The sequence below is a fragment of the Neolamprologus multifasciatus genome, chromosome 1 (assembly GCF_963576455.1).
Source record: "Neolamprologus multifasciatus chromosome 1, fNeoMul1.2, whole genome shotgun sequence".
NCBI lineage: Eukaryota > Metazoa > Chordata > Actinopteri > Cichliformes > Cichlidae > Neolamprologus > Neolamprologus multifasciatus.
In genome coordinates this window covers 15,249,893-15,394,071 of record NC_140439.1, presented here as the reverse complement: position 1 = coordinate 15,394,071, position 144,179 = coordinate 15,249,893, and the positions used below count along the sequence as shown (strand labels likewise).

Genomic DNA, 144,179 nt, shown 5'->3' with positions numbered 1-144,179 from the left:
CTGAAGCCAATTGCACTAAATGCACTAAATGTGCACTGTTACAAGAATGTTTTTCTTTCTATTGTTTTCTATTAATTTATATAATTTTAAGTTAAGCAGGACAGAGTTCTTTTAAAGAAAGATTTACTTTTATTATCAAAAGTTAAGCATGACAGGCTTCTGTTTAAGAAAGAGACCTGTTTTATTGTGTTAATGTTGTCATTTTGAGCTAAAAATAAATGGCTAAATGATTTTTGTTTCCCATGTCTTGATATCACAAAGAATACGCATCTACTTAAATCAAATTCAAGTCAAATGGTTAAAAAAATAATTTCGCACACAAAAAAGAGCTAAAAAATTCACCACACTGGGAAGGGTGAAGACAACTGGGTCGCCCGGCCCTGGCCACGAGGTGTCCCTTATTTATTTCTCAGGGAGTTGGCAACCCTACCATCACCATATCCTAAAATTACTCCAAAGACTAAAATTGACACATTCTGCAAAAGGAAGTTTTAAAATTCTAAACACTTTTTTTGTGAATCTATTTTAATGTATGGTAAAATATTCAATAAATGTACCAAAAAAACAAACAAACATGAAAATGACTTAGTAGGTCAGTCGTTAAGATTGTTGCTCAATTTAGCTCATGCTAGATTGTATTAGCCTATTCCCTATTTGAAAGTTTTTGTATTACAGCTTTTCACCTGTTGTAACACACATACATTTTACTATTAATGCATAATGTAGTAAATGTTTTCATAAAGTATACAGTAATTAGCTAAAGTATTTTTGAGGGATAAACGATGTACATAGCTCTTCCGGTATGATGGCGCCTGTGTTTGGCTTTGCCGCTGCCGGGTGCAGTTCGTCACGCTCTTTCGTCGTGCTGTTTGTCTCTGCTCTGCTGTTTTCTATTTGTATCAATGATGTACTGGCTGCCTTGGTTTATGATCGTTTGACGCTGTTATCCATCCGATCTTCAATGATGGCTCAAGATGTCTCATCCTCCTCCTCCTTTGGCACTTTCCATCCTCCGCACTTTCCTCCGCACTCCTTTGGCACTTTCCATCCTCCGCCAGTGGCTGGATCCTCGGCAAGCGTCCTCAGCGTTCCCCGCAAACCACGGAGGAGAAGAGGAAGAAGAGCAGGTATCCAGGTGAAGCTTAGGCTTTTCTGGCGGCGGGGTCTGACTGGAAAGCGATGTCGAGCGTGCTTTGTTACCTATGCTCAGAACAGCGCCATGGAGAGGAATTCGTTTTCCACGTCCCTGCTTGGATATGCAGGGCCCGGCTCTCCGAGACCATGCTGCCTCAGAAGGGTTCATCCAGACTCTCCTGCTGACTGGCTTTTCATCCCCTCGGTGAGTGGAATCTACGAGCGTGAAGGCTCAAACCCCGAGTATTTACGTCCTTTAACTCGAGCCTCTGCCAAAAATGATGCTTCCACCCTGCTGAACATGGCGCTTTTTAATGCCCGATCATTGACTAATAAATCGTTCGTTCTTAACAATTTTATATCCTCTAAAAAACTGGACTTCTTATTTCTGACCGAGACCTGGCAGAGGGACTTGGACTATTCGTCTCTCATTGAAATGTGCCCGAATGGCTATTCCGTCATCAGCCAGCCTCGGGGATCTGGTCGTGGAGGAGGTCTCGCGGTGGCATTTCAGGGCCGTTTCAACTGCCGCTCAGTGAAAGTTGTACACTTTCTTTCCTTTGAATTACAGCTTATTAAAATCGGAAGTAAGGATCCTTTTTATTGTGCTGTGGTGTATCGTCCACCCGGCCCAAATAGCTTGTTTTTATCGGAGTTTAGCGACTTCCTGTCCTCTACTATGAGGTTGTCCAGACTGCTTTTAGTTGGGGATTTTAACATACATGTTGATGATGACTCCGACCTCTTTGCCAGAGGTTTTATCAACATTATGGATTCTTTTCATTTTACCCAGCATGTGTCAGGCCCCACACATAACAAAGGACACACGCTGGACCTTGTTTTTACTTTGGGTTTGAATATTGATTCTATTTGTTCTGAGGACATTTTTATCTCTGATCATCACTGTATTCTTTTTAACATGTCTTTTCATGAGCCTTTGTCTCCTGTTCACCGGACAATTATCTCACGCATCATAAATTCCTCCACAGCGGAGAATTTCTCGGATGCTTTTAATTTAACATTATCCCCGCAAAACGGCGTTGATTTCTTAACAGATCTATTTAATAACCATTGTTTTTCGATTTTAGATGAAATCTGTCCGGTTAAAATGAGACCCGTTTCTGTTTCCAAGTCCTTACCCTGGCTAAACGACAACATCCGCTCCATAAAACGTGATTGTCGTAAAGCTGAGCGCTTATGGAAAAAAACTCATTTAAATGTTCATCTCCTTTACTTAAAGGATCTTTTAGCCTCTTTTAACAATGCAATTAGAGATGCGAGGGCTGCTTATTTTTCTCATCTGGTTGCAAAGAGCAGAGGTAATGCTAAGGTATTATTTGACACTATTACTGATATTATTACTCCTGCTCCACCTGCTGCCATTATTTTTTCTACTGAAGACTGTGAAACATTTCTTTCTTTCTTTCTAGAAAAAATTAGTAATGTAAGGAAAAAATTGCCCCCATCAGCATCTGCATTGTCAGTTCCTACGCCAGCTCGGCCTGTCGTTTTAGAAAGCTTTTTACCCATCTCACTATCAGAGCTGGAAAAAATAGTTAATGCAACAAAAGCATCCTCCTGTTCACTCGACATTTTACCCGCATCGTTATTCAGAAATGTCTTCCACTCTATTGGTCCCTGTGTGCTCACCATAGTTAACACCTCACTGGGATCTGGTAAAGTCCCTTCTTATTTTTAAAACTGCTGTTATACACCCCCTGTTAAAAAAGCCTATGCTGGACCCATCTCTCACTAGCAATTACAGACCAATCTCAAAAATACCGTTAATTGCTAAGATACTAGAGAAGGTTGTGGCTAAGCAGCTTACAGCAGTTTTAGATAAACATAATATCTTTGACAAATTCCAGTCTGGCTTTCGTAGAGCTCATTCTACTGAAACAGGGTTTCCAATGACATTCTTATGCAAAACGATGCAGGAAAGTGTTCTGTACTCCTAATGTTGGACCTCACGTCAGCCTTTGACACCGTTGACCATTATATTTTGCTTGAAAGGCTGAAATACTGGGTTGGTGTATCTGGGTCTGCCTTAGAGTGGTTCTCCTCGTATCTCTACGAATGATACTTTTCTGTGGCGGTCTCTAAGTACAGGTCATCTTCCACGTCCCTGTCCTATGGTGTGCCACAAGGTTCTGTGCTGGGGCCCTTATTGTTTTTAATATATCTACTTCCTCTCCAGCATATTTTGAGCCCCTTTGAGGACATTTGCTACCACTGCTACGCAGACGACATCCAGCTATATATATCTTTTAAACCTGAAGATGTTTCTAAGCTGCAGATTCTAAATGTGTGCTTAGAAACCATCAAAGGTTGGATGGCTGACAACTTCCTCCAACTTAATGAAGAAAAGACTGAAGTCCTTGTATGTGCTCCAGACAGACATGTACCTAACATAATGAATGCTCTTGGTCCTCTTTCAACATGTGTGAAATCGTCTATTAGGAACCTCGGGGTAACCTTTGATTCTGCTCTTACCCTGGATGTCCACGTCAAATCTCTGGTTCGGTCATGCTTCTATCATTTAAGAAACATTTCTAAATTGAGCCCCATAGTGTCTCATACTGAACTGGAGATTGTTATCCATGCATTCATTTCATCACGATTGGACTACTGTAATTCACTGTTTACATGTCTAAACAAAAACTCCCTTGAGCGTCTGCAGATTGTCCAAAATGCTGCAGCAAGGCTTCTGACAAAAACATCTAAGTACTCTCATGTGACACCATTGCTTATACAGCTGCACTGGCTCCCCGTTGAATTCAGAGTCCATTTTAAGATTCTGGTTCTGACATTTAAGGCTCTTAAAGAACAAGCACCAGCGTACATCATCGAACTTTTACAGCCCTATGCCCCTAGTAGGTCCCTGAGGTCTTGTGATCAGGGCCTACTTGTTATTCAGTATACAAGACTGAAAACCAAGGGTGATAGAGCTTTTGCTACTGTGGCCGCCAGACTGTGGAATTCTCTTCCTCAGAACTTAAGATCTGCAGACTCAGTGATTACTTTTAAAAAACAGCTAAAAACACATCTTTTTAAAATTGCATTTTGTTAACTTTTGACTGTTTTTGTTTTTTTTACCTTGTAAAGCACTTTGTGATCTTTTATCTAGAAATGTGCTATATAAATAAAATTTTACTTACTTACTTACTACCATGAGATCATAGATTGGGTTTTGAACTCTGATGTGAAGCCTCGTGATTAGCATTTATCATCTAACAACCAACAACTTTTCAAGCATGAGTTATTATCCAGTCAGCATACATGGATGAAAATCTCCAATTCTGAAACATGGTATGATTTTATTTTTCATTAAATATGATCTAAAACTCATAAACTTAGGTGAGAAAAAAGGTGAGCTATACTTTTGTTACTATAAACACTATTCTTTTTCCCATCTGAAGCAAATTATATAGTTTTTAAACATCACTAAAATCTTATCTTTCTCCTATCCATCTCCTCTAATCTAGCACAAATAATCCTTTGCAGTTTAAGAATACCATTAGAAAGAAACGCGGAGCTAAAATAGGGCTAAGGCTGTGATCACTGTGATCAAATCTATTTCAGGCCTGTTTATAAGCTAATCTAGTTTTTAGTGGGATTTTACTGTTATCAAGAACTGAATAGGAGATAAAAATGAGCATTATACAACACTGAATTGGGGTCATTAAAAAACTATAAGACTATTTATCACATGCTGAATTTAATAAGTATGGCAAAATGGTCAAAATCTCAACCTGATGTTGCATTTAGGTTAGTGTAGTGGATGTGTCTGAACTGGCATGTTCTCATCAGCTCAGTTTTGTTACTGTGGTAAATCAATAGGTATTTAACCTCTGCAGTGGTTGATTGTATTTATGCCATTTGTTTTTGTGTACTGCTCAGAGATACTTTGCTTCAAAGCCTTCAGTTGCTCAAACACTGCCTGCATCATGAGAGCCAAAGGACACGATCACATGCAGCATGAATCTGACCCCAGGTAATTTTAGAATCTTTTATGATTTTTATAGAAAGGAGTGAGAAGAAACAAGAGAACAACTGAAAGTCATTCAGGTGACAGAGTAGTCACAGAATGATTGAAGATCTTTACTACTGATAGGTTTCTTGAAAATAATGAAAATGGGAGGAACATAAGTTCTGATTACTTGAACAGTCAAGAAAGACTATGAAAATCAACCTGGATTACATTGTCCAAATATTCCCAAATTTAACTGTATAGGCATTTTATTTCATAAATGCACTTTTCCTGATTTTGGCTCTGAATACCACCAGCCAGCCCACACCTGTCCAAAAGCTTTTGAGTAAACTCTTCTGAAAATATGCGTACATGTAATAAGCTTCATGCTCTCTACTCTCTGTGGTGTCTGGTTACATTTTGCAAATGTGTTTTTTCTTTCTGACAGTAGTTATCCTAGCCAGATTGTTAAATTAGGCTGTCAAATACTGTGTTGTCTCCTAATGAAACACACATAACACTAGTTTCACTTTTGTTCTCTGTGTTCCTACAACACTTACAGCTGTGCTTAGCTTATGATAAAGAAGAGTCACATCTAATCTAGCGTTTACTTGCTTATGGTTGTGGTAAATTGCCGGAATAATCACATTGGTACTACACAGATAGAGCTGCAGTACACGTTAACTGTTCTTGGTCTGACAATACAGAATAACATTATAGGCATCAGTGCCAATTTTCAAACCTGGACTCAGTTATAACTGGTCACATACTGCTGCTTAGTCAGGACCTGCATGCATCACACTGCAAACACTGTGTACCCCTTTAGCACCATTTTACAATGCATAGGTCTGAGAGACTTAAATACAGTGAAATCAGCATTTAAAATCATTCCAACGATAGTAGAGGCAAATGTGGTACGCTAGCACTATCACGGTCATGTAGAAAGTGTAGTTGCCTTGGATTAGGTGCTTAACTTTGTGAAGGTTTGTATTTTCATCCAAACCACAATCTAGTTGTAAATCTGAGTGGTTTTGGTTAAAACCAAACAGCAGCAGAACAAAAGTAATAAAAAAAACTAAACTCAATTCAAAGTGTAAAATTACTCTGTGTGTCTCTGTAACACTCCTGACTCTTGGCTGGAAGCACTATGACTGTGACACTGGAAATGCACTAATACAGCACTCCCTATATTTAGACAGAGACTGAGTATTTGAATTCAATAAACGTCACATTTATTGACAATGTCATTCATACAAGTGCTTGAAAAAAGGCTTTATGGAGCTTGGGTGGCAGCAGGTGACAGGTTTCTAGAAAACAGAAATAAAGAGGTAAATAATATTGTCATGTCAAAAAGTTATACCAGACAGACGGCAGGGTATGCAATAATCCTTATCTGTCATTTTTGTCCTTTATTTTTCACATAAAGATTTTAAACTTCCAAAAAGTAGAGCTCTTTCATGGATATCTACTTGGATCTGTATGACTATATTAGAGTTTGATTTATTAAACACCAAATTTGTTATTGAAAAACAGTACATTTATCATAATTCTTGTTTTTCTGAAGCTTTTGTTGCTTTCTCCTTTTGGTGATTGAAAGATTGCATTGAAAACAGGAACATTAAAAATAAAATGGAGTCAGCTAAATGTCTTTTTTATTAAACCAATTATAATTTAATTATTTTAGGAATTATGCATGATTAAAACATTCTTAAATTAAGATTAAAACCTGAAGTAACCACTGCCGTATCCCCAGGGGCTATTTCTACACCCGTTTCAGAAACACTGCACCTCTGTGCAAGACTTGCTGATAAACTTTAGGCAACAAACAATTATGACAGCAGAGGAACTTCAGAATGATGGATAGGCAGCATAGAAACAATGTGCCTTCTTCAATACAATATAAATGATTTGTACTGTACCATAATGAGAGAGAGCTCTGGCACACCAGAGGCCAAATAGTTTGGATTAAATGGAATCTAAAATAGGTCAGCTTTTGCCTCTGTGGTCAGATTTAATCAGAGTTAAACTTTTCATAAGATAGAATGTAATGCCACCTTCAAAATCTATCTAATTTAAAGGAATTACTCATCAAGCCCTGGTCAATTATTTGCTTTTATCAATATCCGCTATCTAACTTATACTGCATCAGCTTATTTGAATTTCATAACCAAACACTAATATTCTCCCTCATAAGATCATATGAATATTATGTAAAAGGCTTCAGGGAGATCGCACTGCAATGTGAGTTGCTTTGTCTGAAATGGCAGAACGCTTGGAAGGTGCTAATTTTCTTTCCCCAGAGGTGTAGAGGCCAGCAATCCTTTACCTTCATTATAGAGCCGATGCAATGATGAACTCTTTGTCTCGGAGGCAAGTCATTTAACCTCGTCTTACCCCAACCATTCAGTTTGTCACTGCACACTCATGCCATGGAAATGCCAGAGGAGTGGCGGCGCAATGAATGTCATATGAAAGTCAGGGGACTGAGAGAAATTAAGTTGTCAGTTCAAGATACATTTTCCATAATGGAGTTTGTGATTAGAAGGTATTACACAAAGCGCATGACCACTGGGGACTTAATCATATGGAAATACAGAAGAAGATAATGAAGACAAAGTAGCAGAGGACAGAACAAAAAAAAAAACAAGATGATTCCTGGCTAATAATGACATGAATGTTGAACACTGGCAAATGCTGAAAGGCTTTTTTTATTCCATTGTAACTTTAGCAATCTTTGATATTCACAAAGTAGTAACTGAAAAATACAGACAGACACAAATAATACCCCGAGTAATGTTACAGCTACAGCTCTGATCTTACCTCTGAACAGCAAAAAGGTACGTCTACAGAATAGCAAAATAGATCAATAAAATTATTAATGTGACATGAAATATAAAATCGCACTGAAGTGTTTTTGTGTGAATTACTACTTAAAGGTTTATCTGTAATAATAGCCTCAGTTCCCACTCGTGCAAAATTCAACAGATTTTCCAGAAAATGTAGCCGCAAGATTAAAGGGCGAGGTCAAGAGACCGAAGGGTTAAGCAGTCACCATGGTAACTTGGTCCGCTGAGTCAACAGAATGGTTGTAGCAACTGATAAAAAAAAAAAAAAGGTGTTACTTCCTGCAGGGCCCCACAGTGGACAAATAATACCTTCCTTGATGATGTGACTTCTGGGACGATCTCAGGAAGGAGTACGTGCTAAGTCTATACACAAAAAAGTTGCTGATATATTCTGTGACTACACGTCTTGCTTGTCTGATGAAACTTTTGAAATTTTGTGGCGCCAGATTTGGTGATGATTGAAAAATATTCAGCGTTTTTCACCATCCCCTAGTTGTCAAAAACCTTTTGAACTTCTTCAAAATGGGCACCTGAACTCAGGTGCCAAGATATGACTTACTTATGACTCACTACTTGGCAACTTCCCTGCTGAACACTTTCAGAAATCAAAAAACCGGCTAGATAACTATTGTGAATCTTAGTCATCTGTCAATTTTGGTAAAGACTGGAAAAAAAATCACATGCACTGAAAAATGTTCTGTGTTGTGCTTAAAACATCCCAGTGGAAAATAATGATGAGTTGCATGAACTCAAGCATGTGGTTCAAAAGTTATGCACCTATATATAACCTTCACCCACTGGTGGCCCTTATACACTTAAACGAAACTTAGTTGAGAAAGAATTAGACTTTCATGGCATATGGTTGTCTCAGGGCTGCCAACGAAGAAGATAAAGAAAGAAATTAGGAAGAAAAAATGGAAATATGGCCGCTTAAGCTGTTTCACTCTTGACCTCCAATGGATGCATGTTTCCATCCACTTGTATAATGTGAATATAAGGAGTTGGCTGCACTGACATAATGAACTGTAAGCAATAAATCTCTATTTTTCTATTGCTGAAACCTTAGCAGAAGACGAAGGCACTGTGAAATTTATTTGTGTTATTTCAGCTATTGTTTGAATATTTTGAGTTTCTCATGCTTTTTTGTGTGAATTGATGATTTCACAAGGGTATGACTCCGGGTTATAAATATTTACATTTTTTGTCTGTGTAAGCACTTATTTTTCTATTAGCATTGCAAACAGAGAGGTCCTCACCTGCTGTCCTCTTTGTTGCATCAAATGAACTGCATCAACATTAAGAAAAAAACATGTTCCATTAATTTTACTATTTTTTCATTTTGATTTGCATAGTGCAGTCAAATCTCAGTTGATGATTATCGCTTCCTTTTTGTTATAAATTGAAAGGGTTTTATACAAAGGTAAAATAGGGCAAAGACAAAAACATTGGAGCCTTTTTATTCCAAGTAGAAGACGCATTTTAAAATCTTGAGCACATTTAACACTTTTCTTTTCTTTTCTTCTTTTTTTTAATACACCAAAGTCCTTTTGTCATTTAGATTGGCCATCTAAACATTTTCAGATTTTAGAAGGGTGGTATCAGCAACAAGCATTTATCAGTCTACTCAGAGTAGATGTGAGAGAATGAACACATTAATCATTGTTATCATGACTGCTACTAGTATCAGTCCACTACAGTATGTGGGCTGCATAAATGTGAGGAGGTGTAAAAAGAGATGCGCAGTGTAGCCTATTAAATAACCAGGTTCACAAGAGAAAAGCTGTATCTTTGTAGGTGCGTATTACCAGGTTATTCCATTATCACTAAATAATGTGTGCGAGAACAAAAGAGGGAAAAAAGAGAGTTCATGGAGGTTATTATAAAAAATATAAATTGTCACGTTATTTGCCTTGATAATAGAGATGCAAGAGGTTTAGTCTGAAAACACTGCAAAGGAAAAAATACCCTTGCTGAGCATCTCAGTCTTTTCAACTCGCATGCTGAAATATACTTGCAAGGCAACTGGAATGAGATCAGCACTTACCCGAAAGAGTTAAAGCGGCGCCTGAGGCTATCCTTCTAAGAGAAGCTGAAGTGTTGTTTGAAGTCATTCCAAATAAGAATTGTCTCTAATTTAATGTCTTCAAATCGTTTTATTTTGTCATCGTCCATTTTGCATCAGTATTTAGTTTTTTACACAAAATGTAAAATCTTACACAAAAAGATGTGTGCTATTTTCACTTGGTTTTTTTTTTTGTTTTGTTTTGTTTTTATCTCTGGAACATGGCCCTGTCAAACTTGCCAAAGTGAATCCTTAATCCAGCATTTTTAATGAAATATCAACAAACTTCACCCCCAAAAAACCAGACAACAAATTGCTGGTTTTCTCATCTAAAATGTAGCAAAGAAAACAAGCTTGCTTTTGCTTGTTAGACGCTCTGCTTCGCATCAATTACTTGCACCACAGCCAAGATAACCTTTGTAAATCTTAATTTTAAGATCATGCTTGAGCACTGCTACACATTGTGTTTGGACGCACCTCACAGAGGTTGATTCTGTACCTCTGTATCTGTTTGAATGTTGGTCTGTATGTTTTATTATGTTATGTACTATGTATGTTTAATATGTATAATTCAGATGTGACTAGAAAACTGGAGAATGAGGGCATTCTGGCGGAGACTAAATGCTGGAATTGGTCCTTAAAATAAGGTAGGTACAGAGTGTGATGAGAAAAATGTGACTGCTGAAGAAGCAAGTTCAAACCCTCCTTGAAGAGCTTTCAGAAGAGCAATGTTAGTACGCTAATAAAGGCTAATAACACTGACAAAAGCACCAGTGCTTTTTAAAATTAATTTATTATTGAAAAACAACAAAATCATAATACACGATATGATGACATTATTTTTCAGAAAAACATGTAAACCTGTTTCAACTCATGACTATGTCATGATAATGAACAATGTGCAATGTTCTTCTTCTTTTAGCTGCTCCCCCCACATCTGATGATGCACCCACTGTCTTCATCTCACTCTATCCCTATTAAGGATGCTGGGGATAGAGTCAGGATAGGATAGAGTTTCTGTCACACCAACACTCTGCATGTTCTCCTTCACTTCACCCATGAATCCACTCTGCAGTCTTCCTCTTTCCCTTCTGCATGGCAGCTCCATCCAAATTCCTCCTTTTCACTGATTCCTAACACACCTTTTCCCTTTCTTCTTCCTTTCCAGCTAAACACGGAACAATCTCTACCAGCCCCCTGTTGGCCAACAGAACCAAAGGGCATTGTTGTTAACCCAGGCCCTGACCAATCCAGTATGGAAATCCCATTCTTTATGATGAACATGTTTGTTTGGGCTAATATTTTATGCTGTTCTTCTCCATTTATACTAGGAGTACACTGGCTCGTGGCCCGCCGTAGCTGTGATGAACAATGTGGAACATGCACTCTGTTTATTCATTCACAAAAGAGACTAGAGGAACAAAATCGGTCTAAGACTTCACACCTTGATCAAGGCTACAAATTCCCACCATGCCATGCATGAACCAGGTTTCCTGCATCCTGTAGGTTCTTGTCGATTAGTTTGTGACATATTTTTTGTATAGGTATGATGTTGACTGTCCAATTATGACTTGCAGTCATACAGAATCATTCAAGGTAAGCCCTAATGTGTGGGAAAATGTTCATGTACATCTGACTTTTTGAGTAATCCTGCTAACAAACAAACACAAAAAAAACCCAAAAAGGAATACTGAATATATTTCAAGGGCAATTATTAAGGGAAGCTCAAAAAACTATAAAAAAGTTACACTATAAACACAAAAGTAGACCCTATATTCAAAGTAGTACATGGATAAAAGCACATGGATGAAAAATGAAAATACTCGTGGGTGAATTTAATTTATCTGCTTCAGTGTGTTTATGTGCATGTTTACATGTCACACACATTTCAAGTTTTCTTAGAAACATGTCAAAACAGGAGCAGTTGTGTTATTAGTGACGCAGTCTCTGATTTTATTGATGTGACAAGCCAAAATGTGTGATATGAAAAAAAAATCTACACAGGTCTTATGTTAGAGAGACAACTCAATAAAAGTTACATTGTAGATTAAAATCCAAAGTACAGTTGATGGATTTTCAAAAAAACAGGAAACATTCAATCACTTTAATTATACAAATGCTTTACGTGTAGATCAATATTATACAAACCTCCAGGCTGTAGCTGTCATGCCAAATCCATCATCTGGTAGATGTCACTAAGCTGAAACAAATGCTATAAAAAAGCATATGAGCATGGGGAAAAGTAAAAATGTAAAAATGCTCCGTGCACAGCATTTCTCATTTCTTATGAATGAGCAGAAATCTGATTTGTAATGGTAACCAGAGTAAAACAGGTTACATGTTAAAATTCCCTCATTTTGTCTTTGAAAAGCCAAGTTTCCCAAGATGCACAAAAAGCCCTTTGAACATTAAGTGATTAATGTGTAATAAACACAAGCAATATCAATATAAATCTTATCAAGTCTGCTGAATAAGAAATGTGTTGTTTGCAAAATGTATTCATTAGGACTTGTGCTGCCTAAAGTGCTTAAGTAGCAGGCATGATGGCAAAAGCTTAGCATGGCTTAGGACACAATTTCAGCATTTATTGCGTCATTAAAATTTACTTGCTCGGGGCAAGGTCACTCCTTTTTAAAAAATATTCTGGAGAGGTCATGAAAAAATAGTTAGGGTCATTAAAATTTAATCAGGTCTCCATTCCCACAGGTATTACAAGAGTTTTATGAACAACCCTGTGCTATCAGATGTGCTATATATCACAAATAGCCTGAGGAAATATGACGCTGCGATGTACCTCATTCAAAACATACACCAGCCACATTTTAAAAAACACTGAGAGGTGTAGTATATGGGAATAACATTGATTAGCTTACTAGAGTGGAAACTACCAATTTTCGGGTTGCATTAGGCAACAAGTGAACAGTTGAAGTTAATTTTTTAGAAGGTAGAAAAATGGGCAAATGTGTTAAGTGGTATCATCTTAAAGAGACACCACACAATAGCGACTGCTACAGTACCTTACAAAAGTGGTCCAAAGAACCACAAAGCATGAACCGGTGAAATAATAATGGCCACCAAAGTCCCGTGTTATGCAGTTGAAGAGCAAAACCTGGCTGCTGTGGTCGATTTCCTGAAATCCTTAATGTTGGCAATGGTATAAAGATGGCAGAACAAACATACCAGTGCAGGATGTTGCACAGAGGGCTACATAGCCACTGCTGAAAATACCTACACATGAATGTCAGAACTGGAGCATGGAGCAATGCAAGAAGGTGTCTGTGTAATAAATCATGTTTTCTTCATGTGCATCATTTACCTCAGAAAGACAAAAAAGCAGATTGCACATAGAGAAAGTATGAGATCTGCAATGTTCTGCTAGAAAACTTGCCCATTGATCTTGATACTACACTGTGACACAAAGCACCTACATAAACACAGATTATACACAGCCCTTTATGGGAACAGTATTCCCTGATGACTGTGGCCGCGGTAATGCGCTGTACTACACTGCAAAACAGTTTGAGGAACAAAGAAATCAAAGTGTTGATGGCCTTCAAATTTCTCAGAACTCAGACTGAGCTCCTGCATGAAGCAGGGACAAAAAAGAAACTTAGAGGACTAAAATGATCTTAGAGCGTTATAACACAGAACACCAAGGGCACAAATAGCTCATTCTAATAGTTTTAATTAATACTTGACATATGAGCTATTTCAGCATTTGTATAGGAATAACGTAAATGTAAATATAAAATGTAACTGATAGAGAAGAGTACATGCCCCATGGATATATAGCCGTAACCCGCTACAGTATGTTATGTTAGTATGTTTTGTGCTGTTCTGTAGAATAGGACAAACATGTTCAGTATCGTATGCTAATCACTGTTTAAAAATGATGTGCAAGTGATGCTTAACTTTTGTATGCTTGTTGCTCAAGTCTAATTGGGTGAAATAATTTCACTGCAGATCCAGGGCATAATAAGATTAAACATTACCATCAGAAGTGGACTTTTCCAGACTATCAGATTTACACTCCAGTCCCATGCGACCTGTTTATTTTCAATTAGGTTTTGAAAATGAAAAATGTTCTGGCAGAGTGTGGGGGTGGAACAACACCTCTCTGAAAGTCTGCCATGGCCTGCTGCTCATGTTCACACTCATCCTCTGTAGGAACTCCCACTTCCCGAATAAAAGCACACACACCAACCACATATTCTGGATTTGCATTTAATTTTATGAAAGACAGCAGTAAGATATGTACAGTCTATAAGCATACAGAAATAAATAGCATATACTTCAGCTAAGCTTGAGGTGGTATAGCTGATGTGGATGAGAGGTTAAAGGTGAGTGAATGAATATTTAACACTCTAAACACTAAGTAAAAAAAAACTCTGAATCTGCCAAAGAACAAGGATGCCTGAAATCAAGTTAAATGTCTTAACATTTGCTGTCTGAACCGAAACATTAGCAGCAAAGTAAAGTACTTCACCAGAGCCGAATAAATGAGTATTATCAACTTGGCAATGTTTGCCACGTCACACAAAGATAAACTGATGTGACGTCTGTGGTGTCTGAACAAGAAAGAAAAAAAAACAAAGAAAATCGTTTATCATTTCACAGTTTTGCTCCTCTTGCTGTGGGCATGGTCAGTTGAATTACTTGACAGACTCGATATAATTTAGAACTTGAAATACACTATACTAACAAAAAATATTTGCTCATCTGCCTTCACATGTATGTGAATTTCAGTGACATCCCATTCTTAATCCATGCAACAGCTTCAACTCTTCTGAAAAGGTTTTCCACAAAGTTTAGGAGTGTTTATGGGAATTTTTGAGCATTCTTCCATAGGCACATTTGTGAGGTCAGACACTGATGTTGGACAAAAAGGCCTGCCTCACAGTGTCCACTCTAACTCATCCCAAAGGTGTTCTGTCAGGTTGAGGTCAGGACTCTGTGCATTGTGACTCTCTGCACCAAACTCACTCATCCATGTTTTTATGGGCCTTGCTTTGTGCTCAGGTGTGTAGTCATGTTGGAACAGTAAGGGACCATCCCCAAACTGTTTCCTATGTTGAAGCATTAGGAGTTGCTTTCATTGGAACTAAGGCTACGTTCACACTGCAGGTCTTAATGCTCAATTCCGATTTTTTGATCAAATCCGATTTTTTATCTGCTTGTTCACGCGCTCTAGTATGAACCCTCAAAGCGGCCCGCATGCGCAAAAGAAGACGTCACACACAACGCGCTCTGTTTAGACCCAGACCCAACAGTATTGTTTGACTGATGGCCCTTAATATAAAGACTTGTTTTTTTCTGGCTAAAATGGCGCTGGTGAGGTCGGCTGCCGTGCTGGATGCTCTGCCCCAACTTCTCCACTTTCTGCAGTTTTTCGTCACTTTTTGCTATATCTGCCATAATCTTGCATGGGCATCATGCAAAACACACAAATTCGCTACAGTAGAGACACTTTGGTTTCTATTGGTCAACAATACACAAACATTTCACCATGTTTAACTCCGGACCCAACCTGGCCAAAGGAGATCCTGAGAGAGAACAAAGGACGCGACCCTAAGCGACGGCCTCGAGGTAAACGAGCCGGCATCAGGAACAGGCTGCGGGCTCGCGCACACCGCGCACCCATGCCCAGTATCCTGCTAGCCAATGTTCAATCCATCGAGAATAAGCTTGATGACCTCAGAGCCAGAATCAAGTTCCAGAGAGACATTCGGGACTGCAACCTCCTCTGCTTCACCGAGACTTGGCTGAACCCAGCGATACCAGACCATGCCGTGCAGCCGACAGGGTTCTTTTCGGTTTACCGTATGGACAGGACAATGGAGTCGGGGAAGAAAAGAGGTGGTGGAGTGTGTTTGATGGTGAACAACAGATGGTGCGACAGCACAAACATCTACCCACTCACACGCTCTTGCTCGCCCAATCTGGAACTTTTGATCGTTAAATGTCACCCTTTCTATCTCCCTCGGGAATTCACTGCGGTCATTGCCTGCACTGTTTACATTCCGCCACACGCGGACTCGGACACTGCCTTATGTGAGCTACATGAGGCTCTCACACATCAACAAACACTTCACCAAGATGCCGCACTCATTGTTATGGGAGATTTTAACAGAGTGAATCTCAAACGGACATTTCACAACCTTCACCAGCACATCAACTGCCCCACCCGGGGCACTAGGACATTAGACCACTGCTACACCCCGTTCAAGAACTGTTACAAGGCTCAACCCCTGCCGGCATTTGGGAAATCGGACCATGCCGCCATCTTCCTCATGCCTGCTTACAAACAAAGGCTAAAGCAGCAACCACCAATCAGGAGGGAGGTCGCTCGCTGGACGGACCAATCAGTGGCCGCGCTGCAGGACGCACTGGATGATGCAGACTGGGACATGTTTCGGCGCAGCTCTGATGACATCAACATGTTTATGGAAGCGGTTGTGGGATTTATCGGGAAACTAGCGGACGACACAGCAGAAAGAACTATCATCCAAACGTTTCCCAACCAGAAGCCGTGGGTGGATAAAAACATCCGCGACGCTCTGAGATCACACACCGCTGCCTACAATGAAGGGCTCGTCTCCGGTAATATGGACCTATACAAGGCTGCGTCCTACAACGTGCGCAGCGCGGTCAGAAAGGCAAAGCGGAGCTACGGGGAAAAACTAGAGTCACAGCTACGACAGTGCGACTCTAGGAGCCTGTGGAAAGGACTGCGGACTATAACGGACTATAAACGACCAGCTTCTTCAATGATGAATGCCGATGCTTCACTGGCTGATGAGCTGAACACGTTTTATGCTCGCTTCGACGCCGCAGCAATTAAAACAACAAACGGCTGCGCGCGCTCAGAGTGCACCAGTGAAGACAATGCATTCATCATCACAGAGCGTGCCGTGAGGAACACCTTCAGGAGGGTGAACACCAGGAAGGCAGCAGGACCAGATGCAATCCCTGGCCGGGTCCTGAGAGCCTGCGCTGACCAGCTAACACCGGTGTTCACGGAGATCTTCAACCTCTCCCTGGCCCAAGCTGTGGTTCCCACGTGCTTCAAACAGTCCATTATAGTTCCTGTTCCAAAGAAACAACAGCCCGCTTGCCACAATGACTACTGTCCAGTCGCACTGACCTCAATTGTGATGAAGTGTTTTGAAAGACTGATGAGAGATCACATCACTTCTTCACTTCCTGCCACCATCGACTCACTTCAGTTTGCTTACCGGACTAATCATTCCACAGACGATGCCATATCTCACCTGCTCCACACATCCCTGAGTCACCTGGACACTGGCAGAGGGAATTATGTTAGGATGCTGTTCGTGGACTACAGTTCAGCATTCAACACAATAATTCCCTCTAAGCTTTTCACCAAGTTGACGGATCTAGGACTCAGCTCATCACTGTGTCAGTGGATCCTCAACTTCCTCACAGACAGACCCCAATCAGTGAGGGTGGGAAAACAAGTCTCCCCCTCCATCTCACTCAGCACTGGAGTGCCTCAGGGCTGCGTTTTAAGCCCCCTGCTGTACTCACTGTACACTTATGACTGTGTAGCCACATCAGACACCACCTCCATTGTCAAGTTTGCTGATGACACTGTTGTTGTAGGCCTGATCTCCGACAACATAGAGACGGCCTACCTGGAGGAGATTAGGAACCTGGAGACCTGGTGCCAGGAGAATAACCTCCTCCTAAACATCAGCAAGACTAAGGAGCTGATCGTGGACTTCACCACAAAGCAGGCGAGGAATTACAAACCCCTCATCATCAGTGGCACACCAGTGGAGAGAGTGGACAGTTTCCGATACCTGGGTGTCCACATCACTCAGGACCTGTCATGGTCCTGCCACATCAACACCCAGGTTAAGAAAGCCCGTCAGCGTCTCTTCTTCCTCAGAAGACTTAGAGACTTCCATCTGCCACTGAAGGTGCTCAAGAACTTCTACTGCTGCACCATCGAGAGCATCCTGACGGCAAACATCTGCACCTGGTTTGGGAACAGCACCAAGCAGGACAGACGAGATCTGCAAAGAGTGGTGCGCTCAGCCGAACGCATCATTCAATCAGAGCTCCCTGACCTGCTGTCCATCTACACCAAGCGGTGCAAGTCCAAAGCTAGGAAGATTATGATGGACCTCTCCCATCCCAACAATGGACTCTTCTCACTGTTGAGGTCTGGGAAGCGCTTCCGCTCCCTTAAGGCCAAAACAGAGAGAATGAGGAGGAGCTTCTTCCCCCAGGCTATTCGGGCCCTGAACCAGGTGTAGGACTGTACTCTCCCACACACATCACTATAAGACTGGACTCTCACACACATCACATCACCACACGCACCACCACACATTTCCTATAATTTCCTATAATTTATAATCTTTATAATCTCTCTCTGCTGTTTGCACATTTTTATTTATTTTTATTTTTATTTTTACTGTAAATTCCTAAGTTAATTTGTAAATTTTGTAGTAAATTGTAAATACTGTAAAACTTTTTTCTGTCATTTAATGGTCGGGCATTGCGCAGCTACAAGCATTTCACCCCCATGTCATACTGTGTATGGTTGTGTGTGTGTGACAAATAAAATTTGAATTTGAATTTGAATTTGTTTCGGACTTTACGTTTCCCAATTTTGCTTTAAGTTATAAAGTTCTTTTGTTATTTACATATGGCCTAATAATTATCCTTATTGCTGTTTTAGAGAGGAGCGGTGCTTCAAAGGATAGTTGCAGATTTCTCTCAGAATCTGCAGATTATACAGTACAAATAAAATGTTCCTGTTTCTCCAACGATGTCTTCCCAACAGTTTCCCTGGATGGCCAAGAAGGTTCGCGATGTCTTATCGGGTGCTTCTCCGGTGCTGATAATTGGTGTCTGTCTTGTGTCAGTGACGTAGCAGACGGATTTAATGCGACATGACCATTCAAACAGCAGTCGCTTTCTGAAACATTAGATATGTATCGGATTCAGTACCACATACAAAAGTGACCCAGATCGGACTTGAAAATATCGGATTTGGGCCGTTCACACTGTCATACCATGATCGGATGTGGGTCGCATAGGGTCAAAAAAGTCAGATTTGATGCATTTTCGCCTGCAGTGTGAACGTAGCCTAAGGGTTCAAGCCTAACTCTTGAAGAATAGCCCCACACCATAATCCATCCCTCCACCAAACTTTACACCTGGCACATTAGAGCCAGAACCCATGGCATCCACCAAACCCAGACTCATCTATTGGATTGCCAGATGGGGAAGCATGATTCACCACTCCATGATTCACCACTTTGTATCTGAGTTGCTGTCCTTCCCAGTTACTTCCACTTTGTCAAAAATACACTGATTCCTGAGAGCAACCAAACCCTTCACAGATGTTTGTAAGAAACAGAAGATTGCGTGCCTAGGTTCTTGATTTTATATATCTGTGGCTGTGGATGTGACTGTAACACCTGACTTCAATGATTTGTATGGTTGAGTGAATACATTTGGCAATATATTAGCAATATGAGCTAAACTGAAGAAATCTAGCTATGCGGTTGCTGAAATGTTCTATCTATGTATAATGTAATTGCTTGTATGTCACTGACTGGGCTTGATCAGTTGCCAGTGAAGGATCTCCATTTCTGTTGGAAAAGCTAGAGCACAGGAGGTTACTGCAGCAAACAAAAAATGGCCTCTAGGCATTTAAGAAAAGCTTAGTGGTCATTTGCTGCAGTTTAGTTTTGTATAGCTCATTCAGTTCTCATCGCTAAATGACTCGCATCAGAAATATCCAACATGACTGCAAGAATTGTGTTTACTCAGGAAGAATTGTATCAGGGGAGCTAGGTAGGACTACTTAGAGCTGATTAGTGAACAGCTTCTGGTAGTATTCATTACATATTCTGAAATACCTTGACTGACTTCATGTTAGCAACATGCCCAACTGGTCAGGAAGGTATGATACACATTTCCTCTCCTTTTTTTTGAGAGCGAGCTTAAATCATTTCAATTGACGTAATTATTGAAACAAACTATTATAGCGGACTGAATTAATGTGAACCACTGGAGGGTGTTTCAGATACCCTTTGGCAGCAGAGCAATGAAGTAGTTTCAGTTCAGTTTCAATTAAAAGTTTGTGTTGTGTTGAAGCAAAGGATGAAAATAGTTCATAGGCAGATGGAAAATAATCAGAAAAATCAAAAGAAAACTAGAGAAATTAATGTATTTGGCGATTAGACTCCTATGGCCAAGACTGAAACCACGCAGTGAGGAAGCTGATTGGCCTAAAGAGTTGGGTAAGAAGATGATTGGAGTACAATAATGATGACAGTATTGAGATTGACAGCGTGGGAAAGTGGTAGTGATGTAAAGAACAGAAAAGCAGCCTAACACCCAGGAAAGCAGGCAGATGAGTGATTACAGATCGTCCTTATTGAACTTGTCCATAAGCTTCATATGGTTCAAGTGTATAGTGTAAGTCTATATAGGTCTGAAGTAAATAAGAACTAGCAAGTGTTATGCCTTATTCCCACTTTAGCTATTCATTTGATATCTATCCACTAGGGGTGGAGCAGAACCTGAATACGGTATTCGGAAAGGCACAAATAACGTGTTTTTTTAACAAATACTTATTTCAAACAAATACTTTAAAAAATATTTGTATTCGGGAACAAGAAAAACTTAATATCAAAAAGTTGAGTTTCCTTATGAGACTGCAGTACATGACCGGATGAGTGAGTGACGTGTGAAAGAGGTGAGTGACACAGGCTGCTCCACACAGCAACAGAGAAGGCTCGGCTGAGCATAAAAGACCGAACTGCATCACTATTTTTGTTGAATAGGTTTTTTTGTACCTTAACAATGATGAAGCAGTTTATAACTTTAGCGAAGATCAGGAGATTATTCCATTACCCTGCATTATTGACGTCTGCAGTTGGGTGCTCTCATGTTCGTTCTGTTTACATAGCTCTGTTAGCTCGGTCATTTAGACAATAGGCTGTTGACAGAGTAACGTTAATGTTCAGTTTAAAAGGTTAAAACAATGCTTTTGTAGTTGTGGTGAGTTATAACTTGTAGGAGTTATATGGTACGTTTAAGTTACTCTGTCTTTTGCAGATAGCAAGATGTAGACTATAGGCTAGTTAACCTTAGCAGAGCTTCCCGTCACTCATTAACTTAGCTGAAACTCCCCACATGGATTTGGGCAACCAAACAGAAAAGAGTGTTGCTGCTGCTGAGCCACCTCTTGGTCCTCCACCAGCCAAAAAACTTCTCAAGTTCTGTGTGGAAGCATTTCACAGTCAGTGCTGCAGATGAAACCAAAGTGATATGTAATGTCTGCAAAAGTCAAATCAGCAGAGGCAGAGATATCAAACATCTGTCAACATCTGCTATGCATAATCACATGCACTTAAAGCATCCTCTCCTGGTACTGTCTGCCAACTCCCCCCACAAGCACCAATTCATAATCACAACCATGTTCTGCCCCTGCAAGTCAGTTTCGCTGTCTGTTCAGCGTCCTCCAACAAGGACGGGTGGTGGTGGGGTTCATAATGTTCACAATGGTTGGTTTCAACCATGGATGAGGCAATGGCTGTTATGTTATTTTCTTTTCAATGACCTTCCTTGTTACATGTTAATTGCTGGATTTATGGAAAAACATCAACTAATACTGCATATCCATAATTATTATAATGGATATAATTAAAGAATACTTACACTATAACGTTAATTAGAAGTGTAAAGCAAAAAAAAATGTATTTTTAAGTCTATTTTGAATTTTACTCGAATACAAATACAAATACTTTTCCCCCCTCAAGAAATATAAATACAGATACAAATACCAGCTGCTTTGCACATCTCTACTATCCACTTATGTTAACTAAAGACAGACAGCTGTTGCATGTCAGCGTATAAATGTTTGTTCATGCTGGAAGCGAAAAATAAATTCCTGATGTGCATGTGTCTCTCTCTCCCTCATGCACTATTTTTCTGTGTTTGGGCCACACATTATAGAATAGAATAGCCCTTTATTGTCATTGTACATTGACAATGAAATTTATGTGTACAACAAAATTTATGGATTAAATTAAATTAAATTAAATTATGGAGGGTGGATAACCTCCTCTGCCGCCAGATGGCGATGCTATTGTTCATCAGGGGGATGATAGGATAGTTGGGCTATAGAACAAATTGCTCAACCCTACTGTAGTCATTCTTGCATTACAGAACTCCTTCAATCATCTGTTCATTCGGCAGACAGATAAAAAAAAAATCACCAACATGCCCTTTTCCTAGGGTGTAGGCATGTAACCTAAGGCTCATATTATATGCTGATAAATACAGTATGGAACAATTCTTCTGAGGTCATGCTGTAGAGTAAAGCAAAAGTAATGTAACTAGTAGTTTAACAAATGACTTCACTTAATAAGCAGTACTTTTAAAAACACTAAATAAAAAAAAAGAAATTTAGATATTAATCAAAACTACACATGAATATTGAATAGGATACACATTTGCAAATGTATTGATGTCCTTGCTTCCTCTAATCAACACACAGCTTCACACAGCGCCTGCAGACAACACTTTAGCAGGAAATTCAGAAGCCAGTAAAGGTCCCGTTTCAACAACACTTAAGTCTTGAACACTTTTTATAAACGTTAATCTAGCTAATCTTAACATTAGCTGTTAGCAATTACCTAATAGCCACATTAGCAATCTGTTAGCATTAACACAGTGGCTAGAAGACTGTAGCTAGATAACAAATGAATAATTACGAAATACTGAGCTGTGATAGAGCGAATTACAGATACACCGAGAACTGGTTGGGTTGCTGTACTAAGCAGTGGGGGAATCAAAGCTGAACTGAGCAGAGTGTCCAGAGTGTGGAGAACTAATCTGAGCAAATAAAGAGTGAAACGCGGAGCAGAGCAGCTGAAAAGGGTGGATTTCATGCCTGAGGAGCAGAGTTGAGGAGATAAAGAGCTGCAGACTGAGGCTGAGCAGTGGGAACGATGGATGAGAGAGAAGCTGCAGACAGACGCGGACAAGATGATCAACTTTAACTATTCTGCTCTTACAATAATTTATTAAAATGTGTTTCTTATTTTGTTGTAGCCAGCTGTGTGGTCAGTTTAAAATGCAGGCGGTGTTCAGTTTAGTCTTACAGTATTTTTTTTATACCACACTTAATCCAAAATTAATGTTTAACTTGTTCATAATGCTGTTCTTCTTCACTAATTCAATTATTTAGACGTATTAGGTATTAGATTGGGTATTTAGATGTATTGTGTTGTCTTTTTTACCCTTTGTTTAGGTTCCAATAGAAACACTTCTCCAAAAATATAAAGTAATGTCAGTGGTCGAGGAGTTCCTGCAAGTGATCAGGCTCCAAGGTGCCGGGCAGAGAGCACAAAAGGATGCCGAGCCTTCAGGCCAACCTCATGAAATCTGCTTCTGATTATTTGGTCAGAGACATTCACACCAATGGCCTGTTGGAGGTAATTTTCTAGAGCTCTGGCAGTGTTCATTATGCTCGCCCTTGCACAAAGGAGCAGATAGCAGTCCTACTGATAGGTTAAGGACCTTTCCAGCCGTCTCCATTTGTCCTGGAGTAACTGTCTATCCTTGGAATCTGCTCCAATCTCTTTAGACTGTTCTGGGAGATGCAGCAAACCTTCTCCCAGTGGCACATATTGCTGTGCCATCCTGGAGGAGTTGGACTACCTTTGCAACTTGTGTAAGGTACAGATATCACCTCATGCCCTAGCCAAATGCAAAACTAGTGAAAAAACAGTCAGAAAAAAGGAGGAGAGGAAAAAATATCAGTTTACTCTACCTGTAAAAGCATTCCTGTTAACTTCATTAACACCAAAGCACCTAAAACTGATTAACAACCCTGTTCTACCAAACTAATGACATCAGTACCCTAAAAGATTAATTGACTTCCTTGGTATCAGTATCATGTTTGAAATTTAGTATCGTGACAACTCTACATACATGTCCAGTTTCAAAACACCACATTGGCAAAAACCGCCATATTTTAGATATAGATTCTGTTTTATTCTGCACTGAAGTTAAGTTTACTTCACTAACAATATGACTGTATGTTGTAAAATGAGCTTGTTTTTAAGTGCTTTTTTTAAAAAAGGGAAAAAAAGATGTGAACACTTTAATTTGTCCATCTAAGAGGTCTGAGACATCACTAGACAAACGTATCAGTGTGCCTCAATTCCTGCATGCTCATGCAACCAAATCCACGTGAAAGTGAAAATCTCACTGAAAGAGCAATGCTTGGCCTCTCTCAGCCTCTATTGATCTGTTCCCTAGATGAGGGCAAGGTGAAGGACACAGCCCTCAATTGGATACAAGGAAGAAGGCAGAAAGAGGAAGAGGACGATGACAGATAGAGGTAAAGTGCTGCAGGAGAGAAGCAAGCAGAATGGGGAAGAGCTGTGGAGGTGGAGGAGAGAGAGAGAGAAAGGATCTGCAGGGGGCTGACTAACAATGGATGTGCAGCAAGGAATTTAGCGTAAAACAGACAGTGCGGTGTACTTCAACTGGATTCAGTTTGCAGATTTAAGTAATGTTTCGTCTCTGAACCGCTTTATTCAATTCTGTACACGTCTTGTCTCACACACTGATCTACTAGTACGTCTACACCAACAAAAGTGTGTTTTATTGATGGCAAAAGCTCATCTCTACACTCTAGAGTGTCAGGGCATCAATGAAAATACATCACAGAGAGGAAGCAGTCAACTTCAGCCTCCACACTGACAATAAATCTGAGGGTGAGAGGGCCTTGTAGGATATGTGGAAAAAAAAACCCTCATTCTCGCTGATGAGAAAGGTATGTGACGCAAAAGGACACTCCATCTAAAATGGGCTTCTGTCAGCACAGAAATGAAGGAGTTGGAGCGACAGTAGAAAGGAGAGAGGGAGATTAGCAGTGGATATGAGAAGGACAACAGATGAGCGGTTGTCTCCGCAGCTGAATCACATTCTCCGAGCCTATCAACAAGACACTTGGAGAATACAGTTGAGTCCAGTCTGGGGATTAAAAAAAGAAGGGGGTTGAACAACTGAGAAATAGACCGACGTGTAAAAAGGAGAAATGTTGAAGAGGAAAATAACAGCTTCCATTGCAGACGGAGGGAGAAGGAGAGCACTGAAAATCAGCTGGAAGATGAATTTCTGTTGGCCTTGAGTTCTGCAGGCAATCCAACCCTGAGCCGACCTCTGCGTGTCTTACCATTTTACTTACCTGTTTTATGTGTGGTAACAATTTATGCATTTTCTGTTGTGGCCCATTTTCTGTTTCTCTGCTTCAAAGCAGTCAAAGTGTCTCCAATGTAAACTGAAGGCTCAAACACCATTATTTTAGCACGTTCGACACATAGATTTGATTTAGCTTCCTTAAATGAATATATCAAAAAAAAAGATTAAAAGTAGAGGTAATATTGTGCACCCTGCAATTTCTGGACGAGGGAAGAAAAAAAAGATGCTTTTAGCTGTTGTGCTGTTTAAATGTGTTGACTGCTGTATGCTTGCTTGCTGGGAACGAAAGTTTTGGTCTAATGTGGTGACATTTTATTTAATTCTATTCAGGTGCTACATGGACCTGGAACTGTCCAAGCCTGGGATTGCAAATGACTTCAAGCCTTTTTATCGAGTGCATGGCTGACTGAAAGGAACAGGATTACAGGTTTATAAAAGTGTAGAGAATATGTTCCTTCTTTTCAGTCTAAAGAGTTTCAGATGTATGCACATGTCACCAAAAATTGTTGGTGTACAAGGTCTCTTTTCAAACATTTACACTTTTAAACTGAGAAGCAAATAATGGATCATTCACTTTGTGGAATTTATAAACATAACGTTTGTGTGCTGTCTGCTCTTGGGTTTTTCAACAATACAAACATACAAACATATAAAACCAACAATTTCACATTATTTGGTCTGGTTCATAACTATCCAACATTTTGTTTAGTTTTCTTAAATTATATTATTGTGATTATATTGGACAGCACCTTGTAGAGTCTGCAAGTTCTCCCCGTGTCTACGTGGGTTCTATGGGTACTCCGCCTTCCTCCCACAGTCCAAAGACATGCAATTAGTGGGGTTAGGCCAATTAATGATTCTAAATTGCCCACAGGTGTGAACCATCTGTCCAGGGTGTCTCGCCCTATGGCATCCTGGATTGGCTCCAGCCCTCCCACAACTCTTGAATTGGGTCAGCAGAAGAGGATGGATGAATAGTATTCCAGGAACTCGTCTTTATCAAAGCATTGAGAGTAGGGACACACTGCTGGCGCCAGTAGCAGTTTTTGATACGGGCGACATGGGCAGTTGCCCGGGGCGGCATCGTGGTGGGGGGCGGTATAACGGGCATCAGCAAAAAAATATATATAAATTGTTCGTACTCGTGCTGCCCCGACATCATTCCAACGCATATTGGGAATGGCATAGGCACCAATCGGTTTTCTATCGCCCATTTGCTGGGAGTAAGGGCGCCCTCCGTTTGCGAGGTGCGCCTGCTGCTTGCAGCACAGGGAGGAGAGGGCGGGGCGGCGGAGGATTCAGTCGCTGGCTGGAGCGACATCTAATAACCAACTCGCAAAATAAAACAAAATAAAAACAAACCAACAAACACGAAAACACCAGACATCATGATACAGACTTGATACAAACCGATGTTTTTTCGAAATTCTATACGCGAAAAGTGAGCGCGAGAGCCCTCAGTGCGCCTGCTCGCTGCTTAAGTCAAAGTAAACTTTATTGTTATCTCCGCTACATACAGTCCAGTATATAGAGAGACGAGACGGCGGGGCTCCAGTTACAGCAGTGCAAGTAAACAAACAATATATATAAGAAGAGTAAGAAAATATACACTTTAGGACTCGGGATAAAGGGATCAATAACAATTTAAAATTTATAATTTACAGTTTGATGATTCAAAGTCTCACACACAACCCGTCAAAAGGGGAGGGAGGCCGGCTGCTTCCAAATAGAGCACATTTCAATCATAATGTTGTAAATCCAAGCCCATTATGTATTCATGATTTGAATCCTGGGTTGTTCGAAATCCCAGAAATACACCTTAGACAAAGTGAATCTGTGAACTAAGGGTCTAGGTTCATTAGGTTATGTTGTGGTGATCCTCGGGTTGGGGATTTGTGTTCATACTGGAGTGCAAAATCAAAACCAATGGAAGATGGACAGGAAAAGTTCAAAGCCATCAGGTGCTCAATTAGAATAAAATAGAAAAGAAGAGGAGGAGAAACTAGCAAAAGATACAGGTAAGCAGATGTGTTTGGATAATGGCAGGTCATCCTGAAACAATCAGAATCATAATCAGAATACTTTATTAATCCCTAAGGAAATAATGTGGGTTACAGTTGCTCCAAGAAGAAATGGTAAAAATACTAACAGTAACAGACTAAACAATACATTATGTTACAGATTTTATTGTCAATTGTTGATTTGTCCTGTTCTCAATGTATGACTAATTATGATGGCTGTTTGGCACCTATTTGCATACTATGTATACTTTCTCTCTCTTCATATGTGTGTGTGTGTGTGTTTCTCTGGTGAAATTCAGTATGGTTCCGACAACAGTTTTATGTTAATGTTCAATCCTTAATATGTTTTGTGTGTGTGTGTGTGTGTGTGGGGGGGGTGTTTGGGGGGGGCAGAGGGAGTGTTTGCCCAGGGCACCAAACAGGCTAGGACCGCCACTGGCAGGCGCTCTGACATGATGGAAAATATCTGAGATCCTCAAGACCCATTTGGACATTACAACTGAATGCACAGTGCATAAACGTCCATGCTGCTGTTTGAGGTCATGATGTAATGCATAAACAATGGAAACTCCAGAAGAAAATCACTTAAGTTTGGTGTGTGTTGAGGTTGCTATGTCTTCTGCTAAGTTACTAGCACACTGTTCCAATAATTTCTTCCCTTTTATTCAGTTGAATCTACAACAAAAAAGCCAACAATAAAACAGTTTGAAATAAAATAGTATTTTTGCACCAAAAAGGTGATCCGAAAAGATCTATTAGCAGAAAACCTGGCATTTTTCAGCATGATCCACAATATGTCCTTAAGAAATTGAGGAAAATAGACAAGAGGAGGACAAAAGAAGAAGTGGAAGAAAAAAGAAAGAAAACATCTACAGGAGATGAACAGTATCTGAAAGAAATGAAAAGTCCTTAAAAAATCCGAAATCATCCAGCAAAAACCTGACACGGGACCTGAGAGATGCAATTGGCCCTTCACTTGATCCATCTACTATTCACTAAAGCCTCATCAGAAATGAGCTCAGTGGAAGAGTGGCTGTCATTCTTAAGGAAGGGAAACAGGAAGAAAAGGCTGAGCTATGCCAACAAAAAAAGAAGGGTGGCAACAGGTGATGAATCTAAATCTGAAATTCCTCACAGAGAACAGATCCAACATCCAAAGAAGAGCTTTGAATGTCCTCCAAGAAGGAGAACTATTGCTGATATCTACTTAACAAAATTAGAAGAAAGCTTTAAAAACAGAGTTTAGGGTACATTGATAAACAAAGGTGGTCAGACCAAATACAGCTTCTTAGAGCTGTGTTTCTTTTTAGCCTTATATTATGTATTTCTATTTATACTTGCACGTGTTTCAATAAATTGCCGCTCGTTGCTTTTCCTGGCAAATCTAAAGAAATGAGAGTTGGATGAAGATTTTATGCGCAGCCACTTACCTCAGATGAACTGCTTGGTAGTAAACATGTGAAAAGATGTTCATTTAGGGCAGCTCAGATAAAATTATTACACTATATAGTACAAGGGAAAAGGTGATACTTTATTAAAAGCCCTTCTTTCAGATCAGGCCTGCTAACTATAGTGCCAGAATATTACAACATATTAACATTCTCATTTAAGCCGTGTCCAATTTAATTAGATCAGAGCAAAGAACCTGAGAAGTGAAGTCCATAAATTAGACTCAAAACTCAAAACCATTTAAAAGCATTTATTTTCCATCAAAGCAAGAAAAAGAAGTTGGCGAGCTGATCCTGTGCCTTAAACCATTTTACAGCAGCCATGTCACAAAGCTCCCTTGGCACACGATGATTTGTAATTTGTAATTACAAGAATTGATTAAAATGACCTCACTGGGTTACAATTTTTTTTTTTTTTAATCCAATTATTTAGACCGCTGAGGCCTTCAGTTGACAGATTGCAAATCTGCATTGCATATCTGGGAGAAGGGACACGCACACAGCCATCTCTTTGCAGGGGTCAAATGCTACAGAAATACTGTCTCCCTTGTAGAAAACTGTCATCTCCATGCATGTCTGAAACCAGCTTTGCCTTCCTCATATTCACTCATGATACCTGCCAAATAAGGTATCGCCGTCCCTCTCCAAAGCCTCTCTTTAATATTCTATTCCTATCAAACAAAAAAGAGACCGGACAAAAAATTGATTCAGGCTGAACACAAAGGCAGAGGTGAGGGAGCTGTATCCATCACATGCAGCCATTACATTTGTCACCAATTACTAATAGCTCTCAAAATGTCACTCTCCTTTGGTTTTAATCACATCCTGGAGTAACGCTACTCAATTTGTTTCTTAGTTTGTTGCCACAGACTCTCAGTTTGTCGACAGGCTGGCACGCTGTGAGTTATGTGACCCCATTTCAGAGCTGCGATAACTAATAGACTTGCATCAAAATTCATATCTCTTCTAAGGGCCTAAATTATTTGTGTAGCTTTTACCACGCAAATTAAATCTTACAAAGATGTGTGTTTTGCTGCGTGGCTCCATCTATCTTAGTCCGCAGCAGTAATTAGATTATCACTCAGTTGATGAGCTTCTATCACACGGCCACCCATTTAGTCAACTACAGTATACACACATACACACAGTTATAAACACAAACAAAAATCCCACTCAGGCCCGTGTTTAGATGATGAATAGTGAATCATATACACGTATGTGCCCAAGTTTTGTCTCCAAAAAGAAACAATTGAGATGTTGATTTGTTGCTATATAGCTTATGTTCTTTGATTAATTTGATCATTACCCAAAACCTAACTCAGGAAAGCCCTGAGCTGTGCACACAGTGCGACATGCACGGTATAATATGCATGAATTGAACTGTGCCCAGCGGTCAAGAGGGAAAAGAGAAAAGCAGATTGCAAGGGCGAGAGAAAAGTAAATGACAGAAATGAAGAGGAGGTGGCATAGTTAGAGAAGTTATTGATGAATGTGGCTATTGATGAGTCACTCTGTTTCCAACCAGTCCGGCCATCCTTCAGACTGACTTTAATCACACTAAGCTTAATTGATAATCAAAACAGCAGCAAAGAGTAAGAGACCGTTTAAGTCCCGGCTGTGTCATATTTTCAGGAACGCGGAATAATTGGGTAAAATTAAAGTTTAGGCAGCTCATTATAACTATTGCAATTCTTCAGCACCATGAAAAAAAAAAGAAAATCCTACTTCTGTGAATTCAAAAGCCTGTTTGGAAGGGAAATCATGTTCGCAAATGTCAGTTTCCCTTTTATTTGATTGTATCAGAAGATTATCTAAAGCTTCCATAAGCAAAAGGAATATTCAGCAAAGACTTCAAATTTGTGCCACACTAATATCTGAAAACACTCTGAAGACACAGTGTAGGTCAACACCGGGGATAATGAATAACAGAAATGTAACAAGGAAAAGAAAAAAAGATCTCCAGTTGAAAGGTTAGCGCTTGCAGATAAAACTTTAAAGTAAGATTTTATTCAGAGCAAAAGAAAGTAAAGAGCACTCAATGCCCCCCACCCCCCAAAAAACCCTCCTCTAATCTAATCTACTTGGAAGCAAAAGAAGACGAAGGCTTGGATCACATCTTTCAGACAAGCACTGGGGTCTGATCTGAGTATGTAACTTATTCACGGCGTCATCCCTGTTTCACAGCTGGCTTACAAAACAATCTATCTTCAAACACTGGACAATCTGCCTCGCCTTTTCATGCTGTTCTCTACACACGAGCGAAGAGAAATGCAGGGATGGGGATGGAGGGGGTGGAGGGGGTGACACATTAGAGGAAGAGATTAGAATGATGTTATCTACATCTGTGCATAGCCCTATCCAAACTATTAATCAAAGATTCATTTTCCTCCTTCATCATGAGGACTGTTAAATCCTTTAGGAGATGAGAGAATTACTACATCTTTACCTCTGTAATCTCTTCAATTCTGCAGATTTAAAACAGCATAGTGTCAAAGCTTGCAACCGACCAACAGCCTCACTTTGTTCTAAAAGCATTAGTCTCTTAATCTCTCCCTTCTTTTTGTGTGTGTGGCAACAGGAGTGTTGAAACTAAGCCACGACTACTCGCAAAGTTAAGATCGTGAATAAATCACATCCACTCAAGCAGCTTATAGCCACTGCAAGATTGCAGCGAGCGCCATATGCAAAAGAGTCCACTTCATCTTGTTTATCAAATGTATGAAAGGATCCGGTTTTATGGATATTTTGCATGATGTTGTGAATAGCAAAAACACCTGTCTATGTTTACTGATCGCCAGGTTGTTAGAGTGATGGTAAAGCTTCCTATACACAAGACAAACAAGTGCTGCTGCCTTCCTGATTCCTGTGAGGCTGTTTTTATAGCAATTGTTGAACCAGTCTTAGCTGGAATAAATCCATAAATGTAGCTGCGCTCTTTCTACAATGCAGCAGTTTGTTAATAATGTTTGCAACAGTCTGTGTAGCCGAACCAATAATTGCCAATTGGAATATGTTGGTTGGGAGCACCTTGAAAGTGATTGTTTTAGTCACAAACTGTGATATGACTCTGTTAACATGTCAGCGCTACACACAAGGACAATTATTTCTATTGGCCATGCACATATGGGGTAGTTAGTCAGCCAATTACGAGCGGGCGCCTCTGTCCTAGATCTTGAAGGATAATAGAGGCAGTAATTATGATGTGTTCATTTTAATGTGGTTTTATTGACAAGCATGGTAGCAGCGCTGCCTTCGCCCCCAATTGCAGCTGCTTGTGAAAACAGCTTTGAGTCAAATACAATGTCATATCTAATTGAGTTGCAAACAGACACAGGTGTAAAAAAAAAAAGTGCAGAGGTATGCCGAAATGCAATTCAGCTGTATCAAGTAAACTGTAATGGAGACGTTAAACAAATCAAATATCACACGCGTACATTAGAAAAACACTTTTTTTATGAACCTGGCAGACGCGAAAGAAAGAAGATGAAGGATCAAAGCTTCTTAGAGGAGAATTCACCCATTTGTTTTTTTTTAAAAGCTGGTTTTCAAACGGTGTCCATTATTTTGCTTTTTGATTTATTCACTTGTTTAAAATATTCAGTAGAAAGGGCCTTTAAGGTCAAATGGTCATATTCTGGTCATGTTCGTTTCAAAACAATGGAAGTAAACCAAAAAAGAAATGAAAGATGCGCTCTCAACTGTCTTTTCAGTCACCGTTTTCCTTCTCCTTCCTTATGCTTCCTATTAACATCTTTATAGACACTATGATCAGTCTGACACTCTCTTTATCACTGCACTTCACTCTGGACAGTACGCCTTTAACATCCTTTTATATCACACATCTTCATTTCCGTCCTTTTCTTGTCCCTTAAATCTTTTTATATCCATTCCTCCAGCTTCCTGACCCCCCCTCTCCACTTCCTCCTTTTGTTTTTCCCCTCCCTTCCCCCCCGAGACATTAAGGTCACGGTCAACCATTTATAACCATGTGCTTTAAATGCTGCTAAGTCTTATCTATGAATGCTTTATGGACGCTTCATGACTGACAGCATAAAGCCACAGTTCTCTACTGCCAGAGCTACAGCTCTTTATATCTCTCCTTCTCTGTCGTCCTTTCTGTCTGTCTGTCTGTGCTACTGAGTCTTTCATTCTCTCTCTGGATGGTACTTGTGGTACGCAGTGCATCATGCATCAACCCCACTTCTCAGCACACAGGTAGGCGCGTTACAGCCGAGGCTCTGACAAATAGAGATAGGGATGGCTGATCACATGATTCGGCCAGCCCACATCCCGTGTGCTCCCTTTCGAAGGACACTGACGTCATGGGCAGAGTCAGAGCTGGTGCAATGGCTGTGTCAATGTCACCTTATGTTCTGCTTAGCTGTTAGCGTAGTGTGGTGGGAGCCGCTGTTGCTGTCGTTACTGGCCTGGCAGCCTTGAATGTAGCGCGGTGGAAGCAGCAGAGTGAGTGACAAGTCATCCTAAACTGCCACTTTAAAACCTGCTGTGGCTAATGATGTGTATCTACAAGTGACACGTGTGCGTGAGTCTGTGTGTGTGTGTGTCTGCACATGTTAAGTGCTTGTGCACCATTACGTCTATGGGTATCACTTTTAATGTGTTTTCATTTAGTTTAGCAATAAAGACATTGTCCATTAACCTCCTAATATAAATTTAATCTATTTTAACCCTTTGGTAAAGGTCAAACCACAAGAATAATCTAAATAATGACCACATAATGTTGTTTTGCCTGCAATTCTTCTTCCATTTCATGAGGATGCCATCCATTTATAATATATATTATAGTAGAGTACATGGTCATGCTGAACAAATATGTTTTTTAGCCTCAAGGAGTGAGTGTTTAGTTATCCATAAAAACTCGATCATCTGATTGCGAACTGACAAAAGTAGTAAGAAAAAGAAATAGGTGATCTCCATCCTGTGTGTTTTGAATTACAGGTACTGTTTTTTCTTATAAAGTGTAACACTCTTTCTATATAGTATGTATTCATTCATCTTTTTTTCTTGTATCTCTTGTATAGTAATGTGGAAGCATGTGGGTTTTAAAAACAAAAACAAAGGGTATAGTGTGAAGCCTAATTGTATCATTATCATTAGCAGTAGTACTAGTAGTAGCAGTATTATTACTATTATTAATAATGCTATTGTCAGGGACACACTCAACATCAAAAAGAAAGCAATCGATAGATGAGTACAGCATGTCTTTATGTTTCTCATTATGCATACGTGCACATGTGTTGGTAAGATGCGAAGATATATGGGCAGCACATGCACATTCATATACGCCTGTGCGTCTGTGTGGTGGGAATACTAAATAACTGTAGCGAAAAGCCCTCGAGCCACTGTCAAAATTATCTTCTGTAGCAAGTCCCTGTAGCGCTGCTTGGCTCTATCAAGGGCCTGTGGGTTGGACTCACAGTTGTGCCTCTGCTTGAAACTTGGACAATCTCACCCATAAACTTACCGCACCCATTGCAGGCAAAACAAATAAGTAGATCAACAGTCCTGAAGTCAAATTTAACAAATCAGTTATGGCAGCTTGTATGGGCCTGTTTCTCCCTGTCTCTTTCTATTTCTGCTTCGCCATACCCAGTTGCCAGGATACCACTGTGTAATGCACAGTCCTAATTGTTTTGACTGAATAACAAGCTGTTTAATAAAGGCACCTTGTACAATGTTGTGATTCACGTCATGCACAAGCTCAGTGGATTAATTTGAGGAAGGAGTGTAGGTGCTAGTTGGTGGAGTCTCTATATGTTCCTCTAAGTCAAAACAGCTATACGCAAGAGACCATCTTACGATAGGCTTACAGCAGCAGCAATGCCAATGAGCTGTCGGACCACGCTCATCATCATGCACACACTTGTAAAGTTGTGTGACTGTGTAACCCTTCCCACACACACACACACACACACGTACACAATGCAACCTTGAACTTTTCACAGTGCTACATGAGAATGCAAATGTCCAAATCAGGGGGGACATCTTATAGATTTTACCCTACGAGTTCCCTTAAACAAAGTCAGCACAATGTCAGATCATTCCCAGGTGAAAGTAGCACAGGTAACTGTCCCATGAATTCACAGTGAGCAGTGGGCATCATGTGGGCTGTCTCGTGTAAACTCTTCAAACACACACAGCTCTCTTGTCTAAAGCAAGCAAACTATCCTCAGTAGTGAGAAGGTGGAGAATCCTCTGCTGTGTGCTACGTGTGGGAAAGGGCAAACGCTGACAATGTCCTGACTTGATTCTCCTGACATTGTCCCAAGATCGTGTTTGAAAGCAGTATTTTCTTTTTGCTGCTGTGTTGCTATTGTCTGTGTGTGTCCATGGACAGACAGACAGACCTATGACCACCTGCTAAAGTAATATTTCTGGGATATCTCCTTTGTGGTTCTTCCCACAGCAGACACACTGTTTTTTCACTCACAAGGTGAAAATAATGCCAGTCTCACTGCTGTGGCTGTTAATAAAAAGGCACGTCTGTTATGTTAGTCATCTCAAACCCAACATGAGTGCAGAACACTCCTAATGTGCACACATGCACTCTCTCATCTGTTCCACTTTTTGACTCGTCCTTTGTAAAGACATTGTCTCAAGCATTGTCTTATCTCATCTTATCCTATCTTATGCAAAAACAGTCACCTCGAGGCACTTTATGTTGTAAGGTAAAGACTCGGCGACAGTGGGGAGGAAAAATTCCCTTTTAACAGGAAGAAACCTCCAGGGAATCAGACTCAGGGAGGAGCAGCCATCTGCTCCTTAAAGCATTTTCCAATTAAAAAACAACATTACATTTCTAGGAAACAAAAGTCCATATGTTTAGTCCATATGTCGATATTTTACATAGGTTTACTACAAAATTTCTACATGAAATTGAAGTAAAAAAAACAAAACAATTTTTAGACATTGGACTTCATAAGTTATACCTTGCTAGTACCAGGTTAGACCCCTTTTTTCAGATGGCAGTATTACCAGGCCCTAAACTAGGTAAACTAGCCTAAATATTAAAGTACCACAGGCTGGAAGTAAATAAGGCCAGCCCACTTATAGCCCAGGGAGGAAAGTGGCGAGCTGTCCTATGAAGGACAGGTCCCTTCTATCATTAAGATGTCATTAGCAGATGATAGCAGACCTTGGCTGCCAGTTGAAGTTCCCCAGAGAGACCACCATAACGTCACTGGGTCCAGATCATGGCAGAGCTGACTGTTCATCTAATAAATATTTCATTCAAATAAAATATTATTTGTACCTTATATATTTAAAAATGCAAAGATGAGAAACTTTATTCTTGTTTATAATTAAAACCTGCTGTTACTGTTGTCCTAGAAGATAATGCGGTTCTATTGTTTCTATGCAGTGATAAAAAATTCTTATGATTAATTACAATTGCTTTCCTTTTTGTGGTGAATTGGGTCTCAGTGGGCTAAACATGCAAATACAACTTGTGTATCATATGAAATCAAAGGGCATGAGGAAAGGCACTACTAGCCTTTCTTATTTTGTTGATGAAGAGCCAGCTAGCACAAGACAATGTGCATCCCGGTGTATTTATAAAACATTAACCGTTTTCACACAAAGGATTACACAGGCTAATTGTTAAGTTTCTCAATTTTACCAAATTATTGTGGCAGCAGGATAAAAGCATCTACAAAAAAGTTCCTTTTTCTTCAATTTTTGTCAAAAATAAATAAATAAATCAGAGATGCTGACATATTTTACTGAATCATTCATTTATTGTTACTCTTTCCAATTGCTAATGGAAATATTAGTCTTTGGTGTAATTTTTAATCACTGTCTTCTTAGAGAAAAAGTTTAATTTTATTTAGAAGAGCAACATAAACAATGTGCATATTTATGTCTCTAATAAATAATGTAACCTTGTATTTAGAACACCATATGATTAAATTATAAAGTAAGTGTAGTTGATTCACCCACTGGCAATTAACAGTGTGAAGTGACAAGGGCAGAGGCATTAACTGTTGTCACTGCACTCATAGTATGTCATCATTTTATAAAAAGCCTGATTAATTTGTCACATGAAAATTAAAACAAGGTTACATGGCAACACTGAAATGTGACATGTTTGTATAAGCACATGCTATGTCACAACATTATTACTCAATAATAAGTAATAATTTAACCCTTCTAACCCTGTAACATTGTTTGTGAAAACAAAAACAATAAACAAATATGCAAATTAACAGTAACCTAACAAATAAGTCACACTGAAATTTCAGCCTAAAGCTACTGAACATAGCACCGGCATTTTGAGCAGCAGCGAGCAGCAGTGTAATCCAGAGCAACAGGATTGAAATCTACAAACAGTTGATTACATCTACACAAAATGCACAACAATTAATAAGTTCAATAAATCTAAATGATATACCATTATAGACTCACACAGACAAAATTAAGGACATCTGCCCTACAGTGAGTCTTTATATTTCAGAGACCCTATTAAGAATTAAATGGGTGTACAGGATAACCTTACTCGTGAGAAAATACAGAACTGAGGCTGTTGAGAGAATCACCATCCATAAATCCATCCAGCCATTCATTCATTCTTTGTCTTGTGGTTCTTTGAAATTTATTAATAGTGGCAGCAGGTTAAACAGGGAATTCCAGATGTCCTTCTACCAAGCAGCATTACAAAGTCCTCTTGGAACTTTGTAATGCTGCTTTCGGATGTGTTCCAGTTCCAAATAAGATATAAAATCTCTCCCAAGGTCTCCCCCTTGTTGGGCATGCCTGGAAAACCTCCAAGTGGGCCTGGAGGCTTTCTGAGATCCAAACCACCTCGCGGCTCTACTCCTAGCTCCCTCTGTATGTCTGGGCTCACCCTGTCTCTAAACTCAAATGAAAGGGAATCACCAACTGTGATGTGTAAGAACTTTTGTCATGTTCATTCATACATAAAGATGGAAAAGGGGATGTAGGGTAGAATTTATTACCAATACCAAGGATTATGATGTCACTATTTCATATGAATCATCCCTAAAAGCACATGTCTGAATAAGCAAGGATCCAAATTTCTGGTACCAGAAATGTCCTGGTTTCTTTTTTGCATTGTTATTACAATTGACCAATGAGAAGGAGTCATCTGACTGAAGAAAAATGGTGTATATGGAGTGCAAAAAAGGGAGCACATTTGATAAAATGATATTGTAAAATTATCCCACTTTACTTGAGTAGTTAACCCTTAATTATACTTCATAAATGTGTTTTTATGATGTGGGATTGAGGATACTGTATGAGGCATTACCTTGCTGGGCATTTACACCAATAAAAGTACAATGCTTTAAATATTTAATGTGCTACATAAAGTAGTGCATTAAACTGCACTTGCTAATGGTGCTCAGTGTAGTGTGCTACTTAAAGACAAAGCCACTGAAGAGATTGAAGTAAATCTGTATAGTGTTGCGCCAATGGAAAATTACTTCCTGTTTATATATGTCAGTAAGTTTGAGGCTGCAGATGCAAGTGTAAGTGCTGCATGCAAATGACCAGGGTGCCTCTGCCTGGGCTCCATGAGGGATGCTAATGTGAGCATCAAGCTTTCTTTAGAATGCAAGTCAGACTCAATTGACGTGCACGCAAACATGAACTTATACCTGAAGAGGGTAAAGCTGTTATTCAGTTGAATCTGAACCAATCAGCATGTGACGGGATTGCAGACTTTGCCCTTGCAGAGTCAGGTGCTTCCTACGGCAGCTTTAGAAAAAACAGCAATTTTCTAACTTGTCACTTTAAAGTCAGCTTCTTTGTATTTATTATGTTGCACAAGAGCAGGTTTTGTTCATTAGAGCCGTGAGCAATATATTCTTAAACCCTCTTACACTGGCATCAATTTGAAAGTGTATATATATATATATATATATATATATATATATATATATATATATATATATATATATATATATAGCAAGAGATAGATAGATAGATAGATAGATAGATAGATAGATAGATAGATAGATAGATAGATAGATATGAAACTCGAGAAGAATTATCAATGTGATTCTCTTGTTAAACAGACTAGAGTCTTCTTTATATATAACGCAATAGTGGCAATGTAAAGTTCATGACAGATAGTTCTGCAGCCATAGTTAATGTAGCCTTGGTGCTTTGACAGAATGTGTTTCTATTAGATACTCCAGGGATTTTCAGTATCCTCTCTTTCTAATGAAATGTCTTGAAATGTTGAAGTCATAGTTTGTGAATTACTCCTCCACTCACAGTCGCACACTCACATTACATGGACTGTGGGACTGTACTGGAAGTAGCTACTGAGGCACTGCACCACATTTTCTTCTTCTTTTTTTTTTTTTTTGTCTGTGTGTTTTTTTGTTACAATGCCATAAGGAAAGTGACTGAAATTATTTCACGTTTTGCATTTTGTTGTTGCATTCACATTCACAGCAACAATTCTAGGATCTAAAAGCAAAAAACAAAAAAAAAACACTTCTTGTGGAGATTTTATGATTTTTTTTGCAAGAATGGGAAAAATAGATGCAAGCTTAAATAACTCTCCATCATTGTTTGGAATGCTAAAACGGACTTTCATTCTACCTCGGGTACACACAGACACAGAAACATGCACATCTGTGTAGCCACACCAGAACTAGAGCCACTTTTTCACTGCTCTACTAAAATAGTTAAAACTGTTTCTGTAACCTTACTGATGCAGAATTCTTTACATCTTTGGTTTATTAAATTGTAACCAATAAAGTTTTTGTTGAGTGTAATTTTCACACTGCTGTATTTTTAAGATATATTTAAAAACTAGGAATATAAATTAATAATTAAATCAGGGATGCATCTGCTTTTACAATGTTAGAAATTTTGTTTTTACTAATAAAAACAATATTTATGATTTAAAGTCTGGGATCAAGGTGTGTTCTTTTGTGCTACAGTCACCAAAGGGAGAGCAGTGGTTGGGAACCAGGTCTGCATTCACTAATGATCAGGAGCTGTGTTTATAGCAACTTGGTGCATTGTGACAGGGATGGAATAGCAATAAGATGGCGTCTGTCTGCCATCAATCTGCTACATACATTAACTGTGTTTAACTGTAATAAAACTGTAAAAACTGTGAAACTGCTGCTTCACATTTAACAGAAATTCACATGAATTTAAGTCCAACTAGACTCTCATGGATTTGAAACAGAAATGTCTTCATAAAAAGCAAAAAGCTACTATTATAAGTATTTTCAATCGGTCTGTTGGGGTCTGACAGCAGAAGGACTGGTGGCCACTGATATGACCAAAGAACCAATTCTGATGTACATGATACATTTTAAAATGTTTTTATGATCAAAAAGGTTTGGGGTAAGTTGTAGCCTTTTGGGTAAAGTATTGTTTTTTTTCCTAAACAGCTTTGGCACATTTATTTACCGAGAATAACTAAATATTATTACGTATCACAGTGAATAGTGTTTATCTCAGTTGCTTTGGCATATTTATTTGAACATTTTTGAAGTTCTGAAGATACATTTCCCAAAACAGCTCATTCATGCAGCGAAACACTAGACATAATCTGTAAAAGACTGTAAAACCTTAAACTTCAAATCCATTTGTCAAAAAGACATTTTTGCATCAGCAAATGCTTTTACTAACAAAATTACAAATTTCTTGAACGCTGTGTAAACTATAGTGGTCAAAATGTTTATGCATTCTGACAGAAAGAGTCGACTCCAGAAGTGTCCTCATCTTATTAAAATTTTCCAAATATCTTGTCCTGCATATTTTCTCTGACACTTTTTCCTCCAGCAAAACTATAATTACTGATATTGCATATCAAAGTGATTACTTTGAAGGGTAGAAGGTTTTAAATTCTACTTTGATTCTTGCTCATTTCTTTTGTCTTTCTCTTGCTGCACTGCCACACATCCTTACTCCTCTTCCTCTTCGTGGGCAGATGTTTGGCCACATAAAATGTTCATCTCAGCAGGCTGCTCTATGTTCCAATTTGTTAGAACTCTGTTGCACTCAAGTTCAATAAATACTATTGAACTATTATGGCTTATACTTTTTACTTTACTTCATGATTTTAATGATTACATGGGCTATTGATATGTTGATATTGGCATATGATAACTGATTTGCACATGATAAATATAAATTAATGAACTGAAGGCATAGAAACTAACATTTGATCAATCTGTAGACGGTTGTTCTTAGTCATTTGCCCAAATGGAACAACATAAAGAATAAACAGAGAAAACTTTTGGGGGGTTTTTTATGCAAGTTTGAGCTGTTTGGGGGAATCTGTTTAGAACATTAAGCATGTTGCATCAAAGCAAGTGAAAGAAACTTTGTGCAAATGAGGCTTAATCTCTGACCTTTAAACATTTAATGGAGGAACCACTTCACATCTATATGTGCATTACACAAGAATGATGATAATGCACTGTGCATTATGCATCGCTGTGTGTAACACAGCACTTTGAAAGCAAAAATAGTCTAAGCTGAAGCGCATTCCTCTAATGTGCTTATAAAAATATCTCTGCAACACTGCAGGATGGATTTAGTGGCCCATTATAGTGCAGTGGATCCACAAAAGTCAAAATATCAAAACAGTGGGGAAAAAAACTCACAAAATACACATGAATAAAGTCTTAACTAAGATCAAACTCTTTTAGGGCTTCAATTCCATAACAGGAAAAAAAAATATAACAACTTATTTCCTAGAGATTCTTTTTCCTAGATAACAATAGCCAAACGAGCTAATGTAAGAGCAGCATAGCCAATATTGTCACAGTCATGGAAAACCTATATTGAAGTTCTCAATAAGTCTTCTATTGATTTTTATTCTGTTCTCTGAAGATCTCAGAGTATCATGTGTCAGCCTGCACACTGAAAAGACAGCGAGACAATTTCTGTTCAGTTATTGCAGAGACGAAGGATAAAACCAAAGTTACCACAAGTACAAACAATGAATCACAACCCAACATGTACAAAATACCTGACAATGGCAGTAATTCTGTTTAAAAGCACAGGTAATCCAATAAGGGCCCAGGTGGGCTAAAAGGCATCTTTGCAGGAGTGTGCCTTTGCTTTGACAGAGAGACAAGGATTACAGCAGTCCAAACACCTGGCCTTTCAGTCCTAGAAGAGATGCTATAAATCAAGTGAGGTCACCATTTACTCTGCTCCCTTGTTTTCATCCCTGTCATATATACCCATTCACTTTAGATTGGTGTACTGAGTTTGCACTTGTACTGAACCTGTTAAGTACGTTCTGGGACTAAGGAGGGTATGCTTTTGTGATCTATCTATCTATATATATATATATATATATATATATATATATATATATATATAGATATATATAGATATAGATATATCTGTTGCATGATAGATAGATAGAGGTGTGGCCTTCTGCTGCTGTAACGCATCAGCTTCAGGGTTTGAAATATTACGCATCCATAGATGCTCTTAAGTTTGTTGTAACAAATGTTTTTTTGTGTTATTGCTATCTTCCTATCAAGCAGTCTGTCCATTCTATGCTCTTTGTATCAACAAAGCATTTTCACCCAGAGAACTGCTGCTCACAGGATATTTTCTCTCTTTTTGAACCATTCTCTGTAAACCCTAGTGGTGGTTGTGTGGGAAAACCACAGCAGATCAGCAGTTTCAGAAATATTGAGAGTAGTGCATCTGGCACTGACCACCACACCATGTTCAAAGTCTCTTAAATCATCTTTCGAATTCTTGGTTTGAACAGCTGCTTGATGACGTCTGAGATATTTGCATTAAGGAGAAATTGATCAGGTCTATCTAATTAAGTGGTTGGTGAATGGGTTTGCTTAAATGTTTGTTTGTTTGTTTCTTCCTTTTTCTGTGGGTTGAATCTATTAAAATTTGATAAGTCTTAATTTAGTTTACAAAGGTGAACTATTTTTGTTTATCTCAGTCACTTTGCAAATGTGCACACTATGATAACAATAATAGCTATCTGTGCAGAGTGCGCCTGAATATGTGTTCAAAAGCATCTTTGGTGTCTCTCTTGTAACCAGCAGGAAACCTTTAAACAAAAAATTGCATCTTATTTGCTTTTTAAAGTCATTTTTGAATAAATTATTGCTGGATTTGTATAAAGTAGATAAATTCTTCCACATAAATATTTTATGCTTTACCTTACTGATTATAGAAGCTGCTTTTTTAATTTTCTATTTTGTTTGGACTTGTATGTTAGAAGTTAGAAATGTTAATTTTGAATAAAAGGATGATTGGAGAAGACTTAGGAGTGTGGGAATAAAATTACACAAGCTTTGCAGACAGGGATTCTGAAAGACTGACTCATTCTAATGGAAGGCAGCCTTTAATAAGAAGTACTAGTATTGTAGGTGGTAATATAAGGAAAGACAAAGGAGGATTGAAAAGTCAAGGGTCACACGTGCTCACCTCTTTGGCTTCTGTTTTTTATTAATACGATGGTGTGCTGTGCTCTGGAAGCTATTTGCATTATGCTCCTGCATCAGAGAAGAGACTCATTTTCTGCCTCTTTTACGCAAGACCTGGGGAAACAGATGCTGAAGGGCTGCATCATGCGCATGTATTTTTGAGGACCGGGTTGGGAGTGTAAAGGATGATGCTGTCGAGGGATAATGTGTGTTTTCGGTTGCTAAGGAACTGTCTGGCAGACCGTCAGAATAAGAGAGAAAGATCAATATTTTTAAAAACAAAACATTTTTAGGATTTAAAAAGAGAAAGAAAAAATTCAGTAAAATCGATGATGATGACTCATTAGACTCCTCACAAAAGAATCTCAAATGAAAGACGGAAGTGAGACTGCGTTCTCTGATTTTGAATTGTCTGGCTTAAATGCCTTTTCATCAGTTTTCTTGTAAAAACAATGCTGTTATTTCTAGTTTGAGTAGCGCTGGAGAACTGTACACATCATACATTAGTGATTACAAATTCTACCTGTTACAGACGTCCTGTATTCTCAGTTTCTTTCTTTACACTTATTTGTTTTCTTAAGTTTTTTGTTGTTTTGATGTTGAGGCTTAGTGCTCCAGTGTCCATTTAAAACACTGGACATAGTGTATGCACACTACAATAGCATATATTATTAAAGTAAGAAAGAGCTATATGAAGAAAGGGCTCTTCTACTTTAAATGTTTTGATGACATTTTAAAAAAGCTGTCTGTAATGTAACAGACAAAAGCACATAAACATTGCTCCTACAGATTGTGACAACTGAATGAATAAATGAATGAATGAGCTTTGTTATTATTATTATACATAGATTATACATAGTACAATGAAACTTGGTTTGGCTTCTCCCAGGATAAAAAACAGTAAATAAATAAAATGAATAAATAAAGAGAATAATTAAAAAAATAGGTAAGTAATTAGAGGTAAAAGTAAACTTAAACTTGGCAGCAAATCTAAAAGAAAGAAGAGACTTAAGCAGCAAACTTAACAAGCATCAACAACAGAGGAGAAAAACAGCGTCACTGTATATGATTTGGATGATGTAAAGTTGCACATCAAAAGAAAGAAAAGAAAGACAGCAGGAGAAGAATGTGCAATTAAAAAATAACACTTCGTTAAATCTGCATTGGGTAAGTATGTTTTTATTATTCTAATCCTTATTAAACAGCACTTAACTGCACAATGTAGGTGGCTGTAGAATTATCGCTTAGATGGTTTACCTACAAGAATACAACGCAAACACAACCAAAACAGGAAGAAGATGTGTTTGTTCTCCACATATAGCTTAAACAGTGACAAGAAAAAGTCCCACTGTCAAAAGAGGGAAAGAAGGCAAAAAGAGAAAGTGACAGAAACCTTGAGTAAAACAACAGAAAACTGTGGGGGGTATTCACCCAGTAGACAAGATTTGAGATAGCTCAAAGTTCAGCATTATTTCCATGTGATGGATAAATAACAAAACCTGCCCACTTATTAGTCTAATATACAAAAAAAAAAACACCCTGAAATCAAGCCAATCTTTGCAGTTGCACGGGCAAGGGTGTGCAGGTGAAGCTGTGAGTTACCAAAATCAGCACACTAAACCATCAGTATTTAGGTGGGGAAGTCCTTTTACTTTCACTGTTGTGTATCAAAATGCATATCATGCACCTTTAAGGGTAAAAAAAAAGATCATTTCCTAACAGAATGACAAACCCGGTGCATCTCAATAAGAGAAAGGGAGTTTGACACCCACTGTTCGGTAATCACATGTAAATTATCTTTTAACAACACATCAGAAATATAACAAAACACTGCCAAAATGTCCTATAGGAGATCTGAATTGTCTCAGTGGTTCTGTTAATGAGTTTCTGTGCCATTCAACATTACTGATCATTTCCACCATCTTTTTAGCTAAATAACAAGGCTATAACTGGCTCAGTTAAGCAAATAAAATATATAAGGTTAAAGTAAATGTGCTAAAAAGTGGCTATGATCAAAAACAAAATCACATGGTCTCATATTTTTACAGTAATTCTGCCCATTGAACTATTCTGACCACCTTTTTATGAGCATGAGGGAGGGTCTAATAAGGAGGTCACTGGTGTCTTTAGTTTAGTTTTTTTTTTAAACAGGAGATGTGGTTTGTCACTAAAATGTAAAAGCAGGTAGTTTAAAATGTTTAATTCCTTAGTTTTTAAAAAAGAGAGAGAAAGTTAATAGCGTCATCCTGACATAGACGCAAGGACAAGACAGAAGGCTGAATACCTGAATCCTGGCAAACGGAAACCACAACAACTAACGAGGCTGTGCTGAAAACAGCAGAACTGAGAGGGGTAATTTCTGGCAGAGGGAGGCGTGAAAAGTGAACTAAAGACTCAGCAAACAGGAAACACTAACAGTCTGGCAACAAGTGAAGTCAGTGATTAGACATGATAAGTTATTGGCTGAAACCTCTAGCTGACGGCAGCCTTCACGCTGGCTTGGGCAAAGGAGAAAGAGAGAGAGCGCGCACAGCAAGAGTCGCCTGTGAGCAAGATCAGCACCATGGAGAGAGCTAGAGTGCAACGTGTTGACATGAGGTCTCTGTCTAAACTGGCTATGAAACTTCAAAGCGAAGACACACAGCAGCATATCACAGTAGCTCTTAAAGTTTCAAAAATAAAAACTGATAAAGACCTATACAGTTTGGTGTTTCATGTTTAGGTGTCATTCAATTTTATGGGAAGTCTCCTTATCAAAAGCATCTGTCCTGATTCATAATATACATATAGGAAAAATAAACTACTCTGGAGTATTCTGTGTCGGTGTTGGCTGAAAATGCAGCGTTTCAAACTGCAGAGATTAAAACAAAACCTTGTCTGTGAACAGAAACCAGAATCCCCATTAGGTTTGCCATACTTTCCTAAATTAATTTCTCGGAGTTACGGCTGTGTTTTTGACAAATAAGCTACCTAGGCCTCCAATAATTTGCAAATTCTTTTTTTTTTTCAGTCTACATGTTTCCCTGCATTCTCTCTTTGCCTTTTATCTCCTACTCTCTCCATGTGTGTGTCCATAATAAGACCCCAAAAAATATCACGCTGTGATTTCATGCCTCCTTCTTCCTTTTGTACTAGCAGAAGACTACAATTACATGCAGTGTCCTTAAATTGCTATGTTTACTCATGCTTCTAGCGTGGCCCTCATCAGAGGTCTTAGAGGACTAGAGATGAAAAAAAAAATGGTAGACTGAAAGAGAGAAATGAAAGGGGCACAGAAAAAGTAGTCAGTTCATCCAAATACATGTTGTGAATTAGAACCACTTATACTTGTTGCTTTCTTATTCATCTTCTATGTTTTACAATACAGACACTCTTTCATATAGGATCTTTTTTCCAGTTTTTGTAGCCATGTTTGCTTGTTAATAATTTTTAGTAGTAATTAATTAATTAAATAATTAGTAGTAGTAATATTATATTATATTTCTTATTAATTTAACCCAACAATATACATACTTTAAAAACTGACTGCACCAACATAGAGCAGTCAGATTCTTATATCAAGGAACTGTAATGCAAAAACCTGAAAAGTATTTGAATAAGAAGTAATTGCTGTTACTCAAATGTCAAATTGTTTTTACAGTGTTGAGTTTTTAACATTTGGCAGTGAAAATGGACTTAAACGTGACAACTACCGAAGAGAAACGGCAGTGAGGCGCTGGTTTTACAAGATCCAAGACAGATTCAATATTTAATCTGCTGAAGTTCAGTCTGCTGCTACCAATCCTGTGCTCAAAGAAACACAACCAGTCGGACCTTCCAAAAATGGAATTAGTTTTAAACAAACATCTCCATCTTCATGAGCAACACAAACCAGAAAATTTCTGCTAATCATGGAAGGAGAGTGCCGTGGCATGTGCGCAGAAAAGCTGGTTATGTGTCTTTGATGGTCTGGAGATGGGTTCGTGACTTTTAGAAGAAAGGCTTATTAGCAGTCTCTAAATACCCCAGCAAATGGGTTCATCTATTATATAAACATGGAGTACTGGCAATTTCTAACAGGTAAAGGGGGATTTAAAAAGGACACATTTGAAGATAAATGCCTGAACACACTGGAAGTGAATTCATAATTTACTTGACATTCAGAATTCTTTATTATCTGGCTAATTAGCTCTAGTTTTTTCTTAATCACAGCACTTATCTGCAAGGCATGACGGTAGTGTACCAGAATAGACAATTTAGTTCATTTTCTGAGATCCTATTTTATCTCTGCTGATATACATTATGGTAGCACAGCTCATAATAACATACACTCACTGGTGACCTTGTTTGTAACACGTGAAACGTAAAGCAAAGTACAGCAACAGTCTTTTCGTGGCAGTTTTGCTTGATGGGTGATATTAAGTCGGGAGTGCTTTATGTTTTATTGAGGTCAAATTCTCTGCAGTGTGGGGTGAAATTGTTCCTAATATTTTGACCAAAGGCAAAATAGAGAATGTGGTTGTGTTATTAAAGGTCTTCTAAATAAAGTGGCTGTCAGTGAAGCAGCACAGCACTCATGTGTATTCATGCAGTGGGACACAAGAGGCTCAGAAAGGCTCTTCTAGGCTTACCACTAGATGGTGTTAATGTGTTTGCCTTTCCGCTCCTCTCGGCAGATGGATGTTCCATCTCTAATACTTGGGCCGTTAATGTTAAAGATGCAGATGAAACAGAATCGTTTAAAGTAGTGAATGTGATGAAGGACGGAGAGAAAAGACATGACGGGGCTGTGTGCATCTTCTGCATCCACAAAAGGAGGTAAATGGGTAATGTGCGGTTGCCATAGACAACCAGATATTAAAGTAAAGGTTCAAAGTATAGAGTGCTTTGTTTTGTTTTTTTCGGCTGATGAGGACTGTGTGGATGCTGAAAACACGGGGAATGGATAATGCAAACAGCATAAATGTAATCATTGTAAATAAGCTATTATTACTCAGTCCATTCATCTTAGGCGAGTGCGAGCAGCTCTGGTTCAGTAAATCACTAAGATGCTTGTGGGGAATGCACTGAATGTAAGCACCACAGTTGATGCTAGTTTGTGTGTGAAACATCACATTTAAGTAGCACCTGTAAGCTCTTTATGAAGTCAAAAGGTTGTCTCCTGCTGTTGCTGATGATGAACACAACCCATATGCATACTTCAAGGCCTTGAGAGTGTACAAAGACTTGCAGCAGTTCAGAGGGAATCAGGTGGTGCACTTTAACTTGAGCGTGATGCACATCTAAGCGCCAGCGCCGCGCTGCTCCATCAGGGATGGGCAGCAATCTTTGTTTTGCTTTCAGGCCCTTTGATATCTCCTGGTGGGAAGGTGGAGGGGCAGGCGTTTGCAAGTAGAAGACAGAGGGGGAAAAAACACACACACACAAGGGAGAGATGGGAAGGGAGACAAGGCGGTGGGGGCTGGTATCACATCTTGCTTAACATGAAGCAAAAAAAAAAAAAAAAGCCTCCTGTTTTGCCTTTACTGTCCAGGATCATAGCACAGAGCCACAGTGGATTACTCAGTACAAGTGTTAGCTTGCTGTTATTTATATACTGTGGAGAGTGAGATGATGAATGTAAAAAAGATGCAGTCTTGTAAACTCGGGTACTGTACGTATAAAACATTTGACTCTGATACCAGTGAAGCCACGTTATGAGCCTTAATGCAACTTTCCTTTTCCTCTGTTTATGGAACATTTCAACATATTTCAATCCTAAACTGCATAGAAAACACGGGTAACACCACCCATGGGTTTATGTGGTTCCATACTGAAGCCATCATTCTAGGATTATGATATTTTTTGGCCCGGTGCATGGATGACTAAGTTAGCAATCAGCGAGGAGCATCCATAACCTTTACAGTTGAAGCACACTTTGACTCACCGAAACTGGAAAACAGACTCCTTGGGCAGTCGATATTGTCAGATATTTGCATTAAAAATGGCGTGAAAGCCACCGCTGTCACCAACACGGTCGAGAAATCACAATCAGTGACTTGCTTTAGAAGACAGACGGCAGCTACACCTTCAATCACTACCTGTGCAGTTGTACCAGGCTGTCAACTGTTGTTCTGTAACATTGGACCTTTTAACATGGGACTCTATAGGGACTGACTCTCCACTGAAGCCTACCCCAAGTGGCCAGTTCAGGAACTGTCTTATCTCTCACTTTATTTACTTTTTCAGGATCATTTTCAACAACTATGACCCTTAAGACAAAATCAAAAAATATTTAAAAATTGAAATGAATGATAACACTGCTTTGGATTTGTGGGGTATCCTATTAAGCAGATGTTTGCTAAACCAGCTGGCCTTTTGTATTTGAAATGGGTGAAAACATAAGTCTTCCTCTTTTTACTGCTGTCCCACATCACCTACAATGCTCCAGGTTATATTTGAAATCAGTAAAACTGCCTCAATGATGTATTAAAAAAAATCAAATCAAGCCACAAAAACAAAACAAAAAATGCCAAAAAAAAATTATTTTGTAGCTTCTATTTGATAAACATAAAGCTTTACCTATTTAAATTGTAAAAATAGTGAATACCTTTTCAGAGTGACTTGAGAATTCATTCTTTCAGCTGCTGTATATGCAATGAACCCCCTCCTGATTCCTCTTGAGAGCAAGGCAGCTTGATGTGTTGAAGGAACCAAGCTGAGTCACTCTGCATTAATCTCCATACAAGTTCACTGACAATAAAAAAAAGAGGTTCCAGAAACATTTCAAAGGTCTGCAGAGCTTATCACTGACTCCACACTGCAGTGTCACCCCCATCACCTTTAATGGTTGAGGGGGAGGTTACTCTATATGGGTGTTTTTTTCTGTGTGTCAAGCCACTGACATGCAAGCTGACCGAAGTGACTGCGGACCAGATGGACCCTGATGTGGATGGCTTGATCAAGTGGAGCATTATCAGACCACCCACTCCGGCTGACATAAGCTGTGAGGGATAAGCGTATTAGGAGGCAGGGGGTCCACGGGGACTATGGAGACACTTCAGAGTAATAAACTCATCAGGAGAGAGACAGATACACCTGTTCACTACAGGGTGACTGAGACAGAGGTCACAGAGAGGGAAGCAGAGGTAGGAGTGGTCGCTGTAGTGCGCAGACAGGGGGGAAAAAGGAAGAAGCAAGAAGTTGCAGTTGAGACAGCGATAAAAAGGAAGAGACAGACATTCTTAGCTACAGAGGGTGATACTGTGAACATCCCTAGAGTCAAAATCGCCTTAGACAAGACAAATTGAGCTGGCCCAGTTGAGTCCAAGTCAAGCCAAACACCAAAAAGGAAATCTCAAATCCTGCCTGCAAATCCCCAATGTGTTAAAATCAAAATGACAACGCTACCCAGAAGTGGTGTTGAGTAAAATAGCACAATTAAGATATCTGGGCTTAATTCTAAGATCAGTCATTTGATATCCAGCATGATTAATAGTCACTGCACCTGAAACTGCTTGTTTGACACCAAAACCGTGAGCCATTAAAATGTGCTTCTTTTTCTTAAATGAAAAGTTACGGCAGTAATGCAGCAGCTCTGCTTTGACAGACATGGGCAGCTACACATACTGGCAGGCATGTAACAGCGAGAGAGAACAAAGATGATCAAGTCCAGATATGGTGAGATGAAACGTGAAATAGAGGGAGAGACAAATCCTCTCCCTCACGCCAATACAGTAAACCCTATTCACGACAAATATAGACGCTCTGCTGGGTCACCTATATAAAATTGGTTGGTAATTTTCAACAATCCTACAACACTTGTTCTGTCTGAATTTCCAGAAATAATGCAGTGACCCACATGATTCTATCTCAGCAGTAGAAAATCACTTTGACCTATTTTGATGTAAAGTAGTCCATGTTCTTATTTCTGTCCTTTACAATATAAATTAGATTAAGCGGATGAAACGAACGGAGGAACAAGTCTGGGTATATTCTTGAACAGTATAGACATTAGTCAGTGTCACTGAGAAACACATCTCCCTGCGAGCAAGAATCTAAGGAAACAACACCATCTGAAATTAGTATTATCTTAGACTGAGATAAGATGGTAAGATTGAGCATTAAACATATAAAGCTGTACTGGCAAGTTTTTTTTTTTAACACTGGCAGAAGTATCAGCATCAGTATATCAAATGATCTAGTTTATTGTTTCAGCACAGTGTATGAGTCAAGTGATAAAAAACAGTCCATTTGTGCTGTGTGTATATATATTCCTGAAATACTTATGGTTCTTGAATGCACTCAAAGTCAGACTGAGAAAGTATAGTAACAGTCATTTTTCAACAGTGCTTGACATGATATGTGATACTAAGCTTGATGTTTTTAAACTTTTTTTGACTGATAGAGTCCTTTTAATGGCTCTATGGACTAAAATACAAAACTAAAACATGCATATTTTTGACTTTTTTAATGTGTTATATTTAAGAGCAAGAAAGATAATAGGCTGAAAAAATAGTCAGGAATTTCAGATCTGTATCCAACATCAATGTGTGCCTTTAAACAGCTTTAATTATAGACTACACGCATTTTATGCATTATTTGCCAGAAGCATCATTAGTGCGAACATTCGAATTGCTATCATTTGAATATCACCATCTTTATTGTGATGTCCTTGCTGTTGTGAAACAAACATGTGGGAATGATGGTTTATTAGAGTGAGCAGTTTTAAATTGTCAGCATTCCAGAAAAGAAAAGGAAAAAAAACCTCTAAACTCTAAACTCTAACTCACTAATAAGTGTTGATGAAACGCTTTTCCCTGTGACTTGTTTCTCATGGGGCTACTCTGTCACATCGGTAAGCCCTTTATGCCGTCTAATAAACATACGATTGTTGCTTTAATTAATCTCTGCTAATATTAATAAGCAAAACCACAGCTTCCCAAGGTTGGAAGCTGTAAGTGGTTGTATCGGTTGTTTTGTTATGTATTCCACAGATTTTCTTTTCACTTTGAAGTGAATAAAAGTCATTGTGTAGGCGTGTGTATATAGGATCAAAGGTATATAGATATGCTGGGAGTAACTAGCTACATGAAGCATATACAAGCAAAATAAACTGTAATTGGTTGAAAACATATTAATTTGGGTTAGTAGTCCAAATACTCTTTGTTTGAAACTGGTTAATATGAGTGTAACAGGGTCATAAATCACATCTTGTTATAATTACACAAACCGTTCCTTTTATACCCGACTTTTAGGACCTCCAAGCCTGTAGTTATGTTCATTATCAATTAGAGCCCCTCCTCATTCTTTTCTTCTTCTTCTTTGGTGCAACCCTATAAATACAGTGTACCCCTTTGGCCTCTCCCCTTTTCTACAATTCCCCTGTGGGAGAGGTGGGTGTCATTTCTTCCCAACACTTTAAAACACACATCAGTGGCTAAATAATTCATATTTAGCCACCCTGATGTTGCTGATTGCGATTTTAGTTCAATTATTGTCATTATTAAGCCTGTTTTTGTTAGATGTTATAAGTGTGTAGTATGTGTGTATCATAAATGTGTTTTAGGCGCCATAAATGCTAGCATGAATATATACTCCATATGTACTCCTTGCTAGCTTGGAAGTTGTGGTGGGTTGAGCTAACCCTCTTCCCCACTGTTTGTATTTGGTCGTATGAGCTGGAGAGGGCAAATGATTTACTTGGAGGCCTTTCTTTCTTTTACCTTTTTTATCAGGTATGTCGGATTTCATGTTGTTGTTTTTGTTTTTGAGCATCCACCACTGTAACAATATACACTGTAACAGTCCATTTGAATGTCTGTGTTTGCAAATTTTGCCTTTGTGATCTTTAGCTTTTTTGTATGTTTGCCTCTACAGGCATGATATTTGAGCGAGAAAGGAGCTCGGCAAGAAAAACATGTTACGAGAATCATTTCTTCCACACATCTTGCTGCTAACCAGAAGCTTTCTCTGCATCTACACAGGCCCATTCACTGCCGGAGATTGCATCTTTTGTTAAACTTGACTCGACTTTTCTCGGATAGTCAAATCTTTTTTCTTCTGTACAGGGCTCCTACATTACTGCCCAATTAAAGCCCGCCTGGCAAAACAGAAATGCTCAAAATTGAACTTGAGGAAACATCAACAGGAGGAGGACATTTTGACTTTCTTACCCACATCCAAACACTTGTTAGACAAAATTAGGAAAATGAATCAAATGTACCCAGTTATTTGATGAATTCATTGAAATAGTTGCAATGAAGATTACTCATTAGAGTAACCCCGTGCAAATTCATAATAAGCACACCAAGGTCTAAAACTGTGGCCATTATTTTCATTAAGTCCTGTCCAAACAATGAGCGTTTATTTTTAGGAATCTATATTTTTAAAAAATCACATGTTCTGACAAACATTATTCCAGTAAAACAGTGGTTATAGCTAATGTAAAATTACAGAGCATCCGTGTTATTTTCCTATCAGAAAAAAACGAACAAAAAACCACCTGAGAACTCGTTGTTTTTCAAGCTGCTTCACAAGTGAAAATCTCAAAACAAACAAAAAAGCTTCTTCACTGATAAGGCAGAATCATTTACGAGCATTGATCAGGAAATATTTCTCGACATGTACAAACACTGAACATTTGGTCGACAAACACATTGAACAAAAGAGAAAACAGGCACACAAACAGATTCAGATTGTGCTCAACCACAGTAAAAGAAGCGTTTGTCACACACGGCCCATCTACTGATGAATTAGAAATCAGTAATTAGAAATTCACTATTTTTGTCTATGATCTCGTTTGCATAAATCACTGCTTTGCTTCAGGTTTGATGATACTCCAGGTCAGGGAGCTGCTCTTGCAAGGTGAACACACAGAAACAGTGTTTCCCATGGCCCAAGCATTACAGAAGTGAGTTAAGCCCACATTGTCCATCTTGCTGAATGGATCAATGGTATCTGACACCGCCGTCCCGCTCTCCTCATGACACGGTTGTAGAACTTGGGTTCTACAGCTTTGATATCTAAAATGAACTTCTTACATCAGGGCTGAGCTTTAAATTACATTTATTAAGACTCAGTGACTCACTATGAATTTAAAAATGTTATCTCCTTTTCAAAATTCACGGTGTCCTTTTCTTTGACTTTTTCACCCTGTTTTTCAATACGGCCAGAATTTACCTTAAAAATAACAACGTGTTTCATTTGAAGCATACACACACTTTACCTTTAGATACCAATGTATTGAGAAAGAACTGCCTGTAGACAGATAATAAACAGACAAAAACAAATGAAGCTGAAAGGGTATTATTTTATGTTGTGCATTTTTTTAATAGTTTTTTTGCTGTTCAATTTGAGGATATGTTGTGCCGTTAAAGTGCAGAGAGCTACTGCTTCAACAGCCTCTTTTAGACACTCAGGGATTAACTTGTAAAATATACAGTATTTGGGGTCAAATGCAGGTTGAACTAACTTTCAGTAAAGCGGATCTCATGCAAGCGACCTGTTGGAAAGAGATTAATATTTATAGAGCAGCAAGACTGGGTGGGTGCTGTAGCTAATGTACAGTGCCGAAGGCTTATCTCTTTGAAAAACAAAGGAGACATATTTCCTTAAAAAACATCATCAGTGTGAAGCTCTAAGCTTTCATACCGTCATGTGAGTAAAAACAAAGCCTTACTGATACATCGTTCACCCAATATGGCCATACAGTGGGCTGATAGATACACAGGAAACCAGTTTTTCTCTCCTGCTGAACCCCAGCAAAGTCATGTAAACACCCCCTCTCCTTATATGTGGCGAACCAGATGAACAGCGTAAAGAAGAAAAAGAAGAAGAGAGACATAGATACAGATGGCAACATGGCAAGAATTTATGTGGGAGACAAACAACAGCCGAGTAAAAAGTAGCGGTGACAGAGGTGACAGTTTGCTGCTGGAAAAAACTCTCCATGTGTAAAAGTCAGCTCTGATTTTTTTTCTCCATTCTTCTTCTGACAGAGGTAGCAAAGAAAAAGAACAAACTCTGGCTTCATGCGCTCCATTTTCATGGTTTAAATTTCTTTCTAGTGGTAGGAGTGTTAAACTTTTTATTGTTGGGGGGTGGAGGGGGGAGGAGAGGTGAATCCGACTATAGGAAAAGGAGGAAAAGGGAATTTAAAAAATGGGTTAAACAGTGTGGCAGGAAGAGGCCTTCTTCCTCTTATTATCACCTGAAGAAAGGCTATTGCCATTAGATTGAAATTTAATTTACAAAATAGGGTTTTAATGCAGCTGTTCACCAGCAGCCCATTCCAAATACGGTTTCTGTCAGTGCATTTCCTGAGGGCCATTTAATTGGGCTAATGAAGAAAGCTGCTAATGGCTGGGTTTATCTCTGGCAGCACTAGCGACATTTCATCAAGGCAGGTGATTTTCCAGACATTGTTCGAGCTCACTACGTAGCATTTCATAGCTGAAAAGCAAAATAAAGCAATCATTTTATTTAGGAAAATTATGAAAAACCCAACGGTGAAGACAATGCGGTCTTGAGGAAAACAACTAATTCGACTTCAGTTCAAGAGCAGGCTGAATTATGTAGAAATTATTTCAGAGAATGCTGCTAATCAATCGACTTTAAAGAAGAAGAAGAAGAAAAAAACTGGCTTGGTACAAGTCCACCACGTCAACTTTTAATTCTGTGAACACCCACATGAGAAAGTTTAAAGAAGGCCACAGTGAGGGAGTGAAAATACGCACCACAGATCCACACACACACAAACACACACAGCGCACAGATAGAGACAATGATGTGACATTTACCTTCATCAGTTATCAACATCTTGACATTAGTACATCAAACCTGCTGTTTAATAATGAGCTTTGGTTGCCATCTGACTGAACGTATCTGACACTTTTGTCATTCCCCCTGTCAGGGAGAAAGGTCAGCGGGAAAGTCAAAGAGGTTGAGACCCATGTATATACATGATTATATTGAGCAAAGCTGACGTGTTGAAATAGCAACACCAAATGAAAGGTTTAGTAAAGCCCTGGCGAAGCAGAAGCTCTGCTGGCGCTGAAGTGATGATGAAGCGATAGTTGAGCCAAAAATACCACTGAAAATTCTTGACCTGTAATCTGCCGTTTTTGCAGATACACACCAGTTACTAACCGTGGGACGGATGATGACGAGCAACAGTGTGACACAGTGGGTTGATTGGAAAACTTTTTATTACTTTTTCCTAATCAGTTTTTCTGAATGCATGTCCTGACCCAGCTAAGGTGGAAGTGTCTCTGAGTTAGCCTGCAGTTAAAAACTAATTGTATTATTAATATTGTTGAATCTGAATATTGCCTGAGTTAGTTGTCTGGGATGCTGCTAGGGAGAAAGGCTTTTAAAAAAAAAAATAATGCACATCACATTTTCCTAAAGTCTGAAATGATTTATTTAAATTCCTTATTTTGTCTAGCACACATTTAAAAGCACAGATAGTCAACATACTCTTACTTATGACTGAACAGCTTAGCCCTTGTTCCACTGCTTAGGGGACATTTACTGTTAATTGTTCTCGTTTGAAACAACCATGACAGTTCACTGTCACTATCGAATAGGCTGCCTGCTGCAGTCCTTAATTCAAAATGTATCATAAATTCCCATCATACAGTTGCCTAGACATTTAGCAGCTTTAATTACATAGGAAATGATTAACGCAATCTCTGCTGCTTCTCAGGTGGCACGGCAAATAAAGCCTCTAGCTAGAACTTTAAATAAAAACCGCGAAAGTAGACCGGTAATTGCGAAGTGTAATAAGTAGCTCCTAAAACGTGCACTTCCCAAACACTCACAATCCCTCTTAAGAAAACTAAGACAGTTGTGCACCAAAGAATTAAACTGGCGCTTTTACGTGGGGATCAGGGAGGTCTCTGCTCTCTGTACCAGAGAAATTTACTTCCACTGGATTCAAATCTGTCGTCTTGTTATTTTTTGATGCTCTAACGGACACTTCCAACCACTTCATCCTGGCCCCAGTGCATATGTCGGCGAGCCTGCCCGCCTCCTCCCAACGCACCGTTTCCTTTATTGTAAACAACAATGAAGTGCGGTTTGAAAAAAAACCCATCCGCCACCGGTGAACTGCAAGCCACCAATCATTTGTAGTCAGTACCCACAGCGGCTTTTGAATCCCCTCCTTCTCTTCCCACCTCTTCAAATTCATTGGCTGCCAGAGGAGTAGCGACAATGTTTAATGCACCATGCGGTGTCCGGAGTTCAGTCAGTGAGAGGAAGCGCTCCGTGGGCTTAGGGCTGTGTTGCGTGCGCGAAATAGTAAATAACGACTGTACGTGCGTGGTGAAGGAAATCACACATTTTCTGACAGATATAGGGGAGACTTGTGCCGGAATGCGGCGTTGTTGCTGACCACCTCCTCAGCAGCTGTCTCTCTGTATCTGTGTGTATATATATATATGTGTGTGTGTGTGCATGTGTGTGTGCGTGGACTTTGACGGGGACGACGGGCAAGGACAAAAATGCCACTACGGGAATCAGTAACTCTGTGCTGTCTCGAACGGCGGAAAAAACACTGACTGCCTTTCAAATATTCCCTTTGGATCTACCTTACCACACATCTGGATTTTTCCCCTCCTTTCTTCTTCTTCGTAGAGTATTTCTCAGTTTTCCTTCCTGAAGAACGGTGACTCACTGCAGGCAGAAGGCGAGCCGCTGCATCCTAATCAGACAGCGGAGAGGACTTCAGCTCATTGACATTACAGTCATACTTTTCTGGAGCACTTTTTTTTTTATTTCCACTGCGCTGCACTGTAGCCTGCGTGTGCATTGGAGGCTTGTGGCTTTCCCCCCCTCTCTCCCTCTTCACAAAGAGGAGAAGGAGGATACGGGTGGCATCTACCGAAGTGGGCTAAGGAGACGAAACTCTCCCTAAACCCTGCTGGAACTGACTGTTTTTAATTTTTGCCTTTCTCCTTTTGTTGTTATTATCTTTTTTTCTTTTTTTGTACAGTTCTATCCTTGGACTATTTGCGCAGTTTCTTTTGGTAAGTTATATATTTGACATCTCTTCTCTTATTTTTCCGCTGTCTGTTGCTCGTTTCCAAACCTTATCTCGCAACCATCCCCATGCATGCGGATGCAACAGCTTCTTCTTCGTCTTCTTCCAAAGAGCGATGAATCTCTCTCACAGAAAGAGGGAGAAAGAGAGGCAGAGAGCACGAGTGGAGAGAATTACACGGCTGTGCTGAGATGTTGGCAGCTCATTTCTGAATTTTTATAAGGCTCATTTTAAATATCCGGATTATGCGGATTTGTTAATGCGTGTAAGAGGCTCATTTTATACACACTTATTCAAATAGCCGCCACAATAGGCCGTGTTCAGTTGTACGCCTGCAGTGATACCACATTATTGAAGTTGCCCTATTGCAGTTTGAGTTCTCCTAATGTGTGAATGGGCCATTATCGCGCTCGGGTCAGGTAGTCCATTGTACATTAGAGATAGATTGAAAAAAATGCACTGAGGATGTGGTATTTATGGAGTAAATAAGCTACAAGGAGAATCATTATTTGCCCATGTATTTTATGCTGCGTGGAGTGTCTTCCCAAGGTTAACTAATTGACAAGCTTCCTCCGTAAATGTGGAGATGAATTACACATGAGCTTTGTTTCATTTTTGGCTCAGAGGTGGATCTGATTTCTTACTGGCAGAATGGCCAGTGCGGCTCAGTGTCTTTTCATTTGAGTGGCTAATTGATTCATGTATATTATAACATCTATATCTTGTTTCTGTTTTCCTTCTTAGGTGGTTTTGAACACTTTGCAGTGACTATTCTGTTTGGAGACTGGATCCCGATTATTGCTCAGATGAGTCTGGATGCTCAGCTGAATATAAATTAGGTGCTCAGCGCCACAGATTGCTCGCAGAGGAAGAGAGCGACAGAGCAAAAACAATCCACAAAGACAAATGTCAAGGCCTCGCATGATGAACAGAACTCTTTATTTTGTCCTGGATAACAGAAATACCACATTTGAGCAAAATATCAACAGTTAAAAGGAGGGGCTAATCTCAACACAGATCATAGCAGCTTTTAACTGAGTGGAGATGTATCTTTCTATTTTCTTTTTCCTGCTCTTGTGGGCTCAAGCCCTGACATTGAAAAACTTGAATTACTCTGTCCCAGAGGAGCAGGGTCCGGGTACAGTGATTGGGAACATTGCCAAAGATGCCAGAATTGGAATTGAACAGACTGGGCAGGGAGGACAGGGTAAGAAAGCCAACTTCAGAGTGCTGGAGAACTCAGCCCCGCATCTCATCGACGTGGACCCACAAAGCGGATTGCTGTATACGAAACAGCGCATCGACAGGGAAACATTGTGTAAGAGAAACCCCAAGTGCCAGCTCTCAATGGAAGTGTTTGCCAACGACAAGGAGATATGCATGATCAAGATAGATATTCAGGACATCAATGACAACTCACCTATGTTTCCTTCGGATCAGATTGATATTGACATTTCTGAAAATGCAGTCCCAGGGACACGCTTTCCCCTGACCAGCGCACATGACCCAGATGCAGGGGAAAACGGCCTGAAAACCTATCAAATAACACGCGATGACTACAATCTCTTTTCTTTGGAGGTAAAATCCCGTGGTGACGGGACTAAATTCCCAGAATTAGTTATTCAACGACCACTGGACCGAGAAGAAAGAAGCCATCACACCCTTATATTGTCAGCCACTGATGGGGGCGAATATCCTAGGTCAGGCACCATGCAGATAAATGTTAAAGTTATTGATTCCAATGATAACAGCCCTGTGTTTGATCAGCCCTCGTATGTTGTGGAAATTCCTGAAAATTCACCTCCTGGAAAAGTCTTGATTGATCTAAATGCCACCGATCCTGATGAGGGGAACAATGGACAAGTAGTCTATTCCTTTAGTGGCTATGCTCCCGAGAGAATCCGAGAGCTTTTCTCCATAGATTCAAGAACAGGAGTCATAAAGATTCAGGGTGAAATTGACTATGAAGAAAGCCCAGTTATTGAGATTGACGTCCAGGCAAAGGATCTAGGTCCCAATCCAATCCCAGGCCATTGTAAAGTGACCGTTAAAGTGCTTGACAGGAATGATAACTGGCCATCTATAGGCTTTGTGTCTGTGAGACAGGGGGCCATCAGTGAGGCAGCTCCTCCAGGCACTGTCATTGCTCTGGTCCGTGTCACAGACAAGGACTCGGGCAGGAATGGGCAGCTTCAATGCAGAGTCCTGGGTAATGTACCTTTTAAACTCGAAGAGAACTATGACAACTTTTACACAGTGGTGACAGACAGGCCCTTGGATAGAGAGATGCAGGACGAGTACAATGTCACCATTGTGGCCAAAGACAACGGCATACCTCCTCTGAACTCCACAAAATCCTTCACAGTAAAGATCCTGGATGAGAATGACAATACCCCTCGCTTTACCAAGTCAGTCTACCTTCTTCAGATTCCTGAGAACAACATACCTGGGGAATACCTGGGGTCAGTTCTGGCACATGACCCAGACCTTGGGCAAAATGGCACAGTGTACTACAGCATAATTAACTCCAATGTTAGTGGGGGTGATGTCAACACCTATGTTAATGTGAATGCTGCTAATGGAGCCATCTATGCTGTCCGATCTTTTAACTATGAGCAAATAAAATATTTTGACTTCAAGGTTCTGGCTAAGGATGCAGGATCTCCGCACTTGGAGAGCAATGCTACAGTGCGCATCAGTGTTCTGGACGTCAATGACAACATCCCTGTCATAGTTTTGCCGCTTCTTCAGAATGATACCGCTGAAATCCACGTGCCACGTAATGTTGGCGTTGGCTACATTGTCACCACAGTGAGGGCGGTAGACAATGACTACGGTGAAAGTGGGCGGCTTACCTATGAGATATCAGATGGCAATGAGGAGCATCTCTTTGAGATTGATCCAGTGACCGGCGAGGTACGAACGGCTCACCCATTCTGGGACGACGTGAGCCCCATTGTTGAGCTGATCATTCGAGTATCGGACCACGGCAAGCCGACTCTGACTGCTGCCGCCAGGCTCATCATCAAGGCCTCCAATGGACGACCTCCTGATGGACTGCCGCACATGAAGGACAATCAGAACTGGGACATGTCTTTGCCTCTTATTGTAACTCTTAGCATCATATCTATCATGCTTTTGGCTGCCATGGTGACCATAGCTATCAAGTGCAAGCGGGAAAACAAGGAGATTCGCACTTACAATTGTCGCATTGCAGAGTACTCGCACCCGCAGCTGGGGAAAGGGAAGAAGAAGAAGATTAACAAGAACGACATCATGCTGGTGCAGAGCGAGGTGGAGGAGCGGGATGCCATGAATGTGATGAATGTGGTAAGCAGCCCTTCCTTGGCCACCTCTCCCATGTACTTTGACTACCAGACACGTCTGCCACTCAGCTCACCAAGGTCAGAGGTCATGTACCTCAAACCCACTGCCAATAACCTCAGCGTGCCCCAAGGCCACGTGGGATGCCACACCAGCTTCACAGGCCCAGTCACCAGCACCACAGACACACCTACTAACCGCATGTCCATCATACAGGTAAGAGAAATTGCACTCCTTCACTGTTGTGCCACCATTTTTACGTCACAGGACTCACAAAGGTCTCACTTCCTGTATCAGCTCCCCACCCCTTGTTTTATAAAATGAAAGAAAAAAAAGACAAGGACAGGCAGAGAGGCCCAGAAGCACTGAGACAAAAACAAGAAAGGAAGGGGGGGGGGGGGGGGTGAGCATTAGAAGGATTAAACAGTCATTCTGGTGCTCTCATAGAACAGAGCCAGTGACATCAACACAAATCAGTTGTGCTTGGAATATGTCACGGCAGGCTTTTGAAATCAGTTTTCAGTCGCTGTCATCTCATTGCTGTGGAGTCAAGAGCTTAGCGTGTGTTATAAGCAAGTATATATCCCATTTTGGACCATTGTCATAATTCGAAAGAAATGTTCTTGCTTTAATCCAAAAAATTACATCTAGATCAGTTTTGTTTAAATGATTTTTACCTGAATATTTTCTAAATTTAAACATATACAGAGTGACAGCAACAGATGTCTTAAAGTGATAGCAAAGCTCCTCCAAGCAGTGACTGATGCTTTTTCTTTTTTTCTTTCCTCCCTTTTCTTTTGGTGAGACATGAAATTCTATAGCTATATGAGGTTTATTCTAGTGGGTTTTAATTCCTAGAGATTAGGAGATTGTACCTATTTTCACAGCTACTTTATAAGTCTTTGAGCGGAGTACTGGGTGTATAAGCCTCTAATGTGATAACTTCTCTGTGTCTTTGGCCTTAAGCCCATTAAAAGTCTGTCGTGTCAGACAAGGATTAGAGCCTGCTTAAGACATTGGTATGTAATGCTGGGGATAATGGGCAGTCGTGGCACAGTTTACCCTTATTACGATATTTACCCGTTATTCTGGCCAAAGCGGCCGCCCACCCTGATTCTGGTTCTGTAAGTTTCTTCCTGCTAAAAGAACCTCCATCTTCTTCCCCACTCTCTCCAAGTGCTTATTGGTTTTTCAGCTGACAATGCTATGAGAGAACATATACCTTGAGAGAAGATATTAGCTATGATTTGGCACTGAATTTTATATCGTAGTCTTATACTGCTTGGCACTGTTAGGGCATGACATTTTTGCCAGTTGCAATTGATTAATTTTTAGCTTTTTTCATTTCTTTTTTTTTCTGTTTTACATTTTTTGCTTCCCCACTGCTTTCAGTGGACGAGGACTTGATCGTGACGGTGATCAGATGTGACATATTCCCACCAGGGAGGAAGACCACTGTCTGTTGTTCTCACTCTCAGCCTCATCCCTGCTTCTATTATGAACCAGCTGCACAGGGCAAGGGTCAGCAAAAAGATCGTTAAGGCTTCCTAATCAGAGAGAGAGAATAATTGCTGGGCCTTTCTGCAGGCTGTTTCTCTGTTAATGTAGTGATGATGAATTGGACAACACGAGGCTGTCTCACACACAGACACACACATACAGTTTGAGAGCTTCTTTTTCGCTCTTTATTCAGACTGTCAAAGGGGAAACTAGCAGGAAAGGCAACAACACATTCCTTGGTGTCTTGTTTACAGACGGTCCCCTTCGACGCATCAGGCGTTCAGTATTGCGTATTGTATTATTCAACAGAAACCTGTGTAGAGGGAGATGGCCTGAGGCATTAAGTTTCTTCAGAGGCTTTACAGAAGCGTATCTCATTCCTCCCTCCTCCCTCCTCCATCCTCGCTTCTCCCTGCGCGTGGACAGTAAGTAACCTGAGTCGGCTAACGTGGCTATGGGAAAAATGTCAGGAAACAAAGACAGAATTCCCCTTCTATCGATCCCAAGGCCTCTCAGCCCATCTGTCACTACAGTTGTCACAAAGGAGAGGCTATATGGGAAAAAAATAAATAAGGAGATGGATAAACTTGGTGAGCACATCGCATGGTCAATCACTTTCACAAGGGCACCTCAGTGCCGCTGTCTTCATCTGTACATACAGGTTTACCAAACTCGTTCCAAGGAGAGCCGCTGTAGTTGTCTTCAACTTCCAGTCTTTCTCCATACTCCGGCCTCTAATGATGTTTTATAGCAGTGAGCTGGCAGAAAGGCTAGGGTTGGTTTCTAGCTGGGAGAAGGGCATAATACGAACACATCAGCAGAGCTCTGCTGTCCTTATCATTGTCACCACAGTGCCAGATTCATTTGTAGAGAGAATTCCTGGAATAAGAAGATGGATGATAAGTAATGATGCCTAATTTTGCTTAAGGCGTTGAAGGGAATTACTTAGCGTGGAATCAAGGTTAAGACCAGTCTGCAGCAAATTGTCTCAGTGTTCGGGAAGAAGGAATTACTTTTCATCACTTCACACTTAAGTCCAATCTGTCACGAGCATGCTTTAGGCAGCCATGTGCACCTAGTATGCACGTTCCTCTTTTTTTTCATTTCTTTTACTTTTGTAACAGCTGACATCATCACTGTAACCAAACAGTTAGAGACACATTGTGTCATGGCATTCAAACAGCCCATATTTTATCATATTGATTCGTTTTGAGTGTTTCTAATTAGATTCACCACAAAACTCTAATTAAACAGATTCTCGTCTTAGTGGGAGACCGTACGCGTTAATAAGGTGCAAGTAATGCAAAGGCAAAAAAAAAAAGAAAAGAAAAGGGGGTGTCAGGAAGGCTATAAGAGCTGCCTTTAGGTGGCGGCATTCTGCCTTGTGTGGGGTGACGTGGAGGAACGGGGCTCCAGTCTCTGCTGACTTGACACTGTCACTTGTCATTTGCAAAGAAGACTCCCTGCTGCTCTAATGAGAAATGCCAGACATTCATACACATGAAATATAGCATTTTTTTTTCTTGCGGATTTGCCAGGCGAGCAGCCGCACTTCTTTGAGTGACAATATCTGAATTTATGGAATTTTGGGATTGAGTTCACACACAATAAAAAGATCCAAAATCCTATTCGGTGAATTAAATATTCCTGGAATAAAAACAAACGTCAAGTGTGGTGACTGTGATCATTTGAAAAGCGTACTTACTAAGAAGAAGAAACAAACAAAATAAAAAAAATCACTGTTTTCATCTGAGCACATACCTGCCAGCAATGTAGCCGGAGCAGATGTTGAAAATTGATGCTTCGAGGAATGGTCTTACTCTGCATAATTTAGGGAGATTGTGTGAGTGTGTGTGGATGTGTGTAGGTTTAACGTCATTGTGTATTCCAGGCGTGTGATTTAAGCCTTTAGCTGGCAGGCTCCGTGACAGAGCCCCTACTCTTTTATGAGCGTGACAATCTTGTATTTGTCCGAACGTTGAAACGCCCTTCCTCCAAGAAACGCGCGCGCTCGTGCACCCAAACACACAGATGCACGTGTGAGGACTGTTTTTGAGGATTCCGCTGAAAAGTCTTATCAAAGCCTCCGCTGTGCATTGTATTGAAATTGCTCCCACACCTCAGTGGCCACTGAGGCAGTGAATAGAAAAGCACTCTTTATTTCATTTCACTCCCTTCATCTTTAGATAACTACTTTCCTCCGGAGCTTTCTGTTGGAACAAGTTTGGTAAACCTGTACGCACTGAAACCTTGATCGACAGCATAGCAACTGGATGCGCAGGCAGTCATTTCAGGAATGGGTTAAAAAAAAAACTTTTTGCAATTTGTGTGCATTTGTCCCCCAGTTGAGCCTCTGAGTCACTGGGCAAGATTCGTTTTATTTGAGCTTGCCAGTCCTTAAAAAATATCAGCTTACCTCAGGGTATATCTTCATATTTCCTCAAATAAACCTGCTGCTACTGTACATAACGCTACACACTAAAAATCTGAATTATTAATAAGCGCTTTTATTTTTTTCTTCATCTCCCCAAAGCTCATATGATAGATACCAGTAGAGCGTTGCCTGAGGGAAGTGCTGTAAATTAGGACATCTCTCTTCAGCCAAAACACAGAGACGCTTTTGTTTATTAGTTGCCATTATTGGCATTTTCATCTGTGGTGCTCGCAAAGGTGCGCACTTCAACAGCGTTGCTGTAGCAGCTCTTGTAATGCACAGAACAGCAGCTATGTTTGCATCCTCTTTCATTAATAAATCATTTAACAAATCAGAGGAAAGCGGAAGATGTCACGATAAGCATCGACGGTCTCTGGCTACGTATTTGTGGAAATGGGCGGAAGACGGTGGGCAAGAACGCCGGCCAAGATGGAAACAGAAGACGCAGACTCTCTGACAGAAGCAGAATTTGAGCTTTCGTTCGCTTCGTTCCTGTCCTTAGGGTGCGTTTCGTTTTCCCCTCTGCTTGTGGGGCTTTTAGATTTTTAGAAAAGTTACCTGAAAGACTTTAGAAAAGTCCGGTGTGGTAGTAACGCACATCTGTTGTCTTTGTCTTCCTCGCTCACTGTTAATGTTTTCTTTAGACACAGAAAACATCACACAGGCTCACAGGCATAAAACTTCCATTCGTGCAATTAACAGTTCATTGCAAATACAGATGCTACGAGTATCCGGTGAATTTGCTTGAGATTTCACTGCAGCTGTAGAAGTCAATGTTTTATTTATTGCAAGTTTTGAAAATCCAAGTAACCCTGCTGAATAATTGAAATGTTGGCCCCTGACTATATGCTCACCGCTACACACACACACTCCTTCTCTGTAACTTAAACTCAAGTCAAATCAAACTGTGGATCAAACTGAAATGGATATAGAAGAGACAAAAACAATGTGCTGTATGTAAAGAGTGCCATGTTTTGGTGTTATTTAGATGTCCTTTTAGCCAGCTGCGGTGCCTGTGCGCTGCGTAATTTCATTATTTTTAACAGACCCACCGGGGTGACAGTGCAAGGCAATGGAAGAATTGTATTCTCTTTTTTTTTTGCGAGGGTAGAGAAAGAGACAGGATATGAAAACACAAGTTGAGCTCTGTGATAGCCAAATTGGCCGGACACATTAAACCAATTTGCTTGGTTCAGTAGGAAGCAGCCTATTGGAGATGACATGGGCATGATAATAAGACTGTGGCCTGTCAGTAGACATCCACTCCTTAGTTATTGTGTGTTTGTGTGTGCCTCTATGTGTGTTTGTGTGTAATAGAGGTGGAGTGGATGAGCAGTGCTCTTCTGCCTAATTCCCTTACACCACAGCTTCATCTTATCATGTCATTCCATTGAGCAGCAAGTGCCGTTGATTAGCTTGGTTTACTTTTCATATGCGGGCTGGCGAGTCCTTTGCGACTTATTAATTACTCTGCTGTTCTGTAATTACAAGGCTGCTGAGACCATGAGCTGATGTTGGCTGCCGTTGTGTCTTATTTTCCTGACCACGCTGACACTGGCAGGTGCACGCCTACACCGTCGATGCTGTCACTTTACAACCATTCTACTGTAAGGTGTTCTTTTTTAAAGAGAATACCCTCCGATGTGTCATATTTCATAAAAGGAGGGTGAGAAAAAAAAAGGAAGACGGAAGATTGCGATAAATAAACATTTGTGCATGTCCATAGTTACGTTGTTGCTGCTGGCATTGGGCTCAAACAAGTCAGGCACAAGGAGCCAACCAGGCATTAACAGAGCTCCTAAACAAACGAGAACACAACATAAAGCATAACCTTCACAGTGGAGGAATCTAGCATTCAGCTACCATGTGTCTACCTGTGTTTGTGGGGGGGTTTGTGTGCGTGCACACACATACCCTCAGAGCTACCACCAGCTGTGCTCTGAAGCACCGGTCTTGCTGGTTCCCTCAGATTGGAATGGGCTTCCCTGTAGTGGCCGCCTGCCCCCTGAAGACTCTTAGATCCCTCCTGGGGTCTTTAGACTTAACGTTTTAGGCAGCGGGGAGTCACAGCCGCAGCAATAGATGGGTATAGATAAAAGTGACCACACAGTAATGTGCGCTAACATACACAAGCACACCGACGGCTGCGTGCTGCACACGGCGTGGCAATGCATTCTTTGAGCTGCCAGCAGCTGGGTCTCCTTGCTGTAAATCAAACACTTTCAAAGTCAAACAAAGTAGAACTCGCTCGCTCCGCTGTGTCTTGGCGCCGGTCCAACCGGAGAGAGCTTTTATTTCTGCCACATCTTCCTTCACCGTGCCCCCTAGGCATGTGCTGCAGAAACAACACGCAGCCGAAAGAATGAGTTATGCGAATCTGTTCTCACCTTCTATCTCATTAGTATTAGAGGAGTGATTTATCCCGCCCGCCTCTCTCCTTCTCTCTCACTCTCTCCCCATGTCCTTGCCTTTTACAGTTCAGCACTTCCACAGCTACATTAGTAATGAGATTAATTGATTGGAGGGATACACAATGAGTACCGTTTTATTTCCTCTAAATTCACCTAACTGCGTGTCAAAAACAATCTGTTTCCAAACAACTTCTTTCCCTTTACGCAATCACTACTGATTGGGAGAGTACATTACACTCTTCCCAGTCAGGAAATTACAATTTGCTGCAATATGAGGAGCATCTTTTTTGTTTTTTGTTTCCTCACTCTGCCAAGTCTCTGTTTTTTGCGTGCACGTGCTGTGAATGTCTCTGCGAACGTCTGACGCTCTAATAAGAGCGATCCAGAGATCCCACTGTCTCTTCTGTTCCAGCTTATCTGTAGCGCAGTTTGAAATCTGACTCCCATGTCTAAAGCCCTGCGCGCGTCTGAAGGGAATTGACAGCCGCTGTGTTTTGCAGTGGCTGTTATGTGTTTGTGGCAACAGAGGTGAATGAGTCGGCGCTCTCAGATGTTATTGTCTAAACAAAAGGCCCTTTAAGTGGTGGGCACACAAGATTTGTTGTCAGACGTCGCCTCTGGCTGCTCTTCGGGTAGCGACGGCGATGCAGAGTGCTAATGGTGTATTGAAAATGGGATATTTGGCCGGTCTCATCTTTTTCTATTGTACTACACAGATGTACTCAATTGGCCCCCCTCTCTGGGTTTATGTCTTAGAGAGAAACTTTTTGGGGCCTTTAGCATACAGATCAATTGCTGGTTTGCTCCATTTCTTATTGATTTTTGCTCTGTTTGGTACTGAAATACTGTTTTTCATTATCTATCGCTCTGAGCATTGTTTAGTAAAAGAAGAACTCGCGCTCGCTCGCTCTTCCCTGTCTTTCCCGTGCTTTCTTTCTCTCCCCATTTTAGGGTTCCCTTTCTTTCTGCTCTTGTCATCTCTGATAAGCGTCGCGATTGCTCATGTTACTGACGACCCAAGCCAAATTCATAATGATGAGATTATCTTGTCAACAGTACAGGGTGTATATGTCTGGCGTATTGATCTGCGCACTGTCCTAATAAATGAAGTACAACGATGGAAGCGTTGGCTCAGTGATGACTCTGAATGCGTCTTGCTTTTTATACACTCTCAACACTGCTGAGATGATGAATGGAACTTTGTCTCCTTTTCTCCTGTTTCCTCTCTTCTCCTTCTCCCTCTCCCCTCGTCTCTACTCCCTGGATTGATGGGGTAAAACGTCTTTCTTCACACACACACACACACACACACACACACACACACACACACATGCACAAACACACTGTCTAAAAATGCGTCCTCTTCTGAGGTCACGTTGACACGCTGAGTCTATGTACTCCCAGGTGGAGAGACATGGGTGCAGCCGTGGGAGAAACCAATCAGGTAGTCTGCAAGGGAGGGTGAGAGCGGGGAGGAAACAAATTACCAGCGCTGGTGCCAGGGCCTGTGAGAGTGTGTGTGCGTGTGTGTGTGTGTGCGCGCGCTTGCCTCTGCGTGTGTCTTTAAATGACTGTGGTTTGAAGGGGAGTTCATCTATGCATTTGAAGAGAAGGTCAGCGGGGTTTAGAGCGCGAGATTATGTGCGATTGTTTCTTCTGTGGGCTAGCTGATTAATACTAAAGCTGCTCTGACAGATTCTTAATGCACCATAGACACACTTAAAAGAGAGCGATAGAAACCAGCGTCCGGAACTTTGACAACGGAGCATTATCCTAAAGCCTTTTCTGTCAGCCTTTACCCAGGTGCACGGACAGTATCCTTTCTGTCTTCCACTCCTTCCTTGGCTAAGCTGCCTCACCCCCGCTGACCCGATACATGTACAGTAGATAGGTGACCTTGAAGTGAAACATAGTCCATCTGCAGCAGACAGGGAGAACCCAGGTGTGTGTATGTGCACTTGTGCATGTATTGATATTAGACATATGCACGCGTTCTGTGCCTTTTTTTCTGTGTGTGTGTATTTATGTATCTGCGTCTGGCCTTGGTTTGGTGCTTTGGGGAAATATCTAAAATCCTTTCATCCACAGAATGGCTCTTCCTCCATCAATTCAAACGGAATAATTTGCTCTTTAATGATTTTGTTCACAAGCGCTCAGCTTCTGTCTTGTTAACCCACAAACAAGACCACAATTTGTGATGGCTTGTTTTAGCACTAAATTACAAAAAAAGCTTTTTCTTTCTTTCTTTTTTTTTCCTAAATATAAATATATAAAATATACATGTTGGATAAGTACAAGATGAGAGGGTTTAATAATTAGTTGGAAAATGTGAACATAAGCTGAAGTCAAACACTAGCTTATTACAAATGACTCCAAAAGCTGAAGGATACAGACTTGGTGAGTTTATTTTATGAATGTCTTTTATGTATTCTTGAGTGTTTGCCCTACTCTGCAGATATTTCTAGTTACTTGTGTAAATCCCCATTATTTAATTATATTAAAGATGTTAAAGAAGAATTATTTTCTTCCCCCTTTAGAATGAATTTTGCATAATAATTGCAGCAGTTCCTGACAATATTACCAAAATACAGTGGGGCAAAAAAGTATTTAGTCAGCCACCGATTGTGCAAGTTCCCCCACTTAAAATGATGACAGAGGTCAGTAATTTGCACCAGAGGTACACTTCAACTGTGAGAGACAGAATGTGAAAAAAAAAATCCATGAATTCACATTGTAGGATTTGTAAAGAATTTATTCGTAAATCAGGGTGGAAAATAAGTATTTGGTTAATAACAAAAATACAACTCAATACTTTGTAACATAACCTTTGTTGGCAATAACAGAGGTCAAACATTTACTATAGGTCTTTACCAGGTTTGCACACACAGTAGCTGGTATTTTGACCCATTCCTCCATGCAGATCTTCTCAAGAGCAGTGATGTTTTGGGGCTGTCGCCGAGCAACACGGACTTTCAACTCCCGCCACAGATTTTCTATGGGGTTGAGGTCTGGAGACTGGCTAGGCCACTCCAGGACTTTCAAATGCTTCTTACGGAGCCACTCCTTTGTTGCCCGGGCGGTGTGTTTTGGATCATTGTCATGTTGGAAGACCCAGCCTCGTTTCATCTTTAAAGTTCTCACTGATGGAAGGAGGTTTTGGCTCAAAATCTCACGATACTTGGCCCCATTCATTCTGTCCTTAACACGGATCAGTCGTCCTGTCCCCTTGGCAGAAAAACAGCCCCATAGCATGATGTTTCCACCCCCATGCTTCACAGTAGGTATGGTGTTCTTGGGATGCAACTCAGTATTCTTCTTCCTCCAAACACGACGAGTTGAGTTTATACCAAAAAGTTCTACTTTGGTTTCATCTGACCACATGACATTCTCCCAATCCTCTGCTGTATCATCCATGTGCTCTCTGGCAAACTTCAGACGGGCCTGGACATGCACTGGCTTCAGCAGCGGAACACGTCTGGCACTGCGGGATTTGATTCCCTGCCGTTGTAGTGTGTTACTGATGGTGACCTTTGTTACTTTGGTCCCAGCTCTCTGCAGGTCATTCACCAGGTCCCCCCGTGTGGTTCTGGGATCTTTGCTCACCGTTCTCATGATCATTTTGACCCCACGGGATGAGATCTTGCGTGGAGCCCCAGATCGAGGGAGATTATCAGTGGTCTTGTATGTCTTCCATTTTCTGATGATTGCTCCCACAGTTGATTTTTTCACACCAAGCTGCTTGCCTATTGTAGATTCACTCTTCCCAGTCTGGTGCAGGCCTACAATTCTTTTCCTGGTGTCCTTCGAAAGCTCTTTGGTCTTGGCCATGGCGGAGTTTGGAGTCTGACTGGTTGAGGCTGTGGACAGGTGTCTTTTATACAGATGATGAGGTCAAACAGGTGCCATTCATACAGGTAACGAGTGGGGGACAGAAAAGCTTCTTACAGAAGACGTTACAGGTCTGTGAGAGCCAGGGATTTTCCTTGTTTGAGGTGACCAAATACTTATTTTCCACCCTGATTTACGAATAAATTCTTTACAAATCCTACCATGTGAATTCATGGATTTATTTTTCACATTCTGTCTCTCACAGTTGAAGTGTACCTCTGGTGCAAATTACTGACCTCTGTCATCATTTTAAGTGGGGGAACTTGCACAATCGGTGGCTGACTAAATACTTTTTTGCCCCACTGTATTAGCTTGAGCCTCATTTTGACTGTGTGCCATATACACGTATTTTAACTAGGTCTAAGTGATATGCCTAAAAAAAATGCTTTTCTCATTGTCGTATGAAACATGTGGGTGAGGGTGGGGCTATTCTGGGGCAGTTTACAGTTTCAATGTAGTCACTTTAAACAAACACATGGAGATGGTAACTTACATAGCCTTTGTCTCTGGCTGTTGCTATTTGCTAACTATTTCTTGCTATAGCAAACAGACTGTTTGCTTAACTTAGCTTAACAACTGTGCTTGGCTGGACTGGCTCTGTGCATCCCTTTCAATGTTATCACCCCTTTAATAGTTATTATCAGTAATCATACACTCACCAGCAAACTTTTTAGGCACACTTTGGTAGTACCGGGTTGGGGACAATTTTGCCTTCAGGCCTGCCTTAAATTTGTTATGGCGCAGATTCAAAAAAGTGCTAGAAGCACACCTCACAGAGATTTCTGTTCGTATTGACGTGCTGCAGATTTGTCAGCTGCACATCCATGATATCAATCTCCTGTTCCACCACATCCCAAAGGTGCTCTATTGGATTGGGATCTGATGACTATGGAGGCAATTTGAGTGCAGTGAACTCATTGTCATGTTCAGGAAACCAGTTTGAGATGATTTGAGCTTTGTGATATTTTGTGTTATGCTGTTTGAAGCATCCATCTGAAGACTGGTCCTCTGTGGTTATAGTGGGATGGACTAAACCACCAACAATGCTCATTTGGTACTAAGGGACCCAAAGTGTAGCAAAAAAACAACAAAAACAAAACAATCCCTGCAAACATTGCACAACCAACACCAATCTGAACGACTGCAGGTTAGATCCATGCTTTCATGCTCTTTACACCAAATCCACCCGTCTGTTGTCTAATTTTGGTGAGCTGGTGTTGTCTTTTGCTGCCGATACTCATTTGCTTCAAGTTTCAACATGTTGTGTTTTCAGAGATGCTTTTCTGCACATCTTGGTTATATCAAGTGGATTTTGGAGTTAATGTTGCCTTCCTATCACCTCCAAGCAGCCTGGCTATTCTCCTCTGATCTCTGGCATCAACAAGGCGTTTTCAACCAGAGAACAGTCGCTCACTGGATATTTTCTCTTTTCACAACCTTTTTCTTCAAACCCAAGAGATGGTGGTGTGGAGAAAGTCTCAGTAGATCAGCCGTTTCTGAGATACTCAGACCAGCCATATCCAGAATTGCTTAAATCACCTTTCTTCCCCATTCTGATGCTCAAGACCAGGCTGCAGGCCTAAATGCACTGAATTGCCGTGATTGGTTGATTCGATAGCTGAACATTCAAGTCATGTTGTCACCATAATGTTCATATTTAGTAAACAGACATTAGGGGGCTGTCAGTCTTCTGAACCAAAACAAACAAGCATATTTATCAAGCTGTCAGACTTTTTACTTCAAATTGAAAAGTGCTTAGTGCTCAAATACTATATTCCTGCTCTTTCCTATACTTAGATATGAACAGTGTGTTAGCTCTGCTTTAGATTTTCGGGCTGACGTGGCGTTGGAATAATGAGTTAAGGAAGGTCAAAGCTGACTCATGACTTCAGTTAACTGCAGAGCTTTTGTAACTATTGATGAGCAAGTACTGAATGATTAGTATCTAGTGCATCAAGATCATCATACACTACACACCTTTTCTTTTTTTCATGCTTTCCCCTTAGTTTCAAAGGTGTATAAATAATGTAGCTTTAGCTAAAGTCCTCTATCTCCCAATCCTCATTCACTTTTCTTTTACCCCAAGTTCACATATTTTCTTTTATCAATAACACTAAGACTGATCCCAGCTGTAAGCTTCCCAGACCAGCTGGTTAGTTACAATAAAATGTCTCAAACATTAAGGGAAAACAACACTGCTATTTTAGAAAGCTGGCAAACTGCTGCGTTAAGGGTTTTTGTGTGTTGGAATAAATATGTATGCCAAAAGCCACATTTATCATTTACTCCTGAGGCTAAACTGCCACAGATGTGGATTGTGTTGATAGAAGAACAAACATGCCGTGTTGTGACGCCCCTCCTCTTCAGAAAAGTTTTCTGCGAGCTGGCTGCAGACATGGCAGCTGAGACTGAATTGCCTGCTGAATTGTTGCTATTGTTGTTGTATTTATAAACGGCAGTGCAGGTAGGAACTCCATCCATACACTAATACTGCAGAAGATGACTGCAAATTTAACAAGGCCTTTAATTTTTGAGTAAGATTAGAACAAGGCGTACTTTTTCGAAAATAGAGATATGGTCACAACATGTTCCGTCTGCCTCTTTTTTTTTAAGGAGGTTGTAATTTAGGGCAATTTTATTTAATTTCTAGGTCCTATATAATTATTTTTGGCTTGGTATTTGAGTGCCAACTACCGAACCGGCTGCCTCATTATACTGCTCTGCACATAACTGCGACTGCACTTCATTATTCTGGCTCCAGAATAGTATATGAATACACACTCATCTCAGTCACCACTACATTCACATACGTTCACTGCACACTTTATTAGGTGAACCTGTTGAGCTGCTCGTTAATGCAAATATCTAATCAGCCAATCACATTATAGCAACTGAGCATCAGAATGGGGAAGAAAGGTGATTTAAGAGACTCCGAACCTGCCTGGTATTAACAGATGTGCTGGTCTGAGTATTTCACAAACTGCTGATCTACTGGGATTTTCCTGCACAGCCATCTCTAGGTTTTACAGAGGATGGTCTAAAAAAAATAAAACGATAAAATATTACAGAGCTGATACAAATGCAGCTAATTAACTCAAATAACCACTCAATACAACCATGGTGTGCAGAAGAGCATCTCGATACAGAAGACCGCACTTAGTGCCACTCATGTCAGCTAAGGCCGGGAAAACTGCTACAGGTCATAGTGGCTCGCCAAAAACGTCCTATTATTTTATCTTTTCCAAGGCAAAATACAGTAAAAACTATAAAAACTGAGATGAGAAAACAATTTAATCTCAAACCTCCTCCAGCCTACCCTTAGAACACCAGATCAAGGATATAAACATACTTAGAAATGACTGATATATTTTCTCAGTAATATATAAAAATAAGCAGTCATTTTATCTAACACATCGAGTACACTAATAACTTTGGGGTTATGTGTTAATAAGCTGCCATACTTTTAACAAAGGATATAAATGGTTGCTAGGTAGCATAGCATAGAATTTCCCAACAGATCCTCTAATGGTGTATCTGATCTTTTGAAAGATCTTTTGAAATGACACATTATTTATCTGATCAGATGAATGAACTATTGTTGGTGCTGGGTCTCAGTTTCTGCAGTTTTCTACATTTGGATGGCACATTTTAGAATTTGGTGTGAGCTCAATCACTCTGTGTACCCATCTTCTTATGGGCTCACATCAGGCAATGACGACAATTAAATCAGGAGGACTTGTGGCAGTTCAGAAGAAAAAAATTGGGTATATCCCAGTATGAGCAAGATGTGCCTAATTCCTAAGTGTTTATGATATGATATGATAGTGCAATTAAATAAACATGTTGAAAATTGGTGAGTTTGGTTTTGGAATGACATCACTAAAGGCACACTTACTGGGTAATAAATATATTCCTTGACTGGATCCACACACACACACACACACAGACACATTTTCCCACAGTGGGACATTTATACTGACTTAGATTCATTTTTGGCAGACCTACCCTACTCGCCTAATCATAACTTCTGTGGCCCTTTGAGACACAGTGTGCCAGCAACACCACTGAGCTCTGAAACCAATAATTTTAAATGGCTTAAGCTACACCTTAACAGTTTGTTGCTGTGTTGACCAAAGCACACCTGCAGTAAGCACTGTCATGAGTTTGTGGACTCACAGTGGTCAAAGCTCAAATTGCCTGAACTTTGACCTCTGTTCATGGTGTCCAATTCTTCAGGGCCATTTAAAACAATAGCAAAAATGGAGTAAAGGCTGATATGAAATCCTTCAGTCATGAGTTTGTGTTTTTATCAAAACACTGGCAGGAAAATCCAAGTTTCAGTCCATGTGGGCATATCAAGCAAACACAATCTATTGGCTAGTAACAGCTTGGATTTATTATATAGTTTATAATACAATGGTCTACCTATATAGGTCTGAGTTTCTCAACTTGAGTTAAATATATGCAGTTTTCATATGGACTATGTTATTGAATTTGTTACTTAGGTGCCCTAGAACTTTGTAAAGTATAGCCTTAAACTGAGTTTTGCCCTTTAAACATGAATTCATTTAAGTTAAGTTTATGCTAACCTGCTTTTGTCCCCAAAAGATCTGTAGGTACTCATAATGTGGCTGTGTAAACAGTCTTATGTCCTCACAACATGAATAATACAATGACACACACATGTACAGATGGACACATACACTGATACCCTGACACATGTAGAGACCAATTCCCCAGTCTGGTAGAAGAGGATTATGGCAGACTTCTCACTCAATTCCAAAACCCCACGGTCAGTCATAGGAATTCACTCAATTTGAATTTAGTTTGCAGCTTGTTAGGATGTGAATTGTGCCAATGCCACCCTTATGAAACTGGAATTAATTTTACTGCTTGAATATCCCACTTGCATGGCATTTCAGCAATCCCACATTTGGTTTGCCTAAAGACAAATGTACAGCAGCTGGTGAGAAGGCAGTGTAATTTACAATATTGCATTCTTAGGGTTTCTTTTTTGTTTCTTATGTTTGAAAAATATGTCTAGAATGATTCTGTTTTGGGGGATGTTATAGGTAAACAAAAAAAAAAAAGATGAAAAAAATGACAAAACTGTCATACCTCTGATTGGCAGTATTCGCTAATGCCTAATAGATACCCCACATGGTATTATAGTACTACTAGTATCGCACTACTGGCTTTTAAGGTATGCACCTGTATACACAAAACCTCCTGTGTCTGGATTTCAAGATTTCTAACATGTATAGGAAGAGGATGCTTTTATTAAACATTAAATATTTATTAAGAGTCATTTGCATTTCCCTCATTGATGGTCTGATCAGATCAATCTTCTTTATGAATGGAGCATTTTCATAGCACAGATGCATCATAAAATGGGTCACATTCATTTCGTTTACTTTCATTTAGGAAAGGAATGAAAAAAAGGAGACACTGACAGTTTGCCATAGTACAGAGCATCTGTTGTGTGTTGCCAGTGTGGCAGATAATTGTAATCTTTCCCCAAGGGGATGTTGGTCAGCATTATTGTTGTTTATGAGAAATGTTGTTCGTTTTAGTTAGATAAGGATGATTCGCTCAGTAAGGGCTTAATCAGCCAATTAATAAAACAATTACTTGCAAAGGAGTTAAAAACTGGTAATTATATTTATATATATGTATTAGAATTTTGCGGTAAACAGATTGTTCTCTATCACTGCGTATTAAGACACAAGCCGTCTGTAGCGTTTTGTTTATGCAGGATGTAGTTTACCCCATCGTTTGATTTTTCATGCATTATAAAACAGGCTAGGTTGTCAGATCTCCTGTACCTGTGAGAGTGTGTGTGTGAAGTTTGTGTGTAAGTGCGAGCCAGGGAAACAAGTTCAAGGATATGCACTCTCTCCAGAGGTTTGCATTTTCTTATTGTGCGTGAGTTGATTCTCAAGATGATAATGACAGGCTTAAGAATAAGATTTTAACAATGCTTTGTTGACCATCTCTTAGACTGGGGCTGCGTTTATCCCCGAGAGTGTTCTTTTCATGCTCTTCAAGTAATTTAGTCTGGAAAATTAAACGACAAACATTATTACAAATAGATGAATGTGCTTTACAAAAGCAGCTCTTAGAACTGATAGACTCTTTCATAGCTGTTACTCTTAAAGGCAGATGCAGCAATCCCAGTTGCACATAAAGATCCTACCTTAGAAATGCTACCAAAGTAGTCATTTGTAGACAGAAGAGAAAATTATATATATTATGCACTTGCTGAGGCTCTTCTTCAAATGGAATGATATATCATCAGTAATCACACAGGCTGGCTTTCTATTTTTCTTCTCACCTATCGTTGATTTTAGTCTTTTATACTATGGTGTGGTTTGAATAACAATTCATCTCTTTCTGTTCTGTTTTCTGATTTCTTTTCAGTGCAGCGTTTCTTAAATAAAGACTAAGAATAATAATTTAAAAAAGCCCTTGTGCCAGTTGGGCGACTCCGTGCACTCTGCTGGGCCCCTAATAGTTTCTCTAATGCTGCTGTATGGTCAACCAAAAATAATAGACAATCAATCAGAGTGGTTGCATACAAATTATGAATATTGTGTGTTTGCTGGCGAGGAATGAATATGCAATGGAGAGGTCACGCTGTTTATGTGACTATACATAAAAGCCTCTAAAGTGCTACTTAGCCCTATTTAATGAAGAAAAGCCCCCACTCCCACTAAATGAATATAAAACATGTGAAACAACACAATAAATATAAAAATATATAAATGATAAGAATAAAAAGAAGTGCATTTGTTATGAATAATGAATTGCGGCAAACCATGATTAACAAGATGAGACTATTGAGTTGGATTAGAGCTGTCTGAGTCACCAGCTACATAATAAACCAGCAATTTTACAAAAAGCCCTGTAGTAGTTTTAATAAAACACAGTATTTCAAGGCAGTGGCACCTTTAACACAGTGGCCAAGTTTATTCAGCCCGAGTTTATTAGATTCATGGTACCGAAGTGGGGTTCAGTACAAGAGATTGGAAGGCTGTCGGTAAAGATGCTTTAAATGACAAATCACTACAAGTGGGACAAATAATCAATATATTCTGAGATAAGCCCCACTGATATGTTTTTGTTGTGCTGCCACTGATTTCACAAGATGTACTCTGCTTTCTTCTCTTCCTTTAGAATTTCTGAAAAAATAAATAAATAAAATGAAACCTCTTTCATAATGCATTACCAAAAAGGATGCAGCATTGTGAATGCAGGAAATACATATGGTAATGTTCAAAATTCTTCAGTCAACCTTCATTTCTTTATGATTTGATAGAAAAACTGGAAATAGCTGCTGTAATTTATTGAAATACATGCAAATATAGATGTTAATACAGCATGTAAGACAAAAACAGAACTTGTACAATTGTAACGAGCTTGACAGTCAGTATTTGGTATGACCACATTTATTCTTCAACACAGCCTGAACTCTCTTAGGTATGCTTTCTTGTAATTTCTATAAGTAGTCTTCAGGAATAGTTAGTACTAGTAGTACTTTTCTGCATTCATATTTGTCAATCCAGCCATCCAGTGGTCCAACACCACTGGTTGAAATGCAGCCCCAAACCAGTCTCCACCATGTTTTACAGATACCCGTTGATGCTTACTGTTACTCGGCCTCCATAAGACTTGTTGCCACTGATTCTCAGACCAGTTCTTGTGTAATTTGTGTACCTCAGCCTTCTATCAGTTGCTTCTTGACACTCCCCTTCCAATTAGACAATTTCTGATGAGACTTTTTTGAAAGAGTAGATGGATAAACTGAAGGGCCAGATGCATTTCTCATCTGTAAACTCTCTCCATACGCTTTCACGCGATTCTTGTGTAGGTGGTTGAAGAGGTTTGTCGTGTTTGAACCTGTGGTGGGGATCAGTTTGTGTCATAATTTGCATAGTACAGTTTTCTGTCCGTGTCAGACTTTTCAAAACCAAACCATGTCCATGCTGCAGAGGTAGCCCCTCATTTAGGAATAAGGTCCTCGATTTGTTGTGACTGGTCCTTCTGTTTGGAGCTACCTGGTTCTGCCTCATCTTCACTGTCCATGCTGGTTTTCTCTGTGCCTGCATCCACATGGTGACCATCTAAACCAGCGGTCCCCAGCCTTTTTTGCGCCACGGACCGGTTTGTGCCCGACAATATTTTCACGGACCGGCCTTTAAGGTGTCGCGGATAAATACAACAAAATAAAACTAGTACCGGTACCGAAAAAAAAGGATTTATTCATAACACACATGAAAAGACCCAGGAAAACCAAGTTAACGAAAAAAAAAGATAACAAAATAACGCTAAAAACTGTTAAAAACCCTGAAAACCATACATTTCACACCTGAGCCTCAACTCTCGCGGCCCGGTACCAAATGACTCACCTACCGGTACCGGTCCGTGGCCCGGGGGTTGGGGACCGTTGATCTAAACGATGAAAAAATATTGCGATACCATGAAACAAACAATAGTGTATAATACGAAACGATAGATATTTAAATTTTGTCATCCGATATATTTTGTCATATCGCACAGCCGTAGTCAGGTCTTTGTTGTTTTTTCCCCCCTGTTTTTTTTAAGGCTGCGGTTTTCAGATACTATTCATCTGCTGTGCGTAGTTTTCAGGGTCACTACTCTTTCACTGCTCCACTTTTCTGCACACCATAATGAGACATGCCACGTTTTTAGCTAATAGCGCTTTGAGAATTACCTTGTTGGAGCAGAAATACTGTTTTATGTCTGTGACACTGTGTTATCTTTGGCTAAATAGATTTTTACTAAACAAATTGCCTTTTCGCAACATTTCTACTGGTAACAAAATGGCTAAAGATACATTTAAAACATTTTTTTTGCTAATGTATCTGCTTTGTGTAGACAAAACACTGATTCTTTTCTTCACTTAGGTGCCCTTTTTTGTACTTGAATGATTCATAGGTCAGTGTTGTGGCTTAAACAATACGGTCAGGTACAAGGACTGAGCTGAAGTTAGTGAAAAAGCAGCCAGTGTTAAAAGAAATAACTTTGAAAAGACCTTCAAAAAGTCTTTCAAATTTTGGCTCATTGGAAGCAAAATATCAAACCTGCTTCCCAATATATTCTTATAATCGATGTGTTTTTGTTTTCATAAGAAAAGACAACCACGGGGCTTCTTTTCATGTGTACACATAATCAGTATATCTGTAAAATTAAAGTAGCTGAATTTAAGGGTTGCTGTACTAGAGGTGTGGCAAAATAAACAACAACAGGCCAGGTGTGAATGGCCCCTTCCTGATGATTCACAACACTGCATAAAGAAACCTTTTTTTAGCCTTTCTCTGCTTTATACAGAGGGCTGCTGAGCACGCATGCTTGATTTTAGCTGTGCCTCGTGTCATTTATACAGCTGCACTCGCTCACACATGGGAGACACCAGTTTAACTACTGCTTTGAACTTCTGTCAACAGCACGGCTCACCCGGGCACCTTAGAATTATGCTAGAGGTTGTATTTAAGTGTTTGAGTGCCGCTGACATGTGGTAGAAATGCAACCAGCGGAGAAATTTACAGAGTTTTTTCCTTTTTGCTTGTCATTCTGAGTAGAGCGACTTCAAAATAATTGCAAAGGATTTTTCTTTTGTCCCCGCATACATGAGATGATTTGAGACCTCCATATAAGTGTGATTTCCCCCCCAAAAGAACTAAATCAATGGGACATATTTTTAATTTGATACAATTTAATTAATAATTACATTATTACAGTTATGTTTTTTAGGTCAGAAGGTTCAATAAAAACTCAGGTTTCCCCCCAAAATTTGAATTTTTCTAGCTATTATTTCATGGTTGAGGCTTTACAGGGCTAAATCAAGCCAAACTAAAAGCACTTACATTTAAAAAAAGATGTAGAGTGGAGTCAGATAGGTCCGTGTGCAAACATACCATAAAACGTTGCAAAAAGGATGTTTTCCCTTAGAGAAAAGCCTTCATAGTCATATCAAAAGGCAATATTTTCAGCCGGCGTATCGTGCCTGCGCCACATATGTCTAAAGAATGCCATGTCACCTTGAAATCCAAAATTGTCTTAATGGAAAAATTCTTCTTTCAAAGACTATTTTATGTCTGTTTATACATTAGAGCAGCCCATTACCAGGGGGTGGGAGGGTATGACATTTTGCGTAGTAATGTGTAAAACTATAAGAAGCTTTCTGTACAACTGAAGGAGCGCTATTAGTAAAGATTTAATCGTTCTGACTATATTAATGAGGGAGGTTTTGTAGATGACTGTATCTGCATACAAAATACATCTCGTTTCATCTGAAATTGTAATTTTTTACTGAAATTTTTTTTGAATGCAGTGCCTCATTTCTTCAGACATAATGCTGTAAATGACTTTAAAGCTCCAAACTCTGGAGACAAAGCCCCTCTGTGCCTCTGGCTGAGGGACTGTCATTATTGCTTCCTTACTCAGGAGTGAAGCTATTTCCTCCTCCACTGCCAATCTCTGTGGTGTCGAGGGAAGAGCGGCACGCAGAATGCTGTCGAAAAAGGTGGAAGCTTTGTGGCAGAGTTGTAATGCGTAGCACTCGCACAACGTGCTTGTGGTAGGGGGATGCTGCAGATACGCACCCCTCTCTGATGCTGCGTGCGCTGCTTCTTCTGTCTGTGGTGGAGAAACCTGCAACCTGAACTCTAGTGTAAAATAACCTGAGTCTGATATGGTGAAAGGCTCTGCCATCGTTGGTGTATTATGATTGTTTTATTCTCTCTTGTTCCTTGTTCATTAGACTATGTACACACAGAGCCTGCATGTCACTCACCATTCCCCGTGTGCTTGGTTGTCAAAGTTAAAAAACAAATAGAAAAACTGTATCAAAAAACCTTTAAATTTGCAGTGTTATATCGGACGACCTTCTCTTTGAGATTAGTCACAGAAAGTAACAGTCCAGTGTTTTGTTTTTTTTTGTATCACATAGCAAAAAGAGGCCTTTCTCTACACTAAACATCCATTTGCACAAATCACCAGTTTGTTGCTGAAACAATGTTAAAGTAGTATCTAGACTCACACGGGCTAACTGTGGTTGTTGAGTTGTGATTGCTTTACTTGTTTGGACTGGACCCCTTTTAGGTTATTTAGAAGTTAAGTAAGAGTCTTACTTAACTGACGACTGATTGATTGATTAGTTGATTGTCTCTAGGAAGAGATTTGGATGTTAAGTTGATCTGACCCCTTGTGCATCTGAGCCAGTTGATTATCATTGCAGTGTAATTATTGTCTCCACTCCTTTCTTAAGATGTTTTTCACTTTGCTTTCATGCCTTTCGTTTTCAGTTTTTAGCCAAAGGAGTGATGGCCGAGGCGTCCACCGTCTGCCTGTTCCTGTCACTTTACCTCCTGGGTAAAGTTGGTGAAACTTGCACACAATGATCAACTAATTAGCCTTTATCACTCAAGGTTGCATTTGTTGCTTCACAGGAATCACTGCTCCCCTACAGGATTGGTCAGATTTTAGTGAAATGAGATAAGTTTGTTGTGGACATTGCTGTTTGCCAGCCTCCTTGACTTCTCGCTGGATTTTAGTTCTTATTGGTGGGCGCAATAGAGCCAAAAGACAACAAAACCTGTAACTCTGTGTTTACACATTACAATAACCTCTGAATTGTGATGAGTCATGAACCAAAAGAGCTACTATGTTACTGACGTTCTGGGGTTTTTTTTGTGTGTGTTTTGTTTTCATGTATTTCCAGCTTCCACTGCACAAAAATGATCTGTTCCTTTAATTTTCTCTGTTTTACATGTTTTTTTTTTCTGTATAGCTTTAGCTAATCCGCTCTAAGTTTTCCAGTACGAATGATGTCACTCAGATACATAGCAACGCACAATAACAGAGGGTTTATCTTTTAGCTTACAGAGAAGGGGTTGAGTAGGAGCCACTCGCACTGCCTGATGTGAAGAAACGCATGTGCTCACAAGCATACACTGAATGAGAATAATGTGTGTTTGTGTGTGTGTTTTCCTGGCAGACAGTAAAGGACAAATGCATGTATCATACCTAACAGGGTAGGTGGAGGGAGGGGGTGTACTCTTGTTCCTGTGAATAAAAGAGAGCAATCCAGTGATGTGTGAAAGAGAATCTGCAATTTGTCCTCGTTTACCATTCCTACCTAAGATATCAAATACACACGCAAACACACACAAAGGCCGATATGCACAAATATAGCCCCATAGAAATGAAGAGTGCCCCAAAATGCACCAGCATACCCTGAGAATAGAATAGCACTCCAATATGCTCGTCCCATTTGTCTCAATCGGCCGGCTGTCTGAGCGGTCAGTCTTGGGACCTCAATGGGAATACAGAATAGAGTGCAGCTTTTTACACTTACTCAGCCTCACTGTACTCAGTATCTTTCTGACCTCTGTGGCCTTGCTACATGGAGCAGATACAACGCATCATTCACTACAAATCGACAACATGCTTTTGCAATTTTCATCCACGCTACCAAACAACCTAACCTCTGATCATATCTGCAACAAAGTAGATCGACCCAGAACTACTGAATTCAATCTCGCGTTAAATGGGTTCAGTGCTTCTCTGAGCCTTTAAGGTCTAAAACTCATATTTTAGGGCCAGTAAATGAGTCAGATTTTTAACCCTCATAGGCCAAATATACAGATACTGCAGTTTTGGTCAGTTTAGTTCCACTCAGTTTACTTTGATTTTTTTTTTTCTTTTTATTCAGTTCACTCCAGATCACTTTCACTAGGTTTTACATTTGGGAAACACGCAGTATGAAACAGTCAGCTGCACTTGTAATGTTAAACTAATTAATTAACTCTTTGATACAGCGTTTAATAATACTATTAGAAATCATAACAGTAAGATAACAGACATGATCCACTTTTTATCACCTTCCCTCAGATTATCCTGTATTCATTGCGGGCGCTGACCGGCTCAGTACAAAGCATCTCGTGCCGGCTATTATCAACCCATTAATTGGAAAGGGGCCCATTGTAGTGAAAGGGTTGGGCAGTACAGACAGACAGGAAGAGATGGAGCCTTAAGATCAGCCTGGAATAGTTGGCAGGAAACAGGGTCCTATGAAGTGGCTTAATGTGCTTTTTATTGGCTCGTGCGGGGTGGAGCATGTACTTTAGGTGTGAAATGTCTCTTTTCCCTTTTTGATAACAAGCTAAACAAAATACCACCGTATTTACCATGCAATGGGGATGTGCATTTCCATTCTTCATGCTAATCAAAGCAAATTTAATGCTAATGTACAACAGACTGTTGACATTTCAAGGTTTTTTGGTCCATGTGGATGACAAAAAAGAACTTTTTGAGTTTGTTGTAATAATGAAAAAGTTCTGTTCACAAGGATATTATTTGTTTTGTGTGCACAGGTGTGGAAAGTAAATTAAACCATATAACTGGCAGGAAAACTATTTTCTGTTAATGTCCTTTCCTCCTGCTCAGTGCTAACAGAGCTGAGTTGATTGAAAAATATGCCCAAGGTTGATACCCTGGTCATAAAAGTACAGAAGGGGCACATCAATATAAAAACTCCCAACTCTCTTTTCCAAAAAAAAAGAAAGAAAGAAAAAAGCAGGCTGTTATCATTTCAATGCCAAACGATTTCATTCATTCTTCTCCTTACTTCGTGGTCAGATTCCAGTCTTTGATATATTCTGTGGGTGTTTTCTTTTAGTATTGGTTGAAGGCTGAGGCGGAATAAAGTGTTTAGGTAGAGATAAAGGTGCTGGTGAAAGCATGGAAGGTCAAAGAACTGAGGTGGCCCGCCTGACCTTCACACACCCTTTTTCATACCGAGCCACCGCTGCGCGCGGATGACATTGAAATACTCTATCGACTGTGAGTCAAGCTGTGCATGTGAAAAACTCTGGCACAAGTAGACATTACTCACTAAACATGACATTTAACCGCCACGAATTCAAGACACAGAGAGTTGTGCACAACACAGGGTAATTATTTGTGTTGCTGTGATGAATACTGCTACAACACTATGAAAGCTATATCTCTCAAAGACATTTGTTTCCGCCATTCTTCCCTACCTGAGCATGACTTTGTTTATATCCTCGCAATAATTTCGCCTAAATATAAGCATATAACTTTCCCTCTCCCTGTGTTTTTGCTGAGAAGTCTATATATCTTGCAAGTTTTTTTCATCTTTTGTAAGGTTAGCTATTTCTAGAAATTCCAGAAAGCGCATGAAGATTTTCCTTTAACGTGATCAAAACCACGATACTGATCTACCCTGTAAAACTTCAAATCATACGGTGCTTTATCCTGTTTATGCAGTAGGGCTTCTACCAGTATTTCATTATACTGCTATGCTTTATCACAGACGTCATTCTGTTTCTTTGCATCCATGTGCGTAAAAGCATGTGCATGTGTTTTCGTTTCCTATCGATTCGCGTTAGTAGAAGGCCCCTGTGTACGATCGGGTTACCCATATGAAATAAAGCACCACAGGGTCCAGCACATGCAAGATGCGGTTCCTCACAAACAATTTGTTTTTGTGCACAAAAATAGAAAGGACAAAAAAAAAGTGCAGGATATTCTTAGAGTGTCAGCAGATTCCCGTGGAGATGTTGTTAAAGGAACAAGGAGCAAATAGCATTTTAAATTCTGCACAAACAGTCCGACTAGGACTCCAGAACCGTATCGGCAATGTTCTCTATTTTCATCGAGACTGTTGTCCTAGCGCTCAATGATTATATGATGTCTGCCAGATTTGATGTTCAGCTCTGTGGTTTACTCTCAAATGGCTAATTAGCCTGCCTTATGTGGTTAATGAAATGCTCAAACCTTGGCCATGAAGGGCTCCCTTTTTTTAATTTTATAGCTTTTATCACCCCTAATCTGTCCTCTGCCTTATTTTTTTATGCATAATTAATCATATGTCACTAGAAATTTCTTGTTTCGCAGCAGGACTCATTTCTTTCGTGCTTACAACATACTTTTGTCTCTCTCTCTCTTCTCAACAGACGGACAATTTCCCCACGGAGCCTAATTATATGGGTAGCAGACAACAGTTTGTTCAAAGGTAAGGGTTGAGATCTGTGGCCTTGACTAGACATCAGACCCTTGTTTGTTTGTTTTTTTCAGCTTTATTTTATTCCCCACAAACTACTTTAACATTAACTGCGCTGACAATGAACTGTAGTGAGTAATAAAAGGAAGAAGATGGCCGTGTACATTTAATTAGCTTGAAAGTCGGTCACTAAAAATATTCTGTGTTACTAGAACATTATCTCACGCAGGATTGGACTCACAGCAGACAGCAAAGCTAGTGCAGTATTTTTAGAAGTGTTTTATTACATCCTAAATCCTTAAATCATTATAATAATGTTCCTTGCTTGGCATTCAAGAATGGTGTCTCTAAACTTCCTTGGAGGGTTAAAAAACACCCACTAAGAAATCCTCCACCACACTCAGCACTCACGGTCCTTTTTTTTAAATTTGTTTGTTTGTGTAGTAGTTCAACATTCAAAGACCCTGAGCGAGCAAGCCTCAGAGACAGCGGTCATGGTGACAGCGACCAGGCTGACAGTGACCAGGACACCAACAAAGGCTCCTGCTGTGATATGTCTGCAAAAGAAGCCCTCAAGCTGAAGGCTGCAGGCGTGAAACCACCACCTCTGGAGCAAGGTGAGCCCTTACCGGAAAAAAATGTGATTACACGAGAAATAAAGGAGCGTCGTGCAGGCCAACACACTTGAATGAGGAAAAAAAGAAAAAAGGACTCAATTCGTTTTCTGTGCTCAGCTGAAGTTATTTGTATTAATGGTTGAGCTTTTGACTTGCCTGAGCGCTCCCAATCTGAACTTATACTTGGCTACTTTATTTCCCCTACTTTGTTCTCTGCACTTTTCACATTTAAAGTGCATGGGGGTGTGCGGTTGTATCGGAGGGTGTGAGCGAGTGTGCATTCTATACACGTCCTCAGTTTATCAAAGCAGACAAGCCCATTATGTTTTTATAAGCCCAACTACTTCAGCTTCTCCATTTAGTCCCCCTTCCTCGAGCACGCGTCTCTGAAACTTTGATAATGTAACATGGAAAATGACTTAGTGAGCGGCAGGCGATGTAGCTTTGTAGTGCGGTGATTAAATATGAATAATTATTCTAAGCGCTGCGGGTCGGGCAGATTACACATGACATGTGTAGAACAATAACTCCCCAGATATGAGTTGTTGGGGTCCCTCGCACCCCAGCGACCTCACATGATTCGTGCAGGGTCAGGGGAAGGAAGCAGGAAGTCAAGATCACACACGGGTGTGGTGTAAGGTGATTGGGTGGGAAGGTGAAATTCTCCCTGCGGTTTCAGCCAGTCGTGTACATCGGCGTGCATCATTACCTGCTAGGAAAAACACAGATTCCCACAGAGATACAAATTTCCCAAGTCTGGCTGACAGGATCCAGAAGTACAGTCCTGTATCCTGAACATGGATTCTCAATAATGACGCTATTAATCCAGGGAACAGACGGGCTGTTTTTACTTCTTGCGGAAGGACAATGACAATTTGTGCAACACTCTGTGCTGCAATATGCATGTTTCACTAGATAGCGTTTTTTTTTTTTCCTTTTCACTGGTTTTTAGAATGGGAAAAAAAGCCCACACATGTTGGCAAGAGAAATTGGACAATTAAAAAGCTCCATATGTTTCTCATTTTGAAAATGTTCTCATTTAATTGTCCAAGAGGGACTAAATGGATCGCATTTCTACACACAAGACACATGACAAAGGGAGACGAGAGAGTTTGGGGCATTAGTCGGCGTGCAAAAGCTGTTGCTGGTGGTGTCGGCCTTTGCGCCAGCTGCGACCCGTCCTTCCGCCCTTCCTGCGTGTTGCTTCGATCGGGAATGTCTTGTTCTCGTACAAAAGATCGCATCAATACGCACATATGCGCGCGAAGGCCAGCGGTGCTGGAAGCTCAGTGAAGGGCTATAAACTGCCTGTTCTCGCTCACTTTATTCTCACCCTCTGTTCTGTTTTCAACCCCGCTCCATGACTTTCGTTACACTTCTCTACCGCTCCTTGTTTGGGGAAATCGATTGATGTGAGATTAGACAGTTAACTGGCTGCAGCTGGCTGTGTTTTGCCAATAACATGCAGGCTTTGCTAGGCCTGTGGGGGAGGGCTGGAGCAGGAGGCCAAGCCCTGGTGCTGGAGTGGTAGTGAGAAGTGAGGTGTGGTAAACATCGCTCTGGCGGTGTTCCAGCTTGTCTTTATTAACTTGCAAAAATACCAGTTGAATGCTGAAAGGCCTCGCTGTGAGTTAAACCGCACCTAAATATTACACGATGCAGTCATGGTCAGTCACTCTCAGTACTACTGTTGTCTTTATTGGTACTGAATCATTTTATGCCTATTTGATGAGACTTTCTTTTAAAAAAATAACAAAAAATCAAAGAATAAAGGCAATAGAGGAAACTCAAACGTGAACTATTAAAAGGGAATATGATGTGGCTACAGTCAGGTACTGCCTAATATTTAAATAAAACTGTGTGTGTGTGTGTGTGTGTGTGTGTGTGTGTGTGTGTGTGTGTGTGTGTGTGTGTGTGTGTGTGTGCATTCTCGTGCTCCACATGGAAGGACACAGGTCTGTCTATTATCAGATGGGAGAAAAAAAGGAGAAAGAAAAGGGAGATTGTCATTGGTCACTGTCTCTGGGGTCGTATTCCTGCAGGCTTATTTTCTTCAGATCTCAGCACTTAGCATCTCCTTCATAGGTCTCTCTCTCTCTCCCTCTCTGCCCCCCTCCTCTCCTTCCCTCGTTCATCCCATCTTAAGTCCTCTGTTTCCCTCTAAGCGTAGCCCTCCCAATTACTCTCTGTAGCTCTCTCTGCTTTCCTGCCAGAACACTGCAGCCTCATTCACTGGCTCCGTATAAACAGAACTACAAGTGCACAAAGCATGTAGTTCAAGTCCCAATCAATTCCCAACCCTGTTTCAGTCATAGCCCCTATACTTGCTAGCTTGTAGCCTACAGCGTATCTACAACTGTGTCTTTGTTTTTTATTTTAATTTCTATTTTTAACATTCTCATTGGCTTTTTTCCTCCTTTCTCCTCTTTTTCAGTAACAGCCACGAGCAACATACATTAACCTCGTACCATCCGTGCAATCCGTCGCCTCCTCTGATGCTCAGTGTTCAGCAGTATCCTGCTAGACAACATAATCTGGACATCTTCGCACCACAGATCACTCTCAAATTGATTAATTAGCTCCGCAAAAGTGGTAGCAATGTATTAATTAAGCTTATATTAAGCTTATAATTAAGCGTATATCAAATGCATTTTTTTGCCAGTTTTAAACGCCGATTAATTGATGCTCCAGCGTGCCTGCAGCAGACATTAATGTGGGCTTGTCTGGCTCTAGCGAGTGGCTGGCAGCACATCGCTCGCCTCTGTGGAGATGACTGCCACAGTCGCTATCACGAACAGACAGGCGGCAGTGGTGTTGGGAGATGTTACCCACTGATATAGCTGTCTGAGCAAATGGAGAAAGAGAGAGAGAGAGAGCTGATGATGGAGGAAGAGCAGAAAGAATAGAAGGGGCCGGATGCTGTTTAACTGTACCAGCTGACCTATACTAATTAGCTGCGACTGGATTATGATAATCAAAACGCCTCCTGCCTTGTTTTAAAGAGAGAAACTCGAGTGTGACAGAAGAGGAGGGGGTGGGGGGCAGGGGGAGGATATGATACTACAAGGACAGTGTGGGTACAGTGAGGGAAGACAGCGAGAGACGTGTTTCTGTGACGGCATGGTAGAAAGCGATGAAATGTACTTTCCTCTGTTATTTGTTGAGGGGTGATAAAAAATCCCCACCCCCACAGCATCCCACAGCTCGTGAATGTCTCAGAATAAGGGGAAATGTCAGACTTTTGTCAATTTTTCGCACGCACACAAACTCCTGGCACAAATATGACTAAACAGTGATGTAAGTGCACGCACAGATCTGCTACATAAATAAATGATGATGCCGTATTTAGCTCTTCGTTTCCAAGATGGTTGTCTTCTCTGTAGGTGTTCAGCAATTTATGGTGATGAGAAGAGAGTGAGTCCTGGGAGCTGGGAGGCGAACAGTTTATATGTATAAATATATATATAATGGGTACATTTTATGAAATTGGATTACCTCCCTGGTGGATCCTTGCCTAAAAAGTTGGTAAGGGATCAAGAACGTTACAATTAGAACCCAAGAAATTTGAAGTTGGTCAGCATTGGCTTCAGATTGACTTCCTCTTTATTGTCAGTACTCATACTATGTCTTGGTCAAGGTATTTGCTGCTACAGCGGCTTAGTAGGTGGCTAAATAGACAGTTGAATAGCTAAAAACATACTGTTATGTTATGTGAACATAATGTGCAGTATGTGGGGAATATCTGCAATTTCAGTATAAAAGTATAAAATGAATTCCTTACTTTTATACATATAGGATATCATACTATATAACTATGCCTCCTTGGCTATAAAGCACATTATACATCACTTATTTTAATCATTAAAAAAATTGAGTCCTCACTATGGCCTTGCAACACTTTGGAGATAAAAATTAAAAGAGGGCATGACTTTACATTTTTACATCTGAAACAATCAGGAGAAAATTAAGTCTTTAAAAAGTTATGTTGTTGAATAATAAGCTTTCTCTTCCATTGCACACTGGGAACAAACTAACTATTCAGACTATTCAATCCATCTTAAACATTCACCCTAACCCTTCCCCCAGTGGCAGCCTTAATCTTAAAACTCCTGCTTTACTGTATTTTTTCAAAGGGTCTTGATTCCCCACAATCTCGGCCTTTTTCCTTCTTTTTTTTTTTCCTTTTTATTCGGAGCAATTAATTTTGAATCGCGTGTGAACCTTTTGATAAAAGAAAATGCAATTCCAAGATTAATTGACTGGTCAGAAGTCTGATCAGATGCCCTTTTCACACTTGTAGCCATGGCAACCTCTATCCTTCTCACTCTGGCCTTCAATAAACCTTTATCTGACTTGTGGAAAAGGCCGTTCCATTCAGCGTCATTCATATTTCATGGACAGATAAATGCAGACACGTTTTTCATAGGGTGGGTAGATGTGTATTACATCTCTAATTTGAATCCTTCTGAAATTGTATTCAGAATGCAGCTCAGTAAGAACACTGTCTGTTCGCTATGTGCACTTACATTATTGATACAAATAATGTAAACAGTGCTTATTGTGCTTAATCATGATCACAGTGTTTATGTTATTTGAAGATATTCATATTTAGCCTTTTTTGTGGCCAACTAATTCTACAAGGAACAAAAACACTGCGCACACATATTACTGAGATGTCATTGTATCCTTGGTTGTATTTGTTAGTGCAAAGCTTTATTATAAACAGAATTACGGTTTGTCACAGTCTGATGGATGAGTTCATGCCACTCTTTTTTTAAATAATAATTCTTTTGTGGGTTTCCTTTTAGGGATGAATTATTGCTTAGAATAAAAGTAAAGTTTTCAGTCAAAGTGAGTGAAAGACGGAGCAATCAGAAAGGAAAAAAAAGTTCAGACGCTGTGCAATAAAATAAAAAAAAGTCAAACTGCTGAAAGACAAGCTGCTTGAAGATGCATCCTTCTTCTTGAAACATTTCCGCCGGGCATTGAATCCAAATTGGAGTCTTGATGAAATTACGGCACAGCCAGAATGTGACTCCGATTCATCGGATGAAACTAAAAAGCAACAGCAACGAGGGAGCTGAAAAATGATGACTCAGTATCAGAAAACGTGGTTATTGATTCACATTCCTATTACTAGATTCTCCATACCTGTGATAGTTCTACACAGTGTAGCCTGCACTTAACTTAACCCCTGCCCAGTACTCTGTTTGTCCTGCATTGCTGCTCATTAAAAGGTTTAACAGGCAAAGGGAAAAATGAATATTACAATTGGATATACTCACAAAGGGCAGCTGTAATCCTTCTGGCCTGTCAAATAGTGGGCTGCTTAGGTGTGAGGGGTTTGAGCTTTAGAACTTGCTGGTTTTCAAATCTGCTCTTAATATCACAGCTTAATGTGGATCAAATTTTTCTGCAGATTCATCTTCATACCTCTTATAAATCTTAACGTGCAGTTACAACATTTGTACATAATCAGCTACGACAAATGCAGCATAATAGTTTCAATATGCAGTACTGTGCAGAAGCATTGAGCTTTCTGCACAGTACTGCTACTACTGAGCCTTTCATGTATGTTTCATTTTTTCTGCCTTTTAACTCATTTTCAGTCCAGTTCTTGTATCTGACCTTTGTTTAAAGCAATTACCACCGAGCTATAAATCATTTTGAATAAAAAAAGCACCTAATTCAATGAATGAACTAGTGTTGTGTCTATATAAAATAGACAACTTAGATGGAACCAATTTTAAATTGTATCTTTAGGCACATTGTTACCAGCAGCCTGTAAACAAAAGCACATATTTTCCTCCCATGTCTTTAGCTGAATTAAAAATGCCAGTTTGACAGGCACAAAATAGCATTTGTGGACCAACAAGGTGATTCCCAAAGAGCTATTAGCTGGAAACTTGGCATATCTCAGCGTGGTGTCCAGTGTGTCACAAAAAATTGAGAAAACTGAACCAGTGGAGGATGAAAAAAAAGTAGTGGAAGGCCTAAAAAATATCTTCCACATTCGATCAGTAACTAAAAACCAGAAGAAACAGGGGAAAAAGTCACCAAGGGCCTGACATAGGACCTCAGAGATGCAAATGGCCTTGCACTCGATCCATTTAGTACTGTTCAGTGAAGCCTCATCAGATTGTCTCAGTACAAGTTTGGTAGTCAACAAGCCATTCTTAGGAAAAAAGAGAGAAAAGGCTGAGGTGTGACAATTGGACAATTAGAAGCCTTTGATTCAAATCATCATATGTTTGTACGATGGAGGTCAGGAGAGATACAGCAGTGACTGTTGGGAGCTGCATTATAGCCAGTTGTGCTGGAGATCTTGTCAAAATTGATGAAATTTCAGATGCAGAAAAGTACCATCAGATTTTGATCCACCATGCAATACCATCTGGAAAGCATCTGATCAGCAACGGCTTCATTTTTAAGCATGGCAATGATCCCAAACACACTGCAAGTGCAGTAAAAAAACACATGTGACTAGAAAAATACACGATTGAGCACCATCAGTGATGGACTGGCCTCCCCACAACCAACATTATAGAAACAGTTTGGCTTTTGTAGGCTTTAAGAAGCATGAAGAATACTCCTGAAGACTGATTTTGCATCATATTCTGTATTTCAATGTATGTTTGCACATATATGTGTTTCAGTAAATGAAAATGTAAAAACGCACACACATATATATATATATATATATATATAAAGCAAAACTTTAGTGTGCACCCTGAGAGAAGGGGCATTGTTAATATGTTATTCTTCACACGATGTTAAAGTCTTTTTTTTCCTGCAGGTTAATGGACAAACATCTGCTGAGAGAGAGGCTTCGTCTGAGACTGTTGTAATTAGTCAGTTTGCAAACATTACTCCAAACAGGTAGCATATGGAGGAGTCATAGTTTCGTGTGATGCCGTCACATCTGTCTTTTTAAACATGATTAATTGAGGCCATCAAGGTATGTTTACACCCAGTGCTTTGTGTCTACACCAGCAGAGACATGCGTGTGCATGGTTCTGATGAACTCTTGCAGCGTGAGAGCTCTTTTTTATGCCTGTTGGCTCTTTTCGTGAGTAATCAGTAATTTAAAAAATAACAACAACAAAAAAACAAGCAGAGTTTTAGTTTCTCCTTATTAAGTATCTGTCCTTTCTTAGTATCAAACCACTAGAGAATCCATTTATAAGTGTGTAGCATGGCCTTGGGTAGTAGATTAGAAAATCGACCGTCATCTGAAAACAGCAGATGCTCGTGTTTCTTCTTACTGTTTGTGCAAGCCATTGAGAAGCGAGGATTTGTCTTTCATCTTCTCGTGCTCCTCGTCTTCCCAGCTTTCTGTGTCCTGTCCCTGACTGGGCTGATAGTCTGATTCATGGCAGCATCACCAGCCACTTCCCTGGTGGGGAAAATGAGAACCATCAGCAATCTGGACTTCTCACTCAAAGTCAAATAAGATTTGTGAGTGTTTGTGTGCTCATACACATGTGCCAGATCCTGTGTTCACCCCGTTCTTAGAGGATGTGGCGGTATCGCACAGCAGTGAGGCGATTTGCAGCTAAGCTAGTGGAATCCTGTTGAAAGCCTAAAATCTTGTGGGGTGAAGGGAGGGGAAATATCACAGTCTTAGGATTTCTTCTCTCTCATTACGGGAGATTGAAAGGGATTATTCTATTTTCCTCAATACACAAAGTTTTATTAAATTCCACTGTTATGATTGCAGTTCACGAAGGGTAATGTCCGTTCTTGTGTCCTTCCTCTCGAGCTGCAGCTGATGAGCTTGGCTGCAGGAGTGCGAGTTCCACCTCTAAACCTGGGCCCGACTGCATGGCGCATCACCCCCTGATCCTCATTCAGCTAGTGAAGCCTCTCTCAAGCACTGTGGCACCACAGTGTTGGAGAGGATTGATGAATATCTCAGACTCTTACCACTCGGGCCGTAAATCTCTGACATTATCCCTTTCCCCTGGTAGCCGCAATGAATAATTACGGCATGTTTATGGAAGCAGTGAGTAAAAATATGTCTTATTTCATTCTAAGCACCATTATAACCTCTCGACATAGCATGATTGGACTTCTGATCTTAAAAACTCTGCAGGAAAAAAAGAAAAGAAAAGAAAAACAACACAGGGAATGCGTTTCTCCCGCTGAACCTGAATGCTTACAGGTGCCCCGGCACCTCTCTCCTCGCACCGCTGTGTAATGAGAACATGACAGGGCATTAATCCAAGTGTGTGTCCGCTCATAATACATCGAGAGGACACACAAAGCCGTTAAACGCTGTGAGAATGTTACTGGAAGCTTGATGAAAAAAATGTAGGTGCCCTAAGTATAGGGATTAGAGTCATGGAGATTTAAACATAATCACACTTCAACCATATTGTTAGGGCTTCATCCACAGTCAGGCCAACTGCAAAACCTCAGGGATGATACAGAGTATTAAAACACTCGGTTACATTCAACTGTTAACCCAGAACTGCTTCTGTCTTCTTTGTTTTGTATCAGACGCCACACCTGGCAGATGAATTTGTATGCGTTTGTTTTACTGCCTCATTTGAGCGTAATAGAGCTTAGAAAGCTGGGCTGGGCGGTTTGAATAGTTTGCATGTTTCATATTTACAGTTTATACACGCACACAGTCTTGCTTGCTGTAAACACACTAGTAGTTCATATCATCATCGTCGTGTTCATCATCCAGGGAGCGTAGGCTTTCATTCTGCAAACGTAACAAAAAAAAAATAACTGCCACATGTGTTTGCGCTCTACACACCATCACTCACCCTGTGTGCGTGCACGGGAGAGAGAGAGACACAATCCAGTTATTTATCAGTTCCATCATCGTGACAGACGTGTCTCCTCTCCTAGTTGTTCTCTTTGTAATCACATGAACAACAACCTTGTAGATGTAGTGTCTGTACTGTAAATTAAATTAACATTGTGTGCCTGAGCCCCATGGCTGTGCAGCTCTTTTCTTTTTTCTTTTTTTTTTCCAGGCGATAACCTCTCCCTGGAAATTAGATTTGCGATTACAACCAACACAATTAGGGTATTATCTTTTCTAACTTTTGATTCAAAGATATTTTAAGATAGAAGATCTCGCACGCTAAATTCCCGGGGTTCTGGGGTTTTTTCAGCTCCTGGGTGGCACGTTGAGTATTCGTTTAGCGAAAAACATCCGACAGGCTAAACGGTTATTTGGAAGTGGTGTGTGTCTGTTAGATGCACAGACTGAAGGGCAGCAATAACTCCTGTCACCCTGGTTTGCAAAAGGCTGATTTAGTGGGTTTTAGAGCGGGCAGTGTATTACAGTCAGACCGTCCTTGTGGCTTTTTTTTTCTGCATTAAAAACAAAATCATCGATCATTGTGTGACACTGAATTGTGGGCTGCGAAATGACCATTTTTTCCCTCCACACCCCCAACTATCCAAAAGTTAAACAAAAGAACAGTTACGAGGCAAGTTTGTTGTCACAGCGCCACTCTTGGAGTATGTGCTGCAGAGCAGCAGCAGAATTGTTCCAGTATCTGCTCTCAGTGGGTGAAACATGTTGTCCAGCACAGCAGTAGGGAGGATACTACGGAGCAGATTATAATGATACAGAACATCGTCACTCCCTGGACCAGAGCCACTCCGCGGCCATCTGTCCTCTTTCCATGGACAGCCGGGCATTTGTGCTTTTGTGTGTGTGTGTGTCTGTGTGTGTGTTAGAGAGTTTCCGATGTAATTCTAGACATTAACCAAGCTCTTTTACATATGCTTTGATAGCCTCTGCTTCCCCCCTATCATTTTTCAGCCGTATACATGACCATTCTCATCTCTCTCTCTCTCTCAGCGCTCTCTCACGTACACCTCTGGGTTTCCAGTTTTGAGGCACGCTAGGGTTTTACAAAGTAAAAATATCTAACTTGTACTGTTAATGAGCAAGGCGCTGCTTGTTTTGCTGCTCTTCAAATCATTATACATTAGATTCAAATGGAAATTAATTAACTGACTAATTGACGGTTGTCATTCTTTGCAGTGCTTACAGGCAAAAGATGAGTTTGTTAGTGGGGGAAAAACAGTCCTTGAAGGTTTACTGCTGTTGCAGATATCTGTTGCTATCTTGGCTCTCAGAGCAGTGCTGGCCTCGGGAGTTTTTGCCTTTTTGCTTTTGTGGTAATTTATGACCTACTTCCACTTTGAAAACATTTTTTAGAAATATCCAGATTTGATTTTATTTATTTTTATATATTTTGAGACCAAAGTTAAATCTTTTATATGCCAATCTCACAATAGCTTCCTTTAACTCTTTCTAAGTCAGCAAGCACCTGCAAAGAAGAAAAAAAAAACCCAAACAGTTATTTATGAAAGTAAATCTGACCTTACCTGTCATTAAAGAAAGCTCCTAAACTTCAGGAACATCCTGTATAACTAGTATTAACCCTACATGTTGTTACCTGTTAGCCGTTATGCTCTTAAATGCACTGCACACGAACTTAATGATAGGGCTTGATATAATTTCTACTGTGCTGTTCCTTTGCTATGGACAACACAAGGTGAAAGTAAAAACTCGGTCTCTGCAGCTGCGGCATGGCCAGACAGTGAGTTGCAAACACCAAATGAAAAGCAGTTGTTTGCACGGATGATATGATAATGATAATGTCCAGAGCTGTTATAAAAAAATACAGTTGAAGGCCTCAGCAGAGTACAGTGGAACCACGACTTAAAAAAGTAATTTGTTCCCAAAGGTCTTTCGTAAGTCGAAAAGTTTCGTAAGTCGAAGCACCTATCGCGACTTTTGAGTGAACGATAGGCTATAGGCTAATTGCCGACTGCAACAACAGCGAAGCACAAGTACGAAAGCCAAGGGGTTGTCACATGATTCGAAAGGTATTGTGGGCATTCTGGGCATTCTGGGCTCAGCCAATCAGAGCCAGCGGATTTTATTACGCGGGCATTTTGCCGTAACACGGGCAGAAATATTGCCGTTAAGTGCCTTCGTAACTTGAATTTTTTGTTAAATGGGGTATTCGTAAGTCGGGGTTCCACTGTATATGTGAGTAGAATATGATAGTGAGTGACAAAGTGAAGGTTATGTTTTTACTTTAAGTTAACATCTATCAGACTGCTTAAAAAGAATACTGATTTGATTAAACTCCCACCTCCAGCGAGCGTGATCGCTTTCAAATCACGAGAAGCAACAGAGCCAAGAGGATAAAGGCTATAAAATTTGAGACACATTACAAAGGTCACAGGAAGTGACATGTGACAGTTCATGTTTTAGTTTTTACAATCATATAATTGTATTTACATGCTGTGTTTTTGCACCCTTTTTTTGTCTTCAGTAAAATACTAGAAATTGGAAGTTGTGCCTTTGACAGCAAGAGTTGCCCGTTCTGGGTACAGTTCGTATTTTTAATGGGCTGAGGATTATTCTATGCTTTACTCTAGCCCAACGTTATGCTATGGCTTTAAATGAAGCACATATAACATCTGCCTTCGTTACAGAGTGACTGACGGAAAGACACAGCTTTTACCTTTAAGCGGGGCCGTGTTACATATGTCAGATTCACACCTCTAGACAGTTCACACAAGTAGAGATGCCCGTTCTCTTGTCAGCTTTAACAATATCGTGGGAGGTAAAGTTATGGGTTGCAGAGATCTTTCTTTTTTTCCACATGACTTTGTTTCTGATCTCACCATCCTGCTATCTCTTAATGAATTCTTGTCTCATTTAAGGCAGAAGCTCCGGTGCTGGATTCAGAGACTGTAGATATTGGTGCAGATTTTTTCTTCTGCAGTGATATCTGCTTTTACTGACAATAATAGTCTGAACACTGAATCCCTCGTTTCTAACAGGTACATAGTGTATTTGAGGTTCCAGGTCTGAGTTGGTGTATGTTTTGCATGTTTCATGTCCTCTGAAACGTAAACATTACACCGGATATCTTTTCTTCTGAAAGTATTTAACTTAAAAACACCGACCCGGCTTAAAGAGGGCATCTCAACATGATGTTATAATACCAGTGGTTTTGTGCGTGTGCGATTTAATAAGGTGTTCACAATCAGTTGACTAAAATGTTTTGTGAGATTTGGATGCCACGGTGCTGTATAGTTGGACTTGTATTGTGCTCAGTTATACAATATTGAGTGGAGTACCAATATGAATTATAAAAACAACAAACGACAGATTGTTTGATCAATTCTGTGCAGTCGGCTACAAAGTGGGCGAATTACTCCACTTTGATTATGTGAAAATTCCTGCAGTGAATTCTGCACATCTTCCTCTGAATCACTGAGATGCGAGTGCGAGTCCCCCTCTGTCTGGGCTATTTTCTTGGCTGATGTAAATGAATATCTGTGGTGCCCTGGGGCGTTGTTTCCCCATGTTACACAGCATCAGGAACCAGGGAGATAAATGGGCTTGGCCTGTCCAAGGCATCGGGACTTCTTCTCTGCTCAACCATAACTAGTAATGTCCTTTCATCCTCTGCCTGCAGTGCTATAGATAATGGAGTATTTGAAGAAGAGGAAATGCTAAAACAAAGAGACGAGATGTGGTTTATGTGATGGCAGTGGATGGGATAATCAAAAATGTCAGAGGAGAAGCAAATGTGATATAATATAGAGAAATAGCAGTGGGGTTTGAATGCATGAAATATATATATAGACAAATATAAATGGATTAAAATATAGGAAATCTAAGAAACAGTTGCAGAAAAGGAAGGAAGAATATCTCAGGCAGTTGTAAATAATCAGAGGATGAGAAAATCTCATGGGTGGTTGGATGGAAAGATGGATGAAGAGGGGCGGGACAGCAGGCAGGCTCCATGGGAGATTGGCTTAAGTAGCATGGTGCCTGGCTCCCCTGCAGTCACTGAGCCTCAAGTTCAAATTCAAAAGAAAGAAAACCTGTCAAAGCAAACACATGCCCTTCTAACACACGCCTAAACCCAATCACATGCACACAAAATCAGGAAGTTCTTTGGTGTCACTGTAGCAGCATAAAAAGAAAGAGCCCTGAAAAATGTGGGATGAACCATTTGTAACATAAATGTAACTTTGTGCTGTTTGCCCTAGTAGCCGCAAGAATTTCATCAAACATCTTTTTCACATGCTTGACGGCGCACTATAGCTTTCCCTTACCGAAGGAGATCGAGAGCATGTGTATATGTGTCTCTTTGCGAGCATGTGAGGATGGCAACTGGGAGTGTTTTTCTCCGATAACCTCAGTTTGTTACTTTTTGATCCTGCTAAATTAAGATAAGGGGCTTGGTTAATTAAACTGTCACATGGCAATACCTTGAGGAATTGCCAGGCCAACGCAGATTTAATTGGGTGGCTGCAAATGTCCCCGCGTTGCCTCTCTTTTTCGCGAAGCAGCCCCACAGATGGGGAGAAACACCCTCATGGCTACTGGCAAAAGACTCACGAATGACAGACATGAACATTTTAATAAAGAGGGGTGGAGCCAACGAAAGGTTGATCTGATTGCTAATGTGCTACTGTAAATGCTGTTCCCATAGCTTCCTGCTTTACAGGGTTAACGCTAGGTTAGACTTAACGGGACGGATTTTAATTGCTACTTGAGTATGCGCGAGTGAGATTTGTGTAATTCTTCTGTACATTGCAGGCGTCTCCTCAGTGCATTAGCTGCAAGGGTCTCCAAAGCCCGGTGGACAATGTCAGCAAGCTTAAGATGCATCTGTAATCACCAGCAGCCAATTAACAAGCTGACCTCACCTTCCCACCTCAAACCACAACAAAGATCTATTATGGAGATTTGGAAGGCTTGCAGTGTAAACAACTAAGTGCGATGGATCTTCCTACAGTGCTTATGGGTGTTTGCATACACGTGCTTCATTGAAATTCAGACATCAGATTGATGTTTTGCTGATGTGTAGGTTTTTCTGTAACAGGTTTAAAGAAAGCATTTGATCAAAGCACATATCCCCCAGATCCATTCAAGTTTTGCTTTTACTGTAGGAAGCTGAAAGTATTTACCAGAGTGTCCTATCACGCATAAACACACTGCGTGTTTTAACTCATGTTACTCATTTTAAAGGGAAGTGGCAGCAATTTGCGGACACACAATGAATGACGTTAATTGAAATGTTTTAATCTGATGCAGTTTTTAGAAAATCAGCACCGCTGAGATTAGTGTAGGCTCTTTAGCGGCGTTGTGGGGTTAGTGTTGCTGGAGGACATTTCCTTGAAAGCGTAGCGCCCATTCAGTGGCGATGTTTTGAAAACAGTTGTCCATCTGACCCCGGAGGTGATCAAAATCTGCCTTGATTAACAAGTGGGAAATCTCGGTAATGGTCCCTTGTGCTGACTCTCATCCCCTCCCAAGTGAGGATCAAAGAGGATGAAGTTTTGAGCCCAGGGATAATCTAGTTCCCTAGATTGTGATAATGCTGCTCGGGATGATCGTGTGGATCAGAGCGGGTTGGGGCGTGCTCGTGCCTGTGGGTTTTATGCTTGCATGTACTTGTGCGCCAATGTGTTGGTGCTCAAAAGAGAAGAGGCAGACAATAGCAGAGTGAGCCACTGAAATAGTACACATAGCCTGATGGAAAATAGGATGTTGCTGTATCTAGGCAACCACATCAGAATTCAAGACATATCAAACAACAGGTGATCGCCACCATCTTCCTTTTTAATTTTAGGCAGATTAATTGTGATCAGATATTAATTGATGGTTTGCAACAATGCAGCTGTTTACAAACAAATTGCAGTTTGACATATTTAGACAGGCAGACATACGTGGGTACTGCTCTTTGATACAGTACCTACAGATGAAGGTGATATGCTTGAAGGACAAGGACGGTTATCATTTATTCCACAAAATTTCAATAGATGATGTGTTACTATGTGGATACAATTAATAGATCCTTTTTGAAGAAATGACTTCTTTAAAACATTTTTCACAAGTCTCTACAAGTCTCTGACATTGACTGTGCTTCACTTGTGAGATGTTAGCAGGTGCTGCCTCTTCAAAAGCATTTAATTAGAATTGATAACTTGGCCATTCATAGCCATCAATTCTTTTGTTCTTGAGCCATTACTTAGGATCATTACCCTGTCCAAAGTCAGCTTACGATTCAACAAAGGATGACCCCAGGTTAAATTTAGCACTCATAACATAATTTCTAGTTGGATCAAATGACTGCAAGTTTTAAAAGTCTGTGACGCTGCCTGTGCGAAGATTCAGAGTTGGTCTAAAGCGGCTCAATTTTGACAAAAAACTGTTGTGATCAGTATCTTCATCTTGATTTTTTCACATGATTATTCATTTACCCAACAAGCAATATGGGGTTACTAAACTTTAAAGTATGCATTTTCATGTGCTTCATTTCCTCCTAAATTTTAACTTAAATGAAGTGCACGAATGAAAAAAAAAGGTTCACGTTATATCGAGTTTAACACCTGCCAAGCACTCATTGCCCCCTGCAACTATCTATGATTCATCTGTCCAGAACACATTATTTTAAAAACGCCTGGTTTGCATTATTCCAATCTGTAATTTAGCTCTAATGTTTTTTTTTGGTCAACAAAGGCCATTTTTGTGGCACATGTCCCAAATACATCAGATTTGCCAAATTTTGTTCTGACTTTAGACTTGTGTGCCTTGACATTGTCGACTAAAAGAGTTAGCAGCAGATCCAATCGTTTGAATTTTGAGGGATTCTTATGAGCTTCTTGGATCGTCACATGGTCCTGGAGTTTCAGTGTCTCTCCAGTAGAGCTGAATAACAAAGTCTTAGCTGTGCTTTGGCTGGTTGGTTGGTTTGTTGGTCTTGTTGAATTTGGAGAGGGGACCAATACCGGATCAGATTGGCAGATATTTGAAATCTGCCTCTTGCTGGTCTCAAGGATCACAAACTTTTGAAGATCTTAGTGATTATTTGAAGTGTTTGGGATTAGACTGGATGACTGGATGAATCGTCATCGGGTTCTCTGGCTATTCTAGTTAGGACTGCAGCAAGTTCAGCATTTAAACCCATTTAGCAAAAAACATAGATTTTAATTTGAAATGATGGAAAGCTGCTAGTGCTAGCAAACACTCACTTTGCAAACCAATCTGTTGTTGTGTGAAGCTTTAAATTTTGCTCAATTTTATTTTGAGTTTTCGGAGTTTTTTTCTCAGTTTTACATTCGATTTTTTTTCTTTTTCTTTCTTAGGAAATAAGTTGCCAGGAAAATCACTAAAACAGAAAGCTCTTCTTCTTCTGCCACGATGGCACCACTTTAAACCAAAAGAGATTTAAAGCAGCCAGGCTGTATCTGTCAGATCCTCAGGAGGTATTTATTTGTTGCCCTAATATGAAACACATAATTGTAATCTTTATGGCTTTAAAGGTATCCAAAATTTATATGGATTAATTTTTAACAATTTATTTAAATAATGAAGATGGTCCCATTTGCTCAGGAGCATCACTGTTATTTCTTGCCATAGTTTCAAAAAAGTTACAGTGTTTGCTTGTTCAAGTCTGTTGAAAAATTCAACAGTTTATGAGATGTTATGTTCATCCAGTGCACCTCTTTTGGTAGAAAAAAAAACAACATTTGCAGTGTGAAACAGCAACAAACTGGGACTTTGTTTATGAGTTTGTTTGGGTTTTTTTTTTTGCTTTTCTTTGCGACTTACAGTTTGCAAAATGACAGTAAGCTTAAGCTCTGCTGAATCTCATTTAGGTCTTAACTTCCCTGTTGTTCTGCATGGTCTCCTCCCACCCTGATCTGTGTCTGGTGTTGGTGTCCAGCTGTTCCATCAGCACGACAAGTGGTTCAGGAAACTCCCTCATTGTTCACTGACCAATCGCAAACACACCAGAATGCTGTCAACGAGCATTTTCCACCCAGTGGTTTGCATTTGCCTGCACCTGTGGTTTCGGCCCAGAGGGCATGGGATGCATGAAGGGGGTGCGGGGCAAAATAGGAAGAGGCTGGGCACTGGCGTGGAAAGGAAGTCAGATTTCGGATTAGACTGTCTTTCTGTCTGTCGAGATTAAACGTAATAGATTCATTCTGAGTTTCCCTCTTTTTGTTGTGTTTTCCTCAAAATGGATCAGAGGCCAGCGAAGCCTTACTACCCACCCGTATTTGCATTTTCGCAATTTGCATGAACTCATTGGAGCTCGGAGGCAACTTACGGTTGTGTGTGCACATGTGCAGGCATGCGTGCGTTCCTGGCATGTGCTTTGTAATTTGACAAGCAAAATAAAGAACTAGTCCAAACAATCTAATAAACGTGGCCGAAAGAAGCTGCGCTGCATTCCCTGGGTTATTGGCCCCATATCACCTGGAAATACAAAGCGTTTATTTTCCAACATTTACTGGAATGTTAAGAAATTACATTCACCGCCCCTCGCTGACTTATCACATGTTGTAACACTGTATCACACTGCAGCTGAGAGCCTACTGAGGAGAGTTACTAGGATAGATGCTCAGTCTGCACTGCAGTGCTTTGCTAGCCTGGGTTGTGAATCTTATCAGGCAGAGTTGTGGTAGTGGATTTTGTGTGTGTGTGTGTGTGTGTGTGTGTTTGTGAGTTTGTGTGCCTGCGTGTGTGTCCAGGCCCCTCTGGAGTCCATTAATCCCAAATCTAACAGACTTACTGCAGAGGCAGCCTTTGATGTGTGCTGAATCCCTCTCTGGAATATTGGATGCTGCTTCCATAATACCCACTTCCCTCTCTCTTGTCAGGAATACATTGTTTTGTTTTTCCCCCCACGACGCTGATATTGTCCGGCAGGACAGGTGGCTGCTGTGTTATGAGTTTGTTTACAATTCAGGTGTGTTTTTAGTGGTTCTGTGATCTGTAATTTTACATCTCTGAGCTCCTTTAATCCCATTCTTATCTTGTGTAAGCCTTCTAATCTTTGACCCTAATCTTAAAGCGTCACATAGAATGGGGCAGTGCAGATTGACAAGAGTTGTTTTTCTCGCCTTCAAATTCAATGCATACATTTGTCAGTGAGAGCTGGGGTCCTCCAGCCTTGTGGTTTTCTGTCTTCTGAGTTGAGTCTGAAAGGTATTTATTGTTATATATTTCTATTTATTTGTGTTTTATTGCAGTGGCCTGGACTTGAACCCAGCCTATTTTAAAGCCTCGCGCTTATAACCCTCTAGTCTCAGGAGTGAAACAGATGGAGAGGCAAAGAAAGTATAAATTAGATATTGAGATGGAAAACACATTTCTATTTGAAATGATTATCCTCCCCGACGGCTATACTAATAGACTGTTATTGCATTTCCGTCAGTTTCTTTTAATCTAATCATGCTTATAAACAGATGAGTGAGAGTGTTAGTGTTTGTGTATATTCATCCATACAGAGACATAAGCAACCAGTGTCTAGACGGCAAACACCAATTTGGCTGGCGCATGGAGGAACATCAATGCTAAAGCAATGCTGCTGAAACACTAGGCATGTTCTTCTGCATGGAGAGGAGATTGCAGTGACAGACAGAGAGCGATAGGAGGTGGAGGAGGAGGTGGCGCAGCAGAAATAGAGAGGCTGGCAGAGCTCGCTGTTGCTAATACATCCAAAGTGTGTCAGTTAGCTCTCTAAATGTGTTAGGCCCCGGGGCTGAGAAAGCCAACACCATCGACTCAACCTACCGCACTTCACCTTTCCACTTAGCCTCTGTTCAACACCTGCCAATATCCTTGGAGGGGGTGGGTGGGGTGGGATGGTTGGCGGCGTGGGGGTTTTTCCAGTGCTGCTCATTGGCACGACTGATCAGATGACTCGGTGCTAAAGTGTACAGTTTTCCTATTATACATATTAGTCTCATGAGTACACGTCCTGAAGTGCTGAATTTAGAGAAGGTAGGTGGTATGCAGCGTGGCAGGTAGCTTTACAGTTGGTGTGCTTTCACACTTACTTCCCTCCTTTGGCAGCTTCGCTCCAGTGTTCAGCAGGCAGTCGGGGTGTGGGTGATCCCATTTTATGACAGTAAGTCATCATACTATTTTTTATATGACAGATCATGCATACAGAAGAAGTCATTTTATTGAATATATGCCATTTATTGTGTAGCTAGTATTAACTTGTGCCATAATATTTAAAAATACATGTAAATGGTGTACATTCTTGAAAAAATTATATATATATATATATATATATATATATATATATATATATATATATATATATATATAGTGCATGATCTGATATTCTCGTGTTGCTGTTCTTCTTACGTCATCATAGTAATGTTAGTTAAGCATCAACATCGCAAGTGACCAATGATGTTGTTAGCCAGGAAGTTATCACAAGCAAACCCGGCATTTACTGCATTTTATTAATGAATAAAGGAAAAGCTTAAAGTGTTGATCATTTCTTCTAAAATATTTTTTTATATAAATGAGGGTCTTTTTCTCTATGACATCAGAACAACATGACTAATGTTGGTCCTGGACCAACATTATTATGATGATGCAGGAACAACAACAACAACTCAGATCAGATACTCCGTATGATGTAACAGCTGATCCATCCCTTATTTATTTCATCATTTACTCCAACATTTTTGCACTCTGGACCTTTGCGCATATAAATAGACAATAACAATATGTAGAGCATATATCACGCTGATATTGTCCGTATCCGGAGGCAAGTTCCCTGTATGTGTGCGCGTACTTTGCCAGTAAAGCCGATTCTGATTAAAGGAATTGTGATTACACTCGATTAATGTAGACAGACTGACTTTCTGTGCTCCAGTGAGTCAAAGTGGAAGAAAAATGAAAATATTATGCACACTCTAACAAGCAGGCTTGGCCTGTCAGATTAGTCTGTTTGAAAACATCTGAGTGGTGTCATGTCAGGTACGTGATTAAATTCACATTTTTTTTAATTTTTTTTTTGTGGAGGGTTTTTTTCACCCACGGGATGCTTTTAGTTCAGCCGAAGTAATGTAAGAGAAATACACATTTTTAAAAGTGTCACTAAGAAATGTGAAATGCTCTGGTTGGTTGGTTTTTCAATTCTGTAGAATTTAGTCTGAGAAAAACGAATGTCATAGCAAATCACAAGGGTTTGTCCTCCATCGTCATCCAGTAATATTTAAGGCTTCTTGCAAAAATTATGATTAAAAAAATAGTGATTTGCAACACCAATACTGATACTTGGTAATTGAAGAATCTGATAGATTGCACAAGATTTTCTTCTTTCACACACATTAAACAAATTTCCAAAATTTTTATCAAGTATAATTATTTATGAGTTCTTGCTACGACAACATAACAATGCGGTTCAGCTAATATATAATATGTATCGCTGATATTGTTGATCAGGCTCTGCTTTTTTACATGCTAAGGAAACAGTATTGCTAGTGGCAACAACCTGTCGAATATCCACAAGGCTTGCAGAATTTTCCATTTGCCCTTCTTTTGTATGATAATGCATTTTATCTCAGACTTCAGTTGCAAAGCAGAATAGTGCTATCATTTGATATGAGGGAGAACCATGTCCTAATGCAATAGTTAGGTTAGTACTATTCTGCTTTATGCTGTGTGTGTAAGTGTTGTATTACAGTGATGGTTCTGTGGAGACAGAGCGTCAGAAGCACTTTCCCTAATCCTGCTAAAGCAGCACACATGGGAATGATTACTTGCACAAAGCCATGACACTCTGAGTTGTTCAAATCCTTTTGTTCAAAAGAGAGCGACAAACAGAGGGGCAGACAGAGAGCGGGAGACAATAAAAGAAAGTGATTTAATTCAGTAAATGTGACATCATTTTATGTCTAGTTGATCTTCTTGTTGTATGGGTTGCCCGAATGAAGCCTCCACAGTTCTCCGTGTTGTTTTGGGTCGGTTATCAGGACAGGGCCGCTGCGCTTTATTTTTAGGCAACAAATCGAGTCAGTTTAAGAAAAGATCCCCCAATTCTAGAGCAATGGAAGTGGATCATTAACGCAGCATGGCTAAAATGTAAAAATTAGTCGGAGGGAAGCACTTCAAAAGACGACCCTATGTGAATTAGAAACAAAAGGTTTCCTTTCATTCTTTCTTTAATAGGGTGTTTTAAACCTGTTTTCTCCTTGGATAGAAACAGGATTTCTGTAATGAGCTGGTGAGTCACTGATTCTCTCGGCTTAATTTTTTTTTTAATTCCCTGCCTCCTCCCTCTTTTTTTTTCTCTTTCTCTCTCTCACTTTATTTCTTGTGCTCACTGTCTCTCTAAATGGGCCAAGGCAACTTTCTTTGCCGTCTACTGGGGAAAGGAAGTAGATTAAGGCTGTTAACAGGCAGAAGGATGCTGATCAGCCTTTCTGGTCTCTGCTCTAATGCTCGGTCCATACTGTGCTCCTTAGGATCCTCCTGAGGATCCTGGGCTATAGGCTGCCTTTGAACACATTGCGTTTGTTTTGAACTGGCATGCGGTGGAAGAAGTGCTGTTTTACTGAAAAGCCCATTTGATTCGCACAAATATACCCCAAAACGATTTAAAAGTGTCATGCAGAGACGAAGACAAAAGAAGAGAAAAAATAGAGTGCACTGTCTTCACATCTGCAAACAGTAAGTAGTAGTGAGTAGAAATAAAGCATTGTGCAGGCCTGCTGTGTCTATTTGTGTTGCTTATGAGTGAACATGCTGTGATGCACACACTCTAAAGACAAGGCACACACAAGTACGCTATATTTAGATGACAAACTGCCATAAACCCAGGCTAAAGGGGGAAGAAATAAACAAAAGAGAGAGGGGGGGAGAGAAGCAAGGCGGTCCAGAAGCATCCCCTGTCACGGTGCAATCCCCCATGTCCTAATTACACAGGCTTAGAGGAAACGGAGGATTAGCCACTGATTCACCACGCTTCTCGCCTCATCTTCTAATAAGTTCCTTTCTTGTCTCCTTGCCACCCTTTGTGCCACCCTCCATGTCTTTCTCTCCAGGTAAAGGTAGCAAGATACTATTGACTTGCGGCTTTCTCTCTTTCTTTGTTACATCTTGTCGGCATGCCTGGCTCAGAGAGCATGAGCATGTTTTACTTTCAAACACGTCGCCATAAAGACTCTTAAAGAGGTGTTTGAAACTATTACTCACCTGTGGATCTGTTTTTGAACATTTATGTAGTTCTACATGCTTTCAATATAAGAAAAAAACATTTAAAGATTATTGATAGTACAATTTCTATATTTCTTTTTACAGATATTTAAAATATTTTTTGTAATCCTGTATTTATATGACTTTATATGGCTAATGCCAAACGCATATTGATAACCCATTGCAGGATGTTTGTGAGGAATTGTCTTTAAAGTCATCTGGACTCTGGCAACATTAAGATTTTGTTAAATTAACTTATGATAAACACATTGCATTGGAGCTGATTAGTGCAGAGTTGTTGTAGAGGTACCTCGTATAAACAATGGCTAATGTTCTTCAATGCTATAGATTTTTCAGATTTATTGTTTGCCAGGTATAAATAGCTTAATGACAGTAGGATAGATGTCTGAGGGCTGTTCCTCTCAGACATCTATATCTAATAGCTTCCCTGTGGCTACTCTCTTGAAATTGCTCCACCATTAAAACACTTACAGGGTGAAAGAAAGAGGAGCGATCTATTGCCAGAGGAAATGTGAATTATACAAGGTCTTAAGTCACAGGTTGGAAAGGAAGACTTTTTTTTTTCGATGGGGTTGGGAGGATTGTCCGTGGAAAGAATCTGTCTTGACTGACCATACAATTTTTAGTGAGTGTCTCTGACTGCCGTGAACACAGAATACTCAGAGCTGCTGCATGCTCGATAATATTTTTCTTTCTTTGTTTATTCTGCGGTTAGCCTTCTTTTCCTTTGTTTCTGTGTCTCCAGCATTGAAAATCTCTTATTGAAGAACACGCAGAACTTGGCTGAGCAGGTTTCTCAAACACAACAGTGGGAAACTTTGTCACATGTCGAAGATGTGGTTACAGATAAACAACAGTTTGTCTGTTCTCAGCTCTTTTTTGGCTTTGAATAGGTTCCCGTGGCCGTTTTTTTTTTTTTTTTTTTTTACTGTGGAACCTGTTCTTCTAGTCTGAGATTTGCCTGTCAACAAACAGAAATGCTGACATTCACCTCTTTTTATCGCACTTGTGCGTAGGCTGACCTTTGCTAACAATTAAGCGGGTGGAAATCTTCAGTAATTGATATTTTTGTCAGGGAGCTCATTGATTGTGTGTGAACTGCAAGTCTAAAACATGTTCTCAAAATGCACTAAATTCAGGGAAGGCTATTCATATTCGAACTGGGTATATTAATTGAGGTTCATTAAAAACCAATCGATATGTCCTCAAGTTGCCTGCACACTGGCACGGGAAAACTCTAAGTGGTCACTCCACAAGGACGTCAACAGGCACACACATGTGCGCTCACAAGCAGCAGCAGTTATAAAACCACGTAAATCATTTGCAAACAAATTTGTATTTATAAGGACTGCATCCCACGTTTTACTGCCCTCATTTCTGCTTTGTGTTAAAGGAAAAGTGCTGTTTGAGCACACTGTGTCATTTAAGCTAAGGAGCATCCGCCTGCCCTCATCTACACAACCCACAGACCCTTCTTGCCACCCACTGCACACAGCAGTGCTTGCTCATCATTGATTGGGCTTTGTGTGTTTGTTTTTGTTTGAATATAAGCTTATGCTCCTCTTCCTCTTCCTCTTGAGTTTTTATCCCTCTCTCTCCTATGCACAAAGACTCTTTCCCCAAGGTGTTCTTTGAACAACTTAGCCAGGCATTAGCTGACGGAGGGACTTGTAGCTCATGAGGGAACGCCTGAAGAGAGGACGTGTTTGATCCTAAGATATCTGCCCTTGATTCTGTCTCTTCTGTGCCAGCCACCCAGTGCTCCCCACCGCCGCTGCCAAGCATTTCTGCCTATAAGTCGGCATTCTTATGCCTCCAACTGAGATAAAATCTATCACGCTGGAGAGGACTACCCTTCTCATTGTGCAAAGTCACCCACAGCACATGAAAAATAAAATCTACTCGCTCAACATCTCTAAGGTATGCTTTACATCGACTCCACAATTTAGCAGGAACATGAGTTAAAAATGAACAAAAAAGTCTATTTAAACATTCAGCTTGCTCCAAATTACCAATTTATATCACATCACAGGCAAAATGTAGTGTTGTTTTTGGTTTCAAGCAGAGCAGTAGACCGACGTAAAATGCTGGTCCCCTAGCAAACTGTGATGAGTACACCAAAGCAGCAGTTTCATGGAAATACTATTGTTTTCCAGCCTCTTGAAATTAAGTTGGCAAAATATACTGGCCAACTGTAGAGAACAGCCAACGTTCCCAGCACAGCTTTGTTTTAGATTCATAACAGTATCAGATGCAGTAATTCACTTGAGTAATGTCCTCATTTTCAACACAGCAAAACTGTGCAGCTAAAAAGAAATATAGACTGACTTTAATCTGGAAGAAACTAAAGCATAACAGGTCTGTCAACAACTTAAATGACAGAGGCAGCATAAAACCACTTCCACAGATTTTAAATGCATTTACATTAAAATCTATTTCATTAATAATCATTAATTAATACTGCTTTCTTTTATATATAATTTCTTTTCTTGTGTGGCCCCTCCAGTCTACCTTGTCAACTGAATTCTTGACAAGATAATGTAGCACAGTCGGCTCACTAAGGCCCAAAGTCTGAAATACTCTATTTAAGTACTGTTTTTGGTCGACCGGCGACCTGAGAAGTCAGATATTTAGCAAACATTAGGCTCAGTCAGAGTGGAGACTCTCTCATCTGTGCAGTCCAAATATTTAGTTACCCTGATTGTCTGAGAATGTGGGAATGTGCGTGCGTGTGGGGTGGGTGGGTGTATACGGATGGATCAGCTGGGCTAGATAGCACTAGGTGAGGAGAATAAAAGCACACACACATGCACACCTAAACCCACACTGCGAGCTCCCCCAGGTGAACAGGTGCAGTCATGGTCTGTCACAGATGCTCTGCGCGATTCATCAGCTGCCATTCCTCCTGTCCACCTTGGGTGGTATGGGAGAAATTCACCACAACACAACCGCAAATATACACAAATGCACTGACATTATAACAGATTTTTTTTTAGCCTCATAGGCTACTTCTGTAGCTTATAGAGCTGTCTAAAGACTCCCCAGGTGTGACTGAGAGGAAAATGACTGATGAAATTTATGATTTGTAACTTTTTAACAAGTTCTTGAACTTAGGGAGCACTCTAACATGCTATGGATTTTCCCAGTGTTATGTTTTTGCTAGCCGCAGCCTTTGAGTACACCTCCCTCTTGGTTTACCCCTCCCTTCTCAGGAACCACAGTGTGTGACAGGGGGACATTAATCACAGGGCTGGGTAATAAAGCGAGGAGGGATGGGCATGTAGGGCCAGGGGGCCAGGCGTCTGGAGGGAGAAAAGGCTGTTTAGGGAAATCACACCATGCTTTATGACACACACTGATACACAGGCACACTTTTACACTCACAGGTTTTGTTGCACACCCTGTGCACATCATATTGAAAGCATCCAGCCTAAAACTTTGAAAAATTAGTTGAAGAGGAGAGAAAAAAAAACAACTCATTATTTAGAGAGATGTGACCATTACCTCTCTATTAGTCACTGCTTTGCCTGCTTGTGTCATGTCATGTGGCCCGGTCCTTGTTAATGAAGTGTTAATTTAGAAAGACTTTCTTTTTGTCAGCAAATGAGAGGGAGGGTTGTTTTTTTTTTGTAATTTAGAAAGACGCAATAGGTGTTTGCGGCTCATTAAAGAATAACACCTTAACTGCTGCTGTGCTGCTCAGGTGAATGGAAATTTCTGTTAAGCTGAAAATGTGAAACAGTAAAAGAGTGTGAATGTATATGATCACTTATCACTAAATCTTCCTCAAAAGACGTGTTTTTTGCGATAATTCTTAAATTCTTAAAACTTATTTACAGTACATGGATTTCCTTGGAAAACAAGGCCAAGGACAACATCACAGAGGAATTCAAATTTGTGTTAATAAGTATAAATCATATACAAAAAGTTCTGTTCTAAATTTGAGCAAATGTAGCATAACAAAAAAGGGTAATGGCTAGCTTTCAGTTTAGCTAGCTCTCAGAGAGATTTAATGATGTTGTGGGTTACATGGTGTTACTACTGATCATTAGGTCATTTTAAAGAAAATAAAGTTTTTTTCTTTTCACCAAACTTATTATCTTATTCTGGCTCATCTCACAAGACTGATGTTGACAAATAAAACAGTGAACACAAATCATGTACTTATTTGCTTTCTTTTGACACATTGTGTCCTTTTGCTATTGCCGAAATATTTCTTAGAGCAACTTTTTGACTTTTATATCCATTTTAATGTGCTTTTAGCATTGAAGATAACTGGCAGCTACAGAGATGTCCTATCAAAGTCATTGTCGCGCATTCTTGAAATTTTGCCCGTAAGCAAGGCAATTAACCCTTCTAAACGTAGCAGCTCTGTTTCTCTTTAAGAAAGTATTCACAAGTTTTTAAAAAAAAAAAAAGGTGTGTGTGGAATTAAACCTTTTTGCTGCCAATAGAGGTATAAGAAATATCTGATTTCAATAAAGGATTCAGGTCAAGAGTCTACAATATGGCTACAAAGATACAAAAATCAACCCTGCCTGACTCTTGACTTGGAATTTTGATAAGTGTTACAGTCCCACTTTACCTTGAAGCTGCAGCTGAATCTTACCTCTTCTTTCTAATGATAAGATGTTCTAGTCATCCTACACATTGAGAAATCGCACATTTTTTGCTAAATATGAGTGGATCACCCTCCTGCCTTTCATGGGTTCCCATTTATTTCACAGACACTGTGATTATAAGCTGTACTGGCCTTTTTGAGACTTGAATGTAAGATGAAGTCTAAAAATATATATTTCTTTATAATATCAGTGCCTGGTGTTTAGGCCAGTTTTGTAAATGAGTGAACAAAGAAAGATAAAAAAAAATCTCTGTGCATGGTGGAAATATGGATTAATATCTTCATTTTCATCTCAAGGTTTTAATTTTACAACAAATATCTAGAATACCGACTTCAAATTGAAGATGCCAAACGAGTGCAGGTATAAAGTGGTGGAGATATAATTCAGGAAATGTGCTTCCTCAATGATTGGCTAATATATTTAGGAAATATTTATACTGCCGTATCAGTTCAGATGAGCAGATTTTCAGTCAATCGGTGTAGCTTATATTGGACCGCATAATCGCAAGAGAGAACCTGCTGAGCATGACCCTGGTGGCCATATCAACACAGGCAAATGTGTCCTTGATCCGGACATCTACTGCCCATCCCAGAGAGCTGGTGAAGCCTAGGTGAAGAAAGTGAGAGAAGGAGAGAGAGAGGGAGTGCGAGATGAATGTCACCTCTGCTCTCATATGTCATATTGGTAGTCATAGATATGAGGAGAACGCCTCAAGGTTGAACGTGCAGCTGAGACATGAATAATCTATCAGAAGATTCCTCCAACTAAACAGAGGGAAATATGTCAAAATGGATTATTTATACTTTAATTTACACGTGTTGAATGGACAATCACGAGACATTGCTGAGGCCAGATTAATTGTTTGTGTCTGGAATTCACACACTGGTTTGTTAACCAAGCGTGGTTACATGCATTCCCTGTACGCTGTAGCTTGGTGATGGATCACAATAACAGCACATTGTCATTAGAAAGTGCATTCAGGTTTGTTTTTTTGTTTTTCATGCACAAGCTTTGGACCGAATCGTTTTGACATGTTGCTTATACTTTCTTACCCAAATCACTTTTTGCACAAAACACAGGCACACACTCTCCCATTTCTCAGTGCGTGCAGACGCATGCACTCACCCCCACACTATTTAAATGTAGTCCGTCTCGTACTGGTCTGGCCTCTGCTTTCCGGCTCACCTTATTTTTTCTTCAGATGACTGCTTCGGCATGGGAAATGTCAAGCTCTCTTTGCCAGCACTGTTTGGCTTCTTCAAACATTTGTGAAGTGTTAAGCTCATCTCTACAGCTTAGGAGGGCAGTCTCTTAGGAATCTAGACTGCTGACCCGCAACACAGCAAAGACAGCCTAGCCAAGTGCACTCAAGCACATCCACTCTGCCTGCTCATTCGCATCAACCAAAGATTGTATTAGTCCCAAGTTTGTGGTCTCCAAAGCAGCACTCTCACCGTGCTGCAGAGGTTCATGCATTGCATAATGGAATTGATGGGGGTAGCGTCGCAGCTCTTAACAGCAATGTTGTCTTTTCACATTTAGTTGGAAATAATAGTGGAATGCTGCTCTTAGTAGCCTCATTTTAACTGCAATTAATGTTGCCTTTAAAACAAAGCCAAAGCAAACACTCTCCTTGGTAACAAATTCATCTAAATTCCACCTACCGATTTGCGTTTCAAGAGCCGAAACCACAACAGGCTTGTTAGACGAAGATAAATTACGCTGATTTTTAAAATGTGCTTTGGTTCCAAACTTTGTGTGCAACAATGAAGAAATCAAGGTTTAAATCATTAACAGTCAGCCAGAGAGGTGAAAGAGGTGACAAGCTGTAATGAAAATGAGCAAGAGAGATGGCTATGTTCAATTATTTCTGTCTGCCACCTGTTCTGCTCTCACTTTTACTGGGCTACATAAACAGATATGAAAATCCTGTGACTAGAACTGCTTTGCTTCTCTCCCTGGAGACAGCAGCCTTAGTGTTGCATTATTGCAAGAAATTGGAAATATGGTGTTTACCATATATGGTTCCACAAACAGAAAGAGGCGCATGGCGTATCTCAAAAGTAATATGCAATTAGCTTGAGCTCTTTAGATGTCTGTGCAAATAACCTTTGTATTATACCGGAGATGGCTGTTAAATTTTCCTGTGTGTTATAACATTTGTGAGATTGCCCCAATCTGTCCCTTTTTAAGTTTATGCGTCTTTAACTAATGGCGTGATAATGTTTTTCTGTCACATTTACAGTATATTTCACGGTCGCATCTCATGATGATGGGAAACAAGGACCTATTTGTGTTCATTTTATTTGTGCTCTTGGAACTGTTCAGATATTGTCTTTCTGTGTGTCCTCTTGATTTCGTCCCACCCAGCCAATGGAGAAATTCCATTTATTATGGGACAACAGATGCTTTTTTTTGGTTGTTTGTTTTGTTTCATTTTTCACTTTTTTTTTCACTTATGCCCAAAAGGAGGGAAAAAAGTGCTTCTTCTTTTATTATTATTCTTTTTAAAACCAAGTTCTGGATCCGTTTGACACAGGCATGAACACTCCCATAATCAGCCAGAGTGTGCATCCTTCTGAATAGAGATGAAAGCGGGGAACACACACACACACTTATACACACATGCGTGCACACGCCAGCAACAAGAGCACACAAATAAACAGGCACAAACACACAGGGAAGAAGCACAAGCCATTTGGCACAGCCTCTCTGTCTAGGGAGGGCTTCAAAGCCCACTGACATGAATTTATGATAACGGCACTATGCCTTTGCCAAACCTCAACTGTTGTTGTTTTTCCTCTTGCTCCCTCCCCATCCTTTCTGTATGCTTTGCCATCCCCTTGATCAGAGCTTTGGAAATTGCTAGCAGGTGTCCCCCAGTCCCCTTGAAAAGCTATGTGCACGTACTATATGTGCATAAGTGCATGTGTTTATGAATATAAGTGTGTGTGCATGTGTGTTTTGATAGGGGGAGCCTGATCGGGCACTTCCTTTTTTGCATCATTTCATTAGGACTGGCTCTAGTTCTAAGACGTAAGGCTCCAACTTCCTGTGCAGCTCAGTTCCATGATACTTCTATGAATCTGCTACACTCTCCCTGTGTGGTTGTACTCAATTCTGTGCTCACTACTGACATAAAGATCACTTTCTTCTCCACTCCCTCCTTCTCCCTTTTTTTCTCTCTGCAGATGAGGATTGTCTGAACTGTACAGAGGAGTGCCGGGTACTCGGTCATTCTGACCGCTGCTGGATGCCCCAGTTCCCCACTGGAGGAAACCAGGCAGAGGGTATCGACTACCGCAACAATATGTTTGTGCCAGCAGGGATGGAGACTGTGCCAGAGACAGAGACCTACGAGACTGTCAACCCCAATGGCAAGAAAACGTTCTGTACTTTTGGCAAGGAGAGACGTGACCACACCGTCCTGGTTGCCAACGTCAAGCCCTACTTGAAGGCGAAACGTGCTCTCAGCCCACTGCTTCAAGAGGTACCATCAGCCTCCAGCAGTCCTACCAAGGGCTGCTTCACCATGTCTCCTTGCTCCTCAGTCAAAAGCCCCGCCGACGGGGCCGAAGGCAAACCACCTCCGGCCACCTGCTCTGGTCACTATGGGCCTCCTGATGGTCAGTACCTGTCACCCACCAAACAAACCAGAGAACAGGGGGTCTACCCATCCTTGCCTCCTTCAGACCCAGTGGCCAAGGTGCTCGCAGAGGCTCGCTCTAGGATCAGCCAAGAGGCAGCAGGTGAAATGGAGTGTGTCCTGGAGCAGGTGGAGCCAGATGCAAGCCGTGACGGAATGGACGCTGACCAGGTGGTGAGAGACATCGACAAACTATTGCAGGACTGCAGGGGAAGTGAAGCCACTGGCACGCTCAGGAAGTGACACAAAGAACTGCAGCAAAAAGAAGTCAAGACGGTAGAGAGAGGAGTAGGGTGCTATTCCACAAACTCTCATACCAAAACTCTCACCAAAACAAACTGAAAAAAGCTTAAATGGCTCTTATGACAGGAGCTCTTTTCACTGTATTTGTTGTAAGAAAACACTGAACATTTAATATATCAGTCATTCAGCACCAGTTTCGGTGCTGAGATCCCTACCAACAGAAAGGAACTTGGTAACAAACATCTGAATTCTTCTGAATTTATAAACTCTTATGTTTTGGATTCCTAAGCAAATTGCAGAGGTTCTCGCCTCAGGCACCTCGCAAGCTTATTATCTAAGTGCCCACCAGCTCATAAGTGTGTTGTTCATGGTCTCGTGAAATCCTACATATTTAAGTGTGTAGGTGGATTTCTGTTATGTGTGATGGACATCAAAAACGATCGAAAAAGGACTATTTATGGTCAGATGCGACAATCGACGCGGACGCAGAAACAAATTCTAATCGTTTTGGGGCAGTCAAAAGACCGAAATCCACAAGCCGACCTTATCCTTTTTGAATTTAATCTAAGTGTTTGGATCCTGTGTCTGAAAAGATTGGTTAATCAGGGGTGTGTTCGCAGGGGTTTGTTATGAACTCGGGGGTCGGAGTGGCTTCAGTGTCCCGCTGAAGGTGAATTATTACCAGTGTAACCATGCTTCACCTGTCATCTGTAGCTACATGTGTAAGCTGTGTCTGTCTCACACCTCTATTTAAATGTTCACGTTGCTGACCGGTGTAGCTGCACGCACACAAGTTTACACACGTGCACTACACTTTGCGCAAACATACGCTGACACACGCACTGATGCCTCACCACACTCAAACAAACACACACACGCACACACATAGACACAAATGCTTAAACACAACTGTCCATCTGTGGAATTGTCCTATACATGTACGTCATCAGCTTTCAGTCCCTTGTGTACGGTGAATTATCATGTGTGTGGCTCTGCCTTAAGGCAAGTTGTAAAAAAAAAAAAAAAAAAAAGGGACATTTTTCCTCAACTGTGAAAAGATGATATCTATATGATTATATAGATGACTGTATGTATGAATCCATGTATAGTGTCCAAATATTAACAAAAATATTTATACATTTTGTAAGAAAACTAAAAAAAAAAGGAGACGAAATGAGGAAACTAAACGAAATGTGTCCTGGCGTTAAGGTCGAGAGCGGCGTATTAACTGAAAGAACTACAGAGGACACTGCCATTGTTTCGAAGACAAATATCCAAAAATATAAGCGAAGAAGAAAATGTCCCTTCACATTCTCACTATACATAATATCATTATATGTGTAAATGTATCCAATTTAGATGTGTTTACATCAAAAAAATTGACATATTTTTTATTGATTTTACTGCAATTTCTGTGCATTTGAGCCAAATTGTTATGTGTACAAAAGCTATATTGTGTATTTTATTAAATTAATATATAGTTGTGTTGCAATATACTTGGGCTTATATTGTATTTGGCAAAAGTTGCCTTAGTAGCTGTCGAACTCTGTGAGTTTGCTTTAGTTTGGGTTTTATGTTGGTGTTTTCTCTTTTGTTTAGTTTTTTTCCATCTCTATTCTGCATCGTTGCAGGCTGGCTTCAGTGCTTTTGAGATGTCGCCTCTTTTTACCCTGAGATCCAGCTGGATCAGATACAATAACTGTTGAAAGCTTCATGAGCCAGCTGATCTAGAATACGGTTCGAACCAATGACAAAAAGCAACAACCACAAGGAAAAAAAACAGTTCAAATATTTTTGCTGAGCAGATTTTTACAGGGCAGCTATTTTCTTTAACTAGTATACGTATTTTCTGTTCATTATGTTTTTACTTTATCTCCAAAAAAAGAAACCTGCCATACGGAAAGTGGAGTGGTTTCCTTGGTGATCATAAAACTGCCTTACTGTCTCTGCAGAGAGCTTGTTGTATCTGTGGAGCTTGTGACTGCTTATAAAGCCCTGGTCCACCAGAATGTGCATTTTCTATAAAGGACCAAACGAGGTTCTTTTTTCAGCAGTCTGTGTTGTTTATGTATGTACTCAATACCTGTTAGAATTATCATACTTTGCAGAGAAACTTGACATCAAATTCTATCTGAAGTTCTCTTTTTTTTCCTTTTTTTTGATGTCTTTGCTGTTTAGGTACATGGTTTTATAGAGCCATGTGACTTCGCATTCAGGCTTTCTTAAGAGGAATAAAAAAGATACAGACATTTATTTTTGAAACAATTTTGGCACATTTCGGCCACTCTCTGAAATAATAGCGGGAGGTGCTTTTTCTAATATTCTCTGGTGGTAAAATACGCAGAACAGTAGGCTACTAGATTAGATGTGTTTTGGAAAAATGTGACCACAATCACCAAATGTATGTGGAGATGCAGCCATGAGAGGGAACAGTGACTTCCTGGTGCGTTTAACACCGGGAAGAGCTGAATGGGAATCTCAACAGCAGATATAACACCCTCAGTCCTGTGAACACATCACATCCGAGTTCTTTTGCTTCCTTTTTCTTAATTGAGATGCATGTTTGGACATTCTCTTGTCAGTCTGCCATTTTGTTGTACCTACTTGCCATGTTTTTTTTTTTTACATTTTGTGCATTCTACCCTTCATTTGCTTACTTTTCTCCTCCTAAGCCACTGGCTTTTCTCGCCTCTGTGGAGCAAAGTATGCGTTGCCTTTTTCTCCTCTCTTTCATCTGTAGAGTATTTGGTTTCGTCTTACCCTTGCTCTTTTTCCTGAGAGATGGCAGAGGCTGTTTTTAGAGAGGGCTTGGAGGATTTTGACAGAGGAAGAAAATATTTATGGCTCTTTTTGAATGAGTTTTTTTCCTCTCTCCTTGTTGTTATCTCTCTCAAATATCTGGATAAATCAAGCAAACCTGACATTCACAACATACAAACAGTTAAAATGTGCTGTTCTACGAGCACGCTACAACTGTCATCCATAAAAAAAGTCTTGTCACACACACATACACAAAAATAACACCAAGGCACTTCAGCTACACACTGCCTTTTATTTAAATGCTAGCCCCTTGGAGGTAAAGGCTCAAAGAGAGGGCAAAACACTACCCAGACAAATGTGACACTTCCACACTTTTCTTCATGCTTTATTTTTCTTTTTATCTCTTTGTGCTCAGTCTTCATGCTCGAACAAGCTTTTTGTGTGTGTGTGTGTGTGTGTGTGCGCGTGCAGAATTCACTTTCATGCCTTCATATTTTGACTAAACACTCCTTGATTTCTATTCCTTCTTTTCGAGAGGTTTAATTCGCTCTTAAATTAAACCACTTTTGTTGCACTTTGACATTCACTCAACAACAAAAGTCAGAGGTCATCCAGGATTCTTGAGCCCTGCTGCTGAAAGTGCTGTCCCCTCTAATGGCGTTCCACAGGCCCAGCCACTGTCTGTACGCTCCCAAACGTGAGGGCAAATGGGGAAATGAGCTGGGTTCAGTGGACAGAAGGTATTCTTTAAAGCCATGGCCCCTCTCTCAGGCTTTTTGCTGTTTAATAAAGCAGAGGCTGCTGCTGAGGTCAACACATAGTGGGAGGTGGAGCACAATGTAAGGCCTTTCATTGTTGTCTAATTACACACTGTTGGCATCATACACTGTTAGCAGTGCATTACTGAACTCTAGAGTGGGTTATTTTTGCCCACTTGAGACTGTTGGTTTTATCAAGTGATTAGGACAGGGCCTTGTTGAATGTGGCTAACCACCTCTGGTCTCTGACTCACACCGACGCAGGTGCACATGGACTCAGACAGCCACTGCTTCACACACACAGACAACATGCCTTTTTTTTTTGGTAGTTACAGCAAGCACCCAATGTTTGTCAGTGTTGTCCCCTCACCCTCCAGGCCCGCACTGATAGCATAGGACTCCACGCTACAATGGGCAGCTGGTGAAAAGACCAGAGACATTCATTTGTATGGATTATTTCAACTGCTATTGTCTAAAGGCTGTGTTCATTGTGATCTATCTGAAAAAAAAAGAAAAAAAAAAAGATGAAAAGTTCAAATAAAAAAAGCAATTACTAATAACGTTTGCTCTTGTCCTTTTATGAGCCGGTTGAGGATTGGTTAGTCGCAGCTTTGTTTTGATTTCCCCTTCGTCTCCCGAGCGATAACCACGCACGTGCGTCCACGGAGCCAATCTTTTTCTTGTCAAATAGAAATGCATTGTTTACTCAGCGAGTGCCAGATTAGTTTGGAACAGATAAAAGACTTCAGAAATATTTCCAATTGTGTTCTTCAATGTTAAATTCACATGCGCAGAGCAAATCCTACCAAAGTACACACACATAGAAACTTGCTGTGGGCAAATGATCCTCGATTCATTACATTAGTTCACATTTTCACCACATAAAGATTACTGCTCATGCCTCTTTTTCTTTTTTTTTCTTGAATTGCTTAGAGGCAAATAAATTGGCGGTTGAAATTATGTCTACTACTGCTTCTCAAATAAGATTTTGTATTCTACCCTTAAGCTAGATTTTCATTCAGCGGCCAATTTGAAGCCTTTTCAATGCTGGTCTGGTTAGATATACCACATTGCTCCCAAATCTGGTTTGCTTAATTCCTAATTTGTTTGTGTGTTACGTTAGAGACGCTCCGAGTGGCAGGTTTGACCTTCTTTTTAGTGTTTAGTGTAGACAAACTTTTTTCTTTCTTTTGAACTGCTGACTGGCGCTTAAAGTATTATTGCTTTGAAATGGGTTTTTAATGTCTTATTTCAGTGTTTCCCAATACGAAATGACAGACCATGGGAGCTAATGATACACCATTACATTTATCTAAGGAAACTATTCCATCATTACTGTTTAATTGCAGAAGTACATATGGCTCTTTGTGTTTGCGACTCCACGGATCCATCAGCGTACTGCTGTCTAAGGATTCGAGTCAGTAATTTTCCAGACTGCGGTCCTTCTAAGCATTCACACGGAGATGTCCTACAACCTGAAAGTGGATCATTTCTCAATGCTGACGTGATAAAATATCATGATTTTCTTTCCCCACATACTTGAGTTTTTTATTCTAAATACGCTAACATGAATTGTATCAGTAATATCGATGTGTGCAACATTTCAATAACAAAAACAACTAAAAAAACTTTTTGAATTGGACTCAAACAAACTCTTTTTATTTTGGCCACAGAGAGAGTGTTTTACTCCAGCCTGGATTTACAGACCATTGGTATGCACCAAAGCTTTTTCTATGTTTTTCATCTAACTAGTTGCCTCGAGGCAGATATTAATTAAAAAGATAGTCGAGGCGCTCACACACAGCTTGTAGGACTGCAGTGGCTGTGCACGCATCGCATGGTTGTCTCATTTGGCCCAGTGATAAGAGTTTCCTTTCAACCTAAAGTGTACCTTCCTACCTATATTATATGTGCCAATTGTTTCTAATCAGAATTTCTCCGAACTCACACAAGTTGTTATTGAAACTGCAGTAAAGTGCAAAACAGTAACGGCGTGATGTAATACGTGATAAGTAGAAGCCACAAGTGCACAATGTGACCGTAACTGAGGTAAAAGACACCTCTCAGTGTCTGTTAGCACATTGTGTACACTGTATTTCACAGCATGCATGAGTAAAAAAACAAACTGATGTCAAAGTGAGGACAGAATCATAAATTCTATTTATAGCTTCAGTAATAAGAACAGGAACATGGTGTTTCTATTTGTTTGATTGTTTGCTTGTTTAGTTATATATAGTGACCACAGTCACTAAAATGAGTTTGTGATTTAAGCCTAACACAAGATAGCAAACTCATATTTCAGCATTTTAATCAAGGTCCTTGATCCAAATAACTGTGCTGATGGGATTTAATCAAGTGCTGTTCTGTATTGAGCTGGCTAAAAGGGCAAATGGAGAGAAGATCTTTTCAACATGAAGAAAAGAAAGTATTCATCATATTCTATTGTTAAAGGACAAGGATCCTCCTTTCATTTGTGGTCAGGAAGGTACTGCAAATTGAAAATATGTGCGTTATGTGTATGGCTGTAACTGTGTGTGTGTGGTTTCATAAAAGAGACGTGAGGGACACTGGTAATATAAATGTATTCCTCACAACACAACCCTGTCACCTAAAAATGATGTTCCTATACAGTTAAACCGCTTTCCTTTCTTGTGCTTTCCCAGCTTCAGCTTTACTGGAGTCAGCCAGAGAAGGTTGTGTTGGATGGCAGGTTTACAAAGTACAACACCTTTACCCCTTAAATAACAGTAATTGTGGATTTATTTATTTTTTAAAACCAGATGACCTTTTTCTAACTTTCCTTATTTCCATTATATAACCTAACAAAAGCCAGCGCTACGGGCTGTTTCTGCCCAGCATGCATTAAACTCAGTTACAGCTGAGAAAAAGAAAATGTTTATTTACTAACAATTTGGAAATGTTAGAAATGCAGTAGGAATGTGTAACTCAGGAGAAAAGAAGGAATGGCAATGGGCCCATTCTGTATGTGTATATCATCGTTAGCTATTTACGCTGATTGTTATACATTTCTTTTCTGTTATTCGGAAGCATCAATGTACCTATAAATCATTAGCCTTAATAGCTTCATTGCCACCAAATTACTACTAAACATGATTTAAACATGACTTCATTTGAATACTTTTGGAACTGCTCACGATTCTTTGACCATAGCATGCAAATGTCCGGAAAGATTCCCGTCTCTCTCCCATCTGTTGTGACCGTTTTTCACCCTCAGTTAATTTTAAAAGTGTGGCAGATGAGAAAAATTTAAACTTGCCAATTGCTAAAACTCAACTTTTAAATGAAGTGCAGACTTTCAGTTTTAATTCAAGGGGTTTAACAGAAGTATTGCATTTACATTTTAATTTATTTTGTCCCACTTTCAGAGGCTGAAAAATAATTGGACAAACTAACATAATTTTAAATATGAACGTTTGATTTTACCACTTGGATAAAAATCCAATAACTGCCTGACGTCTAGAATCCACGGCTTTCACCAAAATCTGCTTTTTCTCCAGTTGCTGCCTGCTTGTGTGTCTCGCTGCCTTCGTTTTTGTCTTCAGTAACTGAAAAGCATGCTCTATTGGGTTGAGATTAGTTGGCTGCCTGGGTCACTGAAGAATATCCCATGTCTTTGCCTTGAGAAATTTTTGGGTTGGTTCTGCAGTATGAAGTGCCATTCCACTTTTGTACACTTTAGGAGTCAACCTGTTACTTTTATTATCAATAAACATTAGTGAGCCGGTTTCCCTGGCAGCCATACATGCCTATACCATAATGCTGCCTCCACCATGTTTGACGGTATGGTATGGTTCACATCATGAGCAGAATCTCTCCCTCTTATCAGTCCCAATCATTCTGGTACAAATTATATCAAGTTGATTATTTCCAAATGCTTTTCCAGAACTGTGCAGCCTCTTATTGATCATTTCTGGCAAAGTCTAATCTGGCCTTCCTAATCTTGAGTATAACCAGTTGGTAAACCCTCTTTATCAGCATTCATGATGAAGCATCCTGATTGGTAAATGATGCACCTACCTCCTTGAAAATGCTCTCAACTTGGCTAAATAAATAAAGGGGTTTCCTTAACCAAAGAAAGATTTCTGTGATCCTCTGCTTTTATTGTTTTCCTTGGTCTTAAAGGCCTCTCAGGCTTGCTGAACTTGTGAATGCATTCCTTCTTTTTAAGATGTATTTGTTTGTTTGTTTGTTTGTTTTGGGGGGGGGGGGGTAGCCTTGTGATGGCCTCCTTAATTTGCTTCAACATCTCTTTGGACCTCATTCCAGTGAACAGCTCCCAAAATGCAAGTTCACCAACTGGAGTCTTTTATCTGCTTAGTTTGTCATGAAATAATGAGGGAACAGGCCTCAACTGGCTATGAAACTTCTGTCAGTCAAATGAACAATTACTTTTGAGCCTCTGAAAATGTGAATATGCATGAAAATAACTGTAATCCGTTCACATTTTGCAAAACCCCTGCAATTAAAGGTAACAGTCTGCACTTCAATCAGATCTTGATTGTTTGATTTAAAATCCACCGCGGTGTCGTCCAGAGACAAAATTACAAAGACTGCATCATTGTGTAAATACTTATGGACCTGACTGTACTTATTACTGCACCCAGTACCTTAGACTGTCGGTTCTCTACACATGAAAACCCTCCTTTCAAGTGTGTAAGTGTCCAAGTGTTTCTTACCCGGAGCAGAATCGAAAGCAGCAAAATAATGGCTCTAGACAGCTTCTGTGAAGGGGCCAGCTCACATCAGTGAGGGAAAATGCTAGATGAAAAGGTCAATAAGCAACACGGGAAACTTAATATGAAGTAGACATATGAATTCCATCACATGGATTAGCGCCCCTGGCAAAGTGCAGGACTGACTGACACTGCTGAATCAATTCATAAATATCCAATGTCTCATGTGTAAGACACTCAAGTGTTAAGAGGACCTTTCACTAAATGCCACCTAGACTGTTCACCTATTTTGTTTCCCATTATGGGTATTATGATTACTTCATTTTACCTCATTTATTTATTTATTTTACTTTTTGGTGTTTCAGCTCAAGTTTGAGAACTCTGAAGTTGTTGGAGTCTCTGAATTTCTTGCAGTTTCACTACCTACTACTGTACATATGGATGTTTCAACATGTGGTCTTTCATGTTTGTTCACATTTATAGCAGATAGAAAATGGTGCATTCCACTAAACATCTGCAGTACACTGCTGCCTGTAATCTGTAAATCTGTGGACATGATGACAATTTCCTTTCACTTCTCTATTGCATTATGCTCGCACCGTTATTTTAACAGTGAACAAGCAAGCGATTTGGTTGTTAGGCTTTGCGGCTTTGTTGATAGCTTGCCACAGAGGCCATCACAGAAAGGATGCATTGGATGAAAGAGAAGACAGATACCTAAATGGCTGGACGATAACAACAGGATGTGATTTGGACAGAATGTCAGGAGGGAACAGGAAGGTCAATATTACAGTAACAGAATATGACCTTCGGGATATTCTTCTTACTACTGAAGCTTTTCTCCTTTGGCACAGCTGCACCATTGATCCTATGCTCTAATATCAATTAGCCATGCCATCATTAACTGAGCCTTACCACAATGTCATTTTGACAATGTTCCTTGGAATATATCCTGAGCTACCTACTCAGTGAACTCTATATTTAAACTTTCTTTGCCCAAGAGTCATCTTTGTGAAATAAGTTCCTGGCTAGGGCTAAAGACAAGGTTAGAAAACTTTAAAAAGAACAAGCATTATCCAATCTGAGGTCAGCGCAACACAAAAAACAAACCGTGCACGACGCTGAGTTAAATTTCACTCAAATATGTATGCAGGCAGAAAAGCAAACACACACACGCATACTGAAGTGATTCCGTACAAACTCCAATTATGTTTTGTTGCACAATAAATCTCATGATAAGAAAAATAAATTAGTGAGGCAGATAATTAATTTTAACTAGCTTGTGCTCTTTATCTGCCATATTGACTCTCTTTGTTAAAAGTAAGAACATGAATGACATTTCCAAGCAATTATACAAATCAGTGCTACGAGTTCTGTCTGGTCTGTGGGCTTTTTCCTCGCCGGCACTGCCGCTATCCTGAAGTGGCCTACGCAGGGTAGTTGGTAGAGGGTGTGGCAGAGAAATACACGGCAAACCATTAAACAGAGATCCACTGATCCAGTGAAAATATGCTTTGCAGTTTTAAATAAAATGTTACACATTTCCTGTCATCTATAGAGTGGAGAATTTATGGCAGCTCATTGAAGGTCTGCATGAACTGCATGATGAATGGTTTTACCAGGAAAATTCTTCACTGTGTTGGCTTAAGGCTTTAGCCTTGAAACCCAACTGTCTGCTGAAAATCTGTGAGACATTTGTCTGTTGGCACATTTTCAATTGTTCTATTTCAGTCAATCCACTGGCTTTGGTATGCTATAGCGTATACAACAATGGCAACAGGCAACTTTTAGTCGGATGAAACCCCCATTCTTCTGCCTTGCACCATTGTTTTCAAAGTTTATGTATATCCAGTATGAGCACAGCAGTGGGTATCATGCAGGGATGTCGGCCCCTCTCTGAACTCAGAGGCATGGCTGACAAAGGCGATTAAAGCCTCTGACAGCATGCCTGCATATGATTAGACCATCCTTTAGAGCTTTGAACCCCCCCCAACTCCACCGTCAACTATTCCCCAAACTTATACAATGAAACACAATGAATACGCAGTCCACATCTAGGAGTGAGAAACTGAACGATCAAATAAGAATCAGCAAGGGAAAAACAAACAAAGAGTTGCTAAATAAGCAGCGCGACAGACAGAGGCCTTTTCCTCGGCTAATGGCTATTGCAAACAGAATGGGCCTTGTGGGATTTAAAGGGCTGCGGCTGACAGTTAAAGCAGTCTAAAGCTGATCTACAACAAAGTGAGAATGTGATGAATCCGCACAGCACCAACCTCGACAGGATGAGAGGGTGTAAATAACAGGCACTCCCCAGAGATGTGTGCCACATAGCACAAAGGCTCCCTGGTTTGGGTGTTTGATTTGTTTGACTGCTATCTGACATTTACTTAACCAGTTGCACGGAAATTATCTTAAAAGATTCTCAGTTTGGCTCAACAATAGTAAAATCATTTTACCATTTGCCTGTCTGTGTTTGAGGTGCCACTGCACAAATATCTGCACTGCATATATTGGATTAAAATTTCAACTTTATATGAAAGCGCAATTTAACACTGAAGCACTGCTGCGAGCTGTGCATTAGGAGTCACAGTTAAGTCATGTTACCCTTAGGTTATCCGTGAAAAAAACATTGGTGCATCTCCATTTATGTCTCTTTCTGTGCTTATCTGGTCAAACATCCTTGCCATCACATCTCCGTTACCTTAATGGAAAACATTAGAGATGCCCTTCTAATGTTTCACCCTTCAGATATACTGCTCTTTTCCTGCCTCTCTTTGTCTCCCTCCTCCTCCAGACCACCCAGCGAACGAGTTACGTGAGTGTGTAACTGTGCGTGTGTTGTGCATCTGGGCTAGTGTTACAGCTCAGATCACAGCCCAGTGCACATCTGAACACCCTGTTTTCGAGTGTCAGTTGAGTGGCAGGGGGATAGTGACAGTGCTGTCTCAGATCCTCTGCCTGTGTGACACAATGTGCCTGACACCCGTTTACAATAAGGTGACACACTGTGCGTCAAAGCCTGCGAACGGGGATAAATTAATCAAGCCAAATGGCTCATTTTGAGTCTAGAACTCATGTGTAGTTCTAAGTTGATTAATGTATCAATTTATTGACCAGATGACTGCTCAACAGATGGCACTATTGATAAAACTATTGATTGCTTTCACACTAGATTCACATACCCAAGCTCCCTAGCCCATATTTGCTAATGAGACACATCAATATACCAGTGTTTTGCACATAAACATATTTCTACAGAAAAGGAAATAAAATCCTTCTAAAGGAGAAACTAGAAACAAAGAAGCATTGGAAAACATTATCATGACCTTGTTTTTCTGCCTCTACAGTTTGTATAGCAAGTCTTATATGCATATACTGTATTATGTAAATGCATATAACATGTGTTTCTTCTAACCATAGAGTGATCAATCTTGCTTGTCAGTAATTACCATAACGAAGTAGCTTTATATCTTAATCATAGAGGTGGCAGATTAGACCACACAAAAATGACCACTTCATTTGTATTCATACGACACCTAATCATAATCATAAGTCATTTCAGTGCAGTTTACCTACAAAGGTCAACAATACAGTACAAGACAATATTATAGGAGAAATACGATTATTCCCCTTTGAGCATGCACTTGGAAACAGTGGGGAGGAAAAAGGAAGCAATCCCCAGCAGAACCAGCCACAGGGAGGGTAACCATCTGCCTTCACCGATTGGGGTGAGAGAGACGCAGAGTGAGAAAAGATGAAAACTTGAGAAACAACAAACAATGAACACTTGGCAGGGTGGTGGAGCCAGTAACCACATATCAGAAACATGCAGTTCTGGTGGCAGAGATACCTGCAGAAAGAAACAGGGAGAGGGCGAGCAGAGAAGAAGAAACAAAGGTGCAATAGAGGATCACTGGGTCATCTAACTGACAGCAAATCTTATTTGATTTATACATATGTGAACTGAAACTCAAATATGATGTTTTAGAGATGAAAGAAATAAAAAAATTGTAAAAATGTGTTAAGATGAACTTGGAAAAGCAAATAGCCTTAAAAGGTGACAAGTTGGCTCTGTGTAACATGTCCAGTGACAGGGATTCAGATTTCGTGAAGCACAGAAGGACAGATATGACATATACTTATATTTAAAAATAAAAGTGTTGCATACATTTAAACAACAACACCCTTTTTAATTTTAGTGTGACAAACTGAACCATGTGATCAAGAAGCATAAATTATAAAATAAAAAAGGGGAATTTTGCGCTGATCATGTTGTCCATTCATCACCTCCAAGGTCATTTTGACATGCAAAAACTCTTTAGAGGGCCAGATGGTTCAGACCTGATGTACATGAACCGTTAAATTTTCAAAGGTTGAGATGGTGCCACGAGTGGCAAAGCTGCATCTGGCGCGGTAGTGAGAGGCCTGTGTGGTATCTAGACCACATCCATTCCTGATGGCACCAACCACAGGGGTACAGACTGATGCCCAGTGATGACTAACAGGGTCATTTAAAGCATTTCCCAATGCCTGCATGCCTGTGATGTATGTATGTATGTACATATGTACATATGGTTGTATATATGTCCAGTGCTTATCTGTCATAAAAACAAAATACAAATATTTTAGAAATCTATCAAAAACTTCTTTGAAACTATAAATTGTAGGTTTTTTTGTTTTGTTTGCTTTTTAAAGAAAATAACTAATCAAATTCAAAACTTTACACCCAAATTTGCATTGGCATAATGGACTTCTTTTTAAAAAAAAGTCATAAATTAATCAAGCATAACATTCAACCACTAAAAATATATATTTTTTGTTCTGAAATGCAAGTAAATAACCAATTTAGCATATTAATTAAAAGAATAATCATGTGTTTTACTATTTTGTCTGCTTTTCTTTGGGTGAAACAGTTAATATGAAAATTAATGGCCAACAACAATAATTAGATTTTAGCATTATAAAATCATTTTTATCAAAGAGTTTGAACATGCTGGTAGATTAATGATTATAGAAACAATAAATATAACGTTGGTAATTACCAGCACTGTTAATTTAGGGCAGCTGTGACATAAAGTTTACATGAGGTGGTAGTTTGTAGCGTTGTATGCATGTATTTGTAGCAATAATGTATGTAACACTACCAGTCTAAAGTTTAGACTACCTTCTTTAATGGCTTTTCTTTATTTTTAGCAAGATATATGGACTTATATAGCAAAGGAAAAAGTGATAAACAACTCTAAATATGTCTTATATTTTCCTCAAATTCCTCAAAGTATTCAATTCAATTCAATTTTATTTATATAGCGCCAAATCACAACAAATGTCACCTCAAGGCGCTTAAAGTAGCCGCCCTTTCCTTTGTTGACAGCACTGTAAACCTTTGACCTTCTCTCACTTCACAGATGTGCCTCGTTAGGGTTCATTTGTGGAATTTCTTGCCTTCTTGATTGGGTTGGGACCATCAGTTATGTTGTGCAGAAGCCAGGTTGGTACACAGCTGACAGCCCTATTTGACAAATGTTAGAATGGTTCTTGCCATATTATGGCAAGAACCAGTCAGCTAAGTACATGATGACCACCCCAGGAAAGGAAGACTGAGAGTCACCTCTGCTGCTGACGAGTCATCAGCCTCAGAAATGGCAAGTTAACAGCACGTCAGATTAGAGCCCAAATAAATGCCACACAGAGTTCCAGTAGTAGACACAGTAGTTGTAGCCACATCGCTACATGAACTATTCAGAGGAGACTGCATGAATCAGGCCTTTATTGTCATGGTGCTGGGCCGTTGACCCAGCGTTTTGTGTTTTATGATTATTTTCCTCTGTTCTAGTTATTCAGTGTCCTCCCCCCTTGTGTCCGGTTCGGGTTCTAGATTTCCTGTTTTGTTCTGAAGGTCTGTGTCTGTTGTCATTGTGTTCAGCTTGTCTCCTCCGGTCCTCATGTGTATTGGGTTCAGCTGTTCTTCCCTCCTGTGTGTGATTACCTGATTACCTTGTGTGTGTATATTTAGTGGGTGTCGGTCTGTGTTCGTTGTCGGCTCGTCTGTGTTTCTTGGTATCCTGCTCCTTAGTCTGCGTCTCTCTGCTCTGCTCTCTGTTTCGTTAAGATTTCAGGTTTGCTCTTTAGTTTCTCCCAGTTTAGGTTTCTGTTAGTAATTTCTCACGCTTCGTTGCCTGTTTCTGCCACTGCCACCTTGTAAATAAACTCTCACTCATATCATCAGTCGGCTGTCTGCATTTTGGGTCCTCCTTTTCCTCCACACCACACGGCTCACCCCGCCAGCCGTGACATTTATGGTCAAATAACTGCTACGAAAACACTACTAAGGAAAACCAGCAAGCACAAGAGATTTGTTTGGGCCAAAAAACACAAGGAATTGACATTAGACCAGTGGAAATCTGTGCTTTGGTCTAATGATTCCAAATTTGAGATCTTTGGTTCCATCCGCCGTATCTTTGTGCGATACAGAAAAGGTGAACGGATGGTCTCTACATGCGTCGTTCCACACCGTGAAGCAGGGAGGTGAAGGAGTGATGGTTTGGGGGTGTTTTGCTGGTGACACTGAACCACCATGGCTACCACAGCATCCTTCAGTGAAATGCCATCCCATTAGGTTTGCATTTAGTTGGACCATCATTTATTTTTTGACATGACAATGACCCCAAACACACCTCCAGGCTGTGTAAGGGCTATTTGACCAAGAAGGAGAGTGATGGAGTGGTGCACCAGATAACCTACAGTTTCCTAAATCCAGTCGACATGGTTTGGGATGAGACGGACCGCAGAGTGAAGGCAAAAGGGCCAACAAGTGCTCAGCATCTCTGGGAAATCCTTCGAGACTGTTGGAAAACCATTTCAGGTGACTAACTCATGAAGCTCATGGAGAGAATGTCAAGAGTGTGCAAAGCAGTAATCAAAGCAAAAAATGGCTGTTTTGAACAATCTAAAATATAAAAAATGTTTTGAGTTATTTCACACATTTTTGTTTACTACATAATTCATGTGTTTTCATTCATAGTTTTGATGCCTTCAGTGAGAATCTACAATGTAAATAGTCATGAAAATAAAGAAGAACCATCAAAAGAAAGTGTGTGTCCAAACTTTTGACTTTTTTTGACAAACTTTTTTGGTAGTGTATGTGTGTAGCTTTGTTTCATACTGGGATGATCATATTGATTAAAAACAAATAATTTCATAATACCTTGTAATAGTGAAAGTAATAACCAGATACAATTAACTAAGGCAAGGTAAAAAGGTTATAATAGCCAATGGAAATATCTGGATAATAATAGAAAGCAAGGTAAAATCAATACCAATAGTATTACAAGATGTTAATAACATTGTGGGGATGTTTCTAATAATTAAAATGCTTTATTAGTACAAAATTTGGATTCCAAAATGGTATCATGATGACATATTACAGTGGTTTTTTTTAAAAAATTGAATTTCTTTTTTATTCTTTTATTTTTTTTACATTATAAACTCTTAATCTGAATAATACTGCAACTTTGTACCTGGAAATACGTGTGGTAGCCTTTCGTAAAGCAAGCCTGTAAATTGATAAATATTATATTACATTACCAAAAATCAAAAGTCCTAAGGCAAATTGCTTCTTTAATTAGAACAGCCCTTTTTGGTTATGCTGGCATAATTGGATTTTTAAAAAAAAAAATCAATCAATCAGCCTTTTAACACGATATACTTGCATTAACAACACACAATGGTGCTTGAAAATGGGTCTTTATTTTCTTTACCTTACAATATAAAGCGCCTTGAGGCCACTGCTTTTGTGATTTGGTGCGATGTGCATAAAACTGAATTGAATAACTACCAATTTCATATTTCTGGTCATTCTAACTTTAAATGCACAATTACATTCCACTGACCTCAATTAAAAGTAACTCTTATCATCACAATTTCAAAATCTTGGCATTTTACACCCAAAATTATCTGTGTAGATCGTCCTTTGAGAAGCTAAATATTATGATCGCTGTGAAGTGGCATTTCACTGTGTACCTATAGCTCAATGAATAGGTATTTTGCACATTAAATTGCATGAGCTGCCAGTGTGTATGGAACACAAAACTTTCCCTTGGATAGCAGACAGCACTCAACAGACGACTGCTTGTTGTCACATATAGGTTATGTAGGCCAGGATATGTAGACTGGAGAGTACACAGAGTGAGAGAGCACTCAGTACCTCCCCCTAAAAACTGTTCATAAATACTGCAGCGTGACGCTTTGTCTTGCTGCTGCACTAAACCTACCCTCACTTACAAGACAGCTGTGCTTTGGCAATGTTCTTCCCAGCCAAACACAGCATACAGCCTGACAGCCACCATATATTCAGTTGTATAGTTGTTAAACTTTAAACGCTTTTACTGTCACGCCAATACAAAAACACGGTAATGTACTTCCCCACAAGCATGAGATGTAGAAATGGAAAAATAGGGTGTGTGCAGCCCTTGGAGATGAGAGTTTGAATATGACTGATGAGACTGCACAGACCCACAAATCTGACATCTTTACTTGTGGAATTGCAGCATTTCGCCGGCATTATTTATCTAGTTTGCACAGGTGACAGCATAAAGCTTTACATGCAGAGTACAGCTCCGTGGCAGAAGCGGAGATGTTGTGCTAAGCTCTTTAAGGTCACAGCAGTTTCAAATAGCAAAGAAGGTGAATCACACAGCAGACACACCTGATTAAAAACTTAAAGCTCTCTGACTGCAGGAGATGTTTCTTCGTTAGAAAAGGTGTAATTTAGAGAGGTGGGAGAAAAAAAAAAGTCTGCTTTTGACAGGCGAATGTTGGCGAGGTTTGCTTTTCAGCACGAAGCCTGACACTTGTTTACGCAGTAAATTCAAAACTGTCCAGCTTACAACGTGATACAGCTGCTTATTTGGATGGAAAGTACCCCATAAAAACATTTATTTGCATAAAACCTTTGATTTAACACAGATGAATGCGCAGAAGAAAGCAACAGCCGCTTTGTTGAGATTAGAAGACTTTATTTGTCACATTAGTCAGAATTACCTGTGTTGGTGTCAGCTGTGTGGAGAAGGAGCAGCACAGGAGGTATGGGTAGAGGAAAGGTGAGAGAGAAGCACTGTAGGGGAAGGTACACGGAGGGGGGGGGGGTGAAAGGAAGAAAGATAGAAAAGGAAGAAAAAGGTGCAATCATTCAGCACCTCATTGCCTTATAAGGTGCTCCCTCACCTTCTCCTACTGATAATAACTATCTTTGCACACTGCGAGCCACAGGAAAGAGGAAAAGCTCCCTTTGCTCCTGCTTCCTACTTCCTAGGAGGGCTTGATGTGTTGGAGAGCATCTCTGCTGGACTCAACCTCTTCTCTCCTCAGTGTGGTGGCTGGAAAGATGTCTACTACAGCAGCTGGAAGTCTGTTGTGATGAGGGAGGGCTGTGGAGTTAGATAAACTACCCACTGATGTCTGCTTTAGAAGGCAGCGGGCTCTGTGATATAGCCACTCACACTAACAGACTGAACTCGACTGAGAGATAGACAAAAAGATTAAAGAGGCGGCATGTGTGTGGAAAGGAGCGTGTTGACTATAATATCTGTTTGTCATCTGGTGCATCTTCTAACTTCACTTTTTGATTGAGGCGCTCGTGAGGTTCTGTGCCAGAATCGTAGAGGTCACTGTAAACGCTGCATGTAAACAAAATGGAGAAGAGAGGGCAGATCATCAAACAGTCTCCACTCACATGTCCTGATTCTTGTTTCTGTCTTGGCTGTTTTTTTCCAAGAACAGATGCTAGAACAGATGAACACCATGCCACTGAAAAGGTCAAGCCATCTTAGTCCTGCTGTAAAATTTGCAGTAACATTTGGCTGACCAGGCTAACTTTGTTATTATTATTAATATTGTAATAATGATTATTATTATCATTACAACTGGATTTCTACCTTGACTAACTCAGGTTTACCTTTAAACCAAAAATGTTCTGCTTTTGGTACTTATTGCTATGCCAGTCATCACTTTTGATACCTTTCAAACGAATCCATTGCCTGCACCTGGATTTGGTTTAGCGAATAGAAATACCGATAGTATTGATTCCTACACTGGTATTGGTATCAGATCGATAATAGCACAATAGGATTGATACTTTAAGTAAGTTCAGTACACAGTAGCCCACTGAAATGTGTTAAATAATTATGTATTCATTTTTGGAACCTCAAACAAATCAGTTTTATTTATATGCTGTAGCACATTTAAACAGAAGCTGACTCCAAGTGCTTTAGAGACTTTAGAGGTCTCCACAAAAAAACCCATTTCAAAATGAATTAAAAGCTAAACGTTTTGTTTTGTTGTATTAACTAATTAATGTGGCAAGTAATCACAGTAATCATAGTAAATTACACTTATTTAGTAGTCATTAAAATATGTTCACATTTTGTAAATTAATGAGGATTCATTTCATAAATGATAACACACTGCTTTTCCCTGTATAAGCTTTATATTGTAAAAGTATCAGTATGAGTATTGGTATAATAATGACCCTGTGTTTACTTGGTATCACATTAAAACCTAAATTTGCAGTATGGCACCACACTAGCTTGTTTCACCTTTTCTTTTATATCAGTTGCGTATCCAAACCCTGATGGAATAGTTTGATAGACTTCCATGAGCAGTTTCTGCCCTTGCCTATGTCTAGACCTCTGCTTATTATAGCACAAAATAAAGCAGGCTATACACTAGTTAGCTGGTGTTATTCATCACCCTGCTGATGCTGCAATCTCATTTGAGTTTCTTTCCTCCCTGTTATTTCATGATATTTGTTTTTGTTTCTGCTTCTCTTGGCTTTAAAGTTCTTTTGCCAACTTTTCACTCTCATCCCCCACCCACCCTGCCACCCTCCTCTCTTCCATTATATCTCTCCTTGTCATACAACTCTATAACGATGTCTTGCTATGCTTCATGAATTGAAGTGTTTCCCTGAAATTAGAGTCCCATGCTGCCTCTTATCCAAATATAAGTATGTGGCAGGCCTCCATATTTAGGTGTCAGTCAAAGCTACAAGCCTCCACTCATCACAGTGTCATAGGTGCTGATGAGAAAAAGACTGTAACCTGTATTCTCATACGAGCATTCGGCAACAGCTCAGCGGCCCCATCAATTCCGCCTCCATCAGCCTGACAGAGCCGTAATAACACAAATCGCTGCAACTTTCAAATGCAAAATGAAGGCATATCAGTAGTCTGCTCACATCTTCTGCCACTTTCACAATGATACAAAAAAGAAATTAGGCAACGTGATGTTATGAATTATAAAATGTACTTTGATGGTTACAGTATAGTATCTTAAGACAGCTCTTAAAAAACAAAAAACAACCTGATTTTCTAATGTCGACTTAACAAAACGAGCCAAAGTAAGAGTCACAGCAGGCAGCCAAAAGCTTGCGAGCCTGACACCCACTCAGGGTTTTGCTCTCACACTTGGCCTAACATTACACACTAACATTACAGGTTTTTCTATGTTGGCAACTATGTAATACCCCCAGAACAACTGATGCTTCAGTGCCTTGCTCAACTGCATTTTGATGGCTGCTATTGAGGGTAAGAGTGGTATTCACTCAGCTTTTGTAGTCAGCTCAGATCTGGCAAATTTTCAGTCAGACTGCTGTTTCTCTAACCTTCAAACCTCTAAAAAAAAAAAAAAGTTAAGTGTGTGCAGTGCTAGAAAGTCTGGTTAGAGAATGTTTATCTTTGTTTAGTCAGGAAGTCAGAAAGCTGAAAAAATAATAATAATATTATTTTAATAGGACAATTTTTTTTAAAAACAAATAATTATGTAATACCTTGTAATAACCAAAGCAATGACCGATTAACTAAGGTAAGGTAAGGTGAAACAAACTGTGCATGTTTTTTTTAAAATTTATTTTAGGTTGCTATCTGCCAAATATTAAAAAGTCTTAGAACTGAATACTGATGATGATGTATTAAACTTTAACGACTATTTGTTTTATTGTTTTCTTTTCTTTTAATGATTAATTTAGAGAATGGATGGATGGATGGATGGATGGATGGATGGATGGAAAACCTGTTTTGAAAATGTCTATCTTAATGCTGATTCAGGAAGCTGGAATAATAATGGCAGATTAGGTCACGAGTTACTGGTGTAGAAAACCTGTCTGTTTGTAAATTGTACTTTTTAATACCATACTGCAACTTACTTTACAATTATCCTATCCTGTTTAAATCACTGAACTTTAATCTAAACAAAAATCACCTATCAACAGGTTTAAGCATATACTAGAAAGGCAGTAGACTTCCAGGCAGCCAGTAGTAGCAATCATGAATCCATTGCTATTGCTGTACTGCAGTGTCTCATCACCTTTTTGACCTGCTATCAAAAAAACCAAGAGGGGATTCATACCAATTTAAATAAGGTGTAGTTTTTGATTTTTGTTGGGCAGTTGAAATAGTAAATCCATTTTTTAACACTTATCAACAGAGAAAGAAATGTCCAGAGAGTTATCTTTTACGATTTTCTTACAGTACTTTAAAATTTTGTCAATGTGCACTCTGGGTTTATCGCTTGTCTTCCATCCAAACATGTTCAAATCAATTTTCTCCCAAAAAAACAAACATACCCAGAGTAGATAACAGGAAATGGGGTCATCGCGCAAAACATTTTACAGTATTTGGCATTTTTTGTAATACACAGTGAAAAAAGGAATAGGGAAAATTGTAACCAAGCTTTTGATTATACTTTAAGACTTTTTGATTTGATTATACTTTTTTTACAGCTACATTGCTTAACTTTTATTTAATTCAAAATACATTTTACTGGAAAAAAACTCATCTGATTTCCTATATTTTTATTTGTATGTTTTTTATAAAGGAAAAGCATGAAAATCTCCAAGTGATCCTATGTTTCCAAGCTAATGATGAGCCATGGCTCACCGAAATAACCGCACACAATCTACTGCAATCACTGCCATGCAGGTGCATCCTTTAACTGCAGTAATGAAGCCATCTCTCATTTTTATTGCATGATAATGTCACATACCACAAGGCTAAGTCTGGCCAGAAATGGGTGCACAAACATGACAAACTCAGCACACTGCTGCCTTCCCTGTCAGTAGATGCTATCGCATAAGCAGCAGGCTGATTTAAGTAGGGAGACCACCATTCAGCTGGAGGGCCTGGTTTCAGTACCCTGTGACTGGAGGCCACACAAAGACTGTCTTTAAGCTTGTGCAGCGTCACAGACTGTATGGGCTCATCAGCAGAATAATTTCCCTTTTCCACTGTTGTTAGTGAAATGTGACCAAAAAAACTGGGTCAATATTAAATGAAAATTAAATACACTTCCAGTCTTCACATCGTATTTAGTCAATTTAACACCACTGTAAGTATAGGATTCACCATGAGCCTGTGTGTGTGTGTTTTCATACCATTCACCATCTGCACTGCAGTTAACTAAGGCCATTTTGAGGGCAAACCTCAGTGTAAAAAGATTATCTTCTATATTTGTATCTTTTGAATATATTACACATGTTGCATCATAAAACATCTGCCAGTAGTACTCAGATAATCACTGATGCTAAATATAGATAACCCTGTGCTGCCAGTTTCAACCAGCAGACAGCTATCAGGGGAAAGAGGTGTTTAAGGGAAGCTTGCCAAAAGTGATTTCAGACAGAAATACACTAAGCCAACTATTTGGGTTTAAAGTGCACAAAGGGCTGCTGCAGATGAATCAAGCTGGAACGGTTAAGTGGAAGCACTGACCTGCCCTCCGCTTTGCAGTATTTTTCTTCATTTGACATCTTGTGTTTTTAAATCTATTATTAATGTACTGTAAATCATGTGTGCTACATTGCTTCTGTTTGGATGGTAACAGAATAATAGAATGAATGGATTGTCTCCCGTTCTCCATGAATGAAATAAGGAAAGCGAAACAAACGGACCATGTCATCCGTGGACAGCTGTATTGAAAAATTACTGAAGAGGATGCAGATTTTGAAAATGTCTGCATTGCAGTTAATGTACACCCAGCTCAGAGAGGCTACATGATGGCGAATCAGAGCTTTTTCAGCAATTTAATTCTTTATTAAAAGAAATGGATGTGAAGCAATGACAAATTTCACCTCTAAATATTTGCCCTTTGTTGTTGAAGCTTATTCCCAATGTACTTTGAAAAAAAGTTACTGCACAGCACTGATAGTGACATTATGTTCAAATAGTAAGAGGAGGACAGTGCTCACATCTATTAAAGTAAAAACAAATTTAAAAAAATGTGCTGAAATAGAAGACAACTTCATTAAGTTTGCAGACACAGACAGTTGGAGACATCGCAGATGAGGAGTCATTCCTGTTATACTGCTTTGACGTCAGCTTGAAGTCTGCCTGATGGGTGCATGCGCAGTTGGTGCATTGTAATGTAAAGTCTAAACGGATAATTCTGCACACTCACAGAAAATTGGGACGGCGACATCTGCTCAAGCGCTCGGTCTGAAGACAAAATCGACATCACCCGGGCCTAACTGGAGCCTAACAATCTCACAGATGCGGACACTATAATATACTTCTCATGCTGGGAGGAAGAAATTTATGTATGATGTTACAAAACATTGTACTAAGATTATCTTATCTTATCTGGATTCAACTTCCAGACCAGCAGTTACTACAAACAAAAACTCCTTCAAACTCAGTCGCCCAGTTTATGTCAGCTCAGGGGAATTTTTTTTTTTGCTGTTAACAACAACAGATTTCCAACTCGGAAAGTTCCGATTTCATAATTCAAGATGGTAGCAGTTTTGGCAAAAAACAAGAAAAAAAGCAGGCATTGTGTTAAATTACTGCTGATACAAAAATGGCTCTTCTTTGCTTGGGAGCAAAGCAAATCCTATCCTGCAGAAATTCACTATGGTGGATGTAAAACTTAAGCAAAACATGAAAGAAAACTAACCTTCAAAGAAAAAAGAAAAACAAGAAATAAAAGAATAGACAACTAACATTATAGACAATAAATATGAAATCAGAAGTTACAAGTCCACAGATGAAACAGAAGGAAAACAGACAGGAAATGCTAAGGAAACTACACACTTGAGAAGGAAAAATAAAGTCTGCACAGGAACACCCTCAATAAAATCGGAAATTCATAAAAATTAAATATAAAACCATTAAAGTGATCCAAAAAGGATCTCAAAATGTCATAAAAAGCCCCATCAGAACTCAAATAATACCACAAAGCTCAGCATTGGTAAAGACAATGAAAAGAGGAATCCAGACCGAAATCCATATCCAATTTGGATATGCAATGATGATCACCTTGGAGTTCTCTCATATAAAGAGATCTCCCTTTATTGCCCGTGTCCTTACTATGATGCTCAAATTTGGAAAGTCATTCTTTGGCTTCGCTCTTCGCTCTGGCTTTAGACAGTGTGTTGATGTTGACGGGATGCATTTGCCAAACTCCTGAGCAAGAACAGCTGTAAGCAGTTTCAAAGTAATAGGTTTTTGGCTTTAGATGCGTAAAGGGACATATGGTGAAGGTACATTTTCAAATGAATTCCTCTCATATTTATGGACAAATGCTACAGCGAGACAATGCCAAATTATGGCTGTCAAAATCCCAAAGCAGATTTATGCTTTGACTTACAAAGAGCGGATAACAAAACAGCAGATTGTCACAAAAGCAAAGTGTTTATTTTTATTCATTGTGCAATCACTTCAGATTGGATTTATTAAATAAGAAGTGATAGGAAGAATACTGTGTTTCACATGCACTTTACGTGTGCACTTAATTAATCCTGATCATCAGAAGCTGTTATGCATATTGGTTAACTTCATGCAATGTTCAATAAACAGAAAAACAAATAGGAAAACAAATTGATGGATTTCTAAATGTTTCTAATGTCCTTGATTTTATATGCACTTATTCACATGCCTGTAAACAAGATCTTTCAATTAACCTAAGCAAGTAGTTTGTGGTGTGTACAATTAACCAAACCACATCTGCAGACAAAGCCATGGGAATAAATCATGTGTATAATGTATTATTCATTATTATTGAACTTCTGGACAGTTTTTTGGTTTTTGCCTCTTTGATTGCCTTGCGTCTGCTTTCCTTCATGTTCTAATCTGTGCATTGGTGCATTTGAAGCCTGCCTTGGGCATAGATTTAAGTGCTGCCACTGCTGCACATTCTGCTTCTTTCTAGCATGTCTTTTGGTTGTTTTAATCACTTCATAATTTATTATCTTATCTGGTATTTTATCGATTTTCACGACCAGCTCAGTGAATTAAAGACGAAAATTTTGAAATTGACATTGTTTGCTAATCGTGTATTTTGTGCGCTGATTGGTTCGGGAGGTTTGGGAAATTTTTCCTCTGCTCATGCATCAGACCAACAACATACCCATCAAATATACATTAGAGGGTTTCCTTTCTGGTGGGCAGGATATTTCAGTTCTCCTCCAGCCTAACCCAGATTGCCCTTTCCTGTCTTATCTGCCCTTCGTGTGTTACTATTGAAACATTTTGCTTCCAAAAGGTTTCAGAATGTTCCACAACAGAGATGTTGTTTTTTCCAAATCTTACTTTACAACCAATTGTTTAATATATCCAGTATTTCTGTGAGCTCAGATTGTTGTAATTAGTCATTGGAATGACTAATTACAACAATCCAGTGAATTCCAGTGTTATGTGATTGAAAACAATAATGAAAGTCAGTATTTTTTATGACAACTTTTACTTTTCAATACATCCTGAGCTCTCTTAGCGAGCTTTCTTGTATTTTCTTTCAGTAGTCTTCAGGAGTAGTTCTCCAGTCTTTTTGAAAGACTTTCAAAGCTCTTCTCTGGATGATGGCTGCACTTTGTTCTGTTCTCTGTCAAGATGATCCCACACTGCTTCAGTAATGTTGAGGTCTGGGCTCTGGGGAGGCCAATCCATAACTGATGGCGTGTATCATTGCCATGCTGTAAAATGAAGCCTCTGTCAATCAAATGTTTTCCAGATGGTATTGCATCATGGCTTAAACTCTGATGGTAATTCTGTATGTTTATTTTTACTTCCATTAATATTGACAAGATCAGTGGTTAGTGTTAAGTGTCTTAACAAACAAAGACAAACACTCAAGACTGGACTGAAAATGAGTGAAAAAGCGACTATTATCCAAAGAAAACCACCTTCAGAAACCCTAAAAAGCTATTGCTCAAGATCAGTGCAGACAATTACAAGAAAGTCTGGATCCTTGGGTGGGGAAATAAGGAAATGTGGAAACGCATGGCTCAAGAGTTTTCCACAGTAATGTACCTGAAGCTTTTGTTGTCTGATCAAATACCACATGAGTGTAAATGCCATCACCTACCTCAGCTGAATGCCTTCAGCAGCTCTTTATAGATTCCTGTGCACATAATGGGCTGTAAGAAAGCACTAGGATATCTTAACAATACCGCAAAAGTAATAGAAATCATTACTGAAATCATTAGCCTGGTTTTTCTCAGTTATCTAATATCTCAGTGTGTTACTATTTGGCCTTACTGAGCAACAGCCCAGTTCCCATGGCCATCTAAGCAGATCATTACTTTGGTTTAAATTATAAGTGTGAAATGTTTAGCACTAATCCTTGCATCTGTTTTCCAAAAAACAGTTTCAACATCGCTGCCCTCAACAGGCTTTCCCCAATATTAACCATTCTCTCACATGCCAACACCCTGCACTCACTGTACAGTTGAGAACTTAAAATCAACAGGCCATCTGTGAATAGATAGCAGGGAGGGCTGGGACGGGGCAGCAGTAATTCTCCATTCCAGATGTGACCCTGCGCCAAGCTTGGCAGGATTAGGGCATTGATTCGAGGGGAGGGTTGGAGGGAAGGTTATGGAGGTAGGATAGTGATGGGGCCTGTACTGAGTGGAGAAGGGCAAAATGGTTATGTGCACATGGCAGTCAAGAAGAGGGCACTGAAAAATATAACGACTAGCTTTGGGGGCGATGTGGCACCACAATAAGCACTCAGAGGCAGC

General features: G+C 39.9%; 1 protein-coding gene across 3 annotated transcripts; it reads left to right on the top strand.

The window, feature by feature from the left end:
• Window positions 1–57,352: 57,352 nt before the first annotated feature.
• Window positions 57,353–130,779, top strand: pcdh17 (protocadherin 17). Of its 3 annotated transcripts, none has more exons than XM_085176850.1 (5): window positions 57,353–58,161; window positions 58,920–61,505; window positions 86,735–86,793; window positions 87,226–87,398; window positions 117,260–130,779. In XM_085176850.1, the coding sequence occupies exons 2-5, from the start codon at window positions 59,220–59,222 to the stop codon at window positions 117,955–117,957; spliced, it is 3,216 nt and encodes a 1,071-aa protein (XP_085032976.1). In that variant the 5' UTR covers window positions 57,353–58,161; window positions 58,920–59,219; the 3' UTR covers window positions 117,958–130,779. The 3 variants fall into 3 exon arrangements, 2 of the variants coding, with proteins under 2 accessions (XP_085032976.1, XP_085032900.1); XM_085176774.1 differs by having other exon boundaries at window positions 58,920–61,715; window positions 117,260–130,777; XR_014876803.1 differs by having other exon boundaries at window positions 57,354–58,161; window positions 58,920–61,715; window positions 87,226–105,411; window positions 117,260–117,343.
• Window positions 130,780–144,179: the final 13,400 nt, after the last annotated feature.

Excerpts from the sequence above, each read along its gene's own strand:
- pcdh17 (XM_085176774.1), top strand. The coding sequence starts at position 59,220 with ATGTATCTTTCTATTTTCTTTTTCCTGCTCTTGTGGGCTCAAGCCCTG. Across the intron at positions 61,716-86,734 it reads ACCGCATGTCCATCATACAG|ACGGACAATTTCCCCACGGA; the intron begins GTAAGAGAAATT and ends TCTTCTCAACAG. Across the intron at positions 86,794-87,225 it reads AGACAACAGTTTGTTCAAAG|TAGTTCAACATTCAAAGACC; the intron begins GTAAGGGTTGAG and ends TTGTTTGTGTAG.